We start from the raw sequence: 144179 nt of genomic DNA, 5'->3' as shown, positions 1-144179 counted from the left end.
AAACTTGTTTTCTTCCTACACCTCTACGGCCCTCTATTTTGCCTTTAAGGATCAGTTGTAAAATTTTATATCGACTTTCCCTCACTATATGTCCCAGATAAGACATTTTTCGATGTTTAACAGTCTTTAGCAGTTGTCTATCTTTGTTGACCTTCCTTAGTACTTCTTCATTAGTTTTTCTTGCTGTCCAAGGTATCTTCAGCATCCGTCTATGAATCCACATTTCCAATGCTTCAATTCGGTTCATGATCGATACTTTTAGAGTCCACACTTCTGCACTATACAAAAGTACGGACCAAACATAGCACTTGACTATTTTTTATGCCATATGCACAGTACATCTAAATTACGTACAGTTGTATGCAGTATTCTTCATGTCTTGGTAAATAACTCAGTCAAACTGAAAAATGTTTGTTTTGTCTGATGAAATTCGGTCCGGGTTAGCCGGACTTCCGTGTTATCGGAGGCCGACTTGTCGGGGTTCCATTGTACTTGCGTATTAATTGTCCTCCAAAGAATAGAATCCAATAAAAGTACGCAAAATAATAAATCAAATCGGAATATTACAAGAAATCATATAGTCTAGGCGCCAGAGTGGTCACCGTGTCCTTTTCAATTCTGATGGACAGGCTCAACGGTTTCTTATGGATTTTTGGCTGCTGATTACGAATTTCGAGGGTGGATTTCGATCCGAGTGGTCAAAAAATTGTTATAAACAATTTAATTGTTTATAAATTGTTTATAAGGCTCTGGCTCATAAACTAAAAGAGATAAAAAAAATGTTTCAAATAAAATTTGTTCTTTAATAAAAAACGAAGAAAAAACTGTTTATTAATCTTAAATCCAACAATTATAACTCAAGATATTGTAAAATTAGTGCACGATGCAAATTGAAAATTGCAAAATAAGTATTTTTCGAAGCTCTATCAATCGTAACTCGGATTCTACGCACAAAAATGAGCCAAAGAAGGTCTCATTTTAAAGCTTAATTAATAGGCTTCCAAACAAAGTTTGTTAAATTACTTTATCTTCATTTGTTTTAAAGTTATACCCGTTTGAAATTATAATTTTCTTAAAAAAATTGTACATTAATTTGTTTATAAGGTTTTCAAGCAAATTTGAGCTATAAACATTTATACTTTAATTAACAATAATGATAGAAAAAATCAAAAGCAATATTTTGAGCTTACGAAAATGTTCGTAACTTTATTTTTGGCCAAGATATCGATATTTTAATAGCGCAAGCTCTGAGGCGCAAGATCGGCTCACAGCGTAAAGTTGTTCTGAAAAAGACTTTAAAATGATATTGCCAATATTTATGAGTTGCGTTCCTGGGACGACTTTACTGAAAGATAGTTCATTAAATCTTTAATGAAAAATTTGAGGTAAGGTTGGTTTCATGTAAATAATCGAATGAACTATCTTTCAGTAAAGTCGCCCCAGGAACGCCACTTATAAATGTTGGCAATATCATTTTAAACTACTTTAAAATGTATATGTCTGAATTCAGTCAAATTAAATTAAATTATTCGAAGAATTTTTTAATAAGCAACAACATTTTTGTTTAATTTATTAATATTTTTTATTTTGACAACGACGTCCCATTTGGACGTCAAAACGTTAATAAAATAATATTTTAGTTAAATTGTGGCTTATTTTCCATCTAGAATAATTAATTCCACAACTAAATAGCTTCAGAACAACTTTACGCTGTGAGTCGATCTTGTGCCTCAGAGCTTGCGCTATTAAAATATCGATATCTTGGCCAAAAATAAAGCTATGAACATTTTCGTAAGCTCAAAATATTCCTTTTAGTTCTTCTATCATTATTGTTAATTAAAGTATAAATGTTTATGGCTCAAATTTGCTTGAAACCCTTATAAATAAATTAATGTTCAATTTTTTTAAGAAAATTATAACTTCAAACGGGTATAACTTTAAAACAAATGAAGATAAAGTAATTTAATAAACTTTATTTGGAAGCCCATTAATAGACCTTTAAAATGAGAGCTTCTAGAGCTCATTTGCTTGCGCAAAAGTCGAGTTACGATCGATAAAGCTTCGAAAAATACTTATTTTGCAGTTTTCAATTTTCATTGTGCACTAATTTTACAATATCTTGAGTTCTAACTGTTGGATTTAAGTTTAGTAAACGTCTTTTACTTCGTTTTTTTTTAATAAACAAATTTTTTTTGAAAAATTTTTTTATCTCTTTTAGTTTATGAGCCAGAGCGTTATAAACAATTAAATTGTTTATAACAATTTTTTGACCACTCGGATCGAAATCCACCCTCGAAATTCGTAATCAGCAGCCAAAAATCCATAAGAAACCGTTGAGTCTGTCCATCAGAATTGAAAAGGACACGGTGACCTCTATTTGGCGCCTAGACTAATAATGCAAGAAAGACATAAGAAAATAGTGTGAAGAAAAAGGGAAAAAATAAATGAGCATGATCAGAGCAAAGATCCAGTCATGAGAATAACTAAAAAATCACATGAAACAAATCCCAACAAAAAAATGATTAACATAATATATGAACAACATACTTTGTCGTAAAGTTTGGATGAATTAAATAATGTAGATAAATAATGTAGAAATGCATATTTGAATGAGATTTTTTTTGTAGGTACGTCTTTTTTTTTCAGATAAATAAATGTTTTTAAAGTTAGAAAATCATGTAAACATAAACGTCTTCCAAACTCCTAATTCTTTTTTAAGTGCATTTTTTAACTTATACACGTATTTGTTCTAGAAAATAAATAAGCTATCTTTATCTTTTTATCTCAATATTTCTTACTCTTGCCAATTTTAACAAAAAAAATAAGCAGTTTATTAGAGCCAACTATTCGTCGTGCTTTCAGCTATGTTAAAGACATAAATCCTCACTCCATTAAACAAAAACCACTTCACCGACACACTCAAAGAGAATTTTCATCTGTACGCCAATGCCTTACGCCCATTCCTCTTTCGAATTTCCTCGAGAGACCTAACATAGAATGGTCCCTCGGAGCCGGATAGACGGGGAACTACTTCACAGTCTTAGCTCCAAGAAGTCCGTCTCTATGGCAACGATTCGGAAATAGGGGAGCGCCATTTTGTCCCCGCGTCGGGAGTTGGGAGTTAGAGAAAGCGCCACAAATTTATATCTGCCTCATCCAGGGCTCAGGAGAGATCATTACCAAAGCTTTCTACTCAATTGCGGATCGTCCGGAGTTTGATCTATTTGTCGACGCTCTTTACCTGACTGAATGCGCCTCGGATGATTATTTTATATTGCTTTCTTGGTTGCCGCTTTTGAACACGATGGAGGAAGAAATCGGAATATTTGATATATCACTTAACTTTTTATAGTAACACGACAAGCTTTCGATTAGGGTTTTTTATAAAAGCTAAAATAAGTACATTATCCACTACTAAGGCAACCATAAACCAGTTTTTATTAAAAATAAATAAAAATATTGCACCAAAAACCATGCGATGTGAAGAAGACATTTCAATATTATATTTAAATGCATCATTAAGCATTACAATCACTAGGGATTATAGCTAACGCCATGGGGTTCAAAATCCTATTCTTGGATGTGGTGGATTACTTCTCTATGTCATTTATAGCTTGCTGCGTGTCTTTGCTACTGTCGTGACTCCTTAAAAATGTAATACATTTTTTCCTGTCCTTGCACTGAACTTTCTAGTCTTTAACATTCATTGCTCTTAGGTCTTTTTCTACATCATCCAGTCACCTTCCTCTACACCTGGACCATAGTGGTGTCCAGTTAGTTATTCTTCTCAACATATCTGAGTGTGGGTAATATCTCTGTATATGTCCTATCCATTCTAGACGAAGAGATTTTATGTATCTGACTATATTTTCCCCTTAATTCTTCTTGAATTTCGGCATTTGTTTTCATTCTTATTGCTTCCTCTCTTTCTCAGCCATCCAACCTTTTTTCGCAATTATATTAACAACAAATGAGTATATCAAACTTTGTAATATGTTATTTTAAAGCTTTTTCCATAATCTCAAAGATATTTCTACTAAAAAATCATAAGTTTCACTGTTTTCCATTGATTTGAAAAAAAAAGGGAAAATGCCATTTTTTGACAGTTAATTGTTTATAAATAAAAATGGCCGCCAGATCCTCTCTGAGCTTCGCTGGTGGCGCTCCTGGCGGATTACTAATTCAACTTTCACCGGTAATTTTTAAATTTATTATTTAATTGTTATCGCTTAATATTTACAACGCAAAAAATTGATTAAATTGTACTCGATTTTTTTAAGATTTTGCTAATCATTTTGACGTTCTATTGATAAAATATGAATTTCTTACTTCGGATACTTTCACAATTATCGTGTAGATGGCGCTAAGATTAGTGTTTATTTCAATCAACGATATTACGGAACATTAAAAAAACTTAAATTCAGTATTTAAAACGTAAGTATATTTAAGGTAAAAATATATACCACAGCTTTGACCAACTAATATTTTTTATAATTAATGTTTTTACTTTTAATTTTAAACTAATCACTTTGACATTTATGTCAAATTTCCGGTAAAGTTTACAGACTTGCCACTACTGGCGCTCGCGAATTTGTAAATATCCCCTCTACGTACGAGCTCACAGCGTATAGGTATTACTTGTCGAAAAAACGCTTCAGTACCCTGGACGCTGAAGTGTCACGAACAGAGTATATTTTTGTCTTATTACCCTGGCCTATTATTTGGTCTTCTTTATTTAAGTATTAGGTCTGGATCCCGCGTATGAAAAAAAAGTTGATTAATAGCAAGCTGAAAATTTGTTAATAGCTTAAGGGTGTCTAGTCGGATAAACTTTGATATATGGGAACACTGGAACAAGGGGCAGTTTTAATTGTGGAACAGGTTAAAAATTTGGAACCGTTACACCACGAAAACGGCACATTTATTTTGTACGACAGAGCAGACTTAAACTCTCCGAACAGAGATTAAACTCTCATGCAAAAATCAGACTACTATTTATCACCTGTCATAATTCCTGTCATTTGACATATTCTACATGTTCCACTCATTAAAGCTCGCATTTGGTGATAAATAGCAGTCTGATTTTTGCATGAGAGTTTAATCTCTGTTCGAAGAGTTTATGTCTGTTCTGTCGGACAAAATACATGTACCGTTTTCGTGGTCTGACCGTTCCAAATTTTTAACCTGTTCCACAATTAAAACTGCCCCTGTTCCAGTGTTCCCATATATCAAAGTTTGTCCGAATAGACACCCTTAAGCTATTAACAAATTTTCAGCTTGCTATTAATCAACTTTTTTTTCATACGCGGGATCCAGACCTATATTATTAATAGGTTTTAGAAGTTTGACCGGCTTAGAATGATTAGTTTAAAAAAATGGAGTTAAAAGCGAATAACGAATTTTTGTAGTTTGGAAAAAAATGGCTTTTTCTTCAGAATAGAAAGATTATCATCAGAGATACGAAAAAATATTTATACAGGGTGTCCCAAAAGTAGTGGAACGGTCGAATATTTCGCGAACTAAACATCGGATCGAAAAACTGAAAAATACGTGTTCAATCATTTTCAAAAATCTATCCAATGACACCAAACACCAACCCCCACTACACCCCCTGGAGGTGGGGTGGAGGGTAACTTTAAAATCTCAAATGGAAACCCCTAGTTTTTCTTGCAGATTTGGATTCATTACGTAAAAGTAAGCAACTTTTATTCAAGACATTTTTTCGAACTGTGGATAGATGGCGCTATAATTGGGAGAATGATTTATCCTGATACCATAGGTAAATTACGGTCTAATATCTCGAGAAATACACTTCCAAATGAGAAACCAAAAAACAGGTTTTTAATACTTTTCGAAAACCTATCGAACAACACTAAACATGACCCTCCAACCCACCCCCTGGAGGTGGAGTGGGGGGTAACTTTAAAATCTTAAATAGCAACCCCCACTTTTTATTACAGATTCGGATTCGTCATGAAAAATTAAGCAACATTTATTCGAAACATTTTTTAGAATCGTTGATAGATGGCGCTTTAATTGGAAAAACACGATTCATTACCGCCATCTATCAGCAATTTTAAAAAATGTTTCGAATAAATGTTGCTTAATTTTTCATGACGAATTCGAATCTGCAATAAAAACTGGGGGTTGCTATTTAAGATTTTAAATTTACCCCCCACCCCGTCTCCAGGGGGTGGGTTGGAGGGTCATTTTTGGTGTTTGTCGATAGGTTTTCGAAAAATATTAAAAACCTGTTTTTTGGTTTCTCATTTGGAAGTGTATTTCTCGAGATATTAGACCGTAATTTACCTATGGTATCAGGATAAATCATTCTCCCAATTATAGCGCCATCTATCCACAGTTCGAAAAAATGTCTTGAATAAAAGTTGCTTACTTTTACGTAACGAATCCAAATCTGCAAGAAAAACTAGGGGTTTCCATTTGGGATTTTAAAGTTACCCCCCACCCCACCTCCAGGGGGTGTAGTGGGGGTTGGTGTTTAGTGTCATTGGATAGATTTTTAAAAATGATTAAACACGTATTTTTCAGTTTTTCGATCCGATGTTTAGTTCGCGAAATATTCGACCGTTCCACTACTTTTGGGACACCCTATATATAAAATTGTAGCTTATTTAATTTCCAAGAACCTGGTTTGCAAAAATTGAGTGAGCAATAATTGACAATTAAAACTTGTAATAACATGCAAAAACCACCTTTACCAACCCTTTCAGAGTCACCTCTTTTTGCGACTGAGAATTTTAAAAAGATTTAATATTAATAAGCTTATATATTTTGTAAAAACCTACAAAAATTTTTTTACCAAACTTTTTAAGATAAAAAATAAAAAAGTTACGGTTAAAAAATTATATTGTTTTGAAAAGAAAAAGGAGAAATCCAATTGGAAGCATAATAATCTAAGTTAGCGGTGTTTTTAGTCATTGCCTTATTCATTCTTCTTTATTTATGTATTATTAATAGACTCTATAAGTTTGATTGGCTTAGAATGATTAATTTTAAGAAAACTGGAGTTAAAAGCGAATAATGAATTTTGGAGTTTGGTAAAAAATGCCATTTTCTTCAGAATAGAAAGATTAGCATCAGAGACACGAAAAAATGTTTCAAAATGAAATTGTGGGTTATTCAGTTCTTAAGAATTTGTTTTGAAAAAATTTTTTCTACGGCAAAAATTGAGTGAATCGTAAATGAGTATTTTGGAAAAACATTGATTTTTTCGATAAAAAAACTAACACTTTCGATAGCGAATAAATCGAAAACTAATAATTTTATCAAAAAAATATATAAAACATTTTTAGCTTAGAATGAATGTGTTTATCAACTTTTGTGGTCAAAATATAATAAAAAGTTTCCACCCCCGAGATGGGGTGGCAACCACCCCCATGGTAAAAGCGGCTTTCGGCATTATATAGATTTTGGTCCTTGGACTATCCACTACTTATTCTCAAATTTTCAAGCAAATCGATCCATTCTGTAAAAATTGCGAGGTGAATAGCTTCGATTCCTGGACTAGGTATGTATATGTTTTTTTGCCTTTCAGAATTCTTTCCTCTGTTCTCTCTTTTCCGGTTTTCCCTATTGCGACTCCCAAGTAGGTAGCTAAAGATGGGATACAGTTTCAAATTTATGGTTCTGTGTTACATTCTGTGTATTTTTCTAACCTATAATGATATTCCTCTAGGATCCTCTTCACTCGGAAATCCGAATGAAGACTTAACTTGCAAAACATTAACAATGGCGAAAATTCCTTAAGCAAATCTACAGAAACATTATCTTCAGAAACCATCGAAAACGGGCTAAATATATGCTGAAATAAAAGAAAGGAAGATCAAATTTCATGTTTAATATGTAATTATTTTATTAAAGCATTATAAAATTATTCATTTGTGAAACATCATGTGTAAAATATTATTTCTACGGAGTACATTTTTGCTTTTCTGTGTTTATCTTTTGCTGTTGTGTATATTATGTATATATACAAATATTTGAAGACGGTTAGCAATCTGTTAATCCTAAAATTGGTCTTGTAGCCACAGATAAACTGAAATAAATCCTAGTAAGTCGTATCTGCAAAACTTGTTAAAGCTTTAGATTATGCACTATTATTATGCACTAATAGGGAAAATTAAATTAGGGAGTGACTACTGCCTTTTGACAATTGACAATTAAAACTTGTAATAACATGCAAAAACCACCTTTACCAACCCTTTCAGAGTCACCTCTTTTTGCGACTGAGAATTTTAAAAAGATTTAATATTAATAAGCTTATATATTTTGTAAAAACCTTCAAAAATTTTTTTACCAAACTTTTTAAGATAAAAAATAAAAAAGTTACGGTTAAAAAATTATATTGTTTTGAAAAGAAAAAGGAGAAATCCAATTGGAAGCATAATAATCTAAGTTAGCGGTGTTTTTAGTCATTGCCTTATTCATTCTTCTTTATTTATGTATTATTAATAGACTCTATAAGTTTGATTGGCTTAGAATGATTAATTTTAAGAAAACTGGAGTTAAAAGCGAATAATGAATTTTGGAGTTTGGTAAAAAATGCCATTTTCTTCAGAATAGAAAGATTAGCATCAGAGACACGAAAAAATGTTTCAAAATGAAATTGTGGGTTATTCAGTTCTTAAGAATTTGTTTTGAAAAAATTTTTTCTACGGCAAAAATTGAGTGAATCGTAAATGAGTATTTTGGAAAAACATTGATTTTTTCGATAAAAAAACTAACACTTTCGATAGCGAATAAATCGAAAACTAATAATTTTATCAAAAAAATATATAAAACATTTTTAGCTTAGAATGAATGTGTTTATCAACTTTTGTGGTCAAAATATAATAAAAAGTTTCCACCCCCGAGATGGGGTGGCAACCACCCCCATGGTAAAAGCGGCTTTCGGCATTATATAGATTTTGGTCCTTGGACTATCCACTACTTATTCTCAAATTTTCAAGCAAATCGATCCATTCTGTAAAAATTGCGAGGTGAATAGCTTCGATTCCTGGACTAGGTATGTATATGTTTTTTTGCCTTTCAGAATTCTTTCCTCTGTTCTCTCTTTTCCGGTTTTCCCTATTGCGACTCCCAAGTAGGTAGCTAAAGATGGGATACAGTTTCAAATTTATGGTTCTGTGTTACATTCTGTGTATTTTTCTAACCTATAATGATATTCCTCTAGGATCCTCTTCACTCGGAAATCCGAATGAAGACTTAACTTGCAAAACATTAACAATGGCGAAAATTCCTTAAGCAAATCTACAGAAACATTATCTTCAGAAACCATCGAAAACGGGCTAAATATATGCTGAAATAAAAGAAAGGAAGATCAAATTTCATGTTTAATATGTAATTATTTTATTAAAGCATTATAAAATTATTCATTTGTGAAACATCCTGTGTAAAATATTATTTCTACGGAGTACATTTTTGCTTTTCTGTGTTTATCTTTTGCTGTTGTGTATATTATGTATATATACAAATATTTGAAGACGGTTAGCAATCTGTTAATCCTAAAATTGGTCTTGTAGCCACAGATAAACTGAAATAAATCCTAGTAAGTCGTATCTGCAAAACTTATTAAAGCTTTAGATTATGCACTATTATTATGCACTAATAGGGAAAATTAAATTAGGGAGTGACTACTGCCTTTCTTGACGAAACAATATTAGATATTAAACAAAATCTCATCAAAGCTATGTATGATTAAGCGAATGAAACATGAAACCGTAGGTGTCTTAGGCAGGCTGCACATCAAAGAAACATGAAACGTAAATTACGTTTCATGGAAATAAACCACTGCTAAACAAATATATATCCGGCCATTTATTAAACTCTCCGAAAATAAAAATGTGTCATGAGCATGAATCACACTCGTTTCATTGGTAGGCGGACTTTGAGATTTGTTTAGCAGTGTTTTCTTTTCATAAAACATTTTTTTCGTTTTATGTTTCATGTTTTTTGTTTCATGTTTCTTTGGTGTGCGGCTTGGCTTAGGCAATATCCTAAACCAGTGATTCCCAACCGGGGGGCGATCGCCCCCCGGTGGGCGATATAAGATTTTCAGGGGGCGACAGAGCGAAGGGGGCGATAGAGAAAAGGGGGCGATAAGGGGGCGTCTAGAATCCGGGAAACGAGAAATGAGTAGTTGAGAAAAAAAAGACTTCCGATCGGATATCCATAGGATAATAAAAAGTGAATATGTATACCCGTGCAGGTAATATGGTAATAATAACACAAGCATCTCGTCTAGTAACAGAGGGCTATGAATCATGACACAATTTAATTCGATAGGTATAGTCGCCTCGCAAATGGACTATAAAATTTAAACCGATTATAACAAAATTCAGTTTAACGACATTGTGTAAATACCAAGTCTCAGATACCGACAGAACCATAATTGAATCCAGACAAATTAAAATATATATTTGTCAAAACACTGAGATGTTTTAACCAAATAATGTTTCAAATGGCAGAGGAGCCCAAGCGGGGATTTTTGCAGTTACTCGAGCGCCTCAGAAAATCACAGGGGGAAAACCCTGTACCCTGTAAATGTACCTCTACCATAAATAAATTAGCTCTTCATATAGGGGAATTCTTTCAGGAATAAGGTTCAAAAATGGTCCGGGTCGAAGGGTCTAAAAAAAATCTATCCTTAGAAAAACTTGAAATCTTCAGATTAAGATAAGGTAAGTTAAGTACATGCAAAAGAGTGTATATTTCAAAAATCTAACGATTTAAGCGGGTTGTAACGAGATGGGCGAGTCACAAAGTTTCACAAAGAAAAAGCGAATATTTCGCGAAATGAACGTCAGATCGGAAAACTAAAAAATACGTGTTCAATATTTTTCAATAATCTATCGAATCATACCAAACACGGCCCCCTACGGAGAGGCGTGGGTCTAAATTTAAGATTTTAAATACGAACCCCGCAAGATTTCGCGAAATGAATATCAGATCGAAAAGCTGAAAAATGCAGGTATTCAATATTTTTGAAAAATCTATCGAATGACACCAAACACGACCACCCATGGAGGTGGGGTGGGAAGTTACTTTAAAATCTTAAATAGGAGCCCTCATGTTTTTATTGCAGATTTGGATTTCTTACGTAAAAATAAGTAACTTTTGTTCGAGACATTTTTTCGAATTATGGATAGATGGCGCTATAATCGGAAAAAAAAATGTTGGAAATGAAAAATTAAATTAAAAAATGGAAAGTCCCCCACTTATGGAAAACTTAACTCAACTTTTTTGGTTTTAGGATCTACCCTTCACAACCAAATACTTTTCCATAACGCTCGATTAACTGCAAATTTAGCATACTTTCCTCCCCTACTAAAATTTGATGTGAAAAATAATTTTTAATTCGATTCGCTAACTAATTTGCTTTTTTGTCCTTAAAAGTAGAAAAAACGTTCAATTTCTCTTGCGTAATAGTTATAGTGTGATTATTTTAACTGTACTATGCGAATAATTAAATGAAATGAACCTGCAACTACAAGGGAAGAACATAAATATGGCCAAAGCAAAGGGAGTAGTCGGAGTATTCAGTGACAAACTATCTATTTTTGAACAAAATATGCAGAGAAGAGATCTGACTAAATTCCCTAACAAGAAATCCTCTTGTGGTTGTGGTGATTCTGAGGATCTTCAAACATATTGCCTCCACCTTCAAATATTGAAAGAAATCTGCAGCCCCGATTCCAAGATCTGACTAGTCTGAAAGTGCCAACTTGGTTTATCAATCCTTTTAGCGTGGAAGTTTCAACGGCATGTCCTTATCTTCAAGAAAGCTTGATTGATTTGAAACATGATGTTGAAATTGAAAGTCTGTTTCAGGAGTGTGGCTATGAAAGATTTTGACCGCAGATAAAAGAAATGTATCCAATCTTGTGGAATGCAATCAAATTACGATAACAGCATTCCCCGCAATATATGTAGTGGAGAAAGGTTTTAGTTCTGTATGCATATTGAAAACAAACAAAGAGATAGGCTGGACATAATTTAAAGAGGAGATTTAAGGTTGCTATTAACCAACATTAAGCCAGACATAAAGAAATTATGTGAGAGACACCAGGCCCAAGGAAGCCATTACATATAATCATTTATCATTTTACGAAATGTAAAAATAAATAAATACGAATACGTAGATACCTTTTTAGACAAGGCGAAAACGGCGGGTTCGTTGGAAAAAATATTTCCATGAGATTTTTTTCCATAATCACATTCGTGAGACATCCCAGAATAAGGTTCAAGAAGTCGCCCACGTGAAAAGTGGTCCAAATTTTTTTTAACAATTTTTTTTAATCAAATTGTAAAAATCAATAGTTTTGGCCCGGACAATTTTTTTTAGTTTTTTTGGACTATTCTGGACAAAAAAGTTTTCTTATAATTTTTCTCTAAAGTTGATTGTTTTCGAGTTATAAGCAATTTAAAATTGAAAAAAAACGGAAAATGGCGATTTTTAAGGATTAACAACTAGGTTAAAAGTTATTATTCTGAAAGTCAAAAAGTGACTAAATCAAAGCTTAAAGCCCTCCCTACAGGATCCTGAAGAAATTTTGGTCATTATTTTATTACTAAGCTGTTATTTTTAAATAATAATAATGAACGCCATGCACGTGTTAGGCGGCCGTCAATGCTGAGTACGAGAGAGACGCCATTTCGGCAGTCCAATTGTGCATCTTACTCGCACTCACATTTACAGCCGCGTCAATACGATCTAACCGCTCATTGTTATTAATTAAAAATAACAGCTTAGTAATAAATTAATGACACAGATTTCTTCAGGATCTTGTAGTGGGGGCTTTAAACTTTGTTTTAGTCACTTTCTGACTTTCATAATAATAATGTTTAACCGAGTTATTAGGAAAATGGCAATCTTTGCGTTTTTTAAATTTTAAATTGCTTATAACTAGAAAAAGATCACCTTTAAAGAAAAATTATAGGAGCCCTTTCTTGTCTAAAATGGTCCAAAAAACCTAAAAAAATTTGTCCGGGCCAAAAATATTGATTTTTGCAATTTGATTAAAAAAATTGTTAAAAAAAATTTGGACCACTTTTCACGTGGGCGACTTCTTGAATCTTATTCTGGGGTGTCTCACGAATATGATTATGCAAAAAAAATCTCATGGGAATATTTTTCCCAACGAACCCGGCGTTTTCGTCCTGTCTATTTGTACTGATTAATTATTTGTTTCAATTTAATTTGAGAGGGGGGGGGGGCAATTGTAGTATTCATAACTGACGAAACATGTCTAAGGGGGCGATCATCGGAAAAAGGTTGAAAACCACTGTCCTAAACATATACACACGCACACCATACAGGGTGGTCGGACAAAAACAAAACAGAGACATTACGACGCTAAACTTGATCGGGCAATCCGAGTTCAAGGTATTTAATGTCGTAGCCACTAGACCATTTCAGCGATAAAGGTTTAGTAGTTTACAACGCTTAACGTGTAATCGAAAAACATTACATTTAAGTTCGTACATACATACATTTAAATTATATAAAGCTTTAAAAAACTCCTAATACAAGATTAAAAAACCGCTAAGCGCGGTAAAAATGACTGGAGCACACGATATTCAAGCTACAAAAGAGCTGATATGAATTTTAGGTGGCGGAAATAGTTATTTATGTACCAAGTCAGTAAAGTGATTCTTTATCGAACGAGTCTTGGTATTACGAGAAGTGCGAGCGTAGCGAGCAAGGCGAGTAACAGACGAGTTCGATAAAGAGTCTTTACTGATGTGGTGCATACAAAATTTTATCGCCAACATAATTTGATTGAAAATCAACTTGGAATTTGAATTTCGATGATTCGCACCTTAAAGTTGACTACGTAAGAGTTTGGGCTCTGTAATTATTCAAAAATAATATAAAATTTATAAAATAAATTGAATAAAAATCTGTCGTTTATTTAACTTCTTTAAAATCTCATTATAACACTACACAATTTTTTCAAATTTGATTATCTTCATTATTTCATAAAATGAATCATCTTTAATTTTAATAATTCCCGTAACCGGGGCAAAATAGGAATTTCGGACTGATAAGTTAAGTTCTTTATAACCAAATAACTAAGTAATTTAGATTATAAATAAAGTAAGTTGTATGAACTTTAATGGCAAGTGTTCCTGTCTGACTTTGCCATTATTTAATACACAGTTTAGTTTTCTTTCTATGATGTTTTCTTTCTTAAGTATCCCGTTTTGCCCCGGTCTCTCCTAGTATTCCTAATTTTGTATCTTGAATATTGTGTGCGCCACTCATTTTTACCGCGTTTACCGATTTTTTAATCTTGTCTATTTTATAAGTAATAGTAGCATGTTATTGTTATTTGTCTATAATAATACCAAATTATGCACGATATAAGGTGATGTATTCTGCCGAGTTGTATCGCTGTTCTCGATAATATCGAGAACAACGAATAGTTAATAGTTGGTACCTACAGTGAATGGCAGTTAGATGCTCAGCCATATTGGAGGGATAAATTGCAAATTGATTTCAATCAATTATGTGCAAATCATAAATATAGTAAACATATCTGGTTGAATGGTAGTCGATGTTGATAAAGCAAAGTTAAGGGATTACAGTACCTAAGCGTTTAATTCTGAGCAAAAGTAAATAACTGGAAAATGAAATTAAGATAGCTAGAGCTGATCAAACACCTGAACTGCAAAAAAGAATATATATCTAATACCTTTAAAAACAATTTATCTATAAGCTTAACCAGAAAAATGGCCAATGTGATTTGCCAATCATACCATATGGTGCCCAAACACTATCATATTGAAAAACATATGTAAGTAAATCATAAATTACCCACAGGGAAATAAAACCCCCATAATATATTATGTAACCCTAATAGAAACGAATACAAGTGAAAAGATAAGAAGAATAAAAAAGTGTATAGATTTATGTTACGTAGGTATACATATTTAGATTAATAAAGATATGACATCCAGGTCTAAACAGAAAATCAAAGCATATTGAATATGATGTACTTACACTAAATTGGAAGTTACCATAAGTTAACAATAATAATAATAAACTTAGCAAAGTTTTTATTATTTTATATTATTCAATTGATTACAAAATTTAACAATTATGCTCATAAAACAATTTTACTTGAAATCAAGAATCATGTTTATCTTCTGCAATGGGTTTCTTACAGAAATTTTCACGGTTTCCTTTATCTTACTCCACAGTTGATGGTACCCCCAAACTTGGCCAACTATTTGTCACCAAGGAGATCGATTTCGAGTTATTTTTCGACATTTTTCGACAGTAAAATGAGGTGTTCCTAGATAAGTTCTACATTCTAGATTCTAGAGTTTCTCGGTAGGTACGATTTCTTATTCGATTGTACTTGTATTCTTTTCACGCGCCTGTCCTACCAGGTTAGGTTCGCCTTGTTTCATTGCGACTTCGTTGTTAACTTCATATACGTCGCACTCATATCGGCCAGCACCTACACCTCATAGCAATACAAAGCGGTGACCAGTGCCAGATTAACCATTAGGCAAAGTAGGCAGTTGCCTAGGAGCCTCGGCCATGAAAGGGGCCTCGCAGGGCCCAAAACAAAAAAAAATAATAATTAGAATTAAATAAAAACTGTAACCATATTATGATGAAAAATTCAAATATCGCGCAATACCATAAAAGCAGTGGCGGCTCGTGGCCTTGGAGACAGGGTCGGAAAGGTTTTTTTTGGCCCCTCATATAGGTATACCATCAAACTAAAAGGCTTAAATCATCATAGGAGATTTTGTTGTTTTTTGTTTTTTTTTTTTATTTGATGTACTTGTTTTTCTCTTGTTTCATGGTGTTTCGACAATACGTGTTGATTCTTTTGAGACAAGATAAATCCCGTTTATTTGAGGCAGAAATTGGTGGTAATAAGAAAATTGATGAACAGTTTGTTGTAATGAATTGCAGTATGTACTTACTACATACATACATATTTTGTAACTTATCCCACTTTCGGAAAATATTTGGATCAGCATAATTTTTAAGTACCTAACTTGTAATAATAAATATCTTGGAAATTCTTTGGCAAAGGGAACTTTTAAATTTTGAATCGTAAAAGAGGTCAAAAATTTGCAAATCTTCAAAATTCGAAAAACGAGTATCTATTTGCATATATTAGTAGGTATCCAAAATTTCAAGATATACCTATTCGTTTTTCGAGATATGTATCATGTCGGTGTCTTTTTTGGGATGGTTCGGAAATATCAAGCGAATCCAAAACGTCACTGCGTATATATTGGAAACTATCATTACGGAAATCTCTGAGATTTTGCACCAGCTTTCGTATTCTATTTTTGGAACTAATAATGTCAGTTGACTGATTTTGAACAACAATGAATATCTTGGGCCAACTCTGTCTAAAAAATTTTAAAAGAATGTTAAAAGAGTAACCATTTAATAAAGTTCTCAAACCGATTGCTTCACGGATCGAGGTATCGCCGCTTTCAAAATCGTCGCCTTATCTGCTACAGATACTAAAACTACTAGAGATTATCTGCTTAGATAAAACTAACCGAGATTTAAAATTTCATCGCGTCTGACAAACTGTTCGCTGTTTTTTCGAAACAAATTTGTTCTAAAGCAGTAATCCGTTTAGGTGAGCTAAACTGGCAAGAAAAGACGATATTCTTTATTTTTTTACACGTATCATGCAAAACTAAATTTATTATATGCGCATCATAGTTCATAGTGAGTAAATAAAGTGATGCAATAGTTTTAACTTTTGCCTGGAGACCATTTAATTCATTTAATTCACCACACATCACAGTTTGCCCTACCAATTTATTTTTGATATCAAAAAATTTTAATCTGTTCTTTAAAATACCAACAATATATTCTGCCTTATTGCTTTTACTCACATCTCTAAAACCTAAAAACCTCTCATAATTGATAATTGTGAATGACATGATAATCAGAAGTTTCATCTACTTCCAGCGAAAAGCAAATGGTTTTCTAAATCTCAGATTCAATAACGTTATTCAAAATGTAACTATTTGATTATATGTATTAGTTCATTCTGTATTACGAATACACTTCAAATCAGAAAGTAAATATTTCTAAAACAATTTTATTAATTCTCTATAATTACTTTGATTTTTAACAAATGCTTCGATCCATCATGTCCACTAAATGACAAATTAAAAAAATTACAATATCAAGCGACGTAAAACGGCGTGATTATTTTTGACAATTTCTGCCGATGCGATGCTCCAAATGAAACACCGACCGGCAGATTTAAATATGCCGTACCTGGCCGTTTAAGCCCACGGAGAGAATGTATGTATGTTCGCTTTCGCTTGCTCATTGACTTGTTATTTCGTTGAGTTTTACGTGTAAATCGACAAGCTACGGACGAGTTGGGTACGGCTAGCCGAAAAGTCAGATGAATGGCTCGGATCATTCATTTTTTGAGAAGTCTGTTACGCGCAGGGATCACTTAACGCTCGGATTGATCAAATCCTTTTAAAAACCATGAATAAAATTTAGTCTGTATTATCTGACATATTTTTTTACTTCACAGATACAAATATTAAAAAAATTTATATCTATAAATGTGTGGGTCGGCACTGCCGACCCTGCCGACCCTGACCGGCCGCCACTGCATAAAAGTGATGGTGAACGTATAAAACTACATTAAAATGCATACTTTTGTTCACATAGAAAGCCTATGTTATGAGAATAAGTCACTAATGAATGCCGTTTGGTAGAAGAAACAGTATTGCCATTGCCTGTCAGCTGTCAGTCTACACGGTTTCTCAGAAAAGTAGTAAGAGCAAGAGGAACAAATGAGTCAGTGCCTCCTCCCTACTTTTTCCTCCACTGCCCAAGCCTTTCGCTCTAGTTTCCCGCGGAATTTATCATTTAGCCTCATTTCTTCTGAGTTTGGTTACTTCACAATAACAGGATATTCGGATTGGAAAAATACTACTTCTCACAGAATGAAGTCACATGAAGAAAGTCAAGCTCACCGATCATGTGTGAAAACACTCATCGACAGGCAGCGCCTTCGTGGTCGAATTGACAACTCTTTGGAAATTATATTTAATCAAGAATGATATTACTGGATGCAAGTTCTGAAAAGAGTAGTCTCTGTGATTAAGTTTCTATCATGTCGCGGATTAACGTGTCAAACAGAGATCCTTGGTTCACAAAATAATGGTTGGAAACTGCTTAGGTATTGTATATCTACTTACAGAGTACGATGCTTTTTTAAGCTCTCAGTTAGCTAAGTATGACAATAAGGCTACTGGAAAACCTTCTTACTTATCTTCAAAAATCTGTGAAGAAGTAATATAAGTAATGGAAAACACGTTTTGAATACAACTGTTAAAAAAATTAAGAAAGTCAAATACTACGCCTTAAGTGTTGATTCAACACACCAGGTTTGACTCATATTGACCTTCTTCTTCTTCTAGTGCCGACTCCACTAATGAAGGCTGGCTATAACCATTGCAAATTTGTCTCTATCTTCTGCTTTTCTAAAAAGCGTCTGTGTGTCGTATTGACCAGTTAACTATGTTAAGATATGTTAGTTCATCTGATGAAGTGTATGAGCGTTTTCTCACCTTCATACCCATAAGTAGCCATACTGGAGAAAATATTTCTTCGCTGTTTTAACCTTTTTAAACGAATGTGGCACTGATGTAAATGACATGAGGGGACAATTTACAATGCAGCGAACATGTCAGGCAAATACACTAGTCTCCAGGCTCATTTATCTAAAATTAACAAACTTGCAATTTACATTTCTTGTGCTGCACACTAGCTTAATTTTGTTGGAGTAAGTGCTGCTAAAAGTTGCGTTGGAGCAGTATCGTATTTTGGGTTTATTCAGTCCGTGTACAACTTTTTCCAGTCCCTACCCACCGTTGGGAAGTTATGATCAAATGCTTAAATGAAACTCGACTAAACAATCCCATTCGCCACGATCTAGTCCTTATAGTCCAGGGCGCATCTGTTTTGAGATGGACGTTGAGAGGTGATTTGAGTTATCCTCCCACTCAAAATGGTCCGGAACATTGTTTAAATAATCAAAATGTCAAAATATGAAGGAAAAATTCGATTTTTTTATTGGTTTTTTGATTATAACTTTAAAACTATTCATTTCTGAGAAAAGTTCTACTGACGTAAAAGTTGCGTAATTAAATTTCCTACAATAAAGAATTGGTTAGAAGTTTAAAAAATAGTCACCCTTGTTGCAACATAGCAATAATTGCAATAAAAACCATACAAAAACAAGTATTCGCATTTTACCTTTTTCAACCATTTATGCTACACTTGGGACCTTCATATTTTACTCAGAAAAACTTTATGATATAGTAAAACAATACTGTAAATTTCATTAAGATCGGTTTAATATATTTTGCAAAATAAATTTTGCAATCCAGCTTTCGCAAAAAATATTCATTTTTTTAAAATGTTGCACGACTGAAAATAAAGCAGATAGCAAGTTGAATTTTTTTTTTGCTTATAGAAGTCTACTGTACCTTTCATTTGAAATTTGCAAAATTAAAATCGATTAATTACCGCTTCGTCAGGAAATTTTTTAAATAAACATTAATTTTTGGTGCTACGCGCAGGACAGCGGTGTTCGATTCACACAAGTTGATTTCCACCAAAATTTCTTCCAATCTTTATCTAATATATTATTTTCTTACTCTATATTTTGTTGTATTTTAATATTTTAATTCCACAAAAATCTAAGTAATTTTATTATTGTTTGTGAAATATTGTTTAAACAATTGCATATGTTTAAAAATAATAAACTTTTATTCTCTAAGTTAAAATATATGAACAAAGAAAGTTTTGCTAAAAAAAGTGCTATTTCAAAGGATAGAGTATGTGTTTTAATTTTGCAATAAACAAATTTATTTATTTATATCGAAATGTAATAAAAATTAAAATGTATCAATCATTATCAAAGGTCACTGGAATGTCCAATCAGAGAAAACTATCCGCTGTCCTGCGCGTAGCACCAATAATTAATGTTTATTTAAAAAAATTCCTGACGCCGTGGTAGTTAATCGATTTTAGTGTTGCAAATTGCAAACGAAAGGTACAGAATACTTCTATACGTAAAAAAAAATTTCAACTTGCTGTCTGCTTTATTTTCAGTACTGTAACATTTTGAAAAAATGATTTTTTTTTGCGAAAGCTTGATTGCAAAATTTATTTTGCAAAATCTATTGAACCGATCTTAATGAAATTTACAGTATTGTTTTATTGTATCATAAAGTTTTTCTGGGTGAGATATGAAGGTCCTAAGTGTAGCATAAATGGTTGAAAAACGTAAAATGCGAATACTTGTTTTCGTATATTTTTTTTTGCAAATATTGCTATATTGCAACAAGGGTGACTATTTTTTAAATTTATAACCAATTCTATATTGTAGGAAATTTAATTACGCAACTTTTATGTCAGTACAACTTTTCTCGGAAATAAATACTTTTAAAGTTATAATCAAAAAACCAAGAAAAAAATCGAATTTTTCCTTCATTTTTTGATATTTTGATTATTTAAACAATGTTCCGGACCTTTTTGAGAGGGAGGATAACTCAAATATTATTATTTAAGATATTTTCAAGCAATTTCTGCAAAAAAATTTGAGTCACCTCTCAACGTCCAAATGTACTAATATTTTTACAGATGGGCCCTGGTCTATTAACAGAACAAGCAGCAGTAGATAGAGTTATCCACTAATTTATTTAAGGAACACCGCTCGGAGATGGAAGGGTTATCCGAGGTTCTGGAAAGGGAAGGCGCAGGATTCTTTAGGGGTCTCATAGCATGGGTTACCTAGGTGTCTCAAGATTCTTAATCCTGGACTGGCGGTGACTTTTATATTAATTTTCTTCTTGTGGTGCTGTCTCCTTTAGTGGAGGTTAGCGATTACACTGGAAAATCTGTCTCTGTCGAATGCGGCTCTAAACAAAGACTTAAACAAAGAAGCCAGAGTTTCAAGGCTTTTCACTTGTTCATCAGCTTTATGTTGAGCGTCCAGGCCTACGTTCCATACAAGACCTGGCGTACCGAAGTCGATTTAGTTTAGTAAACTAACTAATCGTTATTGCATTTTATTTCTCTCCAAACACGCATCTAGGTGTTCCTGACGAGTTTTTGATATGCAAACGAAACATGTGTAGGGTACAATAGGTATTGGTAATAGTTTTTCCGGTCTTAATTAGTCGAAAGATTTTTCTAAATCAATAAAGCACAAGTTTAAGTCAACGTTTACCTCATGACATATGACATCGTTGGATTAGCATATTTATGGCAAATACCAAACGAATAACCATTTTCAATTTCGTTGCAACACGAAACTACAGCCGCATCATTATTCCAGTTCAATCAGAGAGTGCAGCAAGCACCTCTACCGGTTTCGAAACGTATTAGTCTCTCATCAGGAGGCACATATGCTGCTTTCTCTGACCCAACTAGGACAAACCCCGGCGTGAAATCACGGATTGCAACGAACGAAATGGCAGGGATGTCCTAGCGGCAACTTCTAGCAAAAAACTAAGTTTTCAATCTAATACCACATAAAACAACACCCAAAACTCTACATCCTACCAGATCGAAAACAATGGGAACCTTCTCTGGTAACACCTCCGAGGCTTCTACAATTTGCAAGCCATAACAGATGCTGAGACTAAGGAAGATTAGGGAATTTTACAATTTATAATTCACGTCCCATCTGCTCAACACGGTAAAGTTCCAACGAGAATGGTTCCCTTCGTACTCCATTCAGAGTAAACATCTTCTTCTTCTTCTTCTTTTATATAGGCAGTACTGCCTGTTTTTCTTCAACGGTGCCTTTCATTCTGCCCCTAAGTTGTCATTCCATCTTTTTCTTGGGCGTCCTATACTTCTCCTGCCTAACGGTGACTTGTCCCTGGCTATTCTTACTATCCTTGATTCAGACATCCTGCTTATGTTCTCATTCCACTCTTCTTTTCTGTTCTTTACCCAGGTATTTATATTGTCTACTCCACATATGCGTCTGATTTCCTCACTTCTTACCCTATCCTGTAGTCCTTTTCCAGCAATCCTTCTTAAGATCTTCATTTCGTTGGTTTCCAGATGTCTTCGTGTTTTGCTTGTATCTGGTCTTGTTTCGGCCGTGTAAGTCATAACTGGCCTAATAACTGACTTATATATTCGAGCCTTTGTTTCCAATCTTAGGTGTTTGTTTTTCCAAATTGTGTCGTTCAGGCATCCGGCCGTTCTACTGGCTTTAATTATTTGGTCTTTTACCTCTTCTTCGATATTGTTGTCGGCTGATAGATTAATTCCCAGATATTTGAAAGTCATTACTTGTTGTATAATTTGATTGTCTAACTCCAATTTGCATCTTATTGGTTCTTTGGCAATTACTAAGCTTTTTGTTTTTTGGACTGATATTTTCATATTCATTTCTTTTGCGTGAATGTTGAACTTGTGCAATAATCTTTGTAGGTCGTCTTCGCACTCTGCTACTAACACGGTGTCATCAGCGTAACAGAGTATTTTTATCTCTCTATTGCCCATTTTGTACCCTCTTTTTTTCTTCACTTGTTTTATTATTGCATCCAATATTATGTTAAACAGTAGAGGGCTTAGTGAATCTCCTTGCCTGATTCCTGTGTTTGTTTCTATGGGTTCTGTTATTATTCCATTGACTTTCATCTCTATTTTATTTCTTACATATATGTTGTCTATCAGTTTTATGATGTCCAGTGGTAAATTTTTCTCATATAGAAGGTGTATCACATTAATTGGATTCTATCAAACGCTTTCTCTAGGTCTATGAAACAGAAAAAGGCTGGTTTGTTATATTCTAATGATTTCTCCGCTATTTGCCTTATCACAAAAACTGCATCGTTACATGATCTTCCACTTCTAAATCCTTGTTGTTCATCCGATATATTTATGCACGCCATTATTTTCTCCATAAGTATTTTTGTTGTGAATTTCAGTATAGTGCTCAGTAAATTTATCCCTCTATAGTTACTGGGGTCTGCCCTATCGCCTTTCTTAAATAACGCTATCATTTGAGTGGTTCTCCATTCTTCTGGAATTCTTCCTGTATTTATTATTTTACTTATAAGGATATTCAGTTCTTTGTGAAGTCTATCTCCTCCGTACTTTAAAAGTTCATTAGCTATTCCATCTTTCCCAGGAGCTTTTCGATTTTTCATCTTTTTTAAGGCGTTCTTTATATCTTCCTCTTTAATTTCTGTTTTCTCATCCGATTCTAATCGTGGTGTTTCCAGTTCTTTGTGATTAGCTGTTTGATAAAGGTTTTTTAGGTAAGTTGTCCATGTATTTGTATCAATATGTTTTACTTCTATCAATTCCTTCATCTCTGCTCTTTGACCTCTTATCATTTTCCACATTTCCCTTTGCATTCCATAAAAGTCGTGCTCCATCTCTTTTGAAAATGCTTCCCAATGTTCTGTTTTCTTCCTTCTTACTATTGAGATTAATTCATTTCGTACTCTTTAATATTCTTCATATGTTTGTCTCGTTCTTTTGGACTTGTATTCTAGGTAGATTTTCTTTTTTTCTTGGCATTTTATTTTTATTTCTTCACAGAACCATGGAGTTCTCCTTTTCTTTCGTATATGTTTACTTATCTACTTTCTCCAAGTGCTTCCGTTGCTGCCATTTTAATATTATCTCTGATCTTCCTCCAACTTTCTTCTATGTCTTCATCCGGTGTAATGTAGTTTTCATTCAGTACTTTTTGCAGTCTTCTCTGGTATAGATCTCGTGTTGACAAGTCTCGTAGCTGTTCTACCTTTATTCTTGTCTCACATTCAACAGGGTCTTCTTTCCTGTTTCTTTGTAGCTCTATTCTGATTTTTCCAAGTACTAGGTTGTGATCGCTTCCAATATTAGCTGCACTTAAACATCGTATGTCTAGTACTTGAGAGTGGTGGATGTTTCTGTTTGTCAATATATAATCAATAACGGATCTGTGTCCTCTTGTACTTTGGAATGTATATTTTTGTTGATCTTTGTGTCTGAAGAACGTATTGTTTATTCGAAATTCGTTCTGAGAGCAAAAGTTAATAAGTAGTTCTCCATTTTCATTTTTGTTGTCTTCATTGAATCGTTGCTTTATTCCTGGTATAATTATGTTACCGACTCTTGCGTTCATGTCTCCTAAAATGTATATTATCTCATTGGCTGGTATTTCGTCGACTGTTTGTTGAAGCTCGTTATAAAAGTGGACTCTGTCGACTTCAGGTTTGCAGTTTTCTGGGCTATAAACTCCTATGATATTTATTTTTTGCTTCTCTAATTTGATCTTAGTAACTACGATTCTTTCTGATATATATTGACATTCATATATGTTATCTGCCCATTTTTTGTGTATCATTAAGGCCACGCCTTCTTTGGCTCTCTTATTTTTTGGGACACCACTATAGATCAAGAAGTATTCCCCAAGCCACATCTGTCCCTTTCCTTTCTTTTTTGTTTCCTGGATCGCGCATATCTCTATCTTATTTTCTCTCAGTTCCTTTTCTAACTCCTGGTCTCTGTTGTTCAGTGATTTTATATTCCATGTTGCAATTCTGAGTATATTTTTCCTATTCTTTGTCCTGATTCTCGCCGTTTTCGTCATCTGTGTATCCGTCCTGTTCCGAGGCATCCCGTTGGTTCTTTGAGCATTGCTTCATTTTACGATAGGTAGGTTGCTAACCTCGCCTATTAACCCTCCACTTTTATCCGGGCTTGGGATCGGCTGTGGTAACTACCAAGCTACTCGATGCACCTGATAGTTATCCCAGGCAGTGTTCAGAGTAAACATGTAAAACAAAAATGAATAACCATTTTCAATTTCGTTGCAACACGAAACTACAGCCGCATCATTATTCCAGTTCAATCAGAGAGTGCAGCAAGTACCTCTACCGGTTTCGAAACTTATTAGTCTCTCATTAGGAGGCACATATGCTGCTCTCTCTGACCCAACTAGGACAAACTTCCTCATCTTCCTTAGTCTCAGCATCCGTTATGGCTTGCGAATTGTAGAAGCCTCGGAGGTGTTACCAGAGGAGGTTTCCATTGTTTTCGATCTGGTAGGATGTAGAGTAACATTTTTGGGTGTTGTTTTATGTGATTAGATTGAAAATATATCTCCTTATTGGAGAATTCTTAAAATCCCATGGACTGATCGGGTCACAAATGAGGAGGTCCTTAAAAGAATGGGGAAGAACCGAGAGGTACTGACCACCATAAAATCTCGAAAGTTGGAATACTTTTTACACATTATGCGAAATGCATCCAGATCTGCCCTCGTACAAGCCATCCTGCAAGGAAAAATATTTGGAAAGCGAGGTCCAGGAAGAAGAAGAACATCCTGGTTAAAGAACCTCAGAACCTGGTTCAACACAGCATCTGTGCAGCTTTTCCGCGTTGCTGCAGATAAGGTGAAGATTGCCATGATGATCGCCAACATTCGTCACGGATAGGCACATCAAAAAGAAGATTGAAAACTTAATTTTTTGCTAGCAGTTGCCGCTAGGACATCCCTGCCATTTCGTTCGTTGCAATCCGTGACTGCACGCCGGGGTTTGTCCTAGTTGGGTCAGAGAGAGCAGCATATGTGCCTCCTGATGAGGAATTAATAAGTTTCGAAACCGGTAGAGGTGCTTGCTGCACTCTCTGATTGAACTGGAATAATGATACGGCTGTAGTTTCGTGTTGCAACGAAATTGAAAATGGTTATTCATTTTTGATTTACATGTTTACTCTGAATGGAGTACGAAGGGAACCATTCTCGTTGGAACTTTACCGCGCTGAGCAGATGGGACGTGAATTATAAATTGTAAAATTCCCTCATCTTCCTTAGTCTCAGCATCTTTTATGCCTTGCAAATTGTAGGTGTTACCAGAGAAGGTTCCCATTGTTTTCGATCTGGAAGGATGTAGAGTAACATTTTTGTGTGTTGTTTTATGTGCTATTAGATTGAAAACTTAGTTTTTTGTTTTATGGCAAATAGTTCTTCTCTAGTACCCATTCCATTTCAGAATTTTGCGAGTCCTAGAATCTAACACATCTGATAGTTGTTTGGGGGCCTGCTAGGAATTTTTGCAAATAACTCAAAAATTTGTGACAAATATCAAACAGTTTTTCTTTATGCTTTATGTGTAATGTAAAAAATATATCATGGTAAAATATTTGAAAAATCTATCCCCAAGTGATTTTTCATTAAATTTTCAATAGAACGAGAGATTAAAAAGGTCGTAAAAGAAGGAGAGTGAACAGGTGAAAAGTAACAGCGGGCGAGGCAATAAAGAAGAATTATTAAGGAAAGCCGTGAGCCAAAAATCCACCCGGAGTTTCAGGCACAAGTTGGGGATCAATGTCTCAACCCTAACTAGTAGATATAAAGGTCAAGCCTTTAACAGACCATTTGTTAAATATAAGATACGGCAAACGTAGAATTTTCAACAGAATTTGATATTTCAAATTAAAATTAGTGAAACCTCCTATCCAACATTTAAAATGTGAAAAATATTGTCTTTGTCTATAATTTGCATAAACACAGGGCAGGGTTGTATTAAGATCATTTTATCACTAAAAGAATCGGGAACGCCAGTTGTTACATAAAATCACATATGCAATTTTCATATGTTTCAAACAAGCCTTCTTTTTCTTTATGTGCCGTCTCCCAATCGGAGGTTTAATATCATTATCACTATTTTTATGTAAGGGAAAGTGGGAGAATGGTGCGCACTTAAGCAGAAATCGATTCTGTTGTAAATTCTTTAATTCTATCATAACGGCTAGTATGTTACAGTTGAAACGAAATACGCGATGGACTACCCCAGCTAATTGAAACACTGGCGCCCACGTTGGGCGCCAGTGAAACGAGTAAGCGATGTGGACTACCCCAGCTAATTGAAATAATATTCGAAAATATTACCTCAATTATCCAAGATAGCCATCGCTACACCCTCAGCTTAGCCCAGTCACTCGGTGTGTGTTCGTCTTGTCCTAATCTTAGAAATGAACTCTGAAAATTTAGAATGGAAGCAAACAAAACAGTATTTTTAACTAATCATGTTTATTGTTCAAAAAAGGTTTAATAAAAATGTGACTTCTTAATTGCATTAACAAATATATTCAAATTCTTGCCAAAAACTAACAATTCTGGATTATACTTATGGCTTTTGGTAGCTGATGGTAACTTCTTGACGTCGAATGGTACTGCTGTGGACTTCTCTTGACCTGGGCAGATGTTGTGGCCCTAGGTCAGTGCAGCGAAAGATGTTGAGTGTTGCTACAGAAGTTAATAACCAACGTGCGCCGTCTGCCATTCTAATCGTCAGAAAGAGCAGCAGATGACAAGAATAAATTAAATGAAATTTAGATGAGGAGAATAGTTAAAATTTGATTACTAAACGTGCATAATATGTAAATTAAAAAGATATATTTAAAACTAAAATATCAGAACATATGTTCTGACATTGGCGTTAGGTTAGATATAAAAAAACATTAGAAAGACTGTTAGATGGAGAAATGTAATTAATATGATAAGAATAAGAACTCACCCCAAGAGAATGAAAGTCTGGAAATAGATAGTGCCTTATGGGCCCATCTCTTTAAATAGATTTATTTTTTCCTTCCATTATGATTTTGTGTCAGCGAGTAGGGATGAAGTGTCACTTTCATGACAGTGCGACGTAGGCAGTGGCGGGCATGTTCCTTATTGAAAAATAGATACTTACAGAGTAATAATGTATGGGGTACGTTCAGTATGTTCAGTTGATGATTTAAATAAAAAGAGATATACTAAATAGAAGATAATAACAGAGGATAATAAAAGAGGATAATAAAAGAGGGCGCCAACGAGTTTTTAACGAAGAAAACTGCTAAAACAAATAGAAGAAAATTATTGTTAATGAAATATTAAAGAAAATAAAATAAAATAATTATTTAAAAATAAAATATCAAAGATGTGACGTTTGTAACGTTACACAGTAAGCTCTAATTATTCTACTTTGAATATTTAAAATAGGTTTTAGAGAAATACAAAGTACTAAAGCAGAATATTAAAAAACGAAAAGAAGTGCCTTTGCGCACGATTCCCCATCCATGACGGTAATCATGCGCACGGATTGGTAAATGGTGCGCACTGAATAATGTTTTTAGAAAATTCTTTAAATATTGTTCTTTTCTGTTTTCAAGCAAATACAACATGTCCCTCCGTGCAGCTGGTGTTCTGGTGGTGGAATGAAACTTAATTTAATTTGTCTTCATCGATAATATCTGACAAATCAGTGTCTGTTACATCAGACTACTCAGGTGTTAGCTCCTTTTGCACTCTCTTCTTGTTTTGTTTGTCTTCAAATTTTTTCTGTCTGGCAAGATATCTAGCGATTTTTTAACAAGTCATTTTTGAACAGTGGCCTTTCTTGCTGCTTTCTGTTCCTCCTTTCTCTTGAGATTCACGTCTCTTAATCATCTTTTTTCCTTGGCGTTCTCCAATTTTATCTTCATTGGTGAGCTTGTAAAATTTTTCGATTGTTCGAGATTTTCTTTTAATTTCTGATGTAACTCGTGATAAAGCAACATGAGTGAAATATAATTTTCTCCAGCACTCATGCAATAAACGGCCATGATAGTTCTTCCACCATCAACAGACAGAGCCTACATTTGTAGCTCCTTTAGGTACATAAACCCGTTCGTCTTTTTCTTGAAGTCGATCTTGAATGTCGAAAGCTCTTATCGTTTCCCTCATTTTTTTGTCGTCATTTCTGATTGCATACAGAATATTTTGTAAATCTTCGTTAGTATATTTAAGACTCATAGATTTTCTAGTGTAGTTTTGTGGCCTCTGGAAAGGAAAATGGTCACTTTATTATTTACTACTTCATTGTTTGTGGGGGCATAATGCGCACGCCTGCGCACTATTACCCCTTTATACCTTAAATAGTAAACGTCGTCACAAACCAAAACTACTAAAACATATAAACTAACAGATGCACCAAAATGTACGGAAAACAACATGATTTAAATCAATAGTAAGCTCAAAGCAACAATAAAACCTACGAAGTTAGCGTCTTAATTTTTGGAGCAGAAAAACTAAAAGAACTCTTGCGATTTTCAATGATCGGATCTCACTTGGCCCACGTGCAATATTCGACTGAAGATAATGGCGTAAACCATTCACATTCATGAGATCATCCAAAAAGTGTAGGACTTGTTGAGTTTTCCCCCACTTTCCCTTACTCTATCTAGCGATGCTCTGAAGAGTTCTATAGAATTGCATTTAAACCAGTCCCTTAAATTCTTCAACCAGGACACTCTCGTTCTTTCTATACTCCTTCCGCCTGTTATCTTTCCCTGTATTATCAGTCTTAGGATTTCATATCGCTGTCCCCTCATTACGTGTCCCAGATATTGTAACTTTCTTATTTTTATTGTGTTTATTATTTCGCATTCTTTGTCTTTTTCTCGCAATACTTCCGTATTCGTTTTCTTCTGTATCCAGTGTCCATGCTATTCTAAGCATCCTTCTGTAACACCACATTTCAAATGACTGTAGCTTATTTATGTGTTCTTGCTTCAATGTCCAGCTTTCAAGTCCATATTGCAGTTTGCAGTATCGAGAACAAGTAGCATCTCAAAGCTCTTACTCTCAGTTCTAATCTAAGGTCGTTGTTGCAGAGACCTGTTTTCAGTAGTAATAACCAAAGGACATTGATAATTGTTCGAAAAAATTTTATAACAGATTTCGAAAGCTTGTTGCTTGGAAACAGACTGACGCCGTAGGCGGAGGTCTGTTGCCTGTAAGCAACAAGCTTGAGAAAGTTGTTAAAAAATTTTTGAGCATTTATTAATGTTCGAGGGTTATTCGGATAGAAAATTTTTTGCTGGTTATGAAAAAAAAATACAGAGCAGAAACAATTTATTTAAATGTGCAATTAACAATTCTTCCACCGTCCGATTTCCATCTAATTCATATTTTCTATCATTGCAAAAGTCCATAAACGCTTTCCATACAAATTTTTTACTGTAAACAGTATTCTTTGGTATATTTGATTCGATAATTTCATTAATATTCTCATCAGTATTACAACCAAATCGTGACATTTTGAAATATTGAATATTTGAAATGTCAAAATCGAAATGAAACGAAATGTAGGTATCCATAGCTACATGATTGAGTGAAAACAGCCCATGGGATCTATTTTCAGTATAATGTTGGTTTTATTGGTTGTATTCAATCAGATGACCACAAATTAATTGATTTCATTGGATTTCTAATTGAGCAAAAAATTTTCATTTTTACAAAAGCATTTCTTGCTATTTCTATCCTGATCCTTATTTCTGTTGTTTGGTCATTTTTCTCTGAAATCCAGGTTCCAAGCTATTTGTATTTATCAACCCTTTCCCCTTTCTATCGGTACATTTTCCAAATGTATGCTTGTTTATATGTTTGTTTTCTAAGTTATTAGCATATATTTGGTCTTTTTTATATTCATTTTTAGTCCATATTCTTCACAGAAACAGTTTGTTTTGTTTCGTAGCAATTGGAGTTGTTCAGCAGAACTTGCCAGAATCACGGTGTCATCTCCATATCTTATGTTGTTAACAAATCTTCCGTTAATTAATATTCCTTCAATTTGAGATAGTAAGGTTTCTTCAAAAATGACTTCACTATATACATTAAAGAGTAATGGAGACATAATACATCCCTGCTTAACTCCTGTCCTGATTTCAATTTCTGGACTGGGTTCGTCATCTATTACAATTTGATTCCAGTAAAGCTTTGTTATTATTCGTAAGTCCCTTTTGTCTATGTTTTTTGTCTTTAGAATTTGGACTAATTTTTCATGTCTTACTGTGTCAAATGCTTTCTCAAAATCAACCTAACAAACATGCACATCCACATTCATATCCATGCATCTTTGAGCTAACACATAAAAAGCATATAACGCCTCTCTGGTTCTTAATCCGTTTCTGATCCCAAACTGACTATCTATTCCTTCTACCAGTTTTTTATTTATACGACCATGTATTATTTCGTTGATAATGATACTGTTGTGTATTCACTGCAATCTTTAGCATTTTTGTATTTTTAGGGATAGCACGAAACGTGGAGAGTAACCATTGTTTTGGTATGTTTCCTGTTTTGTACATTGTGTTAAACAAGTCTGCCATAATGTCTAAGGTTTCATCATTTATACATTTTAAGCTTTCTACTGGTATTTGGTCTGGACCTGCTGCTTTACCATCTTTGCTGTTTTCTAATGCCGATTTAATTTCCCCTTTTAATATGTTTAAAACCATATCATCTTCTACTTCTACTTCCATCTGCTCTCTTCTATTGTCTTTGAACAATTCATTTATGTATTCTGTCCATCTCTTTAATTTTTCGTTAGTACTCAACACAAGTTTCCCATTTGTATCTTTAGTATTCCCGGTTTTCTTTTTCTGTTGTTCTGAGTTAATTCTTAATTTTTTTTATGTGTGTTAAAACTATCATGTCTTTTCTGGTATTCTTCTATTTCTGCGCATTGTTCTAGCATGTGTCATAATTAAGAGAAACCAATACCGGGTGTACAATTAAGGCATGTACATATGTGAAATTATTATTGATATAATTTCAAAGTTGTATGCTGGACTATAGCTTTTTAAGGTTTTTGGTTCAATGGAGAATAATGACGATTATGATGATTTATAATGATTGACAGGCAATATTATCAAGTTTATAAAAAATTTTCCAGGTAATAATGGGAAAGGAGATGAGTAGACAGATGAAACTTAACAATGGTCTTCCACAGGGTTCTGTTCTTGTCCCTTTACTTTTCAGCCTCTATATTGCTGACATGCCCGAAACCGAATCTCGGAAGTTTCAATATGCTGACGACTGGACCCTTGCAACTAGCCACCAATCTTTAGCAACTACAGCAATCGATGAATGACCATCACGAATGACCTATCCATCCTCAGCGAATACCTTAAAAAATGGAGAGTACAACCAAGTGTACAAGAATTCATCTGTACTCATTAGATATCTTTTAAAAACACCCTTTAATTATCTACGCTAATTTCTTTCGGTTATTTAAATGTCATCATAAACAATTCCAACCTTCTTTCGTTACATAAACATTGTTGACCTAGATCGTGAGGTGTAATTATACATACAGCCACTATAAACACTTTTCAAGGTCGACGCTGACTTTGCACTTTTAAATATATTTATACAACCAAAACATAATAAGGGAATCCTCATTACACATTCCACAGTCGTCATTCTATTTTATTAGATGTAAGATTGTTCACATTAAAAGATAGTGTCATCTACACTCCGCGAGTCGACGTTACGTAGGTTGCTACCAGCTTGTACTCATGCGAGTATAATAAAACAACTTCAACAGTGAAACGACTATTAATCATTCCACCCCTCGGATAAGGGTTAACCACCCTTACCGGGAGAAGATAGCCCTAGTAATCCTGGACTATTATACAAGTACCACAAAAACTGAAGTATCAACTTTTCATCTCAACAACAGGCTGGAAAACAGAGAATTGCGAGCGTATTTTAATAACAAACTGTTGAAACACAATAAATACCCGAAATACCTTGGGGTTACTCCAGACAGAACGCTCACATTCAGAGAACACCTGACGAAAACAGCAGCAAAATTGAAAACACGCAACAATATAATACAGAAACTCTGCGGCACTACATGTGGGTCCACAGCATCAACTTTAAGATCCTCTGCTCTTGGCCTGATATATCGGGTGGCAGAATACTGTGCACTAGTGTGGCTAAATAGCAGACATACCCACCTGGTCGACACGACACTCAATTAAACCGTGCTATGCGTATGATAACAGGCACAATTAAGCCCACGCCTACAATGTGGCTAGCTACCCTTTGTAATATAGCACCACCCAACCTACGCCGAGAACATGCATTGGTTAAAGAATATAACAAAATAATGGACAGTCGCCAGCTTCTAGTCCACAACGACATCCCCGATATTCTTGGAAACCGTCTACGTTCCAGGTTATCCCCTCTAAAATCTGCTCAAGCGCTGCAGCAATCCAACTTTGACTTAAATACCCGATGGAGAGAAGATTGGGAAAGTAAGGCAGATCCGCATTACCATAGTCTACCGGACACCACAGAAAAACCTGGCGAATTTGAACGTCCCTGTAAGATTTGGGCAGCCCTTAATCGAATTAGAACAAACTGTGGTAGATGCGCTGACTCCCTCTACAGATGGGTAAACTTCCCTCGCCTTCTTGTGACTGCGGCGCTGCAAAACAGACGATTAGACACATAATTCAGGACTGCCCACGCAGAGCATACACAGGCGACCCTATAGACTTTGCAATGGCAACCGAAGGGTCAATCGAATATATAAAAAACTGTACATAATCTGTTTGTGATGCATTGTATAATGCATAAATCTAATTATGTATAATGCATAAATCACATCTGTGATGTAGGCCATACGCTAAATAAATATAAAAAGTCTTACCTAAAGTCACTGTCACTCGCGTACCTATCTATCAACATCACATACGCCGGTTTCACATGCGGTTGCTTCTCGCACGAGATTTAATTGTTTTTAGCGGATTAGCGGTTTGTCTATATCGGATTAGAGTCTAATGCTATTGCACAGAGAGAAAAAGCGTGTATTCAGCGACAGTTGTACCCAGAGAAAGGTTCGGGTACTGAGAGAGATGTGTTGGCTTTGGCTTCGCAAGTTAACACAAGAGATAGATCTTTAGCCTTCGGTGACTAACACAAGAGAGCTAAAAACTTTTATAACCAGTGAAGAGAACTGTTCCCAGCGGCGGGTGACAATTAAGAGAGGGAGAATGTTCGTTTGCAGTTCACAAAATGTCTCAGCAAATTGTCTGCGTTGGGTAGGGATGAAACTAGGAACTAAGTAGGGATGAAACTAGATATTAACTTTTAGTCAGGATTGAATTAAATATTATTTAAAACTAAGAATCGTAACTACGGGTTTAATAGAGTAAAAAAGAAAATATTATTTTTTGCATGTGAAGAATTTAACACCGGGCATTGAAAGAACTATAAATGACAGTTAAGGTGATCCAACTAATAAAAATATTATCAGAAAAATAAAAAACGTAGCATGAGATTGCCTTAGTTTGGACCAGTTTAAAATAAAACAATAACTATAAAAGATACTTCAAAGAATTTCAAGGATATAAATACAGGAAGGAAAAAAATTAATTGAAAATAAAAGTTTGTGGTAGACGAGCCCAAGCGGTGATTTTACGCTTTACTCGAGCGCGTCAGAAAATCACATGGGGAGAAACCTTGTACCCTGTAAATGTAGAACTGTACCCCTACCATATGGACTTTTAATACAGGGGCGTGCGTTGGGATTGGGGACAGTCCATAAAAAAATCTATCCTTAGAAAAACTCGAAAACGTCAGATTAAGACAAGGTATATTAAGTACATGAAGAACAGTGTATATTTCAAAAATCTGATGATTTGAGCGGGGCGTAATAAAATGAGCGAGTCACAAAGTTTCACAAAAAAAGCGAATATTTCGCAAAATGAACATCAGATCGAAAAACTGAAAAATGCGTGTTAAATATTTTTCAAAAATGTATCGAATAATACCAAACACGACTGCTCACGGAGGGGGATGGGGATTACTTTAAAATATTAAATAGGTATACTCCCATTTTTTATTGCAGATTTGGATTCCTTACGTAAAAATAAATCACTTTTATTCGAGACATTTTTCGAATTATGGATAGAGGGCGCTATAATCGGAAAAAACGATTTTTGGAAATGGAAAATTAAATGAAAAATCGAAAATCCTCACTAAAATGGAAAATTTAACCAAACCTTTTTTTAGCTTAAGGATCACAGCCCAATAGGTCCCCATGACGCTTTAGTAACTGCAAATTTAGCATCCAAGGCTCCCCTACTATACTATATCTAGGTTGGGCCGTGGACCACAGCCCCCCGCCTGCCCATGTGTATGGGCGCCTATGTATAGAAACTCGGTAGGTATTATTTACCGCTAAGTTCAGAGTGAATATTCACACTAAATTAAGGATTATAACTACTGGTTAGGCAGTACAAACCACACCATTTGTTTGGTTTCGCCGGTTTCGGTATGGTTTCGGTTTCGAGTACGTCGAGTAGATTACAATAACGGTAAAAATATGTATATAGACAAATACATATTGTTAAAACAATTAACTATTAATGTAGAAAAGTTAATTTATGATTATACATAATCGAATTTATATAAGCTTCTAAAATATTTCATATTTTTGAACACAGTAGAAACCACAAAACCACCAGACATGCAAACTAGATATATGTTTGTGCCATCTACCGACAAAAACAACAAATATTATTAGATGTTATATCAATATCCGTTGATTGATATTGATATCCGTTTTTAGTTTCCTGTTATTTCTGATTTAATTTTTACACGGTAAAGAATTTCAGGACATGGATGATGGATGATAATTTTAAAAATTTACAAAATTTACCATTGGAACACTTTTTTCACAGATCACCTACCTCCTCCTCCTCCTAAGAGAGTTAAGTGATCTGTGACTTTTTTGACAACACCTTTTGAATAAGCTACTACATAAAAGGCCATTGGAAAGTTTGTTCTAATTTAATATTTCTATCGTTTGAAAACAACATATAACAAGAATATTTTGTTTATTCGTCTGACTAATATTTTATTTACAAATTTTAAAGTCCAATAGCCTCTTTGATAAGCCCAGATAAGCAAAATTCCAATTCCTAACCTCTTCTCGAAATTGACATATTTTGAGCTGTATAAGAAATGTCATACGTTTAGGTTTCTTTCTTTGTTTTGCTTTTACAAATTAGTGGAAACATTTGTAAAAAACATATGTTATAGTATAGTATAATTTATGAGAGTATGAGAGACATATTCATATGTTGTCTTTTTAATTTAAGGAATGAAATTTATTTATTTTTTATATAAGAAATGGATCCTATAACAGTTCAAGCAGCAACTGCGAACGAGGAAAGCGATAATACTTTTGCCACATCCGAGGTAAGTGTGCAACTAATTCTTTTAGAGAACAACTTGAAAGTGAAAACTAAAAGAGAAAGACCAATGTAGTCATTAAATTAAGGTCGGGGGTATTAAGTAGAGCAAGGCATTCACTAAAGGTTATTTCATGTTGACCGTCAGTCTGATACAATGCTTTTACAGAAAGAAACTGACACGGCTTTTCCTGAGAATAATTCTGGTGACAACTCGGAATATGATAGTGCTGATGCTGATAGCTACAGTGAAGAAGACGAAAATGTTAAAGTAAGGTCCAGGGCATCTGATTTAGATGAACATTCAGATGATGACAGTCTTATATTAGAACGGGAAGAAGGAGATGGGCAAGAGAGTACCCCATCTAAAAAAGTAGATGATGATGAAGACAAGAAGAACCCTCAGTACATTCCAAAGAGGGGTACGTTCTATGAACATGACGATAGGACTCTGGAAGAAAAGTAGGTCATTTTATTTTTTCCTCGTTTTAACTTTCATTTATATATTTTTATACAATCACCTCATTTTCTATTAAATTGAATGTTATGCATGTGGCATCTGCAATAACATATTGAACAACAATTAATAGTCATGTAGAATTAAAGATAAGCCATTCTTACAATTATTGTTTAACCAACAATTAAGTGATTGTGAAAGAAAAATAGTTATCTTCATAATGCATTTTGTTTATCAGCTCCCCTCTTCAATCTACTTAGGACAGGATGAAATTTCTCTCACATTGATTTGAAACTATTGATAATTTAAGAAATATTTTTCATAGCATAATATTACTATCTCAGGCTTTCTAAAAAAATCGTAATAAGAATAGGTTTTGAATAATAACCAAGGTTTGCAATATGGTCAAACACCAAATTTGCTAGGTAATATTACTTTTATGACTGTGTTCATTTATTGTATACAGTAGAACCCTGATTATCCGTGCTCCTCGGGACCGAATGGTGGCACGGATAATCTGAACATGTATTTCTTATGTATATGTATACACATACATATGTACCTACCATAAAAAATAACAGAAAAAAATAAATCTTTCATTATGAGTCTCTCTTTCGTCATATAGAGTTTCCGTCAAGTGATTTACAATGACGCTATTTTGATAAAACCTCAAAAATGCAACTTGCATTTGCATATGCAATAGAAAATCATAACACGGATAATCCGCAGCTTGAATAATCCGCACCCGGATAATCGGGGTTCTACTGTATTTGGTATTATGTTTTAAGAATACAGTAGAACCCCGATTATCTGTGCTCCTCGGGACCGGACGGATAATTGAAAAGCACGGATAATCGGAATATTTATTTCTTATATATCGATGCCTCAGAAGCCAAACAGTGTAAGTCAATAAGTGTTTAAAATGAGACACTAAGATGTTTCTGAATGTATGTAGTGGCAGAAATATAAGTAAATATTAAAAACCAATAAACTGTCGTTATTACAGGATGCTGTTATACTACAGGAAGATCTTAAATCTTTTTATGATTGGTGCAGTTTAAACAGAATGTCAATATAAACAAATGTCATAAAATGACGTTCTCGAGGAAAAGAAATCCAATTACATTCGTTTATTATATTAATAACTTGCCATTAGCCTCTAAAAATGAAGTATCAGATTTGGGAATCTAGTTAGACACCAAACTGTCATTCTCATGCCACATCAATCAAGTAACAAACAGGGCGATGAAAGTACTGGGATTTATCCAACACACATCTGTAGACCTGTCTTTGTTCACATTTAGAAAACTTTATTGTGGTCTCGTTCTAGAGTTTGGATCAGTTGTATGGTCCCCATCATACAACTGTTACATTGAACATATTGAAAGAGTCCAAAATAAATTTTTGAGGGTAGCAACTTATAAGAGTGGATACAGGAGAGAGCAATATGACTATCAGTGGGTAAGAGATAGTCTAAATTTACCAACACTTGAGTCAAGGAGGACATTGTTAGATTTATGCTTCCTACACAAAGTTATTAATGCTTTCATAGATTGTCCTCAATTGATATCACTTTTTAGTCTTAAAGTTCCTAGTAGAAGCAACAGACAATCAGAAATCTATTCAGTGCCATTTCACCACACTAATTTTGGTATAAATGAACCGACTACACGATTGGTTCGGAGTGCTAATAGCCTGCCAAGACAAATGGATATTTTTGACTCCAAAATTGGTTTGTTCAAAAAACAACTAAGGGGTATCTTACAATAAGTTTGTTGTAGTTCTGTATTGTTCTTACAATATGTTTGTTTGTATTATTCTGATGTGTTTATTATTTTAATAATTTATTATTGTTGAGGTGTAACTTGTAAAAGTCTTGTTGTGTGTAAAACTTGTAAATGGATGCCGTAAATAAATAAATAAATAAATTATTTATGATAATATGGGTAACATATTCGTAAATACTAACAAGGAAATAATAATATTATAGAGTGTCCCAAAAGTAGTGGCACGGTCGAATATTTCGCGAACTAAACATCAGATCGAAAAACTGAAAAATACGTGTTCAATCATTTTCAAAAGTCTATCCAATGACACTAAACACCAATCTCCACTACACCCCCTGGAGGTGGGGTGGGGGGTAACTTTAAAATCTTAAATGGAAACCCCCAGTTTTTCTTGCAAATTTGGATTCGTTACGTAAAACTTTAAAATCTTAAATGGAAACCCCCAGCTTTTCTTGCAAATTTGGATTCGTTACGTAAAAGTAGGCAACTTTTATTCAAGACGTTTTTTCGAACAGTGGATAGATGGCGCTATAATTGGGAAAAATGATTTATCCTGATACCTACCATAGGTAAATTATAGAAACGGTCCAATATCTCACGAAATACACTTCCAAATGAGAAACCAAAAAACAGATTTTTAATCTTTTTTGAAAACCTATCGAATAACACCAAACATGACCCTCCAACCCACCCCCTGGATGTGGGATGGGGGTAACTTTAAAATCTTAACTAGCAACCCCCACTTTTTATTGCAGATTCGGATTCGTCATAAAAAATTAAGCAATATTTATTCGAAACATTTTTTAAAATTTCTGATAGATGGCGCTAATAAATCGAATTTTTCCAATTAAGGCACCATCCATTAACAATTCTAAAAAATGTTTCGAATAAATGTTGCTTAATTTTTCATGACAAATCCGAATCTGTAATAAAAAGTGGGGGTTGCTATTTAAGATTTTAAAGTTACCCCCCACCCCACCTCCAGGGGGTGGGTTGGAGGGTCATGTTTGGTGTTATTCGATAGGTTTTCGAAAAATAATAAAAATCTGTTTTTTGGTTTCTCATTTGGAAGTGGATTTCGTGAGATATTAGGCCGTTTCTATAATTTACCTATGGTATCAGGATAAATCGTTTTTCCCAATTATAGCGCCATCTATCCACAGTTCGAAAAAATGTCTTGAATAAAAGTTGCTTATTTTTATGTAACAAACTAAAATCTGCAAGAAAAACTGGGGGTTTCCATTTGAGATTTTAAAGTTACCCCCCACCCCACCTCCAGGGGGTGTAGTGGGGGTTGGCGTTTGGTGTCATTGGATAGATTTTTGAAATTGATTGAACATGTATTTTTCAGTTTTTCGATCCGATCTTTAGTTCGCGAAATATTCGACCGTTCCACTACTTTTGGGACACCCTGTATAATAATGTGTGTTACACTTCAATAAGTCATTTTTAGGGAGAATTGACTTCCACCGTTTGACTTCTGAGGCATCAATACATAATATGTATAACATACAATATGTACCTACCATAAAAAGATAGCAGAAAAAATAAATCTTTCATTATGAGTCTCCCTGTGACGCTATTTTGATAAAACCTGATAAATACAATTTTAGTTATAGAAAATCATAGCACGGATAATCCGCAGCCTGGATAATCCACACACGGATAATCGGGTTCTAATGTATGTGTAAAAGAGTATTCAAAACAGCAAAAACCAAGCAGTAATTGTCCAGAAAGCAAAGCAAAATGGACTAGATACAAGTTAAATGCTGCTTAACCTTGACTGATCTTGTTTTTTTTTATATTCATGACAAATAATTCTCATATATACACCAAACACGTATTCAGAGGAGCTATATGCCTAACGTGACCTGAGTACCAACTCGATTTTTCACTGCATTTACATTGTACTGTTTTGGTCTAGAGGGCCCTGGTATTGCTTCATCCATAATATTAAGTTAATATTTATTGACGGAAAACTCCATTTTACAATTAAAATTAAAAGTCAAAATTAAACATTGAACACAAGTTAACTTACATTACTTACAATTAAACTAACGACATCAAAAAATTAAAATCAAATTAAAATAATTCACGTGAAATAGTCCTTTTAAAAGTATTTAGTGTGACTCCCATAAAGTCTATATTTGGAAACTCATTTACACTAGAAACAATTCTATTTAAAGGCATATTTTCTGCATGACGTGTATTGCACGATCTAGCGGATAGCAAGGGACATCTTCTCAAATTCCTAGCTGGAACATAAAAATCTATTCGACCCAGAATGCTAGGTGCAACAATAATACCATTTAACACCTTAGATACGAAATTAAGGTCAAAGTATCGCCTGCGATCCTCTAGATGGTGCAAATGAAATATCTGCATGACCTGACTGGAATTCAATTGCATTCCTCTAGTACCTAATCTATACCGCAGATATCTAACGAATTTGAACGCACTGAACAATACTCTAGTAATGAACGAACATAACTCAAAAACAATCTCACAATTACAAACAAATTATTAAAATCATATGACATTCTGATGACTAACCCTAATGTCCGATTAGCATGCGCAATAATGGCATCATACAGTCGAAAAAATGAAAGAATACCCATGAACGAACATATAAAACACGCTGTATTTTCCTGTCACCGTGTCACACAAAACATTGGCCAGCGCAAGTACATGTAATAATTATTATTACATGTACTTGCGCTGGCAATTTTTTTTGCGACTCGGTGACAGGAAAATACAGCGTGTTTTATATGTTCGTTCATGGGTATTCTTTCATTTTTCCGACTGTAATGGTCCATGAAACTTAGCTTACTATCCAGTAACACACCTAAATCCGTAATTACCTGAACCCTAGATAAATCCACATCTCCTATCTTGTATTTAAAATCACTGGTGGTCTTATTACGTGAAAAAATAATATATGAGCATTTCGAAGCATTCAATCTAAGATTATTTTCCTGGCACCAATGTATTAAAGAATATAAGTCTCTCTGCAAACCCTCACAATCAGATTCTGACCTAATGCATTTAAATATCTTTCAAGTCTTCTGCAAATATCAGATATTCAGATTTAAAATTCCTACCAATATCATTTACCAACAACAGAAAAAGCTTAGGACCCAAATGGGAACCCTGCGGAACACCTGACACGGCTTCAAATCCACTAGAAACACATCCTTCTGATCTTACTTGCAATGTTCTTCCTTGCAAATACGAAGTAAACCAAGCTAATAAAGATCCAGTGATACCAAAGTTTCTCAGCTTTGTAATTAAGACATGATCTAGTAGGTCAAAGGCCTTACTGAAATCGGTGTATATAGAGTGCACCTCGTAACCCTCATCCATTGCTGTACCTATACTATCGATATACAAAAAGAGGTAATATGAATCTAAACTGACGTTGTAAAAAGACTTTTATATATTATAATTACATACTTAATAGAAAGACAACTTGTTTCAGTCAAAGTCAAACAAATAATAACCTCTAAACGAATGTTATGCATATAGTTACTAATATCGGATAGGCATTACAAAAACAAGAAATAATATACCTGTAAAAGGTATGATACGATTCGTGTCCAAAAGCTGTATTTGCAGCTCATCGAACAGTGACCAGCTGAAGTCCAACTCAAAGATAGAAGGCAATGAACCCTTGTTTTCCAGTTCAGTGAACAGTGTATTAACATTTTCTTTTTTGAATGATAAAATTTGTATTAAGTTAATTCAAGAAATAAATATATCAACACCACAGTACAAGCAGTTATTGTGATAAAATTTTGGTAGTAATATTTTGGTCAGTTCTTTTATTTTATAAGTTTTGATATCTTTATAATTTTAACTTGCCTCAGCTTAGAGTTGAAAGTATAATATGCCTACATATTTTATAAGTTTTACATATCTGTTCTAGTGAAGAAGCAATAGAAGAAGAAGCTGAGAAAGATAAAGATGGGAAGAAGAAGATTTGGCAGGACCAAAAAGAAAGATGGTCCCATGATCGGTTTAATGAACCTGAACAACAACCGAAATCTAGAGCTGAGCTGATCGCTATTTATGGTTATGATATTAGAAATGAAGAGGGGCCTCCAAGAGCCAGGAGGCGTAGGAAATATGGGTAAGTTACAAAATTTTCTTGTTTGACCTCTCTAATACGACCACAATACTTTTTCTATTGAAAATTTTTGGAATACACAATACTTTTTCTATTGAACATTTTTGGAAGGTAATAAACAACAAGAATGATTTAAAAAGTTTTAGGTCCAAAATTTTAGTCTACTTGTGTATATGCAATCTATAACCATATACCTGGTGGTGAATCGTCAAATGGGCCATAGGAAACTCAATTGGAAATTCTAAACTGTTGAATTCCTGCTTCTATAATTATTTTACATTAAAAGTCATGAGAAATTATTTATAGAGGACTGAAATCTGTATCAAAAACAAATGCTAAAATTGTTATATGACTTAAACACATTCCAAAATTTTGCAAAAATGTAATATATTTGTAGAGAATTCAAAAACGGTATATTTTACCGACTTAAAGCAAGAGTAACTTTAACTACTTTAGTACTAGTATACCTCATAATTTAATAATCTAGTCTCAAAAATGCTTAAAAATTAAAGACAAAAAAGTTATGCAATAACATAACCGTTGCCCTACCCAAAACGGAAGCCTATGATGGGTACTAGAAATTCGCATGATGTAGTCGATTTACCTCATTGATTACGTCATCACGCCCAGATGGATGACATCAATAATATGATAAATATGCCAAAAAATCATATTAAAAATAAAAATCGACCTGTTTCGGGATTTATTTCCAAAATCGTCCATTCTCGAAAAAATGAGTTTATTCCTTACATTTTCACCATACTGTACCTACTTATAAAATACTACACATTTCTAATGTACCATATTTGTTTCATTTAGCCGTGGTCCTAATAAGTATACACGTAATTGGGAAGATGAGGAGGCCTATACCAAACCAGCTCCGGTAAGAAAAGAAAAGAAGAACTTAAACAGGAAGAGCAGAGAAGAATTCCCTCCCTTAGTTAGAGACACATCAGAAACCAATGAAGAGAGATATGACTTAGGAATAACTGCAAAGGTTGATCAAGAATCACAATTTAGGAAGGTAGAAACGAGGTATGTAGCCTATGCTGTTATTTTTGTCTAATTATCTTTGCAATTTATTTGTCTGAATACAAATTGAAAAAGTTCAATGAAAACAATTGCAGTTTGCACTAGTAATAAACGGGTTTAAGTGCGCTTGAACCGTTTTACCAAAAAACTATTTTTAGTATTCTGTAAAAACAAATAGTAGTAAACGAGTTTAAGTGCGCTTGAACCATTTTACCACTAAACTATTTTTAGTATTCTGTAAAAACACATGTTTTTTTTATTAACCCCACATTTATTGCAATCTATCTATATAATCTAAACCTAAATGTTTAGGTAGATAACAGACAATAAGTAATAGGACTGACAATAATTAGGAATGACACGTAGGGAGGCATCCAGTGATGCACCCCTTTTTTAAAACTTAGCCTACAACACTGACTATTTCTGACATAAACTTATACACATTAATTTAGTACCTATTGTTCACTTAACTCTAACGGAACTTTTCGTTTTAACCTACGAACAGTACGCGGTTTATTCACTAAACTTTTTGCTAACACGTTTGGATGCACTTTAAGTTTCTCTCTTTTTGCGAACTTTTTGATGTCATCTTTGAAGTATAGTAGTCCGGCATCCCGATGAATGGCTTCATTGATTATGAACCATGGAACTCCTAGTATTGATCTCAATATTTTGGACTGAAATCTTTGTATAATTTCAATGTTGGAATGTACGGCGGTTCCCCATAATTCTATCCCATAAGTCCACACTGGTTTTAGGATGGATTTGTTGATTAATATTTTATTTTCAGTTGATAGTTTTGATTTTTTGCCCAACAGCCAATATATGGTTCTTAACTTATGACCCAGTTGTTTTCGCTTAGTAAATATATGCTTCCTCCAGTTTAATCTTCTGTCCAAGTACATACCTAGATATTTGACTTCATCCCCTTGTGGTATTCCTTTACCGTTTAAGTATACAACTGGACATGTTTCCCTACGCGTGGTAAATGTTAGGTGTAGCGATTTGTTTTCATTAATTTTGACTCTCCATTTTGTCATCCATTGTTGAATTTTATTTAGATTATTTTGTAAGATTTCTGAGGCTATTTTGGGATTTTTGTTCGATAATAGTATTGCGGTATCATCCGCAAATGTGGCTGTAGTGATATGTGTATCTGTCGGTAAGTCAGCAGTGAATATAAGATATAATATAGGTCCTAGTACACTTCCTTGGGGCACCCCAGCAAGAATTTGTTGTATGTTTGTGTATTCATTCTCATACTTTACCTGGAAGTTTCTGTTGGTGATATAGTACTTTAAGAGTATATAGTAACTTGTAGGTAAATTCTGTTTTAGTTTACATAATAGGCCTTTATGGTAGACTTTATCAAATGCCTGGCTTACGTCCAGAAATACCGCCGAGCAGTACCTATTATTTTCAGTCATCGTTGATTCTCTCTACAATTCTATGTACCTGTTGTATTGTTGAATGTTGTTTTATAAACCCAAATTGGTGTGGTGGTATTAGTTTTTTGTTTTCTAGTGTAGGCATTAGCTTAGTAAGTGTCAGCTTTTCAAAAACTTTGGATACCACTGGAAGAAGACTAATAGGACGGTAGGACTGTACACTTTATGGTTCTTTTCCTGGCTTTAGTATCATTGTTATTTGTGCTAGTTTCCATTGTAATGGGAAATTACCTAATCTCATTATAGAGTTAAATAACTGTGTCAGAAATTGGAAGCCTTTCTCTGGGAGTTGCTGAAGAGCTTTTCCTGTAATCAGGTCGTATCCTGGAGCCTTTTTTGGATCGATGTTGTGTTGTATAATATTTTTTACCTCATTTTTTGTGAATCTTTTTTCAGGAAGTTCTAGTTGATAAGGTTTTATGAGTATCGAAATAATTTCTTCTTCAGTTTGTAGTGAGTAATTTCCCTCATTTGGTGTAAGATTTTTTTAAGGTGTGTCGCAAATGTTTCGGCTTTTTCTAGTGGACTTCTCGCCCATTGTCCTGTTTGTGTTCTTAGTGGTGGGACTGTATAGTTCTGCCTTCGTAGTGTCCTTGTAGCCTTCCATAACGAGTAGTCATTGGCTTGCATTTTTTTCTGCTATTATCAATCTTTTTAGGTCTTTTTGTGCTTTATTGAGGTTTGTTTTACTTTGAGGTGATCTGGATAATTGCCATTGTTTTCTGAGTCTTCTTTTTTCAATTATTTTTTCATGTATTGTATTGGAACAGTTTTTGTTCATATGTCGATTTGTAGGTAATGGTGTTGAGTTCCATGCTGCTTCCTGTAAAACTGTGTTAAAATGTTCTACTGCGTGTTCGATTTGTTTACCCGTCTTTAGTGGGATGTCTAAATTGATTTGATTATTTACTTGATATCTAAAATAATTCCAATTTGTTTTGTTGTTGTGTAATATACAGCTCCTTTCTATTTTTGTTATGTTTTTGCTTAGTTATGATAACAGGTGAATGGTCAGAGGATAAATCGTAACAAGACTTTGGTTTAAAGTATTTTTCATTTATTCCTCTCACTATAGCAGAATCTAGGAGATCTGGAATTTTCGCAGGGTCTGCAGGCCAGTATGTTTGTGTTGTGTCAAGCCATTAGCATTCAATATGGCAAATTTTAGTGTATTAGCCATTAGTTCATTTTTGAGACAAGTGTTGTTAATAAGTTTAGCATGGTGCTCATTTGTTCCATAAGCTCTTTCATCATATTCTTTAACTCCTGCATGTCATTTGCCTGAGTGACCATTGTAATATCTTGTTGGTTGGTATTTACCATTTGAGCGTATGTAGGTCTTTGTGTTGTATTTATATTTGTTGTAGCCACTGGTAGCTGTTGGTTTTGTAGTTGATTCGGTGACTCTTTCTTTCTTAAGGTTGGAAATCTTGCTTCTTGCAGTTGTTTATGTACACTGCATCCTCTGTAATTCGCTGGGTGGTTATTACCGCAAAGTACACACTTTACTAGATCAGATCGAATTTTCTTAGGGCAATCAGCTGTTTTGTGATTTAGAGCACATTTTACACACCTGTATTGATGATAGCAGAAATTTTTTGTGTGACCATATCTTTGACATCTGGTACATTGTACTAATTCTCTTTTTAGTCTTCGGGCTTCGACATCAATTTTTGCGTTGAGTAAATATTCCATCTTATAAATTTCTTTATTATTTTCTTGCATTTTAAAGTCCACAAAAAATAGTGGTAGCGGTTTTTTGTAATTCTTTGTAGTATATTCGTTATTTGTAAGACTATATGCCCTTGTCTCTATTTCTTTTTTGATTTCTTGTATATCCACTGTAGGATGAAGATGGCGAATCACTACTCTAAAGGGTTTATCTTGCTTCTTACGATATGTATGATATTCGGTTTTTTTCTCATCAAGTGCTTTTATTATACTGTCGTATATTTCAATTGTTTGGGCCTGTACCCTGACTTGTTCTTCATTCAACACTCTGATTAAATGTTTATCTTTGGCTATAGTGTTTAGTAGTTCGTTTAATGGTTGTATGTTTTTAACACCGGCAATAAATATTGGTGGAGGCTTCTCTTCCTGTTTTTTCTCCTCTTCAGTATCTGCTTCTTTTGTCTCTTCATTAATTAATACATTAAATTTATTTGCTATTGGTGTGTTGAGCCAGTAGTTATCTATTTTGGTTTGTTTAAGTTTGGAATGTTGTTCCGGACTGGTTCTACCACGTTTTTTATTTGGGACTATTTGCCATTCTTCATCATTTGCTTTGGATGTGCTTGGGGGTTGATGCTGTGGTAATGTACTTTGGACTGAATACTGGTATTGAGGTTGATATAACTGCATTGGCTGGCTTGGAGCGAAATTTTGCTGGATTTGTGATGCAGGATGTGGTCCCATTTGCATTTGTTGTGGAAAATATCCTAGTTGTTGAACTGTTAAGTTTTGGTCGCTGAGGTTCATTTGGCTAGATGTTGGACATTGAGAGTATGGAAATGGATACTGATTATATCCGTTCGACATTTTGATTTAAATATTAATATTAGTATAAGGTGTTACCTTTGATTTGTGGATTCCAAAAATAAAATTCACAACACATTTTTGACACAATCGCCAGCACTAATATTACTATACTTTATTTTTATTATTTAATTTGTTTTGAAATAATTAATTTGGTTGATTTAAATATATAAAATCTGTTTTGTATCTCTACACCAGATTTATTTTTAATATTTCAAGTCCATTAAGGTATAATTAGCTTTAAGTGGTAAATTGATAACAGTATTATGTTTATTATAGATAAAGAGCATATTAGTTTTGCCAGGTCTGATTTGTTTTTAATCGGTACATAAGGAAACACAAAATCACATGTTAATACAGGATTAATTAAGTAAATAAATATTAGATTTTTGACGAATTTTGAAGACTAAATAAATATTCAACGTGCCAGTTGTAGTTACACTGTGGAGAACAGCTGGGATAAAAATGATTATAGTCCAGGAACCGAAGCTTTTCACCCCGCAATTTTTACACAATGGATCAATTTACTTGAAAATTTGAGAATAAGTAGTGGATAGTCCAAGGATCAAAATCTATATGATGACGAAAGGCGCTTTTACCATGGTGGTGGTTGGCACTCCATCTCGGGGGTGGAAATTTTTTATTATATTTTGACCGCAAAAGTTGATAAAAACATTAATTTTAAGCAAAAAATGTTCTATACATTTTTTTGATAAAATCGTTAGTTTTATATCGAAAAAATCAATGTTTTTCGATATTATACTCATTTACGATTCACTCAATTTTTACTGTAGAAAAAAAATTTTCAAACCAAGTTCTTGAGAATTAAATAACCTACAATTTCATATTTAAACATTTTTTCGTATCTCTGATGCGAATCTTTCTATTCTGAAGAAAATGGCATTTTTTACCAATCTACAAAAATTCGTTATTCGCTTTTAACTCCAGTTTTTTAGAACTAATCATTCTAGGCCAGTCAAACTTCTGGAATCTATTAATAATACATAAATAAAGAAGAATGAATAAGGCCAATGACTAAAAACACCGCTAACTTACATTATTATCCTTTCAATTGGATTTCTTCAAAAAAATATATTGATTTTTTAACAGTAACTTTTTATCTTTCATACTAGAAAGTTTGGTAAAAAAGAATTTTGTAGGTTTTTACAAGATCTATAAGGCTATTAATATTAAATCCTTTTAAAACCCTCAGTCGCAAAAAGAGGCGACTTTGAAAGGGTTGGTAAAGGCGGTTTTTGCATGTTATTATAAATTTTAATTGTCAATAGCTCACTCAAATTTTGCCGTAAAAAAATTTTTGCAAGCCATGTTCTTGGGAATTAAATAAGCTACAATTTTATGTTTAAATATTTTTTCGTATTTTTGATTCTAATTTTTCTATTCTGAAGAAAAGGGCATTATTTACCAAACTACAAACTATCAAACTACAAAAAATCGTTATTCGCTTTTAACTCGTATTATTTTTTAAAAAACTAATCATTCTAAGCCGGTCAAACTTCTAGAACCTATTAATAATACACAAATAAAGAAGACCAAATAAGGTCAATGACTAATTTTAATTTTAATTAGGGTGGTGAGTACGAGGAAGTTTCCGATCACTTTTTTGCTGAAAAAAATAGGGACGGACATTCTTTTTAGTATAAGTCACTTAATTTTTGAGCTAGAGACTATTCTTTTATTTCTGGAGATAGACATTTTTAAATACTTTAAATTAGTTTGAACAAGTTATCCTCGAAAATGCATAGTTTCCCCATCTGTTGACTTTGAAACTACAATATTTAGCATTTGACGAAGAAGAGCTAACATATAATAAAGTAATAGCGCAATTACTATTATTGGTCTAAAGAACATTTAAAAAATAGGTATTGTTTATTTTTTCAAAAGGTACATTTTTGTTAAGCAAAGTTGTTTTGATAAAACCAAAACTTTTTGAGTTATTAGCAGAAAACTGATTAAAAACATTGGTTTTTTCGATATAAAACTAACACTTTCGATAGCGAATAAATCGAAAACTATTAATTTTATCAAAAAAATGTATATAACGTTTTTTGCTAAGAATGAATGATTTTACCAATTTTTGGGGTCAAAATAAACTAAAAACATTTTGCCCCCGAGATGGGGTGGCAACCACCCCCATGGTAAAAGCGTCTTTCGGCATCATATAGATTTTGATCCTTGGACTATCGACTACTTATTCTCAAATTTTCAATCAAATCGATCCATTCTGTAAAAATTACGAGGTTTTTTTCTATTTTAAGCTTCATTACTTGGACTATTAGTAATAGTTAACATCTGCACTTGAACCGTTTTACCAGTAACATTTATCAACACTATGACCGATTCAAGTACATTTTTTTAATAATTGAAAAAAAGAAAGGGTGTAAGAGAAGTAATATATCCTTATATTTTTATCATTTTATAGTACATTGTACATTAGACATATTTTAGTTTAATGACTCATAGAATTGATAAAACTCGAAATAACTCTGAAGCGGATTATCTCAGAACTATCAAGTTATATCGAGTATATATCGAGTTTTATGTCTGTAACAGTATATTAAAACTCATTCAATGTAATGATAGTAGACTGCACGTCAGAGAAAACCATCCATCCAACAAATTTAGGATATTATAATTCTTTAACATCTTATATGGAAATCTCGTATTTTTTATATAGGGGAGACCGGGGATGGTTTGGTCACTTTTTGGTTTTTATTTTTTATTTATTTATCTAAATAGTTTACCTTTTTGGTTGTTAGGCTAATGTATATTTTGGTATTTTTGCCGTTGCAGTCGAAGGCAAATGTTCAATTCATATTTATTACTGGGCCAGGGTCTTGAATGTATTATTTTGCTGATGTTTGATTATGTAAGTTGTGTTTTTTGTAATAATGGGGTTAACAATCAGTTTACACAAATAATTATTTCTTATCAAGAGAATTATTATTTAAAATTCCTTGTTCCTGATAAGGGAAAGGAGGGTGCATACTTCGCACTTTCTGATTTGATGCCAACTTAAATTTATAGTGTTATTCAGAATCTAAGCGGTAATACACATTCTGCTTATTTTGTGATCTTTGAATTCGGTGATATTCGATGATAACTGCAAGTTTCAATACCACTGTTCTTCTTAAGGTGCCCAGACCGTTTGTCGATCGTTGGCTCTCATGTTGCCAAGCATAGTAACAATCATTGTCTTATTTACAGCCGCACGAAATAGTGCAGTGCTATTTTTCCCAAACCATTGGCGTAGGGTTTTAAGCCAAGAAGTTGTACGGTGACCCACACTTATTTTTCCCATTATTTTACCTTGCATGACAAAGTGAAGTATGTCATATTTTTCTGGGTGACGCATTATTCATATTATGACCAAAGTATTCCAATTTACGCCTTTCAACCATGTTCAGTACTTCACAACTTTTATTCAAACGTTGCAAAACCCTTTCGTTTGTGACTCTTTCTACCCAACTGATCTTCAGAATACGGCGGTAGACCCACATCTCAAATGCTTCTAGGTTTTTTAAAAGCGATTATGTCAGAGTCCATGCTTCAACCCCGTAAAGTAGTACTGGGAATATATAACATCGAACCATTGGTATGCGAAGTTCCAAATTGAGATCATGACTGCACAGACTAAACATTTTCAACAATGTTTGGACAAATAAGATACCAGTACCAAATAGTTGGAAACAATACCTGATAATTCCTATTAAAAAACCTGGCAAACCAGACCGTGATCCAAATTCTTACCGACCTATCTCCTTGTCTTCATGTCTTTTAAAAACATTCGAAAGAATAATTAAAAATAGATTTGAACATTGGTTAGAACACGATGGTATACTTCCAAGATCCCAATATGGTTTTCGCAAGTCTAGGTCTACTCAAGATGCAACTGCAGCTCTAGTTACGTCAATTCAGCTTAACTTTACAAGAAATAAGTCTACAGCAGCTGCGTTCCTTGATATTTCCGCTGCTTTTGATAATGTTAATTTAGACATTCGTTACAAAAAAATGTTGTAGGTATATTGGAATCACTAATTCATTTGCTCTCTTTTTAAAATCTTTATATTCCAACAGATTAACTTATTTAAAAATTAATAATGATGAATTTTCATATCCTCGACTAACTAATATTGGATTGCCACAGGGGAGTATTTTAAGCCCGATTTTATACATCCTGTACAACATAGATCTTGAAGTAAGTATACCCAACAATACAAAAATTCTTCAATATGCTGATGATGTTGTTTTATATACAGAAGGAAAACTGTTAAGTAGATGCGAGGATAATTTAAAAGTCGCATTAGAAATCGTAAATCAGTGCTATGAAGAAGTAGGATTATCAATTTCTGACACAAAAACTGAGGTGTGTTACTTTACAAAAAAGCGTAGAGTTCCACAAGGCAATCTTAACGTTGGAAAATTTAATTTTCCAATTAAAAGCTGTGTTAAGTATCTTGGTACCTATCTAGACAGGAAATTGTCATGGAAAGATCACATTCATCATATTGTTAAAAAATCAGAGAACTCAATAAATATTTTAAGAGCTTTCTGTAAAACAAATTGGGGAGCAGACCCAAATATTGCTTTGATGTTTTACCGTAACATGATCAGACCCATTTTCGACTATAGCTGTCATTTGTTTGGATCAGCGACCAATACACTTTTAAATAAACTTGAAATTCAAAAAAATAAATGCTTAAGATTATGCCTAGGCTATTTAAAATCCACTCCAGTCCAAATAATGGAAAATGAAGCAGTGGAACCTCCATTGCATTTACGCCGCCAATTTCTCAGTGATAAATTTACAACTCGAATTCTGTCCAAAAAATGTAATTACCTTCAAGATCTACATGAGCTATCAGTTTTAGACCTCACTCATAGGTACTGGAGAACTAAAAAATCTATACCTCTGGTAGAAAGTTATCTAAGTACGGTAAAGTACAGTGAAGTTATCTATAAAAGCCAAATTCCGCCTTACTACAGTGCAATGACAAAAACATTATTTTCTAACAAGGTTAAAACATGTTATTTAAACTCACATTTACCGCCAAATATGTTTGATGTACTTATTAGAGAAAAATGGTTAAATTTTCAGTACATATTTACCGATGGGTTAAAAGACGCAAATGGAACGGGCTGTGCCGTATTCCACGAAAATAAAAATTACCATCATCAATATAGCCTACCTATTGAATGCTCAATATACACAGCAGAAATGATAGCAGTAATGTTTGCTGTTCAGTATGTACTACTGAATCCAACTAGCAATTATATTATATTTACTGACAGTAAAAGCGTGGTGGACAGATTGAGTAACATTCAAACAGTCAAATACATAAACCACATTGAATTGAATATTCTTAAAACTCTGTTTGAAATTATACAATTAGGAGTAAGTGTAATAATTGCTTGGATTAAGGGTCATTCGGGAATAAAAGGCAATGAAATAGTTAACAATTTTGCTAAATCAGCTTATGTGATCGGAGAAAAAATAAATAAAAATTTAATTCCAGCTTCAGATATTGATACTTTTAGCTGACAAAAACTTAAAAATAATTGGCAATTGCATTACAGAGAATGTAATACTGGCTCAACTTTTGCTCATTGTAACCCTAGGATATTCTCAAAAAGATGGTTTTACACAGAATATAACATACATTTTATAAAGACCATTAATCGGTTGAGAGGCAATCATGATCTTACGCCATCTTACATGCATAGAATCGGCTTGGCAGATACTCCCAATTGTACTTGTGGCATAATCGGAGATCTAACACATGTCATATTAGAATGTCATTTAAACATAAATAATATAAACGACCTTTATAAGGAATTAAAAGATTTAAAATGTTTTTTCCCAATAAACCTAAATACTTTAATATTTACAAATGATATGGAAATTCTTCATCTCATTTATAAACATGTTAAATTATGTAAATACAAGTTGTAAACGTAATATGTAATAAATAAGCATAATTTGTTAATGTGGTTTAAAAATATTAAAAAAAAAATAATATTAAAAAAACACAAAATAAAATAATAACAAAAAAAAAATAAACAAAAAAAAAAGAAAAAAAAGGAACAAAATAAAAAAGAATAGAAAAAAAAAGAAGTAAAAAAAAGAGTTTCGCACAAATTAAAATATATATTAAAAAAAACAGTAAAATAATTAAAAAAAAAACAAAATAAAAAAAGCTACACAATGTACCAATGTATCTATAAAGATAAAATTGTAGAATGTACTTATGTTATAAGAAATTTATGACTATGAATCTGCAATCAATCAGAAACAAGTCTGGCTAATTGGCTCTGCCAAAGCCATTTTTCAAAAAAAAAGACTGCACAGGGTTTTCTTAAATTTCATAAAACTTGTTCTCGCTTTGGCAATTCTTCTTTTTATTTTTGTACTAGGGTTCCAGCTTTCATTAATATGAGTACCCAGATATACAAGATAACTTACGCGTTCAATTGAGTCATTAAATACCACATAAATAAGTAAAATCTATGGAAATACATATATGTGATTTTTAAAATTTTAATTTGGTCCGTTTTCTTCAGCACATATTTCATTTCAGAAACGAGCCTCCTGTAGACAGGGACAGGACATATCCACCACCCAGAGCTGAAAACTCTTTGAATAATTCTAGTTCTCAAGACAATTATAACAATAAGGGCAATCAATCTAGAGTAGGATCAGGTCGTATCAGTGGTAGTGTAAAGGAATTCAATGAAGCTGAGTATAACGGATTTACCACAAAATCTAGGAATGCCAGAAATAGGAAATCAACACCACAAAAGATATTACCGGCTAAAGGTCGTCCCAAGGATGACTTTATTCAGTCACAGAACTTTTATACTTCTAATAAAAATAACGTAAGTATTCGATTTATCTTAACACCTATTTTTTTTTCTTCATGGGCTTTTTTAGAAACTTCGGGTGGGCTACTCCTTCAAGATATTTGGATTATTGAGTTTTAATTAGTCGGTATAGGGTTGGTCAATGCAAAGTATAGTTTACACTTGGTATTTTTGTTCCTTGGCTGATGTCTTTTCTCCCAGTATCGTATTATTAATCGCATAATATATTCTCGTAGCTTTCTTTGTCCTATTTGCAATTTCTAAGTCTAGCTTTCCGTCGCGTCGTTCGATATTATCGTGCCCAGGTACTCATAGGCCGTCACCATCTCCAATTCTTGTTCTTTACAGACACTCGTGTTTCGCCTCCAATCTTTTGCTCCTGCTGACCTATTTTCATCGTCTTGCATTTGCTGATGTTTATTTTTAATTTCATTTTCTCTATTTCCTCAGTCCGTACATCAATTAGACGTTGCATCTTTCTCGGGTTGTCTGCTATGAGAACCACGTCGTCCGCATACAGTAATCCTTCTATCATAACTGGTCTAATATATCTTGTATTTATACTGGTAACTAAAGTGGTTGCTAAGGGTTCTTTTCAATGTTAAGTAGTTAAGGGAGAATGAAACATCTTCACTCGACGAACACCAAGTTTATTCTGATTTCTCATTGTATTATTTTTGACAATCAAACTATGTTCTTGCAATCATCCACGGGTTGCTTATTCAGCACCCATGGCTCAATATTTAGGACACCTAATATTTAAACAAACAATGAAGGTAAATGTTAGTCGATATTACACAATCTTGACCCAGTTCAATATTGGATATTATTTTACATCTAATAATTTATCTTGTAATACTTATGAAAATCTTTATCTCTCTTATTCCAGGACACCATCCTTCCTCTCTTTAAGATTTTTTTTATTATCTGATTTACGAAATGAAAAAAAATCTTAATCGGTATTAGGATAAATTTTACGGTGTCTTTACTAACAAATACTATTTTTTTATACTTCGGTCAAAATTGTGTCATATTAATACTGACCTATCCAAATTAAAATTAAACTATGTACAAGCTTGCTTATTTTACACTTTCACTTTTATACGCCAATAAAAAACAAACATTACCTTGAAAAGATTAAACCTATATAGGGTGAGGCAGATAACTGGCCTATTAGAAATATCTCGAGAACTAAAGGCAACAGAATCATGAAAATTGGAATAAAGGGGTTTTGAAGGATGATCTATTAAATGAAAATATTTTCATCTCTTTGCAACTTCCGGTTATACCGGAAATTGCTTATAACTTCGTTTTTTTAAATGGGACACCCTGTATATTTTTACATTATTGGATTCTCTTCGATGTCTTCTTTCTTAAAATATAAGGTTTTGTAATATTATACAGGGTATTTTAAAAGATAATTACGTTTTTTTATTAATTTCGTAGTAAAATTCACACCCTGTAGAATTGTAGTAGTTTGACATCTAAAATTCTACTTTCGTTCAAATGATTTTTAATATACTCTACTATTGTTAAGAATCATTAGTATAGCTAAATTTTTAATTTTAGTATACAGGGTTGGTGGAAACTCGGAATGAGTATTTTCTGAGTTTTCTTAAAGGGAACACCCTGTATTTTTGTATTGTAGTGAAATGATATTTTATAGTACTTTTTTATTTCTTAAGCATTCCCTATACCTAACTGCTTTAATTTGTGAGTTATTGGTGATTCAAGCTAAACAATAATTGCAACAAAAAATACGTAAAATTTTATTAGGTTGGCCGTGAAAATACTCAATCCAAAATAATTTTTCAGAAATAAATACATATTAATCCATACTGGTCCTTAAAATTACCAATAATGGTTTAGCTATCGAAATACCTACTTAGTTAATATTGTTGGTGCGATTAACAATTAAGCACAAATTAAAGCAGTTAGGTATAGGGAATGCTTAAGAAATAAAAAAGTACCATAAAATATCATTTCATTACAATACTAAAATACAGGGTGTTCCATTTAAGAAAATTCAGAAAATACTCATTCCGAGTTTCGACCAACCCTGTATACTAAAATTAAAAATTTAGCTATACTAATGATTCTTAACAATAGTAGAGTACATTAAAAATCATTTGAACGTAAGTAGAGTTTTAGATGTCAAACTACTACAATTCTACAGGGTGTTAATTTTGCTACGAAATTAATAAAAAAACGTAATTTTCTTTTAAAATACCCTGTATAATATTACAAAACCTCATATTTTAAGAAAGAAGACATCGAAGAGAATCCAAAAATGTAAAAATATACAGGGTGTCCCATTTAAAAAAACGAAGTTATAAGCAACTTCCGGTATAACCGGAAGTTGTAAAGAGATGAAAATATTTTCATTTAATAGATCATCCTTCAAAACCCCTTTATTCCAATTTTCATGATTCTGTTGCCTTTAGTTCTCGAGATATTTCTAATAGGCCCTTTATTTGCCTCACCCTGTATATAAATACATATATTTAAATAATTTACAAACACAAACTTCAATAATGTAAAATATTGTCTATCCTTACATAATTCCTTTTCTTTATATCTCGCGAAATTCTACACTGAGAAATTATATTTTATACTTTAACTCAAATATTTAAAAAGAAATTACAACTTAAACTCTTAAAATTGAATTTACTCTCTTAATTCTTATTCTGTTACTAGACTTTTATAAGACAATCCTTTTGATGTTCTCAAATTTTTACATATTCTTCTTTTAAAAATTCTCTCTTTTTTCTTCTTCTTCTTCTTTTTCTTCTTGTCAGGTACCTACTTCACACTAATAATATCTTTCTTTATACTTAGTACTTTCTTCATAGTGTACTATTAAACATAAATCTTCTTCTTATTCATATTTCTTCTTTATATCATTTACTTCATATTTCATATAATATCTTCCTTCATACATATTCATATCATTTTTCATAATTATTCATTTATATATCATTTACTTTAAAAATTCTTCATTTTCTAACCCTTACCTACTTGGTGGGTATTTTTCCGCAACTTTATACCCTTGAATTTGCTTCCGGTCCTTTTGCACGTCCTTAGTCGTGAGAAGGTTTGTTCCAAAAAGACAAAATGGATAGTTGTGCGCTTAAAAAAATCTTCTACATATTGCATCCCTAAATTCCTGTCTGATCTGATATACTCAGTCTAGGTGAGATCCAGTTTATTTCAAAACACGAAATGGGTATGCTAATATCTTCTAATTTTCATTTTGTACCTTTTCCTTGACAAGAGTTGGTTTTTATTGTCTAAATTGTCTTTAATTAGTTTTGCTTCTAATATATTAAAAAAAATCAGTTATCTCATTAATTCATCATCATAAAACATTTTAAAAAATCATATCTATACTAAAATTCGACCGATATTAAAAAAAATTGAAATCAAAAAATTTTTAAAACTAAATCAAAACAAAAAGGATTTTTATCGGTATCTAAAAACTTCAGACTACGTCTGGTTCTGGGCGCCCATTAAAATATTTACCTAATTTACATAAAAATACAACTGAGAAAACCTTATTATTGATAATTAACTTTTGGTACCAATTAACTACTAATAGTTCACTTTCTTCGCTAAAATAGACACTTTTATAACGTCACAACAAAATAGGCTTATCTCTATTTCTCTGGTTATATCTGCTATAAAGCCTTACATAAATTATGTTATTCATTCACATATTTAAATATATTTATAATATAAGAACTTAAAGTATATTTATATATAATATGCATATGTTTCAAAATAATCTCTCCTTAGACCAGTGGCGTGCTGGAACTTTTCAAGCGGCCCGGTGATTTTATAGAAAAGCGGCCTCCCTTCCTCATGTTACCTTCTATAATCAGGATGTTTTATTTTGTTATTTATAAAATCAAAAAAACAAAAATATAAATTATTTTTAAATCAAACATAAAACTTTGGATTCATTGATTTTTTATAATTTGCTATATTTTTTTATTTAACAATAAGCAATCTTACAAATAATAAATGATATCGGAGGTGAAGTTTTCACGATATCAACAAAATTGTCTTTTGTTAGTTCATGTTCATTATCACTTAGATTAATAATATCATCCTTCATATTTTCTGTGACTGAATATCATTATTAAATCGATGTTCTATAATTTCAGTATTTTGCCAAATCCTATTTTTTAATAAAATTTATTATCAGAATTTATTTATTATTTAATAATAATAATTATTAAATATTATAATATTATTAATATCGTTTATCAGCAGAATCCACAAGTTTTTATCTAATTGCAGTCGCAGATATGGTAGGATAAAAATGTCTTTATTTTTCAGTAAATGGTTTAAATGTCGTTAAAGGTACTTTATGTATAGACCTAGACCTGAGTCTGTCGGCATTGCTTGTTTTCGAAGTATTTTTAATAAAGTTGTTTCACATTTAGTTTTATAACCATGGGTTCGAAGAACGTGAAATCATTGAAAAACATGGGCAAGGTGTACGAGTAACTATTGAGGTGTTTTTTTGGGACTGAAACGGAACAATGACATTTCAGTTAATTTCAGTGGGGAAAATTGCTTTGACATACGAGCAAGGTTGCGGAACGAATTACCCTCGTATGTCGAGGTACTACTGTATACCATTTTTCATTGTATCAAAGTTTCTAGGATTAGAGTGCTTATATCATCATAAAACGATTTGTCTTGATCAAATTGTTTTTCGATACTTCCAATAATTCGGTCAAAAATGTGCAAGACGTTTTTCCGTTTTTTATTCTGCAGAATTCATACATGTTTGAAGGAAATTGGAAAACCATAAATATACATACTTGTAGGTATGAAAATAAAGATTATCTGTGGCAATCTATTTATGTATAGAGTCTTATTCATTTACTTACATTAACTACATACTACTTGACACCGTTCACATGCCAACGCGCGTTTTAATGATTTAAAACGCGGGTTAGCATGTGAACACCATCCGTGTGTTATTAAAACGCGCGTTAAGCGCCTATATTATTAACAAAATTAACATTCGATTATAAATTAAAAAAATATTTCTTTTGTTACGTCTAAATTTTTTTGTGAAAAATCCTATTTGACCGGCCTCAAGAGGCCGCGGCCTCTCGGTGATTGCACCGATTCATTTATATGGCCAGCACGCCACTGCCTTAGACACTTCATTATTTTATCAATACCTTTTTTATGTCATTAAATATTCCATTTTTTTGTAACATCTTAATAACTTGTCCTTAAATTTTCGTTTCGTCAAAATATTCATAGTTTATTTCGATTGCATCTATGAATGCTTTTCGAATCTTCGTTAGTCACTGTATGGGATAATATTCTTTGTAATTATAAAATCGATTCATTTAAAATCATATCAATTTTCGATCATTTCAGTCTTACATCATTTTTCATAGTTTCTTTGTTACATTTCTCCTTTCTAGGTTTCATCTCTTTCTCATAACATCGGCAAAAAAATTCTGTCAATCTTGATTCTTAATCATTGAAGTCATTCGGGAACTCATATTTCCGTCGAAATTATTCTTGTCCATTATGTTGGATTTTCCATTTTGTTCCAACTTCTTAAAAATATTTCCTTTTCTCTTCTTATTATACTCCAAATAATAATTCCTTCGATTATACTCTCAATAGGTATCTTGTTTTATTATAAAACTGTTTTTACACCTTTTTCTAGTGTATAATAATATAATTTGTAGGTTTAAATCGTGTAAATATCTTCTCTCAGCAAAATTTCTTATTCGTTTAGTATTTCTTTACCCGTGTTTTCACGGTCAAATAACGTCAACATTTGAAAATACGTAAATATAAATATACATTACGCAAAAACAAAAATCTTTAAATAGCATATTTTTCCTTCATAGAAAAAAGTGGTAACTAAATCATTATTTTTACGCATAATAATAATTATAACAATAGATGCATTCTCTCTATTAAAAAAATTGCAAAAAAATTCTTGTTTTCATTAAAAATAAAACTTATTATCACTTATCAATCTAGTTAAACAAAAACCCATCTAAATTTATTGAATATTATACTTCTATAGTTAGTAAACATACGAAAACTTGACCTAATTTAATATTAATTGTATTCAATTAAAAAAAATTTAATTCTTATGTTAGGCTATATGCAATATGAGAAATGTTAAGGCTATGGGTACATAATTCGCAAATATCTTACGTGTATCCCTACTTTTTCTGTCTTTACACGGAAAATTACGTGTAGTAAAATTCACACTGGTGTGGATATGTAAACATTACTAGAATGTCATTCTACTTGAAAATGTCATAATTAATTTAAAGAGATGGCTTTTGAATGTTCTTGGATAACTGTTATTTTTATAATTGCAAATTTTTAATTCAGTTAATAAATGTGATAATTTTTTCACTAACTATGTTTTCAGTGATTGTAATAATTTATTTGTACAACAAAAACTAATAATCAATCGAGAAAAGAGGAAAAGTGTTAAAGTGATTTTTTAATAATATGTTGTTATTTTGGAACGCTTACAATTTTGAACATCTCTAACAACAAAATACTTGGATCACAGGATATATCTGATGTATTCTCTGCTTGGATCTTCCACAAATAATACACAATAAATAACTTTTTATTAAGTTCACGTCTTAAATCAATTATTTATCAAATACACTATATATCAATAATATTTAATAAATTTCTCAAAATATTCCCGATGCAATGTCAAATATTTAAAATTGTCACTGATTGTCAGTGTCTGACTGACAATATATGCTGACAATATTATATTCGGTTGAGTGCGTTGTAAGACAAAGACAGATTTGGAAAATATTACCACGGCATTGTGTTCATTTTTTTCAAATCCTGAAAAAACCAATAAATATTTTTGAAAAATTTAAACGCAGAATGAAAGACTAAATTATTACCGAGGGCCGAAAGTCCCTTAGAATAAATAAAAAGTTTATTTGGAATGAGATATTTGAAATTAAAAATCACACTAAATTTTCTCTTAGTTTTTTCACCCCTGTAACTTATTAAAATAAACATTATAGAAGTTCTCAGGGACTTTCGGCCCTCGCTAATAACGTAATCTTTCATTCTGCGTTTAAATTTTTCAAAAATACTTACTAGTTTTCTCAGGATTTGAAAAAATGAATCCCCATTTGAATAGCATTGCAGCCGAAAATACGTACCGATCCTCTTAAAACAATAAATACAATATAGTCAAATTACTCACATCACATACTTATTCCTGTCCACCCCTGTCCATTTCGTGGATGTGCGTCCTCTTGACGCCGCGCCGGCTGGTTCCATGGTTCCAGAATTCCCAATTTTCGTCCATGTCGACGTGTCTCCAATGTCTAGTCTGGTGGGCATCGCAAATTCCATCTATCAGCTAATGCATAATATCTATGGGGGATAGATACTTTTACCCCAATTTTCTTTTCTTCTTCCAGTTTCTCGTCGCTCCCATTGTTTTACTTTAGATTTACTTTTTCTAAGTTAAGTTTCCCTTATTCTAATTTCTTTTTTTTTTTCATCTTCTCATTTCTTAATTAACTTCTTAAAATTTACACTTAACTAATTACAATAACTACTTAACAAAGACCTTCTGGACCGCCATCTAATATATCTTGTATTTATACTGGTATGTGTACGTCAGGCTCTTTTCAATGTTAAGTAGTTAAGGGAGAATAAAACATCTTCACTCGACGAACACCAAGTTTATTCTGATTTCTCATTGTATTATTTTTGACAATCAAACTATGTTCTTGCAATCATCCACGGGTTGCTTATTCAGCACCCATGGCTCAATATTTAGAACACCTAATATTTAAGTTCAATATTGGATATTATTTTACATCTATTAATTTATCTTGTAATACTTATGAAAATCTTTATCTCTCTTATTCCAGGACACTGGTGTTAGGTGCGTGTAGTCTATTATGTATTGTTTTTAAGTGGTTTGTTCTATTTTTTATATTTTTAAATAATTTATAGATATTTATGACGAATAGGAGCGGGCTTAGGCTATCTCCCTATTTTATTCCGTTTATATATCATATTATTTTTTTAGGATTTAGAAAAAGACATGAGTAAACTGAATATCGATGAAGGTAATGGAAATAAATCTAGCACTGGTAGGAGTAGTTTTAACAATAATGCGAATAATCAACGGCAGAGTAGTGTACCACCAAGATTACAAGGTGAACAGAAAGGATCCAAAAGATATAGTTCAATCCGACAAAAGAGTTTGCCAGAAACTAATACGCCACCGCTTACAAATTTCCAACACCCACCTACGTATTATCCCAATGGTAAGATTTTCCTTTCTTTGTTTTATTTAAGTGTTTTGTTAATGATGTTTGCAAAACACAGCTACAGCTGAGTCCGCTAGTCTTTACCCGTGCGTCATTAATACCTGGCGAGATAAAACACATACTTTTTATCTAGCATCATTGTCTTCCACGCATGAAACTAAAGACAAACCAGCTACCGCCTGTCATTAAGTAAAGACATATGTTATTTTTATGAACGCTGTAGACTCAGTACATCGAAAAGAGATGGGTACAAAAAAGACGCTTGGGGACGTTTTCAGATTTTAACTACAATTTGTGACGTTTCTGGTTTGTTTACTTGTCACTGTCAGTTTGTTGGATTGTTTGCTGTTTTTTGTCCTGTTTTCAACAACAAACAGTTGTTTTCTTACAACTAATTTTATATTGGAGTTTGAAATTTTATGGTAAGTGTATTTTATTTTACCATAAATTTACGGACAAAGTTAACCTCATTCAGAGTTATGGAATGGTTTTGTTTAAGTTTCCGCAACAGTGAAATAAATAACAAAAAGAAAATATTTTATTGTCAAATATTTATATTATAACAAATATTTAATATCACTAATGAATGACATTAAAATAATGTATTAAAAGCTATTTCAAATGTAGCTGTAATTCTGCACCAAAATTTTAAAGCAAAACTAACATTTTACATTCTATTTATTTGATAACGTCAAATTTTATATTTCCGTGATCGGAACAGTAACCACTTTCTGTCACTTGCTGCTGCGTGAAATATATTTCCGACTGATTTCGTTCGTATGCTTTAAATGATAACGCACGGGTAAATAATCATGGACTCAACTGTATGTTTGCTAGATTCAGCTAAACAATTTCCATTTACTCACGGTTTGTACTGTAAATTTTAAAGAACCGCTTAGATTGACATGAAATTTGCTATACACATAGCTATCATGTCAAAGAAAAAAAGTGATATTGTGCCGAAGTGTGCTTTTACCCTAAGGGCGAGTTTCACCCCTTCTCAAGAGTGAAAAAATAAACGTTTAAAATAAGTCCAGAATTGGATAAACTGACTAGTTCTAAGTAACTTTTGTTCTGTAGAGTTTTTTACTAAGTCAATACTTTTCGACTTATTTGCGAATGAATATATTCATTTTTCAACAAAAAACCCACGTTTTAGACGGTTTTTCGCAAATAACTCAAAAATTAGTATATTCTATCGAAAAAAATATTCTTAGCAAAAATATAGCTTATTAAAAAGTGAAAAAACTGGTGTATATAAGAAGTCTATAGACACAGTAGAAACAGAGTTGTAGCTAATGAAAAGTAGGTTCTTATTCGTCAAATTCCAAATCGAATATGTCAACCTGAAATAACCAAAAAATGAAGCATTTTTGGGAAAACTTATTACAACTTTTTTGAAGTGTTTAAAAAAAGCTTTATTTTTGTTTTTAAAAAAGTTTCTAGCATCAAAATCAAAAGTAAGTAAATTACGGTAAAAATTAAGTTTATCCCTTTTTTGGTAAAAAAAATCGTAAAAATCGCCCTCTAATTAGCATCCCAAATGAAATTAATCGTTACAGCTTCATAGTACATTCTTTCACGGTTTTTGCTCTGAATTTTAAAGAACCGCTTGGATTGACATGAAATTTGTTAAACGCATAGCTTATATGTCAAAGAAAAAAAGTGATATTGTGACGATGTGTGCTTTTGCCCTGGGGGTGACTTTCACCCCCTCTTGGGGGTGAAAAAATATATGTCCAAAATAAGTCCGGAAATGGATAAACTGACTAATTTTAAGTAACTTTTGTCTTATAGAGCTTTTTCGCCAAGTCAACACTTTTCGAGTTATTTGCGAGTGAATATGTTAATTTTTCAACAAAATAACTACATTTTTAGACGGTTTCTCGCAAATAACTCAAAAAGTAAGTATTTTGTCGAAAAAACGTTCTTAGCAAAATATAGCCTATAAAAAATTGAAAAAAATGGTGTACGCGTTAGGTCTCTGGAGCTCGTAGAACCAGAGTTATAACCAATGAAAAATAGATTCATATTCACCAAATTTCAAATAGAATATTTCGAAGTGAAATATCCAAAACATTAAGCATTTTTTGGGGAAAACCCATTATAACTTTTTTAATGTGTTTAAAAAAAGCTATATTTCTGTTTTTATAAAAAGTTTTTAGCATTAAATTTAAGCAAGTTGCTCTCAAAATAAAGTTGGCCCCTTTTGTTTTGTCAAAAAAAAATCGGGAAGACCACCCCCTAATTAGCAACTTAAATGAAATTAATCGTTACCGCTCCACAAATTATTTTACTTATTTTCTTGTTGTATAATCTACGTTTACAATAATTATGTGATCTATTTGATTTAAAATGGATTCAGGATTTTTTTATACTTTGGCAACTATGTCAACTTAGATCTCTGGCGTAGATAATGACGTGCAACGGTAAGTAAATTAGACGGACTTGTACATAACTTGAACGATTTAACAACTAAACGCCATACTGTCTGTGTGCGCATGCGCGCAGTATTATGACATTTTACTCTCAATCGCGCCTAAAGAAGTATAACTTCAAAAAGAGTTTTGACTTTAAAATGTAATGTTTCGATAGTAAATTTAACCTGGAACAATTTTCCTTAGACGTGTTTGTACCAAAAGTGCATAGAACTTACCCTAATTCGCCCTGTGCCTAGGGACTAATTCACCTTTTTCTCAAAAACGCACCCCTTTAAATGGTAGCACTCCGCGGTTTTTTCATATTAAGAGGTCCATTGACTATATGAAACAATACAACTCCTTTAACGTTTTAGTTCCTTTCTACAATACATAATCAATAGCCTACAACATCTGTGCAGCTTTTCCGCAGATAAGATAAAGTTTACGATGATGATTGCCAACATTCGTCACGGACATGCACATCAAGAAGAAGATGAAGTTCATAAATGGTCTTATGTTGTCAGTTAAAGAACCTACAGAAGAAACCCTGTCCTAATCTCCAAGCAATGAAATGAAGGCATCAAAAGAGCAGAAGTTCCCCCAGATATGCCGGTTGGCGTAATTCAAGATGTTCTTAGTAGTCAAAATAATCAAATTTAAAAGTTGAATGATACATGTGAAACAGGTTGTTGTCTATACTTATAAACTTTGTTTTTAGAATACAATCAACAGTCCGTCCCATCTCCAACTCAACCTATTATCCACCAAAACGCCGCAATACTATCATCTACGGCTCAAGTGGCTCACGTTTCCGCTCTTCAACCTGCAGCTTTACCCCAGCAAGTTCCCGTAACAGCTGCTCCTCTGCTGCAAGCTGCAACTTTTGCGCCCCAAGCGTACGCTCCGCCTCCACCTGCCTTCATTCAACCTGGACCTGTAGCCGGTCCGCCATTTATACCAGGACCGCCGAATCCACAACTTCTCAACTTTGTGCAAAGTCAGCCGACTTTTCCACCAAACTTTCAGGGATATCAGCAACCATTTAATAATGTGGTAAGTTTAACGTTACTTTATGTTAGGCCCAGTTTTTCAGTGAGAGGTTAAAATTTTGGTTAGCTAACCTAGGTTAAACTTTAACCAATTTTTTAACAGTATTACCGCTTTTCACTGCTTTAAACCAGGTTGACAATATTTCGGTTAGCTAAAAATACGATATAAGATCGACCTGCACCGATAGATAAAAGTATTTGGTATGTAATTTAGTATGTTAAAAATTATAAAAAATAGGTGGTGTCCGATATAATTTTGTCCTGACCATAATTAATTAATAATTAACTTTTTTTTATAAATTAAAAAAAAATCGGTCCGGGCGGATATTATTTTAGATTATTTGGATCATTCGAAACAAAAAAGGTGTTTTGTAATTTTTCCCTTAAGTTGATCGTTTTCGAGTTATAAACAATTTTTTCTACGACCATTTAATAATATGCTCATTATTCGCTACTTTTGAACAGATAATAACACCCATTACTTTACCCGTGAGTAATAGTTCATTAGTCACGGGCTGAAGTTAGGTTCAACTGGCAAATGTCACTTTTAATATTTGTCTTATATAAACTGCAAATAAAATTACTTACTTAAACTTGTTTATTTAAGTGCACGGCGTGCGTGAAAGTAAATTTTCCCGCACGGTGTGCGGGAAAGTAAAATACCTTGTAATATGGCATTATAATACAGGGTGTCCCAAAAGTAGTGGAACGGTCGAATATTTCGCGAACTAAACATCGGATCTAAAAACTGAAAAATACGTGTTTAATTATGTTTAAAAATCTATCCAATGACACCAAACACCAACCCCCACTACACTCCCTGGAGGTGGGGTGGGGAGTAACTTTAAAATCTAAAATGGAAACCCCCAGTTTTTCTTGCAGATTTTAATTTGTTACGTAAAAGTAAGCAACTTTTATTCAAGATATTTTTTCGAACTGTGGATAGATTTCGCTATAATTGGGAAAAACGATTTATCTTGATACCATAGGTAAATTATAGAAACGGTCTAACATCTCACGAAATACACTTCAAAATAAGAAACTAAAAAACAGATTTTTAATCTTTTTCGAAAACCTATCGAATAACACCAAACATGACCCTTCAACCCACCCCCATGGAAGTGGGGTGGGGGGTAACTTTAAAATCTTCAATAGCTACCCCCACTTTTTATTACAGATTCGGATCCGTCATGAAAAATTAAGCAACATTTATTAGAAATATTTTTTAGAATTGTTAATAGATGGCGCTTTAATTGGAAAAATACAATTTGTTAGCGCCATCTATCAGAAATTTAAAAAAATCTTTCGAATAAATGTTTCTTAATTTTTTAAGACGAATCTGAATCTGCAATAAAAAGTGGGGGTTGCTATTTAAGATTTTAAAGTTACCCCCCACCCCACCTTACAGTTAGACCTACAATTATTTTTGTAATTTGAGCCATATAAGCTCTGCTTTGGCTCGATATTATTGTATTATAATAATAATAATAATAATTAACCGGTAAGACAATAAGACCGGGAGACAATCCGTTTGGAGGTAAGACCGGTAAGACAAGACCGGGAGACAATCCGTTTGGAGAAGTCCCAGCTTGTTAGCTATCTCTTAACCGGTAACAATGTGACATTCCCCCTTCTTCTCCTGTATAGGTATTTTATTATTAGTATTATCTCATGACACAACCCATTTTTAACCAGTGTTATTTACGTATACGCTCTGAGCTTCGCTGGTGTCGCTCCTAGCGGACTACTAATTCTACTTTCACCGGTAATTTTTAAATTTATTATTTAATTGTTATCGCTTAATATTTACAACGCAAAAAAGTAATTAAATTGTAATCGATTTTTTTAAGATTTTGCTAATCATTTTGACGTTCTATTGATAAAATATAAATTTCTTACTTCGGATACTTTTACAATTATCGTGTAGATGGCGCTAAGATTAATATATTAAGATAATATTACATATTACGGAACATTAAAAAAACTTAAATTCAGTATTTAAAACGTAAGTATATTTAAGGTAAAAATATATACCACAGCTTTGACCAACTAATATTTTTTATAATTAATGTTTTTAATTTTAATTTTAAATTAATCACTTTGACATTTATGTCAAATTTCCGGTAAACGTTTACAGACTTCCCACTACTGGCGCTCGCGAATTTGTAAATATCCCCTCTACGTACGAGCTCACAGCGTATTCGAGGTGTGCAAGTACTTGGAAGGGGAAACGAGAAACGACCCTGCGCGAGTCGCGGAGAAATATTGCAACTATCTTAAATAATTCGTATTGTCAATTGAAATTGTCAAATTGACGTATATTTCATACCTTCTGTCAATGAAGCAGAAAAATTATATATTGCTCCACAATATTGATATGATATGCAATTATTATATCCAGGTAAATTTAATTTATTTTATTTTGCTTGCAGTACTGCATTTTAATAACTAATTTTATTTACTACATACAATTGTTGACGTTTTCATAACATAACCTGAATCTTATTTTTTCTTCTTATTATTTTTTTGGACTATGGCCTTGACAATTATCCAGTAACCAGGACTAATATAATTGGCCAACATAATTAAAAGTGCGAATTTTAGTATAGAGCGCAGAAATAGGGGTCGCTTTGCCGAACTTGCACGGTCCCAATAGTAAAGTACAGAATACAACCTATCTAATGAAGTATTAAAACAAAAAATGAAAATTTCTGACATTCCCCTTTTTTTCGTTCCCTTCAAATAAAAATCGACCTGTTTCAGGATTTTTCGGCTACGAAATACGGCGATAAGTCGCCGGCTTACGAAATACCGAATTTCTTTCATTTGCACTATACTGTATGGTACATTCCATGTCAAATCACTCAGGCAAAAAATTTTGTCAAAAAATCTTCTTCTTTTTTTCGCAAAATGTTATTTTATGCGATTTTACAGTGATTTGGTGTTTATTTAAACAAATTTGCATTTTCTGTCGTAAAGTATCAATGAAAATCATAATATTTTAATAGAAAGAACTCAAAAATGTCATTATATGGCATTATAACAAGTTATTTTGAATCAAAACAAGTTTTTGATCAAATTTTATAGTGTAAAAAACGTTAAAATACCGTTTTTTACATTTTCCTCCATTCCCAAAATACATTATCATCGATTTGGCTGAAAATTTGCCCACAGATAGCCAAAAGATAGGACTTTAAGTGGTTAGAAGGATTTAAATTATATTTCAATACCAAAAAAGTTACATGCAGTAATATCAGACTCAAAAGTATATATTAGTCCAGTCGGGATAGCATTTGACCTTGAATGCCGAGCTGTCCAAAATTTTATTTTTCTGATCTTTAGGGGAGTCAATAGTAGCCTAAATTTAAAATCACGAATGAATTCCTCCGTTACGTTAGCCGCCATCTTGATTTTAAAGGAGAACCTTTTTTGCTCAATATCTCCGCCATTTTTAACTTTTCGACAACAATGGTAGGAACTGAAATTGTTCCAAATAAATCGTATTTACAATTATTACAATTTCTTTTTAACAATTTTTGTCGTGAGGTCGATATTTTCGAGTTAATTTTACTTATAGTAGACGCCTATATTTTTGACTATAATATTGCATGTAACTTTTTTGGTATTGTAATATAATTCAAATCCTTCTCACCACTTAAAGTCCTATGTTTTGTCTATCTGTGGACAAATTTTCAGCCAAATCGATTATGATATATTTTGGGAATGGAGAAAAATGTAAAAAACGGTATTTTAACGTTTTCTACACTATAAAATTTAATCAAAAGCTTGTTTTGAATCAAAGTAACTTGTTATAATGCCATATAATGACATTTTTGAGCCCCTTCTATTAAAATATTATGTTTTCCATTGATACTTTACGATAGAAAATGCAAATTTGTATAAATAAACACCAAATCACTGTAAAATCGCATAAAATAACATTTTGAGAAAAAAAGAAGAAGAAGATTTTTTGACCTTAAATGTCTTATTTTTACGTCCCGCAGAAGCTATATACCAATTTTCAGACAAATCGGAGGTCCAAAATTTTTTTTGCTCCAAAATTGAGTGATTTGAAATGTCCAAGACCAAGTATTCATAACAATCGTCCGAAGTACATGAAACCTTGCAGGATCAGTAAAAGTCGTCCGAAGTACATGAAATTCGACATAGTTAGTAATTGGAGCCTTCTGATTCCGAATCCGGTCTCAGAATGATCCTACGGCCCCCGGAAGTGGACTAAATTCGGCACGAATTGGGCCCAAATGTAGCTGGAGATTCGTTCCACTTTGGTTGGCCCACTTCCGGGGGCCCTAGGTCAATTCTGAGAGCAGATTCGGAATCGGAAGACCCCAGTTACTAACCGTGCAAAATTTCATCCACTTCGGACTACTTTTAGTAATTTTCTTCCGTATACAAGTTATCTAAAAGATTGTCTACCAGCTCTTTATAGACTGATAAATATTATTAGTCTAGGCGCCAAATAGAGGTCACCGTGTCATTTTCAATTCTGATGGACAAACTCAACGGTTTCTTATGGATTTTGGGCTGCTGATTACAAATTTCGAGGGGGGATTTCGATCCGAGTGGTCAAAAAATTGTTATAAACAATTTAATTGTTTATAAATTGTTTATAAGGCTCTGCCTCATAAACTAAAAGAGATAAAAAAAATGTTTCAAATAAAATTTGTTCCCTAATAAAAAACGAGGAAACAACCGTTTACTAAACTTAAATCCGACAATTAGAACTCAAGATATTGTAAAATTAGTGCACAATGCAAATTGCAAATTGCAAAATAAGTATTTTTCGAAGCTTTACCGATCGTAACTCGGCTTCTACGCATGAAAATGAGCCTTATAAGGTGTCTTTTTAAAGCTTAATTAAGAGGCTTCCAAACAAAGTTTGTTAAATTATTTGATCTTCATTTGTTTTAAAGTTATACCCGTTTGAAGTTATAATTTTCTTAAAAAAATTGTACATTCATTTGTTTATAAAGGTTTCAAGCAAACTTGAGCTATAAATATTTATACTTTAATTAACAATAATGATAAAACAACTCAAAAGGAACAATTTGAGCTTACGAAAATGTTCGTAAATTTATTTTTGGCTAAGATGTCGATATTTTAATGGCGCGCTATGAGGCGCAAGATTGGCTCACAGTCAAGTAAGTATGTATTCTTCGACGCTTTATCGATCGTAACTCGGCTTCCACGCATGAAAATGAGCCAATATGTGATATTCATATAAAAATGGATCGAGTTCTTTTGCAGCATCATCATTGCATATAAAACGAGCATTTATGATGTGGCGGCATACACACAATTGACGGGACTTGATGATGCTGCAAAAGAACTAGATCCACTTTATATGGATATGATATAGATAATTAGAGTCTGAAGGCTTAAAAAGTTTTAGTTTTACTGCTACAAGAACAGACTTGTACCACCATGTAACTGTTAAAATTTCCCTAAGAACTTATGCAGATGTAAAAAAGCTGATATTCCCTGTATATCTCTATGCAGATGCATGAAAAAAATGTTTGTCAAAATAGTATTAATAAATAATATCAACTTACTTTTTAGTTATACTTCTGAAATATTAGTTTTTAATGTTTTTTTCTCATTTAGTGCAAAAAATAGAAGACAATGTAAATAGAATAAAAGGTGATACGAGGTACAGTATGATCATTTAATTATAAGAATTTTATGATAAAATTTTATTAGGATCTTCAAAAATGAAAAATGAAAATAACGTATGTATACATAGAAATTATAATTTGCATCGAGAAGTTAGCGCGTGAACCTTTACGCGGTGAGCCGATCTTGCGCCTCATAGCGCGCGACATTAAAATGGACATCTTGGCCAAAAATAAACTTGTGAACATTTTCATAACCTCAAATTGTCCCTTTTGAGTTTTTCTATCATTATTGTTCATTAAAGTATAAATGGTTATAGCTCAAATTTGCTTGAAACCCTTATAAACAAATGAATGTACAATATTTTTAAGAAAATTGTAACTTCAAACGGGTATAACTTTAAAACAAATGAAGATCAAGTAATTTAACAACGTTTGGAAGCCTGTTAATTCAGATTTAAAACGACACCTTCTAAGACTTATTTGAATGCGTAGAAGCCGAGTTACGATCGATAAAGCTTCGAAAAATACTTATTTTGCAATATGCAATTTGCATTGTGCACTAATTTTACAGTATCTTGAGTTCTAATTGTTAGATTTAAGTTTAGTGAACGGTTTTTTCTTCGTTTTTTATTAAGGTACAAATTTTATTTGAAACATTTTTTTTATCTCTTTTAGTTTATGAGCCAGAGCCTTATAAACAATTTATAAACAATTAAATTGTTTATAACAATTTTTTGACCACTCGGATCGAAATCCCCCCTCGAAATTCGTAATCAGCAGCCAAAAATCCATAAGAAACCGTTGAGTTTGTCCATCAGAATTGAATATGACACGGTGACCCCTCTGGCGCCTAGACTATATAGAGTATTCAACATTTTGCTTCATTGCAAAATGTATCTGCTTTGCATTCATTTCTTGTACTTCCAACCACGTATGTAAATTTTATATTTTTTCTAGACTCCCCCAACCGAATTATATCAACCTCAAGGAGGTATAACTTATTATTCGGCCGATCAACAACTTGCTCAACAACGACAAATTCATCAAAAGCGTCCGAAAGCAGCTATTCCAATAGTGGCCCCGCCATCCTACGAGAAAAAGGAAGACAATGGAAATGGTCACCAACAGGGTGGTCATGCCCAAATTGAAAATGACAGCGTCGTAGAGGTTCAATGACACAGAGGATATTATCGTTAAAGGGTTTATATATTTTTAGAACTTTAAAAAGGGTAAACCCTGTAGTTGGCTGTATACCTTCGATAAGACAACGTAGAATGAAATAAACACTTCTGTTGTATGTAGGTATATATGAATTTATTAAAAATTCTTTAAAATTCATCCACAAGGTAGTGGCAAATTACAAAATACAAAACGTTTTCGGTCTAATCTGACCATCATCAGTGTGAACGTCCGGTGTACAAGTACATATTTGGAACTAGCCACTTCATTAGGTGTAGAAACCTCTAAATTACATTGTTGTTGTATTTAACATTATACAGTAAACGACATTAAGTCGATGTATTAAGTATATTGAGAACCTTGTGGTTGGTTCCTCTCACCCGAGCAGTACGTGCATCTTTCGAGTTAGGATGAAATACATCCACATGGTTCTCAATAATCTTAATACATCGACTTAATGTCGCTTACTTTATAATGTTAAATACAACAACAATGTAATTTAGAGGTTTTTACACCTAATGAAGTGGCTAGTTCCAAATATTTGTACACCGGACGTTCACACTGATGATGGTCAGTTTAGACTGAAAACGTTTTGTGTTTTGTAATTTTCCACCACTTTGCGGATATATTTTAAGAATTCTTAATAAATTCATATATACCTACATACTACAGAAGTGTTTACTTCATTCTACGTTATATATTTTTAGTTTCGCTCTTTTACATGAGGTGTGTTAAGTTTTGGATATTGATGCTAAAGAAATAATGGATTTTAAAATTTCTTTTTAGTCTTGCGAAACTTTATAATATACTTATTTATAAAATTAGTATACAATTAATTCTGAAATTTAAACCAGAATAAAATACTTTATATATTTATATGCTATCCCATTATAGTCCATTGAATCACGGTTTTTGCTCCAAATTTAAATAACCGCTTGGATTGACATGAAATTTGGCATACACATAGGAAACATGTCAAAGAAGAAAAGTGATATTGTGCCGATGTGGGCTTTTGCCCTGGGGGCGAGTTTCGCGCCTTCTCGGGGGTGAAAAAATATACGTTCAAAATAAGTCCGAAAATGAATAAACTGACTAATTCTAACCAACTTTTGTTCTATAGCACTTTTTCACGAAGTTAATACTTTTCGAGTTATTTGCGAGTTAAAATGTTAATTTTTAAACAAAATAACTACATTTTTAGACGGTTTCTCGCAAATAACTCAAAAAGTAAGTATTTTATGGAAAAAACATTCTTAGCAAAAATATAGCTTATAAATAATTGAAAAAATGGTGTAAGCTTGAAGCCTCTAGACCCAGCAGAAGTAAAGTTGTAGCTAATAAAAATAGCTAAAAATAATTAAAAATCATATTCGTCAAATTTCAAAGCGAATATTTCAACGTGAAATAATCAAAAAATTATGCACTTTTTGGGGAAAACTTTATGCTAACTTATTTAAAGTATTTAAAAAAATTTTATTTTTGTTTTTTTAAAAAGTTTCCAACATCAATGGTAAGCAAGATACTGTCAGAATAAAGTTGTTCCCTTTTTTTTAGTCAAAAAAGCTCGGGAAAGTCACCCCGTAATTAGCATCTTAAATCAAATTAATCGTTACCGCTTCTCAAGTTACTTTACCTATGTATTATTTATATGATCTGGAAGTTGTATCGGTTCAAAGGGCTTATTTTTAAAAAAATTTGGTTTTAAAATATTTTTTTTTAATTTTGAAATAAATGCTTTATTTTCAAAATAACTTACAATTTATTAGTGATAACCAAAAATCACACAGAATAAAAAATGTAGGTTTTGTTTTCTGAATATTTTGGATTTTTTGTTTTTCTTTAAGACAAATATTGGTTGAGATATGGCTGTTCAAAATTTGCATATATTCGTGAATAATGGCTAGTTCAAGCCCTTTCAACTACCACCCCTTCAAAAATAAGCACTTTAAACCGGTGAAACTTACAGATCATATAAACAATACATACACGAGTAAAGCAACATGTGAAGTGGTAACGATTAATTTCATTTGTGATGCTAATTAGGAGGTGAATTTCACGATTTTTTTCCAAAAAAAAAGGGACTTATTTGGAGCGTAACTACCTTAATTTTATGATAGAAACTTTTTTAAAAATAAAAATAAAGCTTTTTTAAACATTTTAAAAAAGTTTCCCCAAAAACTGGTTTATTTTGTGGTTATTTCACGTTGAAATATTCAATTTGGAATTTGGCGAGTATGAACGTATTTTTCATTAGTTACAACTGATCTTTTACTGTTACATTGATCTTTTACATTTTTGTTCACATTTTTGGCCTATATTTTTGCTAAGAATGTTTTTTTCGATAAAATACTTTTTTATTTGCAAAAAACCGTCTAAAATGTGTTTCTTTTTTTGTTGAAAAATGAACATATTTACTCGCAAATATCTCGAAAAGTATTAACTAAGTGAAAAAATGCTATAGAACAAAAGTTGCTTAGAATTACTCAATTTGTCCATTTACCAATTTGTCCAATTTGTATTCAAAGCACACATCGGCACAATATCACTTTTCTTCTTTGACATATTACCTATGTGTATGCCAAATTTCATGTCAATCTAAGTGGTTCTTTAAAATTTATAGGTTTTGCAATATTTTGCCATCAGCGAACGGACTATTACCGAGTCTATTGCTTCTGTCACCCTTCTTATAGCAGGATATCTACACCTTTTTATTTTGCAGTTTTCTGCGAATTGCCAGTTGATCTGAGTAAGGTTATTCGAATGCCCAACTCTGCTATATAATGCCCCATCGATGAAATTAGTAGATGGTTGGGATGTTTAGATTAGACTTTATAACTATGCTCCCGTATATTTCTGGTTCTGTACTTCTTTGTTTATTAAATTCCGCGCCTGAAATGTAAGCGCTTAAGTCTTTGGGGGTCTATAATAATGATAATACGATTGTTTTTCCGGTGTATCTGGAGTCTGTAACTATTTCTTCCTTATCTGTAATAAGTCGCTGCCTTCATTCTTACGTAAACAACGGTGCGGGGTGCAATTACACCCCATCTGTAATGTGTATGTCGGGGAAATTGATTTTAAATATACTTAGAACTTGTTTATTACAGTATGAAACATAATTTTACAAACAAAGTACTTATTTCTTCTTTAAAAAAATAGTTTTCGTTGCAAGACAAAGACATGAAATTTTTCACAGAGTGAGCAACAAAAACATTTAACAGAGAGAGCATATTATTTGTGTTTTCATATCTGTAGATAACATTTTCTTTCACCAATTCCCGTCCTAATTTTAATAAAAAACTTCTTATAATACAATACGAATAATATAATTCAATTATATTCAATAATACAATTCGTATATAATAGAATACGAATCCTTAGATAATGTGCACTTAATGAAAATGCTAATCCATTGTGTGTCATCATTCATCATTCTCTTTGCCTTATCCCTATGCGGGGTCGGCTTCCCTAATTGCATTTCTCCACACAATTCTATCTTGGGTCATATCAATGTTAATCCCCTTTACCAACATGTCCTGCATTATCGCCTCCCCCAGGTCTTCTTTGGTCTTCCTCTCCTACTCCTTCCAGGAATCTGCACTTCAGCTATTCTTCGTATTGGGTGATTAACGTCTCGACGTTGAACATGACCAAACCATCTTAACCTATGCTCTCTCATTTTGGCATCAATTGGTGCCACACCTAGACTTCCCCTAATATACTCATTTCTAATTTTATCCTTCTTTGTCACTCCACTCATCCATCTAAGCATTCTCAGTTCCGCCACATGCATTCGTTGTTCCTCTTTCTTTTTCACTGCCCAACATTCAGTTCCGTGCATCATAGCCATTGTGTGTATATCAGTCATATTCCAGAATATTATTTCCACTGCTGGGCTACAACAGGGCACTTAAACTTGTTGATGTTCAAATTAAACTCCATCTCTCCACTCTTGTGTCACGCAGTTTAACAGTTATTACAAGTATCACAGTGTGTTAGAAGTACAGTATCATGTACGTATCCAACATTATTAATTATAACTGCACTGCTAAGAATAATACCTAGTTGTCCTTTATACTACGCTTGCTGGAAGATGTTTTCAGAATACAAGTTGAACAAAAGAGGTGACAACACGCAGCCTTGTCGAACCCCAGTCATGATTAATATATCTTTTGACAAATTCATGTCTTTTGTTGCTTTTGCGTTCTGATGCTGAAAAGATTTACTATTATTGTTTTGTCTTGTTAATATTTTGATAATTTTTTATGTCGGATCATATCGAAAGCTTTCCTGTAATCGGTAAAACAAGTTAACACATTTAAAAACATATCCCGGCATGCCTGTATCAACACTTTCATGTTGAGAATAACCCCTTAGGTTATTCCAACTTATTACCACAAAGAGCTTCTATAGATTTAGCGTCTTTTGTTTCTTTTCCTGGTTTTCCTCCTTCCTAGGCATATTTAAAAAGTTACTTTTACGTAATGTGAAATACCGATTATTCCCGAATAGCCTATAAGTAATCTTGAAAATAAACCTTGAAACTAATTGACTAAGTAAAAACTTACAATTCATGAAAATCACAAAACAAATTTTGTTCTGTAGAGAGTGGTACAATTACAGCAAGCCGTTACTTCTAACTCTACTGATACCTGGAAGTCGTCCTTGAATAGTCCATGACATTTCATATCTATCGATCAAAATAATAATTATTAATTCTCATAATCATTATATGGCTGGAAGAAATATTGGACTTCCTGCTGAGTATGCTGGTGGAATGCAGTATGACCAACATATACTAGTAGTCCAAGAGGCAGCGCTGAAAAATCTCTTTGGATTTACTAAAGCTAGATTTTTCACAGTTAATTACTGTGGTTGTGTAGAGAAACATACTGCGGTCGGTCAAGCGAAACGTAGAACAGGGGTTACTGAGAGGGTATCAAAGTTGCTTTCCTACGAAGGTAATTAAATCCATTTACTAAGGCTGAAAATCAGTACACACATTCTAAATTAAATATAAATAAAAGTTATTATAGTCGGTCAGCTGTATGACGGGACAGAGCCGGTCGGTCGGCCCCAGTGAATGTACAGGGTTATTCACTATATTTTGACCCCCTTGTAAACTGCTTTATTTACAGAATTAGAAAAAAATGTAAAATACAAAAGTAGCTTTATGATGGGACAGAGCCGGTCGGTCGGCCCCAATGAATGTACAGGGTTATTCACTATATTTTGACCCCCTTATAAACTGCTTTATTTACAGAATTAGAAAAAAATGTAAAATACAAAAGTTATTCTATTTTTAAATTATGATTTTTTGACATATATATCGTACTAGTGAGGTCATCCATTGGGGCGTGATGAACTATTTTTTTAAATGGGAATAGGGGTCGAGTGCTAGCTCATTTCAAAGGTTATTCAATTCCCTATTCAGTAATATAAACATTAACATGATTAATTATACAGGTTGTCCAAAAAAAATGTTTTTAATTAAATTAATTGTTTAATTAATAATTCAAAAATTTTTAGGACACCCTGTATAAATAATGATGTTAATGTTTATAGTACTGTATAGAGAATTGAATGCTGAATGCAAGAATGCAGGGAAGAAGACCTGTTGGAAGACCTAAAAAGAGATGGGAAGACGAAGTCGATGAGGATGCCAGGAACTTTCTGGGAACGCGTTCATGGAAAAGAACAGCGGTAAATCGAAATGATTGGAGAAGCTTATTGAAGGAGGCCAAGGCTCGATTTGGGCTGTAGTGCCATTGGATGGATGGATGGATAGAGAATTGAATAACCTTTCAAATGAGATAGCACACGACCCCTATTCTCATTTAAAAAAATAGTCGATTACGTCATCACGCCCAGATGGATGACGTCACTAGTACGATATATATGTCAAAAAATTATAATTAAAAAATCGAATAACTTTTGTATTTTACATTTTTTCTAATTCTGTAAATAAAGCAGTTTACAATGGGGTCAAAATACAGTGAATAAGCCTGTACATTCATTGGGGCCGACCGACCGGCTCTGTCCCGTCATACAGCTGACCGACTATAATAACTTTTATTTATATTCAATTTAGAATGTGTGTACCAATGAACTGTCAATACGGATGGAATGGCCATGTCCCATTCAAATAGTGAAGCAAGATTGACACCAACATACAAGAGAGAGGTCCTAGAGAGAGACAGACAAGGTGGTGGAAACTTTGACAGGCCGTGTAATTTGAGTTGCCTATATAAATGGACCCGATTGAATCAGTATTTACAGTTCGTTGAATATTTTAACTTGGCTAAGGCCTAATGCTGATTGGCAGTACATATTTCAAAATTTAACCACTTTTTTGTATTTAGGGGATAAATATAGTACACAGTGCCATACTTGGTGTTTAGATACTTTTCAGAATTGTTATTTGTATTTATCAAAACAAATACCTACTTTCCTAAAGTATTTGGGAGTTAAATAATTTTAAAACTATTTAAATACTAAATTAGTGACTGTTTTATATTAAGTGAAGAAGTCCTTGATTATGTTTTTATGTTACTTTTATATTTTAGACTTTTATATTTCCCCGATTTAAGTTGATATAGGCAACTCAAATTACACGGCCTGTCAAAGTTTCCACCACCTTGTCTGTCTCTCTCTAGGACCTCTCTCTTTTATCGTGGATGCATTAGTTGTCTTTGTGCCTATTCCATCCGTATTGACAGTTCATTGGTGTGTACTGATTTTCAGCCTTAGTAAATGGATTTAATTACCTTCGTAGAAAAGCAACTTTGATACCCTCTCAGTAACCCCTGTTCTACGTTTCGCTTGACCGACCGCAGTATGTTTCTCTACACAATCACAGTAATCAACTGTGAAAAATTTAGCTTAGTAAATTCAAAGAGATTTTTCAGCGCTGTCTCCGCGTCTATAGTGTTTGTCTGAGCAACACTTATATATGTCATGTTTTCTCTTAGAAATATGATTAGCGCATCTATAGTGAACAATGTACGTTCGATCATTTCTAGATTCTAAACATTAACTTTGCATATACCGTAAGCCTCACGCTAGTAAACACACGGGTATCTAATTTCTGGCTTAGGCTAAACCGGCCTGTTCTCACCTTTGACTTTCATGTCTTGTCATGTCATGTGACTCTCATAAAACTATTCAAAATAATTGTTTTTCCAAACAAAAAATGCATTAATTAATAGTAGTGTAACTCTGCTTTAAAATAAATGTATTCAAACGCCAATAATATTACCATACTTTATGACTTTTACAACTTTAACAGAACGACAACTATAAACTTCAAATACAGCTGTTCTATAATCTGTCAACTTTCTATGTTTATATTCGGTTTCTATACATTTACTGACGTTCTGGACGTCGCTAGACATAAAAGTAAACAGTGCAACAAGCGAAGGGTCCAGGACTGTATTAGCTCAATGTACCCGTGTGTCTAGTAGCGTGGCGGTTACTGTATAGCTATGAATGTAATATAGCAAATCTTATTTTTTATCAATATTGTACTATCATAGTATGTGTAAAAGTAGTAAAAAATATTGCCGCAATTTCAGATAACAAAACTACTGTGAAATATTGAGTTTCAACAAATTGCTGTCAATAGAGTTGAATAATTTTTGTTTGATAGTTACACAATATGGTTTCAGTGCAAATAATTGTCAAGTGTAAAAGACTTTTACAAAAGTTTATCAAGTTATATGAATCATTATATGGTAGTGGTGGCAGCATACAATTGTTTGTAGAATTTAGTTTTCTAGAAACCTGAAATATAAACATCCGGTTTCATAATTTTATCGTGCATTATACTTAATTCTGAATACAAGTCATTATCAGTTTTTGTATATACACTAAGCATCAAAATTAACGCACCACCTTAAAAATGGGCATTTTTGATGTCTCATATTTCCTAAACCTGTTGTCCGATTTGAGTGATATTTTAGTATATTATAGCTATATTCCTCAAGAATTTCGACGTAATAATATTATTGCTAAACGGGTGTCATTGTATACCGGGTGTAAAAATGATATTGCGTTTTTTACTCAAAGTTTGGAACACCCTGTGGAATATTGTAGCGTATATAAAATATTAAAATTAAAACTTAACTGTAGCCTTAGACTTTCTTAATATTTTTCTTTTTGATTCATTCGCTTATGTGGGATATTAAACAAGTTAGGTATTCTTGTTCTCATGATCATCTTTCAGTGCGTCACAGTTTTTCGATTTCTTTCTAACGCATTAAATTGTATGTGACAGAAAAAAAGGCACGTCCTTGATTACAGACATTTACAACATTTATTCTAGTTGTCGATAGATGGCGCCATAATAAAAACAATAATTTTTTTTAATTAGATAATAATATTACAAATATAATCTGTATAATTTATAAGACTATAGAAATCAAAGAAAATACCATTTTATAAATGCAAGAAACACATTTGATTTGTTTTTATTCCAAATTGAAAATAAAATGTGACAACTGTCAGATTTAACTAAAATGTCATGTTAGAATAAATGTCATAAATGTGTATTATCACGGACTTACCCTTTTTCCTATCATTTGTTACGCACTGAAAAATGCTCATGAAAAGGACAATATTTTAACAACTAACTATGTTATTCATCAATACAGTGTGTTTCTAAATAATTGCGACAAACTTTAAGGGGTAATTCTGCATGAAAAAATAATGACCGTTTGCTTTACAAATATATGTCCACAAATGATTCGTTTCCGAGATACGGGATGTTGAATTTTTTCTGACAAACTGACGATTTATTTATTGCTCTAAAACCGGTTCAGATATGCAAATGAAATTTGGTGGGTTTTAAGAGGTATACAGAGTGTTTCATTAATAATTGTCCATATAGTAACTGTAGAAAACTTAGCACAAAATACGAAGATTTAACCTAACACACTTAAATAAAATGTTGTTCCTTACTGAGTTACAGGGTGTTTTATCTAAAAATTTAAAAACTATTTTTGCTCAGCATTTTAAAACTATTAGACGTATCCTTTTCATACTTGGCAGGAAGTATAGGTACTGTACAAACTACTAAATTATGTTAAACAAACGTTTATGGCTATTACCAGAGGCGTACGACGGGGGAAAGTGAATGGTTGACCCTTTCCAAATTCTACGCCACTGGCGAAATTGCTATTTTAGTTCAATTTTTGGATTCTCCAATACTTTCTATGAAAATAATATACTCTTCATTCGTAACGATAAAGTCATTAGTTTTCGAGATCTTTGAAGTTAAAAATCAAACGACACGGTTATTTTGATTAGTGTATTGTATCGCTTAATTTTTAATTTCAATTATTCCGAAAACTAATCATTTTATCGTTACGAATGAGTAGTATATTATTTACATAAAAAGTATTGCAAAATCAAAAAATTACACTAAAATAGCAATTTCGTCAGTGGCGTAGAATTTGGGAAGAGTCAACCAGCCACTATCCCCTGTCGTACGCCTCTGGTAGTAGCTAGAAACGTTTATTTATCTTAATTTAGTAGGGTGTACAGTACCTACACTTTCTGCCAATTATGATAAGGATGCGCGAAATAGTTTTAAAGTACTGGGTACAAATAATTTTTAAATTTTAATCATATTATAAATTAATCAAAATAATTGTGCCATTTCATATTTAACTTCAAATATCTCGAAAACTAATGACTTTATCGTTACCAATGAAGAGTATATTATTTACGTAAAAAGTATTGGAGAATCTAAAAATGGCACTAAAATAGTAATTCCTCCAGTGACGTAGAATTTGAGAAGGGTCAACCATTCACCATCCCCTGTCGTACGCCTCTGGTAGTAGCTAGAAACGTTTGTTTATCATAAATTAGTAGGGTGTCTAGTATTCGCACTTTCTGCCAAGTATGAAACGGATACCTCAAATAGTTTTAAAATGCTGAGCGAAAATAGTTTTTAATATTTTAGATAAAACACCCTGTAACTCAGTAAGGAACCACATTTTATTTAAGTGTTTTAGGTTAAATCTTCGTATTTTGTGCTAAGATTTCTCCAGTTACTATATGGACAATTATTAATGAAACACCCTGTATATTGCGCATTTTTGACATACAATTAAGAATTTTATATTCACCATTGGCGTGCATACGGGATGTATCTAAAATGTTTAGACCCGTATGCACGCCACTGGTGAATATAAAATTCTTAATTATATGTCAAAAATGCGCAATAACTACCTCTTAAAACCTACTAAATTTCATTTGCATATCTGAACCAGTTTTAGAGCAATAAATAAATAGACAGTTTGTAAGAAAAAATTCAACATCCCGTGTCTCGGAAACAAAGCATTTGCGGACATATGCTTATAAAGCAAACGGTCATTATTTTTTTATGCAGAATTACCCCGAAGAGTTTGTCTCACTGATTTAGAAACACCCTGTATTAATGAATAACATGGTTAGTTGTTAAAGTACCTAACTTTTTTATTATCCCACATAAACTAAGGAATTAAAAAGCAAAATATTAAAAAAGCCTAAGCCTACAGTTGAGTTTTAATTACAATATTTTATATACGCTAGAATATTCCACAGGGTGTTCCAAACTTTGTGGAAAAAATACACTATCATTGTTACACCCGGTATACAATGACACTTACCTGTTTAGCAACAATGTTATTACATTGATATTCTTGAAGAATAAAGCTGTCATATACTAAAAAAATCACTCAAATCGGACAACAGGTTTAGGAAATACGAGACATCAAAAATGTCCCATTTTTAAGGTGGTGCGTTAATTTTGATGCTTAGTGTATTTTGTAATTTTGGTTATATAGTATAATATAGTTGATCCAAAAGATGGCATAACCCAGACATCCAAAGTGAAAGTTATCCTTCAACACCAAATTGTTCTATATGGTCCACACAATGTCCAGAAAAAAGTCACATCATTTTGAGCGTCGGATTTGTGGGGGAGAGGGGGGAGAAATCGGTAAATTCGTAGTTTTTTAAGTTTTTCGCCAATATTTCTAAAACTATGCGGTTTAGCATGAACAACCTTCTATACAAAATTGTTCTACATTAAATTTGAAATAAAAAAGGCCCTATGCATAATCTTTCTAAAATGAATGGTTCCAAAGTTACGGAGGTAGTATAGTATAACTGGTCCAAAAAAGGCCTAACCCAAACATCCAAAGTAAAAGTTTTCCTCCAACACCAAAATGTTCTATATGTAAAGTTTTCTTCCAACACCAAAATGCTCTATATGGTCCACATATTGTTCAGTAAAAAGTTACACCATTTTGAGCGTCCGGTTTGGGAGGGAGATGGGAGAGAAGCCGGTAAATTAGTAGTTTTTTAAATTGTTCGTCAATATTTCTAAAACTATGCTTTAGCGTAAACAATGTTATATACCAAAATGTTCTACATGAAATTTAAAACAAAAAATATTCTATACATAATTGTTATAAAATCAACGGTTCCAGAGTTACGGAGGGTGAAAAGTCGAGGTTTTCGATACTTTTTATATTCTTTGGGCAATATTTATGATATAACTATACCAAAAACCCAGACATTTAAAGTGAAAGTTATCCACCAACACCAAATTGTTCTATATAGTCCACATAATGTTCAGAAAAATGTCACACCATTTTGAGCGTCGGGTTTGGGGGGAGAGGGAGGAGAAATCGGTAAATATAAGAAGTATCGAAAACCTCCACTTTTCACCCTCCGTAACTCTGGAACCGTTGATTTTATAACAATTATGTATGGAACCTTTTTTGTTTTAAATTTTATGTAGAACATTTTTCTATAGAACATTCCTTACGCTAAAGCATAGTTTTAGAAATATTGACGAAAAACGTAAAAAAAACTACTAATTTACCGACTTCTCCCCCATCTTCCCCCCAAACCGGAAGCTCAAAATGGTGTAACTTTTTACTGAACAATATGTGGACCATATAGAACAATTTGGTGTTGAAGGAAAACTTTTACTTTGGATGTCTGGGTTAGGCCTTTTTTTGGACCAATTATACTATACTACCTCCGTGACTTTGGAACCGTTCATTTTAGAAGGGTTATGCATAGGGCCTTTTTTATTTCAAATTTAATGTAGAACAATTTTGTGTAGAGGGTTGTTCATGCTAAACCGCTTAGTTTTAGAAATATTGACGAGAAACGTAAAAAACTACGAATTTGCAGATTTCTCCCCCCTCTCCCCCCAAATCCGACGCTCAAAATGGTGTGACTTTTTTCTGAACATTATGTGGACCATATAGAACAATTTGGTGTTGGAGGATAACTTTCACTTTGGATGTCTGGGTTTGGGTCTAACTATACCATACTAATATAAGCATCCGTCGAACTCAGAACTCACGCTGATTTCAAATATCAACAAATGAGTTCAAATGGTTCAAATACGACAGGGCAAGTTGCAAAGAACGTTATTCTCCATCCTTTTAACCCTTTCGCTGCAGATGGAATTAATAAGGTTCATCTTAAATAAACTAAGTATAGTCTATAGATTTGTCTGTCTTGGAATAAAAATTTTATTGTTTTGCATGTCCTCCTTTTTTAATAATTTACACAAACAAATATTTGCTCTGATAGAAATTCTAAAAAGTTATATAGATTTTTTACATGCATGATATAGGACAAATACGTTCTAGCTATAGTATGTGTATAATTAAACATAGAATAATCATCAGTGTTATATTTTGATATAAAGAAAGAATATAAAGTATGTTTTGTAATTATTTGTAATACATTTTTACTCTCCTGTTAGATTATGGAGAAAATATCAGGTTAAATATAATTAAAATACAATATTATGAATTTATTATGTATTTATTTATTGATTATTTAACATAAAAATTCAATTAACTAATAATTATAAAATAAAGTACACGTTTGAAAAACATTGTCTTTTTTTACATCTATTGTACAAAATTTTCCCACTGACTTTCTAAACACCCGATTTCCCAGCACACAGCCAACGTCCAACAGAACTTAGAACAAAAGCAACAGGACTTATCCTTTATAAAAGCTATATAATTTATTAAAATCCTTTAAAGGGCTACATCACAATAACAGGACGTTTTCGATCTAAAAAGATCATCGTCAGAGCTGACACAGGTTAATCACATGCTGAGCTACCAAAAATACTTGGATATAAACCCTTTAAATGTTTTAAAAATAGTAGTGGGCAAATGAGAGTTCTGGCCGCACAACCCCACCCCTTTTTGTACCCCCCACTCCTACCCTGTATACCCCCACCCCTAATTATACAAAGGTGGGGGGTATACAGGGTAGGAGTGGGGGGTACAAAAAGGGGTGGGGGTTGTGCGGCCAGAACTCTCATTCCACCATTTTATACCCCCACCACATTACACCTCCCATCACATTATACCCCACCACTTTATACCTCCCACCATTTTGTATACCTCCCACCATTGACCAGGTCAACAACCGGTCAAGAAGACAGCGACCGATCAAGAAGTCAACGACCGGTCAAGAAGTTAACAAACGGTTAAGAAGTCAACGACTATTGAGGAATGAAGGGTGGGGGAGGTAAAATATATTAAATAAACAAGAATTAGTAACAATTGATTTTTATTTAATACATTTACACCATCTACACCCAACAAGGTAGTTTCATTTAGTACTGAGAATATGTAGTGGGAGTTCACCTCATTAAAATAAAACAGTTATTAGTACAAAAAATGTGTTTATTAATTACTATCACTGGTACAATAAAATCTAATTATAATATTATTACGTTTATGATTTACTTGAACCATCTTCAGAATCATGAATGTCTACATCAATGCCCTCATTACTACAAGTATCACCTTCGTTATTTCCTTCTTCCCCATATAAAGCAGATGGGAGAAATTTTTTTATTCGAATTAAATAACCATCCAATTCTACAACTTTTAGTAACGATACAAATCCATATAAACAGATTTGGTTTTTAAGATATAAGTCACAAATTTCAACACCTTTTTCATATTTTCTAGCTAATTCTGTACAATATTCTGAAGAATATGGGGATGGACGCACTGCACCATAAATGGCTTCATGAGAAGCATCAAATTCCAAATTGGAGAAAAGTTGGTGTAAACTTTCGACACCACTCTTTAAATCCGTAACTTCTATGTCGGTAACGTAACACATCCACATTGTAAATACAAGTTACTAGCAGTGAAGCTGAAGAACAACTGTATAAGTTTTCTCTACAACACGTTATAAACTAAAACCCCCCACCAACAGATGGTTAGTCCCCCACTACGATTTCATAATAAATCCATTTCAAAACTATCTACATAAAATTCGCGTCCATCATTATTTTCTTGTTCTGGTAGAAGTAGTTTAGCTTGTTGGATTAAATAATCGAGATTGTTTTGTTGTTGGTCAGGTATAAAGGCATCTATTTTGTAATGACCCCACGCTAATGTATTAATAGCCCCAGGTATAACATACCTCTTATCATCGTGGGAAGTTAAAGCAACCTTATTTTTTAACTCGGTATACATTTCATGTAAATGTGACTTAAATGTATACATTTTACGATAAATCTTTGCATTAGCATTATCAACCACTTGTTTGTAATCCGTAAATGTTAAAGATTTATTTATAACGTTTTTGGAAATCCCTTTTGCTTTTTTAAAATGTTTATTGTTACTCAATGTCACACAATAAGCTTTGGCACCAGTACCACAAAAATTTGTAATTGGTTGACCTTTAAACTCATCCTTTAATTTACCAACTACTGATGGTGTTTTGGGTATATTAAAAATATTATCTACTGGGTAATTAGATGTATCAAATAAATCAAGATTTTCTTTAATATCGCGGTACACGTTTTCTGTTTGAATATGTAAAATTAAAGAATCAGTGTCGGTATACAAAAGGGTTGCATCACCCATATATTTAGCTTTAATATAGTTGTAAAAGAAATCATACATACGAATTTTGGATATTTCTAAAATCGAAAAACCGACATATACGGGTTTGTCGTAAACAATTTTTAAAATATTCATTTGAATTGCGACTAAATTGTCAGAAAATATTGAAACTGAGTGGAAATTCGGCATACTAATAAATCCTTCAGCACCGATACTACCGGGTAAGTTTTCCCAGTGGGATAATAGTTTAATATCAACCCTTTTATCAACGTTTTCCATAGTTTTCCCATAAATAGAGTTGGTGTAATTCTTATATGTGCTTTTATCAAATTCATTATCTGAGGAATTGCGTAAATTCGTATTCAATTCAATATAAGGTTTTAACCACGGTGATTGAGAAAATTCTAGAATTCGATAAATTTTAGCTACCTTTAACCCTTGTTCAACACATTGTTTTAGATTTCTATAATGGATAATATATTTATGTTTCGGTAACAACGTTAATACAAGTTTGGGATCTTTACCATTAGGAGGTATTATATTTTCAGGGCAAAACGGTAAGTCGTTGTGATGATCATGCAATGTTTCAGGATATGTTAAATCAACTTCTAAAACATACCCCTTCGGAGATTCATCATCGATTGATAAACAATCAAAATTAGTGATTTCTACACCATCTAACCACCGAAAATCGCCATGTGGAAGATATTGACTCATAGCGTAACCATAAAGATTTGTTGCGTCTAAATAAAGAATATAGGAAGTAGGTTTAGAACAATCATAATTTTCACAATACTGATTATTTGCAGTAGCAAATCTAGTGCTACATTGACTTATACCTCCACGTATACCCTTTTTAAAAAAATGAAGCATATCAATATCTGTTAATAATTCAAGCTGAATATTAGTTTTACGCAACATGGCATCCCAGCTAAGTGATGGAGCTGTTAAATATTGAGCAGGATCTAATTTATAATTAAATAAACAATTACGCCGAAAATTTTCAAAAACATCAGCTAATAATAAAACATCCGATTTTAAATAAACATCAGAGTACTCTCCTAAATTTTTACAATCAAAAACTTCCCAAACTTGCTTAGCTCGTAAATATTTTTCATCGGAAATACCTTCACCTTTTAAAACATCGAAGAATTGTTCTTGTGCAGGTAAAGATACCTCACTAAGTTTTGAAAAGTTATCCAAGTATGAATAAGGGAAAACACCTTTCTGCCGTAACAATCCGAACTCTTCATTTGACCGACAATATTTTCGTAACTCTAGACATTGATCACCGTTGAGAGTTTTACTTAAATTATCTAGTGAATGAGGTAAAAATCTGAAAGAATCTACAAACCTTAATTTTAAATATGTATTTTGCTCTAGACCGCGATCAACTAAAAGTAATTTGGTAAATGATATATATTTTTCTTTAGTTTGTGCAATAACATCAATTTTTTCATTATTTTGAGCTAATTTTGTTATAAAAAGATGTGCATCGTAATTGGTTAAATTATGCATAAAAACAGGAATAAATTTTGGTAATTTGTAATTTAAATTACAAGCGTTATGAGCTGCTCCCGAAAACAACCCCGTTAAATGCGAATGATCTCTAACCTTCATTTCGTTAATATCGAATGGTTTATCACAAATGTGACAACACTTACTTTCAAAAAATTGTAATTCCTCTGCCGTTGTGAGTTTTTTCATGGGTTTAATATGTTTAAGGTATTTATGATAAATAGTGTAAACTTCTTTTTCTAGTTTTTGAATAAATGTTTCAGCCACATTATCACCACGGTAAATAATAAGTTGTGATAAGCTATCATCAAAATAACATTTAATATAAAAACCGAATGAATATGGTGTGTGCTGGTAGGTTTTAACAGTGAATGAGGAATTATCAGAAGGTGTCGCATGTTGTATCGGTTGTAGTATACTTTCAAAATCAGCGTATATAACAAACGGAACTTGCATTTGTTTATGAAAGTTGGAAAACTGTAAGATATTTTCTTTTTGTAGACGTCCAAATTTATTGAGAATCATGTCTGTAGTTGGAAGCTTAGTATATACAAAGTTACAATCATTGTCTTCATGTTTGTGAAGACGTTCCAAGGATGAGAAAAATTGTAAACAACCATTACATAAAAAAGTCTGACCATTATGATGTGATTTTTGACTTGATATTAACCGTGATAAATTTTTAATATAACAATAATGACTATTCCCGTTATCATCAAAAATAAGTAATAAATTAACATGTGTAGATTTTTTAGATTTTGTATGATACAGTGGTCCAACGATTTCCAATTGTGTAACATTATTTTTAAAACATTCACTGACCCCAAAAACGTTAATTGAAATATTATTTAGTAATTCAAATTTTGGTATATCTGACAATTTCATAGGGAATTCTATATTATGGAACTGTAAGAGACTAGTATAATGCGGATAAGAAGTAGTAAGATTGGATTTACCTGTCGGGTTAAAAATGGATGCGTTTACCGCCCAACCAAAACATGCTTCATCTTTATTCATTATATTAATGACCGCTTTTTTTACCTCGATTTGTCGTGGCAACCTGATATATGAAGAAGATCGTAGAGGGTTGTACTTATTGATATTAACTTCTAATGATTGGATTTGTAAAAGACTCCATCCAGAATCCTTTTCTTGTATTTCCGAAACCTTGGGTAATATTTCACTAATAAAATCTTGATATGCTTGTTTCAGATTAGTAGAAATAGTAATAATTTGATTTTGAGTATTAAATGATTTTAAATCATAAGTATCTTTTTCAGGTATTGTATACATAGAGTAAAGTTCTACATTAACTTTTATCACTTTAAATTCGTGTAAATAGTTATGTAGAAGACTCAAAACATTTCCCTCAATTTCATTAAAAAATTCCAAGTGGTCGGTGTGATGTTTGCTGCTAGTAAGACGGTAACTACTAATACGATTTTTAAACGAACTTGATAGTTTCTCAACCCCACTGTCTAGATAATTAATAACACTTTTGTGTGAATTACTACGTAAATGTCCTGTTAGCCCTCTTCCACAAATTTTTTTATAACAATCTTGACATTCTATAATATTGGATCTAGTCTTAACTGAACGGGTATTAGATGCTTCTGCGGTAGGACGGGAAGTTGCTTCTGCAGTAGCCGAATAGTTTATATTAGCTGATGTATCAACACCTGAAAGTTTCACCTTTTTCACTTTATTATTAAACCGTTGTGGACAACTTTCCCGTTTATGTCGAGTTACACTGCTTCTGCTGGATAAAACTTTTAAACAGGAGTCGCACTGCATGATTCTTGACTGAAGCTTGGTGAACGTATGACACAAAAATAAACAACAACGAAAGAAGTGTGATGTATAAATATAAACCGGTTTTCGAATACCGGTTTTGAACTGGAAATACCAGTTTTAAACTGGTGATACCAGTTTTGGAAATACCAGTTGGATACCAGTTTTAAACTGGATATCCTCGTTATTTTCAAGTAATAACAGATTAGTATTTATATACTGATTAGTATATACTGACTATGAGGTAGGATGAAACCGTTTTTACCGCTTTATCGCGATATGTATGATTTTTTTCTAAAAATTAATGATAGCTTCACATTCTAGACGTCAAGACCTTTCATTAGTGTGGTTGGAATGTGGTAGTAAGATGAAAAAACAGGTTTTACCGCTTTATCGAGCTATGCTTGATTTTTTTCTAAAAATAATGATAGCTTTACACTCTAGACGTCAAGACCTTTCATTAGAGTGGTTGAAATGTGTAAGTAGGATAAAAAAACAATTTTTACCGCTTTATCTCACTATGCGTGATTTTTTCTAAAAAATAACGATAGTTTTGTACTCCAACCGTCAAGATCTTTCATTAGAGTGGTTGGAAGGTGGTGGTAGGATCAAAAATAAAAAAACCTCAAAAATAAAAAAATATAAAAAATGAAAAAAAAAAAAAAAAAAAAAAAAAAAAAAAAAAAAAAAAAAAAAAAAAAAAAAAAAAAAAAAAAAAAAAAAAAAAAAAAAAAAAAAAAAAAAAAAAAAAAAAAAAAAAAAAAAAAAAAAAAAAAAAAAAAAAAAAAAAATTTAAGACAAAAAAAACAAAAAACCTCTACCAGTGTTAGGTAAACCAAAGCCTTGACCGGTTATCCACCTTTCTTTGTTTGAGAACTGGTTTCAGAACTGGTATTGCGTCGGGTCGATTTAGAACTGGATCTACCCTACCACTTTGTTTGGTTGAGTTCACTTATAAATTGCAGTTTGAGATGTTCGCTCGATTATTCCAGTCTTGTTTTCCATCCGCCGGTGAAATGGATTTAGATAATATTTTAAATTTCGAAACTCTTAAATGTCACACGCAATGTGTAAGTGTCGGAAAGCGTGTTCTGTGTGAAGAGTCGGAGGTGCCGCCGTCGAAAAAAAGACGGGATGTATTTAGTGTTGATTCGTCGTTCGTCCCTCCATCGGTATCGGGAGTGAGGGATAGCAGAAAGAGAGCGCCGTCAGAGGAAAGCGTCATTTATGTGGGGAGCGAAACACTCCCCCTAAATCAGCCACGCAGCGAGATGGGACGCTTAATTCTAAAAATTAAAAAAAATACAGCGGTGGCGGCGCAAACTTTCAAAGTAGCGGCGGAGGTGCACGCTTCTCCAAGCGTGCAAACATCAAAACACCACTCTACATCTTTTGAAGATATTTCCGACTCTGAAGACGGGACATCTGATCACCCTTCACTTCAAACCTGCAACAAACCCTCTATCGAGGGTTACCCCTCTATCGGAGATATATTAAATATCTCCGAATTGGGATCATCACCTGAAGAGGGGTTAACACAGACACATATAACTCAACCCCAAGCTGAAGAGGAAATACCCATGAAACCTATGACTGAGACCCAAGTCTGGGAAAAAGAGCTTATATCGAGAACAGAGCCGTCACTCACTAATGTAGTGATGAGAGTTCTCCAAATCCCCAACCGCGCAGAAGCTTACCACCAAGCATTATGTGAGGATTTTAAGGGAGGACTTGTGTCGGCTCTTGAACGTCATCAAGACCGCATTCAGGAAAGGTTAAATGAGAATTTAAAGGAAAGTGAACTCCTTAAAAAAGCCATCCAAAACATTTTTTCATATGGTGAAAAAATTTCCGAGGCTTTTCACGAGGAGAATATCCGGCTTTCACAGGATCTCATTAATATAAAAGCTTCCCTGGCCAATGCTGTGAGGTCAGATTCTCGAGGTAAGAATTTTTAATTATAACATGTTGCAACAATTTTACTAATAAAATGCACAGCAATGCTAATAATGACAATCGCAATAGTGATAATGTTTTCCATGAATTTTTACAAACGAAAATTAAATTTATTTTCTATTACGAAATTTTAATTTATTCTTTATTAAGCGTGATCATTAATTTTTGTACACCATTATAATATTCTAATTTGTTCTACATCTTGCTATAGTAATTATTAACTATTTAGTAATTATTTTTTCACAAATTTTAACAAATTGACAAAATTACTTACTAAAATCACTATCTAATTGTGCCTGAATTTAGCGAACCGACTATACTAACAAAATTTAGAGCAATGCTAATATTAACAATTGCAATACTGATTACGTTTTTCGTTTGTTACAGACTTATTCAACAAAAATGTCGCTGGTGATGTCCTGAGATGCGGGATGCGGGATGAAGGTGCATAAAGCGGTATATGTTGTGTGAGTTTTTTATACAATTTTTGACCTAATCTAACTTTTACTTTTATGTATAATAAAACAGTTTTTCACGAATTTTTACAAATCCTCTATTACGGATTTTTAATTTGTTCTTCTATTAGCGCTATTCATATATTAATACAATTTTTTACGTAATCTAACTTTTCCTTTTTACGAGCATAACAAAACAGTTTTACGAATTTTTACAAATCCTCTATTACGGATTTTTAATTCGTTTTTCTATTAACGTTATTCATATATTAATACAATTTTTTACGTAATCTAACTTTTCCTTTTTACGAGCATAACAAAACAGTTTTACGAATTTTTACAAATTTTCTATTACGGAATTTTAATTTGCTAAAATGTTGTTGTTTTCTTTAATTGCTGTTTTCTATAATGTTGCTATTTCTTTGTTACAGATTCTACCCCGTAGGTGGTCCCTGCAACCCTGTATAGTTAGTATTAATGATTTTAAAAGTGTATATATTGGATCAATATTTGTATTTATGTTTATTTTTAGTTAGTATTAATTATTTTTTAAGTGTATATATATTAAATTTTATATTTATGTTTATTTGTTTATTTTTAATAAAAACGTATTTAACAATTTCATTGGTTTTTCTTACTTTAAACTTGAGAAGTATTTAATTTTTATAAAATAATATTTATGTCGAAGGGGGTAATAAACAAATTTACTTTAAAAAAAGTTAAAATATTATTTTAAATTAAGCTTTTATACCTATCAAGTTCATAATTATTCTAGCATAACTTTATTACCATTTTGAATAAACTTTTTGTGAACCAAGTTCTATAGTTCGGTCAGTCTAATTTTTATAAAATTTCTTCTCTCCATCTTAGTAAGGCTTATATCATCATTTACACCATAATTCGATCGCTTTAAAAGTAGTTTTAAATAAAAAGTAATAAATTTTAATTTGGTATCCATCTTAACCGCTTTTAACTTAAAGAGTAAAAAATAAGTTTTTATTATCAAACAGTTTAGTATTAATTTTATGTTTGGGTAGTAAAATATAACTTAGCAGGTTGTAGTATAAAATTTAATTTAAACATTTATTTAAAGTTCTATTTAATCTAGTTTTAAATGAAAAAACGGTAAAAATTGTAGTTTGCAGGTTGTAACGAAAGGGTGGAAATAAGTTTGTAAATAATTTATTATCAATTACATTTTCGGATGGTATATAAGTATACAAAGTAAATTATAATTTAACATGTTACAAATTATTATAACTTAAAGTTCTATGATTACACCGACAAGATCGGGTGGTACAATCATAGGTTGCCAACAGATTTCTTCTATCTCACACACACGTCCGTTTTCTATAATCATATTATCATCAACGTTATTTTCTTCATCTATTTCATCCTCCACCCCGTCATCCTCTGAAGAAGAGTCCTCCGGGATTGTTGAGAGACTCCATGCAGATCGCAGCAGGTTTGTTGTAGAATCGCATGGGCCGGGATCAATAGTGTCGCTATTTACCACCCAGTCCGTGCTAGAATCACATACGTCACTATTAACATTTACTAACATGTTTGATGGAGAATAGATTCCCGTAATCAGTACACCTCTCGTACTCTTCTGTGCGACTATTTTCGATTCCTATCACAGGTAGCACCTCCACCACCAGACTAATAAGGGTGGAAGTTGGGTAGGTGGACAAAAAATGATTATCCGGTCACGGACAGATCACTATACCTCTCAAACTCTTGAGTGCGACTATTTTCGATTTCTGTGGCAGGTACCACTCTCCACTACCAGATCAAACAATGAGGGTGGGAGGTGGGTAGGTAGATGGTGAAGAAAGGTGAATATCCGGTCACGGGTAGTTAGGTAACAAAAAGTTAAAAAAGCGGTCAAAGTTTTATTGGTTTTATCTCTTATTGTTGGTTTTTTACTTTTTTGGTAATACGAGAGGTTGGTAGACGGCAAAGAAAGGTGAATATCCGGTTACGGATAGTTAGATAATAAAAGAATAAATAAGCTGTCAAGGTTTTATATTTTATTGTTGGTTTTTACTCTTTATTAATGTTATTATTTTTTTCTGTTTTATAGCGTAATTAGTGTTATTAATGTGGTGAGTTTAAAAATATATGGGCTTATACCCCCCTCCATTCTAATTTTATATTATATAAATTATATTCCCGTATAACTTTTTTAGTCAAACATGTGTCTTGACGATGGTAACTTTGGTAGTATGTGTTCGTTTGAGAATCGTTTACTATCATTTCAATATTGGAGAGGACTAGTCGACCCCGTGTTGTTAAGCAAAGCTGGGTTTTACCATACAGGGGTTGCTGATGTAGTTTGCTGTTTCCACTGTAAAATCGAAATACACAAATGGGAATCATACGATATACCTATTGATGAACACATAAAGTATTCAACATGTCTGTTTGCAAGACTACTGAAATCGAAAACATTTGAACCTGACGATAAACCGAATATGTTAATTAAATCAAAACCGAAACTTGAAAACTTTAAAATTTATGATTGTTTTTTAACTGTAATTGTAATTCTAACTGTTTTATATACAATTTGTAATAAATTATAAAATATTTTTGTACTACTTATTAGATTTAAATTTACATTGGGAACAAAGAAAGTTGGTTAACCTCTAACTTTGCTAAAAAACTGGTTCACCTCTAAAATTTGTAGTTAGCGATACAAGTTTTAAAACCTGTTTTGATGTGATGGAGTGGGGGGTTGATGGTATATAACTATATTGATGTAATCATAAAATCAGTTTATGAGTAAAAATAACTATAACCATGCATCAAGAAAGTGTTGAACTTATTATGGATAAAGTGAATAAATTAGTTACCAGTGAAACATCGATACATAACCTAACATCTATTGGATATTACACCAACAAAAAAAAATTAAATAAAATTTGTGTAAACTGTTGGGTAGAGGTACTTTGTGAACTCGGACAACACAACATGTTTGATGATGTGTGTCTAAGCATAAAGTTGCGTGTGTACGTTAACAGATACCCGACAATGCGTTATCTATTAGACACAGCTTTGCAAAGAATTTTTGAACTTTCCGAAGTTTGGTTTTGGGTGGAACAATTCCAAAAAAAGACTTCAACTTTTGATGACCTTTTCCCAAAACTTGTTCAATACCAACAATTGGAGCGTCTTAAGCCTATAGAAGACCTGCTACCACCAAGGATTCTAAAACGATTGAAGGGTGCGCGGTATCAACATCCTTGCAGATGTGAAGGTTGTTTTGGTAAAATCCTGTGAACTGTTAAGCTCATGGAACACCTGACACCACCAAGGATCCCATGATTCATGCGTACATGGTGTCAACATTCCTACGAGTGTGAAGGTTGCTTGGCTGGATCCTGTAGGTACAAGTGAACTATAGATAGAATTTATTATTGTAGTTTGAGTTTAAAAATAAAAAAGTATAAAATATAATTTTTTTATTAAAATTTACTCCATTACAAAATTATCATATATAAAAAATACATTTGAAAGAGCACATATACATTTTTTTTCAGAGTGGTAAAAACATTTTGCTTCCGATACTGGTAGTGGTGGAAATTCACCTACTTCGACTACAGGTGTAGTAGAGTATTTTCTTATGTAATTCGCTTTTTCCAATCCTTTTACATAGACTATTTCAGCTTTCTCTGTTATTTCCCTTATAATTTTTTTAAACTCGTACAATGGGGTATAACCTTCATTCCAAGAAATGCAGTGATGGTGTTTACTTAACCATGTCACCTGCTGAATTAAATTGGGAGGTAACATTCGTAATGGGAAAGGAGGCTTAAAAATATATACTATAACTTTATCTCCTGAATAACACGCTAATTCTTTACAAATAAACTTATTATTCTCGATTTTAAAACCTTGAATGTCAATAACAAGTTTCATATTTTCAATTGTTTAAGTTTTCGAATAACCTGTTTTAGGGCTTCGTACTGCTGAATTTGATTTTTAAGTTCTTTTAAATGATCTATAAAGTTATTTAACGTGTTTTCATGTGAGCGATACATCGTAAACTAACATTTATAATTGATACTATCAAATAATATACAATTACAACATCTGTTTATTAATACTGCTTTACTATTTTTGTTAGTGGATTGTATGTAAATTCCTTCTCATGTAAAATTAAACAATAAGCAGATACATCAGTTGTTGAAGGTGTATTTGTTTCAAATTCGATACGGAGAACGACGGACCCATTTTGGATCACTTCTTTCTGTCTAGAGCAATCTATATGTATTAGTGGTGTCTTAGTTTTAAAATCTTGCGGGTTAAATATCGGTTGGTTTAAGTTTAAATTATAATAACTTGTCTGAAAACTTCCAAACATCTCATAAATTTGAGCGAATTTGTTAGTGTCAAAATCTATTTGTAAATCATTATAAGGAAATCGTTCAGAATTCAAAAATACCTTTATATTTTTAAGGTCGTTATGATCAAATTTGCTCATATCTTTAGTAATCTTTGATTTTCTCCCTTTCTGAAATGCGATAATGATATGTCTCGGTGTTTCAATGTTAGTACTGGTTTTTACCGCCCACGTATGCCGTGTCGCATTATTTAATGATGGGTATTCAATCATTTGCCACGAACGAAATTTAATTGGTAGCTCAATATTTTTATGAGCTATACTATTTAATCGTAGTTGTTCACGCATGCTTGGGCTAACATGGGCTACATTCCACTGTAATTTTGTAATTTCGACTTTGGGGCGTTCGGTTTCGTCAATACTCACAATTGCATCGACATCATCGTTTGATCGTATTAAAATGAGCTCCTGCTTACAATTCATTATAATTCGTCTGAAGTCTTCAAAAAAACCTGATAATAATCGTAATGGTATGCAAACGTTAAAGTTACCATGAGCGTCCACTATTATTTTTTCATTTTCTGATTTTGGAAACCATCCAGCATTTTGGAATAGAATACTTTCGTTTTCGTTGAGACTTAGATAGTTTTTAATCGTTGATACCAGTCCAACCTCTCGAACAGAATCTATAATAACTCCATTTAATTCATACCGAAGCTCGCGAAATAAAAAGGAAATAGCGTTATTTATAAATTTTAGTTTTGTTGGCTCCTTATCATCATGTGTGAGTAGCTTCCCCTCTATGTCGAGATATGATGTTGAAGGTAACGTGTACGCGTCTAGATCTTGAATGGGAATTCGTATTTCATCGTTATAGTTCAATTTTCCGGGAATATATGGTGAATAGGCGTGAAATTGGTATTCTTGTATAGTCGTGTCATTATAAGGTTGCCCAGTTACATGTAACACCTCCATCACACTAAAACTTTGAAGCCAAGCTTTTTTAATAATAATCGATTAGATGGTGTTAATATTGCAACTGTTTTTTTGAAACTGTTAGATTTTTGCTTTCGGTTGTCTCTTTTATAGTTTTTTATGTAATGTGGTTGTTGGTAAGAAAAGTTTAAAACCATTATAATCGCTGTCGTAAATGTAAATTTAAAGTAATCTCTTCTTGTCGAAAATTAAGTAATTTACCGTTTTGATCAACAATTTTTATACTAATGTTGTTGATCGTCTTAACGCTGATGGGGTAATATAAAATATTTTGAGGTGACTCAACTATTTTATACCCGCTCGGTACGGTAGGGAAAAACTGGTGGATTATATGAACTGGGTTCCCATTTAAATACGAGCCTGAAGCGATATTGCAGTCCACACAGATTGCGTTTGTCACTGAAATATTTACTGGTTCATCAGAAACATGTGTTTTATTTGCTTCCAGTTCTCTTTTCTTGAATCCAAAAATTTTACCTATAGAGTTTTCAGTAGTGAAATATAGTGCACAATTACTTTCAATAGATACTTTAGATGTGTTTTTATCTGGGGTGATATTAATATAAGCAGTTTTATCTCGTTCTTTCATCAACTTCCTTAAAAGCTGAATTATATCTTCTAATTCATATGAGCCTAAGGGGATATTAGCTGTATAAGTGAAATTACGGCGACCAAAGAGAAATACATTATTAGATTCGTCAATGTTGGGTATGGAATTAAAAGAATAAAAGTTTGTTAAACCAACTTCATAATCAAGACTTTCATCCAAGTAGATGGGTGGATTAAAATTATAACTTAAGGTGGAAGACTTCCCGGTCAGGGTAAAGTTGTACGACATATTTGCTAGAGGCTTGTATTGTTTATACTGATCCACAGGACCTACTTATAGTGGTTATATAGAAATTGTAATGCGTATTGACCGCAATTGTATGAATTATGTTGCAACCTTTCATAATTATAATTTATGTTCACAGAACCACCAGTTTTAAAGTATTTGATTACATTGCGTGGTGGTGGCAAATCACCGTAAGAATCAAAGTATATAATGTTATTGTCTTCCTTTGTATAAGCTGTCCAGTGCGTACCTTTTCCACTATTTGAATCCATATTTATAATACCGCTTTCATTTGTTCGAATTTTATTTGGTAACGTATCTCTCATGAAAACACCTCTAAAATGAGGGATTTTTAATAATTTCACATATTTTCTTACATCGACATCTGTTAACGGATGATGGGGGAATATTAGTTTTTTGAATACGGTTTTAGATACATCCCATACCCTTTAGCAGGTTTTAAGTATAACCCTTTACCTCCTTTTTCCATAGCCAGATTATGCCGTTTTTGTTCAACAATTTGTTCACGGTTGGTTTTTGCGTCGTTAATGGCCTTCATAATCGAAGCTGTCCCACCCCCAACAGCCCCTAAAGCCCCGAGTAATGGTAATAATAAAGGTAAAAAACCTCCTTTTTTAGGTGTTTTAATAATACGTTTTTTTAAATTAATTTTTTTTCTTTTTAAGGAACCACCTTTTTTATTTAACCTGCGTCTAAATCTTTTACGTAAACCCATACCTAATTTGCGTTTACCCTTCATCGCCGTTGTAACTAACCAAGCTGCTGTTTTTTCACCAAATGTAGCGTCTTTGGATTTCACCCGATCCCAAGCTTTGTTTTCTAGTAATTTATCAGCTTCGTGTCTTTTACGAAGTTCTTTATGTTGGGAATATGTAATGTCGTGTTCTTTGCAGGCTTCGTCTAATAAATTTATTCCTGAATCACCGCGTGTAAGTCTCTTCTCTAGCTTAGTCCCCGGTCCACAATACGAATAACCTGGGATGTGTACCTCGACTGGTAGCTTATTAATGATAGAATTTAATAATCCGCGACCTCTTCGTTTTACTGCTGGATCTCTACTAATCCTTTTTTGCCTCATTATACTTCCTTTTATATATAATCTGACACCCTATATATACCCACATCATTCGTAGATATAATGAAGATCGAAAAACAACAACTATCTCTCCCTATTACAAACCACGATGTAGTTGTACAGGATAATAAAATAAAAAAACATGGTGGTTTATTTGGTGGTGATTCAAAACGCTGTCTTATTATAGGGCCGAGTGGGTGTGGTAAGACGAATACATTATTATCGTTGATTGTTCATCCTAATGGTTTAAGATTTCAAAACATTTATGTTTATTCCAAATCACTTCATCAACCAAAATACGTATACCTACGTAATCTAATTAAACCGATATCTGAAATTGGGTATGAAGAATATAGTGATTCCACAAACATACCTACTCCAGAAGACATTAAAAACTATTCAATAATAATCTTTGATGATGTAGCTTCTTGCGATCAAAAACTTATTCAAAGTTATTTTTGTTTTGGTAGACATAAACTTACCGATTGTTTTTACTTATCACAAACTTATAGCTCTATACCGAAACAGTTGGTGCGAGATAATGCCAATCTTTTAGTGATTTTCCAACAAGATATGACGAATTTAAAACACATATATGATGACCATGTTAATATTGATATGAGTTTTCAAAAATTTAAAGATTTTAGTTCTTTTTGTTGGAAAGATAACTATGGGTTTGTAGTGATTGATAAGGATTGTTTGTTATCTTCAGGAAAATATCGCAAAGGGTTTGATACTTTCGTACATATATAAAGGAAGAAGTGTGCCTAGTTAGTGTTAGTAAAAATGGATACTCGAATTGTTAAACAGCTGTTAAAAACCCGCCAGGCATTAAAACGTAAATACCGTAGTTTAAAAAGTGATATTACCAAGTCTCAAAGTCAGCTAGAAAAAAATTATCAACCCATAACAAAACCACTCAAGGAGTTGTTATTAAAATTAGAACCTACAAGTAATATAAAACAAGAACCTGTCAACCCTAAATTTGAATCTTCTGTATCTAATTCTCGTCGATTAAGCGCGCCGAATCTTAAAAAATATTACCAACTTTCAGCTTCATCACCAATTAAAGAATCTACTTCATCACCAAATAAAGGTTCTACTTCATCTAACACACATACTAACTTTGGGGAACTCTCTATTGTCCAGCCTAACGCGATCGAAGAAACATTCGAAACAAGTCATGGGGGAGATAGTGCAGAAAATTCAACCTTTACATCACAACATGTAGGAAATAGTAGTGAAGATTTCAATCGATTATATGAAGAAACTCTACTAGAGTTTAACAGTATGATTAATAATCCTGACGTAATGAGGAAATATTATGAAGTATTCACTAACCCTTTACCTCGGCAGTACGTTAAAAATAATATAGAAGATGTAAAAGGTGAATTTGATAATACATTAGGAGTGTATCACGATTTAGCAAACGAAAAATTCTCAATTGGTGATTCGAATATTGAGTTTGAAGGACCGGATATGATTATAAACGATGTTAAGTATATAGGGACTCCAGGTCTCTATGAATTATTATTTAAGGCTAACCCTGTTAGTTTTAAACGTGAAGATGTTAACGAATATGTTGATATTTTACGGAGGACCAATGCTCTTCATAGAGACAATAACCCTGAATTACCAATTAGAAGAATTGAGTCTAAAATAAAAGATAAGTATCATTTTATCATACAACCAGTGTTAGAAACTAGACCACAACCTCCCCGACAAAGGTTGAGTTCTCTACCTTCAGGTCTTGGTGTAACAACTAGACAACGCACTAAAAAACTTACCGGTAAAAAAGGCGGTGCTTTAACATTGAAACGGTTAACTACGAAGCCGACAGAGTATAAATACTTTGACAATTACAATGAAATCATAAAGAGACTTGGACTGCTTGCAGCATCACAATCTTCAGGAAATAACGCTCACGGTAACGAAATCATTTCCATTATTGAGGAACTTCGAGAGGGGGGTATAATTCAATAATGCCTATTAATAAATTTGGGAGCCACTTTCTAACTGATTTAAAGTCTTGTGATAATTCTACAAATCCGTTATATTTTATTTGTGATCCAACTTCTTACCACAGTAAATGTATTATAGCTTTAAGTGGGGAGAAAAAAACAAGTTTGAACAAGGAGTTTTATGTATTAGATAATGGGGGTGTGTCATATATATTTACTGTGGACGGTATAATTGAAACAATACAGCATTACAGTTTTAATGGATTACTTTTAATAAATTCTACACAGTATAAATACGGTCAATTACCTGGTTTACATATAAAAAAAGGTGATAAACTTTCGTTTAAACTTGATACAAGTCCTAACGTTTTTGTTCATATTACCCTTCAGTGCCCGCTGGAAAAAAATGTTTAATTTTAAAGAACAAGTCGTTAAAGAACTGCATAAACCTGCAAGAAAAAACTTTAAACGAAGACATGTTATAATTAAAGGTTTGCATGATTTATGCCAGGCAGATTTAGCTATTATGTCACAATTTGTTAAATACAACAATGGATATAACTATATCCTTATCGTTATAAATACATTTAGTAAATATGTCTGGGCATCACCAGTTAAAAGAAAAACAGGGGCTGAAGTCACCAAATGTATGAAAAAAATTTTATCTCAAATGTCTAAATCCCCTAAACATTTACAAACAGATAATGGAACAGAATTTTATAATTCACAATTTAAACACCTGCTGTCATCCTATGGTATAAATCATTACAGCACATATTCTAATTTAAAAGCGAGTATTGCTGAACGTGTGATACGGACTCTTAAGTCGAAGTTGTGGAAACAGTTTAGTCTGCAAGGTTCTTATAAATGGGTTAAAATACTACCGTCTATCGTTGAACAGTATAATAATACCAGACACTCAACTACGGGGGAAATTCCAAGTAAAGTTAATGATCAAAATGCAAAGTATATAACTGCTTACAACTGGTTAAAAACCGTCGATAAACGTAAACCCAAATTTCGAGAAGGGGATTATGTTCGAATAAGTAAATATCGTCACGCGTTTGCTAAATCATACACACCATCTTGGACCACTGAAATATTTAAGATTAAAAAAGTACAGTTTACCAACCCGACCACCTACTTACTTGAGGATTCCAAACAAGAGGAGATTAAGGGAGCTTTTTACACAGAAGAACTTCAAAAAGTTAAATATTCGGATGTATATCTTGTAGAAAAAATATTACAACGCAAAGCTAATCGAGTTTATGTTAAATGGTTAGGTATGGATAAAAGTCACAACTCTTGGATTAGTAAAAATACTGCTATATAAATATAGAGAACGTAACTAAACGGATTTAGTTCACGCTTAAATAATGTCTGGAGCAGGTCTTTTCATTTTACATACCGTTGTGCAGGGAGTACTTTATATTTACCAACCTTATGCTGTGAAAGATATCCATATATGTTTTGATAAAAATGGTATAAAAAATGATAGTTGGCCTTCACAGTGGGTCAACATGAGCCTCTATAAGCTAAATGGGGTGGAACTTAGATTTGCTTACATACCAAGTAACAGTACAGTGTACAAACTACGGTTACCCTTCCCAAATTACTTAAACGATGAAACGGAATGGCGTCAACTATATAGCTGTTCAGGTGATACTCAAGTTGGAAGAGAATATTTATCAAACATTTGTTTATCCTGGTATTTAGTTATTTGTGTTACTTTTTTACTTTTAAATGTGGTTATTAGATATGTTAAACATTTTGTATTTAATAAATTTTATAAATAAAAGACTTTTATGTTTTAATATTTATTTAAACCTGTTATTGTATACATACGTTCTATGATTTAAACTTAAAATCGGGGATATGATTTTTGAAGTTTTTTCAATTCTTTTTTTAAACCTGATTGTATCTATTACAAACATTTCCCAATACCTTTGCCGTGCTTGATGATGTGCATATTTCCAAACTCGTAGAACATGTGTTTTGTTAAGATGTTCATTAAAAGTTACTTTTTTCCCAGTTTGTGTAGACATCTTTCAGAACTTCTGGATACACATACACTAATTCCAAAATATTACTTAAATCTTCAAAGCGAATGTGGGTGCTTGCGTCGACACTTCTTAACACGTTTTCATAAAAATTACCTGTGTTGTTTCGTAATCGTTGATATAGACTCTTCAAATATTCATCGAAACTTCCTTGTTTTAAATGGTTAATATGATGTTGTATAAGCGGTAACACTTCCCATAATTTGCAAATGCTTTCGTACCCCAAATATATATAGGAGTTAGTTTGAGATATTTTTATTACTTTAGCTTCCTGCACCTTTTCAAATTCTACACTATAGTTTTTTCTATCTATAGACACACTATCTCCCACTGTATACAGATAATTTGTAATTACTCCTTGGTAGTATAGTAAATCTTTCCAATCTTCTTCCGTGAATATCACCCGTTGCCCTTGATTACCGCATAGAGTTATCACTGGTATACACTCCGCACCATACTTTATTCCAATAGATACAAATTTACATTTTGATCTATTTAACTGAAAGCTTCTTTCTGCTATTATTACATCTTTTTTATTCTCCACAATATATTTTTGAACGGGTGTGTTACCACTAAAGTTATATTGAGACATGTTTACTCACTCGATAGACAGGTTACCTAACCTTTGATTCTCTACGTCCGTCTAGTTTATAAGTAGAAGGTGTCTGAAAGTGGGAAGTCTCTGTAAGTGAGGGTGGGAGGTATTTGTGGGTAGGAGGTATCTGTGAGGGGGGGTATCGAGATGGTAGGTATCTGTGAGTGTGAGGTATAACCAGTTATTTTTGTGTTGACTATTTATTCGACATCTAATCAAACATTTAGTATCCAACATGGGTTCTTACAGTAAACACTTTCCTGCTATTCCGTTGAGTGCATTTTCTTCTGAAGAATTACGTGATTTTCCTTTACAATATCTTCAGTAGGTATATGAAAACATCTGATTTACGAGAAATTGAACATAAACTACCAGATGAAGTGAAAAATGATCCGCATATTCGACAGAAAATTACTCGCTGTTATCATCATTGGCCTTCCACCTGTGATGGGGTGATGTATCCTCCTTCTATAAGTGACTGCTATATTTGTATTTTAAATCTAGTTGAACATAATCCTTTATTAGAGCAAGTGATAACGGATCATTACCTTCGTCGTAAAGATTTTTGTTTATTTAACAAACAAGAGATGGAGCGATTTCCAGCGTGGTACCTTCTGGATCACGTAGATGGGTTCGATTTGCTAGATAAGTGGGATGAACTTCCACCACATATTCGCGGAAATGAAGCTATACAAATGAAACTACCTTGCTGGGAACACTGTTCTACTTCATTATTTAGCAATTACCTACCATACAAATACCAATGTCATAAATGTATCACATAAAAATAAAGTTGTTACTAATTCTTGTTTATTTAATATATTTTACCTTCCCCACCCTTCATTCCTCAATAGTCGTTGACTTCTTAACCGTTTGTTAACTTCTTGACCGGTCGTTGACTTCTTGATCGGTCGCTGTCTTCTTGACCGGTTGTTGACCTGGTCAATGGTGGGAGGTATACAAAATGGTGGGAGGTATAAAGTGGTAGGGTATAATGTGATGGGAGGTGTAATGTGGTGGGGGTATAAAATGGTGGAATGAGAGTTCTGGCCGCACAACCCCCACCCCTTTTTGTACCCCCCACTCCTACCCTGTATACCCCCCACCTAAATGGTGTAAAACTCTCATTTGCCCACTACTAAAAATAAATATGTTAAATTTACACGATTATGTATAATTCCAAACGATGGATAAAATTGTTATAGATATGGCCCTTAGGCAAAGCATGACTCCCCACACTGTAACGGTGCCAATGCATATGTTTTTATCGTCGTATAAATACATCAGGTCCGACCCTGTGTGACGAATAAATTAGACGTATGGTATTGCGTAATTCTTTTCGTTGCCCGCTCAAGTATCAAGTAGTGAATTTGTTTATCTTCGGCGAATTATCAAAAAAATTTAATGATTTTTCGAGACTAAAGTCTGAGTTTTTGTTGATAAGAGGTACTAGTTAAGATCAGATTACTGCATCTGGTGATGTGCGATGATTGCACTTCTGTGGGAATTAGGAGAGCCTTAGCTGATGTGGCTCTATGATTTGGATTCGTCAAAAGAAGATTTACGAGTTTAGTGGGCTGTGGCTTAGTAACATATCCTGGCTATTTTATTGGTAGAAGAAATATTTGGTTTCTTTTAATTGGATAACTATCTGGTGATTGCCGGAATGGGAGGTAATTTCTGTGTTTGAGACCAGGAATCTTGTCATGAATTGGTACGAGAGAAGGGAGTCAAGATCTAGCTACGACAGTGTATAGTCGCAGACCGATTTGGTCTAGTCCGCGAGACAGTTTGGGTTTATTGTCTGTAAGACAAGTTGAGTTACCAGATGAAGTGAACTCCAATCTATTTAGTCTGTTTTCTTAGTGAGAAAACAAATGTTGGTTACAGTGAATACCACGATAGTATGTTTTGTGTCTAGTTCTGTGTATTAGAAGGAACAGTTTCGTTATGTTGTTCTTAAGAGGAAATTAATTAAATTCGCGGAGCGAGCTTCCCAACTTTATAGTAAAATAAAAAACTTATTTTTTTGAAGATATTCTTCTTTAGCGGCGAATCGATTGAGGGTAAAATTGTACATCGACCACGCGCCTGCGCACACTGACAGTATGTAGTTCTGACAGTATGTAGTTCATTGTTAATCTTTCAATATAGCTATGTATGTATCTGTAACCGTGCAAATAAGTCATTAAAAGAATATATTGGTGGTTTTAGGAAATGTATTATTTATTATAATTCTTGTGTTTTTGGATTTGTGTTTCCCTGTAGTAAAATAATAAAATATGTAGGTATAACATTTTTACAGTTTGTCGCCGTGTTGTGTAATTATATCCGAAACTTACGTGTCAATTCAAGTGGCTCGATGGCGTAGTTGGCAGAGCGGTGGGACAGAGAACGGAAGCACACGGAAGGTCGCGGGTTCTAATCCTGGACGATTCATACTTTTTTTTATTTCTCGTTATTTTGATAAAAAAATTTTTAAAGTGGTAGATAAGAAAGTTAGTTTAATTTTTAAATAAAATACAAATAACCTGTTAAGTATATTTACTTCGTTTAAATTACCTATATAATAAAAGAATATCTTCTTACGTGCGTACAAAGTACACACACATTCTTTTTTTTAAACAAAATTTTGCTATGTTCAAGTGAACAGTATTTACATCGTTCCAATGTTGGAATGTTCCAATAACAATCAATAATTACCAGTTACCTTTTTGTAAAAATAAAACAAAAAGTTTGGAATTTTAATCTCATATCATAAAATTTTGTGAAATTGTACTCTAGTTCAAACAAATGTAAACAGTGTTAAGTGGAAAGTGTTGGGCAACAATAGTTCCAGCTGAGCTATACTAGATCCACGTTAGCTCTAATCATTAATGCAGTCCCAGGTCATCAGGTACTCGTAATAAACTGTTTATTCTTTCTTTTGAACAATCATACTCGCGAAGGACTTAATTTTTTTTTCAATTCATTTTTACCTTTTTAATTTGTTTGTTATAAATAAACGACTATTATGTTATAACTTGTATCAGTATTTTTTTTGTACACTACATCTCTTATCCTTATTGTTGGAGAGGAGTACAGACAATTTACGACCGCAATGGTAAGTACCAACCTACATCAGATGGAACGACATTGCAAGTAACTTTCTTTAATTTTGGATAAGCACATAGCAGTATTTTTATTTCGATTTATTAATGGCACCCAATAATATCTTTTAATAGTAAATGTTATTTTAAAAACCCACCCCTTTCAATCTATGAAGACCGTAGCTTACCGGGGCATCCCAAAAAGTAGCACCAAGAACATCATGCCTATGACCTATATAAATTTTGCACCTGTTTAGTTTGCTATATAACTACACTGTTTGAATATATTTTTTTGTTTATTTAATTTAACGTGTCTAGGAGGGCTACAACACAACACGTGGGTTGCTGATCTGAAGGATATGTCCTTATATTACGGACGGTAGTTGGCAACAATTTAACTTATTCTTAAAACATTTAAAGGTTTTATACCCAAGTATTTTTGGTGGCTCATGATGAGCTTTTTAGATCGAAAACGTTCTGTGATTTTGATGTAGCCCTTCAAGAGATTTTAATAAATATAAAGGATGTTCAATAAATTTTTTAATTATTAAAAACACGTCCGAAGAAGAATGAGATGAGAGTACAGCCCAGGGCAGCATATGAAATGCCTCCCGAAATAGGATTTCTTACCTGTCGCTAAAATGGTCACATACGAATTGCCTCCCAAGGTTTAAATAAATTACATGGTTCTAATCTTTATGTGAAGGTGAGACGTTGCCGCATCTTCGTCCCTTTGTAAATTTTTGTCAGAATTGGTATTTTGTTATTTAATTTATTTTATTTTCAACCTTTATGTATTAAACATTATTGGCACTGGCGGTATTTATAAATTTTAACTAACTTATACATATATAACTAGTTTTATAACCATTATAATATATATTTTAGGGACGGTTCAAGTATTACGTAACGCAGGTGGGGGGGGGGGGTCAAAAATCTTCAAAAATTGCGTTACGCAATAGTTAAACGGCCATTAGAGTGCGTTACGTAGGGGGGAGGGGGGTCAAAAATCTTCAAAAATCGGGTTACGTAATACTTGATCGCTCCCTTATTATATAACCATTATTTTTTATAATTAATAATTTAACAAAAAATACAAAAACATATTAAGTATTTTATAGAATTATTAAAAATAACATAACAAAAAAACTTTGGAAAATAATACAAAATATGTATAGAAATATAAAATTACCAAATATTTTTTCTAAATTTATATGATACTACTTTGACAAATTCTAATCTAATTATTTTACATTCTCTTAATTCTAAAATTTTTTCATTTAGAAAATTTATTTTTGATGTACTTTCCGCAACAATTTTTTTTGGTGTCGAAACAGAATTCATTTTAATGTAGGTATTTATTTGAAATTGTAAAATTACATCAATAAAATTATTAATGTTAGAATGAGGGCAGTAGAAAGAAGAATTATACTTGGAATGAAAACTTTCGCATGGGTTTGTGGTTCTTTGTAAGGATGAAGAGTGCTCGGCCCAAAGATGTGGAGGAAATGTCGAATTTTCATATATGTAATTATCAACAAGGTAATCACAGAACTAGGTGACTCTTTCATCGACTGGTTTAATTTCTGCCAAATCTATATCAAAAAAATCGCTACCATCTTTAGGATGTAAGAATGAAAGACCAAAAATATAAATAAGAAAATGCGTAATTTCGGTTGAGTCAACACCTTCTTTCTGGTATTCTGGAGCTAATCCCAGTGCTTGAACCTTTCTATACCATGCCTGACCCAAATGAAAACGACATCCATGAAGATCTGCTTCAGGAAATCCCATACGAATACCATTATGAATGGAAATTTCAAAGTCTGAAGTTATTACTTTAGGGGATACAGGACAATTAATTTTAAAACATTCTTCTATGATATATTTAAAGGCGAGATAATATGAAGATGACTTTTTATCTTGAAGTAAACAAAAGACAAGAGGAATATAATGTCCATTTTTCAAGCCATGTATACTAAACAATTGAGTGAAAACACGAAGACAGTATTCAAAAGTTCCGTCAACATATCAATTGGAAACAGTCGAAAGAAAACGAAGATTTGAAAAACATGTTAATATAACAATATGATTATCTTTGTCATTTTTAATTATAAAATTTTCATTTCTATTTGTAATAATAGAAGATGAATCGAGAGCTTTATGAAATTCAGATATATTTTTGGGAAGTTAATTAAGAATTTGTGGTTCTAGCATAATATAAATTTTGTCTCACCCTATTGATATCATTGATAGTAAATGTCTCTATATTTGTCTTCTTATGTTCTTTACAGATGAGCTTCATTGGTTTTTCGCTGAGATCTTCCACGGCTGCTCTTTTTATTGAATTGCTTACGGCTTTTCTATTGTAAACTTCGACAGACAACTTCTCGTGGTTATGATCTAATATTGATTCAATTATCGTATTTTCACATCCCTGTGTTTTCACAAAAATGCTTTGCAGGTTTTTTTAGTACATGTCCACCGTTTTACTGTATCTTTGGCCAAAATTTAAAAAGATTAAGGTAAAAGTACCTATTCATGGAATCGTTAAGAAGAGATTAGAATAGCAATTGGAGTTACCCAGAAAATACCCAGAGAATATAAACAAACAAAAAGATTAAGGTAAAAGTACCTATTTATGGAATTATAAAATGGAATTATAAATATGGAAGAGATTAGAATCGGAATTGGAATTACCCAGAAAAGCTGGATATTTCTTTTCTAAAAAGAAATGTGTATGTCGTACTGCGAAATATTTATGTGAAACAAATTTTATGTAGGTACACTGCAATAAGAATTAGAAAAATCAAAATAAATAGATACTACCTATTTAAATTATGATTTGGCAACATTCTGTCATTATACAGAGATTAAATAGACAAAATATCAGCCTAAATGATTAACGAAACGGAGGCATTTCGATTGTGCCTGGGAGGCATTTCATGTATGAAAATATTTACCTGAAAAAGTGGGAGGCATTTCGATAACGCCGCAGCCCAGAATGGAGTGATCCGAATAAGTAATTAGTGGAGCCTGGATTATATGCACTAAAAAACGGTTAAAATATGCATGCCATATGCACTTAAAAAGTAACCCAATATGCTTTTATTATATTATGCAATATTCATTTATACAGGGTGTCCCGAAAAGATTGGTCATAAATTATACCACACATTCTCGGATCAAAAATAGTTCGATTAAACCTAACTTACCTTAGTACAAATGTGCTCATAAAAAAAGTTACAAAGAAGTTTTGAAGTTACAAAATTAAAATTGATTTTTTTCAATATATCGAAAACTATTAGAGATTTTTTATTGAAAATGGACATTTATCATTCTTATGACAGAAACATCTTAAAACAAAATTGTAGTAAAATTTGTCCACCCCATAAAAATTTTATGGGGTTTTGTTCCCTTAAACCCCCCCCCCAAACTTTTGTGTACGTTCCAATTAATTCATTATTGTGATTCCATTAGTTAAACACAACGTTTTTAAAACTTTTTTGCCTCTTAGTATTTTTTCTATAAGCCAGTTTTTATCGAGATGCGGCTTCGTTTTTAATATATTTACATAAAAATTTTATGGGGGTTTTGTTCCTTTAAACTCCCAAATGTTTGTGTACGTTCCAATTAAACTACTATTGTGGTACCGTTAGTTAAACACAGTGTTTTTACAACTTTTTGTCCCTTAGTCTTTTTTTGATAAGTCCCCTTTTATCGAGATTTAGCTTATTTTTCAAAATATACCTAAAAATGTAAATTATAAATAAATTTTCAGATTATTAACAGGTCTCTTATAATCGTACCTACTTAACCGTATACAAATATGTGGTGGATTCGACAAATATTCAAAATATCTCGATAAACACTGGCTTATCGAAAAAGTACTAAGAGGCAAAAAAGTTTTAAAAATATTGACTTTAACTAATGGTGCCACAATAATAATTTAGTTGGAGCGTACACAAAATTTTGGGGGGGTTTAAGGGAACAAAACCCCCATAAAATTTTGATGGGATGCAAAAATTGCACTTTAATTTTTTTTTAAGATGTTGCTGCCATAAGAATGCCCCATGTCCATTTTCAATAAAAAATCGTTAAGAGTTTTCGATATATGAAAAAAAATCGATTTTCATTTTGTAACTTCAAAGGGCTGTAACTTTTTTTGTATTCACTATTGTATTGTAAGTGAGGTTCAATCAACCTATTTTTGACCCCAGAATCTGTGGTGTAATTTATGACCAATCTTTTCGGGACACCCTGTATATTATGCACTTTAGAAAAAATATTTTGCAATTTTCAATGCTTGAGATTTGGCGAGAAATAAAATTATTGTATAACTTAGAAAGTTTTTATTTATTACTATATTAAATAACAAAATATAAATGAAAATCACAAGAAAATGTCCTCGTTCCTGCTGTTACAATATACAGGGTGTAACAAAAATACAGGTCATAAATTAAATCACATATTCTGGGACCAAAAACAGTTCGATTGAACCTAACTTACCTTAGTACAAATATGCACACAAAAAAAATTACAGCCCTTTGAAGTTACAAAATGAAAATCGATTTTTTCCGATATATCGAAAACTATTAGAGATTTTTTAAGGAAAATGGACAAGTGGCATTCTTATGGCATGATCATCCCAAAAAGAAATTATAGTGAAATTTTTGCAGCCCATAAAAATTTTATGGGGGTTTTGTTCCCTTACACCCCCCCAAACTTTTATGTACGTCCCAATTAAATTTATTTTGTAGTACCATTAGTTAAACACAATGTTTTTAAAACTTTTTTGCCTCTTAGTACTTTTTCGATAAACCAGTTTTAATCGAGATGCGGCTTCTTTTTTAATATGTTTACATAAAAATTTTATGGGGGGTTTGTGCCTTTAAGTCCCCCAAATGTTTGTGTACGTTCCAATTAAACTATTACTGCTGTACCATTAGTTAAACACAGTGTTTTTAAAACTTTTTTGCCTCTTAGTATTTTTGGTTCAAAGTATACCTCAAACTGTAATTTATAAATAAATTTTCATATTATTACCAAGTCTCTAAAATCGTACTTAACAGAACACAAATATGTGGTGGATTTGACAAAATATTCAAAATATCTCAAAAAAAACTAACTTTTCGAAAAAGTACTAAGAGGCAAAAAAGTTTTAAAAACATTGTGTTTAACTAATTATGTCACAATGATAATTTAATTGGAACGTACACAAAAGTTTGGGGGGGGGGTTTAAGGGAACAAAACCCCCATAAAATTTTTATGGGGTACACAAATTTCACTATAATTTTTTTTGAGATGTTCCTATCATAAGAATGTCACATGTCTGTTTTCAATAAGAAATCTTAAACAGTTTTCGATATATTGAAAAAAATCGATTTTTATTTTGTAACTTCAAAGGGCTGTAACTTTTTTTAGGTGCACATTTGTACTAAGGTAAGTTAGGTTCAATCGAACTATTTTTGATCCCAGAATATGTGATTTAATTTATGACCTGTATTTTTGTTACACCCTGTATAATCATAAAATTTTCAATATTTTCCAGACTAATGCTATGCCTTCTGTCAGTTAATAAGAGTTTATATGAGGAAAACAGATCTTTCAACATCACAAGATGTAATGGGCGCAAATCTAAAGTTTGACGATAGCGAGGGATCCATATTAACAACTTCGTCAAAACTTCCATTCATTATGTTATTTATTGATCGCAATAAAGAAAAGCCTTCATTTCTGTTTAAAACGTCACTAAATTTATCTTTAATTTTTTTTCCAATTGTCCCTGAAATATTTATTATTATTTCTTTGATATCTTTGATATTATTATTTGCAAATGCTATCTCTGAGGTTCCCTTTCTATCTTTGTATCTTTGACTCTCTAGTTTTGTAATAGAGTTTACAATTATGTCAAAATTCGATTTTATATAGGACAGTTCATTCTGAACAGAATTTTCACTAAAAATGTTTTGACATTTAAAGGACATTTTGCCGTAAAGAGGATTTAAAAACGAATTTACTATACTTAGCTACCTGTTGGCCCTATTCTACTGATAAACAGTTCCAGATTGGTTTTTCCAAACAATAAAACTTGTAATAAAGCCATTTAGTAGATACATACTTAAAATAAAGTAATAAAGTTATTTAGTAGATACCCCAAGTATATACCTGCTATGAATAATTTCAAGAAAGTATTATTTAAATATATTATTGTGTTTTCAATTTATCAATCAAAAGCAAAATGAAAATTAAATTAAATTTTTTTTTAAATAACGCGGGCACATAAATTTGATACACCCTGTATATTGAGCTGTAGATATTTCTTAGAATGTAGTTTGGATGTAAGTAGATTTCTCTTTTAATGAGCTTTCCGATGAATCATTAACGACTTTTGTGAATAATTAAAGTGAAAATAACGATGTATTTAGATTTAAAATGGAAAAAGATTGTTTAGTTTAGAGGTAATTATCAATTTCTAGAAAAGGGGTTTATGGAGAAAGTTTGGAATTTTATTATCTTTGTTTCAACACGAGTAAATATTGTATAGTTCTCAGAAAGTAATTAGGATGATCGGAATAATTTTGAGGGTGACTGTTTTGTTTTTCGAATGGAAAAGCCGATGTTTTTGATTCTTGGCAATGTGGAAGGGGAAAAATGGATTGGATGATTGAGAGAGTTTGAAAGAGAAGTCATTATGTTTTTGGCATCGATGAAGAGCGGTTCGACGTGTTTAGTGGATAGTTAGTTTAGTGGATAGTTAGCAGATACCAGTGGCTGTTTGATAGTGGAGAATAGTGTTGAAAAGTGGAGCGAGAGACAGATCAAATTGAGACGAAATACCTCTTTGATTCTGTATTATTGTGAGAAGGAGAGCAGAGAATTTTTGGAGTTTTGTTTGAATCGAGTACGTGTCAAAAGAAGGCCCGGCTTGTTGGAGAATTGGTGCTGGTATGCTGATAGTTTTGAAACTGGAGAACGGAGAGGGCTTTGATGAGTAGCCTTTAACATAGTCAACGAGGGAGAGCTGTTTTTGGGTCACGAGAAGACATCAGAGTGAGTGAAGCAAAAGGTCAGTCAATTTATGTGAAAGAGATTTTTATGTTCGGAAACTAAATTTTTGAGTAAAAGGCATATGAATTAAAATTCCAATATTTCAAAAAGTAAATAGTAAATATAGGTAATCTTGCGAATACATAAATTTGTTTTGTTTTAGTTTGTTTTACCAAAGTCATCGGGAACAAACCGATAAATTGTTTTATTTTTTAACTATAATAAATTTAAGTGGTAAAAATTTCATTCGGACATCTGTGTCCACAGGTTTTTAGATTCGATAGATTTCAGAGTATTGATTTTGATAAATAAAAGACAATTCTGTATTTTTATTTTAATATTTTGCTTTATTTCTTTTCCCTATTTTATCCCGATTAGGATCAACTCAGAGATACTGAACCCACGAGAGAAGATAAGTATAACGTGAGATAATTTGGATTTTTTTTAATAGTATAAAAAAGGCACCCTGAGATTTTTTATTCAATTTTTATGTATGATTTGCGACAATTAAATTATTAATCAAATAAATAATAATTAATATAAAATTAATAAGAAGCAGATCATAACAATATACATATAGGAAACTATTATATTTATGCGATATTTTCTAATGCATCAAAACATGCCGCAATATGCACTTATCAAGTAAATATGAATAGCATATGCATTTATAAAGAAACCCACAAATATGCTGCATGTTTATGCACATGCATTTTGCATATAATCCACAAACCATAAATACTCATAGACGTTTCACGTAAATTGTCGAGGTCAAGACAGCAAATTAGTTACCATTCCAATCCAGAGATGTCGTTGTCAGTCAATTCTCTTGTCATATTTAACAAATGACAGTTGACAATTAAATCAATTTGTTATTTACTTTTTATTTTACAGTTTGTGACTTAATTATTTTATTATAGTGGTGTTACGTGTTTAATTAGATTTAATCACAATTTTAATCAATTGTATTAACCTCCTCTCCGTTTTTATGAGTAGAATTTTTAGTTTACATTGATCATCTCGTGTTGTGTTTCTCCACTTTTAAAAAAACAATATAATAGATCCTGAAACAGTTTATTCCAATAGACAAGTGTGTCATCAACATTTCGGGCCTATATATTTTTGGAAGTTTGTAAAAGATTATAAGGTATTTATCTAAACAATCATCCTACAAGATTCTTTCAAAAATTTTCCTTCAACTCAATATTACACATCAGTGCTTTCACGTGACACATGGCAGTAGTGTAGGCAGTAGCATTTTGAAAACAAATTGGAATATTTGAAGTTTTCAGTAAAACATTGAATAAAATATTGAATTGTCTTTCTGTTGTTTTAATTTCCTGCGAAATTTCATCAAAAATCCCGCAAAATTTATAATTTGAAATTCCCACGTAACTAAAATTTGTCAATTAGTTCCCATTCCAATCAAGAGATGGCGTTAATTCGATCCGAAAGATTAACATGGTCGTGAAACGTCTATGAGTATGTATGGTTTGTGATATAATCCAGGCTCTAGTAATTAGTCAGCTAAGTGGACTATTGCAACTAAAAATTTTGAATTTTATACATTCGAGTCAGCAAGTCAGAGCTTTACTTAAAAGGTTATCACTTATACCGTCTACCTCAATCCAAGGCAGCTTTCACCTCCGATCCAATCCGCAACTAAATCGTAGATTGCTCTAGAGCAATCGAAAATGAAAATAACAAAATAAGTTTATTCTGGTATAAGCAGAGCTAAACGCTCAAATTACAGCCACCCAAAAAACACATCAAATAAGATTGCTTAAAAACAAGGAAGGAAAGATTATTAAACTCAACTCAGAGAAAATTTAGAGATATAGTGAATACATAAGCGAATTGTTTGAAGACAATAGAAACATTTTGATTTTGAAAAAGCATTTGACAGGGTACGCCTTGATGAGATGAAAGATATTATTCGTGAAAAAACATAGATAATAAATAATACCCCACCAATAATTTTGAATTTGTATTGGAATCAAAAGATTAATTTCAAAATAGAAAACGAAACATAAAAAATGTCCAGATTACAAGTACAACAGGATTGCGTCTTGTCACCATTGCTATTTCATATCTGTAGGGAAATCATCTGTCAGGAAGCTCTTGTAAAAGCAAACGAAGGAATTGTCATCCAGGGAGAGATTATAAACAATATTCGATATGCAGCCGATACTGTACTAGAGTCAAATTGAAAAAATACAAAATTACTTGGGGACTTTAATAAATGAAACTGGAGACCAAAACAGTGAAATACATAGACATATCGAAATTGTCAGAATCACCTTCATTACGATGAAAAAAATATTTTACAACAGACATAAGTATCCCTCTACGATTAAGAATATTGAGAGCCTATGTATTTAACACCCTACCGGGAGGGACCTAGGTTTTAACCAGAACAACGTAAAAATATTGAAAGCTTCGAGTTGTGGTACTACCGTCAAATACTAAAGATAAGTTGGACAGGTTGTATATTAGTGCACCCTACATCTGAATCTTATGTTTGTGCGTCACAGTGTTGCCATACTTTTTTTGTTTATTTCTTTCATAATTTCAATCAATGTTAAATGTACCTACAAGAATAGTAGAATAATTTTATAAGAATTTTTTTAAGATTTATTATTAGAAGAATAATTTATTATAATCATTCATCTGTTTGATTTATCTATTTATCTACTTTTTTATAACAATTTAAATTATCTTTGATTTAAAAACATTTATACAGTTTATCTTCATTGATCTTTTTTATTTATCAGTTGATCTTATTTTTTATAACAATTTTAATTAACTTTGATTTTAAATGCGTCTTTTGAGCTTTTTGTATTGAAAAACTTTACTTTATTGGTGTTTCGAAACTATTTTTTAATTTATTATAATTATTCATTTGTTTGATTTATCTATTTATCTACTTTTTTATAACAATTTAAAATATAATCAATGGGAAAGTCCCCGTAGCTGGCTGTATACCATAGTTAAAAAACCATACAGAAGTAAAAACTTCTTTTGTATATTGGTATAAAAAGTTTTATTAAAAAACATAAAAGTCCTCCAAAAGGATTTGCAAAACGTTTTCAATCTGAATCAGATCATCCTCAGTGCGTTCTGCTTCGTACAAGAAACTAGCAACTTTTTGAAAAAGGTTACATCGATATTTATGGTTTACACAATAAATAAGTGGTAATTATAGCGACTCCAAGTCGATGTTACAAGATGAAATGTGTTAGGAGTGCTCAAAGGGCAACATGGTTCCCTGCTCGTTAAGAACTTGTGGTTCTTGCCAGTTCAATGGACACAGCTGTGTCCATTTAATTTACCCTTGCCATCTACTAGTTTTAGAATACTATTTGGCAAAGGTACAATTTACGTTTTTTAACTGCTTGATTGTCACTTATACGCAATATTCTTCTAGTTTTTGGGATAAAGATCACCGTCCTCCCTCTGGGAGCTTCAAGAATCCTCAATCGCCGGCGATACAAGAACGAGGAACATGTTATCCAGATTGCAACGACCAACATCTGTAGGCCTGGTGGAATACAGCCTTTAGAACCCCAGAGCCAGTTGCAGAACCAACAGCAGTACCATTCGACATCAAGAAGTTACCATCGAACCGGTACCACAAGCCATACATAAGTATATTCCAGAATTGTTAGTTTTTGGCAAGAATTTGATTGTATGTATTTGTTAATGCATTTAATAAGTCACATTTTTATTACATCTTTATGAACAATAAACATGATTAGTTAAAAATACTGTTTTGTTTGCTTTCATTCTAGATTTTCATAGTTCATGTCTAAGATTAGGACAAGACGAACACACACCCTGAGAGACTGAGCTAGGCTAGGGAGAACGATACCTATCTTCATTAGTTGAAATATTATTTTCGAATGGTATCGCCAGTCTATCGCCTTTTTTCGTTTACATCGATGTGTATTACACAGCGACGTACGTTTTATCTAATGTTTCGATTTAACTTGTTTGACAATGAGTCACGATGTTTAGGAAAATTTATACAAGGGTGGATGTACGTTGAAATCATGTTGTAGTTTGTGAACATTTTATTTTTTAATTTCCCTGATATCTTTAAATACAAAGAAAATAGACAGTTTTATTCGTTAACATGTGTTGTAGCTGAAACAATACTAAATTAACACTAAAAAATAACAGTTAACACAACCTAAAAAACAGAAAGACACGCGACGTTAACAGTTCTGAACGACCTCTTATAAGAGTTATTCGTCGATCAGGGAGCGGTATCACAACGCAACATAAAAGAGACGAGGTTGTTTAATGGAGGCTCTGTGATGTTTTGGGGTGGAATTTTCTTGACAGCCAGAACGGATCTGGTGTCATTACGCTCTCTAAATAGCGACAGGTAGATTACAGAAATTTTCTTTGAACACTTTGTTCCTTTCGCACCTTATATAGCAATTCATTTCATTTTATTGCATGACATGGCAAAGCCTTAGCACGTACCGCGTGTAGTTACTCAATATAGTTAAGTGAGATAATTATTCAGATATCAAATTGGCCCCCTCACAGTTCCGACATGAATCCTATTGATCACTTATGAGATATTATCAGTAGACAATTAAAACTTCGTCAGCCCCTTCCTGCTTTTCTGCAAGATATAGAAATTATGGTTATTCCAATCTGAAACTGTAGAATGAAATCGTTGATTGATGTATTGGGGCCCATATCAACGCTAAAATCAAATAGCCTGCTTTAGAGGTAGACGCGATATAAGGGGAATAAAAAAATAAAATGTTTACAAAATACGAAACCCGCTTTATACATAGAGGTATACATTAAAATAGGGCTTTTCATCGATTGTCATTTGTTTCGAGCTTCAGTCATATGTTGTATAATATGTGTATAACATATGACAAAAGCTCGAAACAAATTACTGTGAATGAAAAGTCCTATAGAGTGAGCCTACCCTCCAAGTTTCCTGACGACAAGATCTCTTGGGCAGGTTTGCGGTATGTCGTTCTAGCACATTGTATCGAGAAACTAAGATGATTTTAAGCGTGAGTATAGGCACGGGTCAACAATATGGACTCAATATAAACGCAAAGAAAACAAAGCTTATGATCGTCAGCAAGAAAAAGATAACAGAAGGTCAACTCTATATCAATCAAAACCCTAACGCACTACAACTACCTCGGCACCATAATAAATGAAGAATGGACCAACAACCAAGAGATACCTAAGAGCGCGCATCGGAAAAGCTAGATCAATCTTCAACCGTATGGGCACGTTTTTCAAGAGCCACAACCTTTCTCTTGGTATAAAGGTAGGAATGTTGAGATGTTACGTCTTCTCTGTCCTTTTTTATGGTGTTGAATCATGGACCTTGAACGAGGATATGTGCCGAAAGTTGGAAGCATTTGAGATGTAGCTATAACGGAGAATTCTTAAAATTCCATGGATTGATCGGGTCACAAATGAGGAGGTCCTTAAAAGAATGGGTAAGAACCGAGAGTTACTGACCACCATCAAATCTCGAAAGTTGGAATACTTTGGACACACTTTGCGAAATGAATTCATAATATGCCTTCCTCCTACAAGCCATCCTGCAAGTAAAAATATTTGGAAAGCGAGGTCCAGGAAGAAGAAGATCCTGGTTAAAGAACCTCAGAACCTGGTTCAACACAACATCTGTGCAGCTTTTCCGCGTTGCTGCAGATAAGGTGAAGATTGCCATGGTGATCGCCAACATTCGTCACGGATAGGCACATCAAGAAGAAGAATAGGCACGGAAGGGGAGAACTACTGTCGCAGCTTTATTATGCGTAAGAGTGAAACAGCACCGAGCCAAAACAAAAAAGATGGTGTCATCACTTCGCTTTGAATGACACTCTGGGCCGGTTGTTCGAACGCTAATCAACATTGATCACTATCAAATATTTAATTACTGTCACAACTGTCAATATCAACTTTGGTTGGGTTGCTGAAAACATAGTTAATTATAATTATGAGATTAGTTAGTCAATTAACATAACAATTATTAACATAATTGATTAACTAATTTCATAATTGTCATCAATAATTATGTTTTCGGCAACCCAACCAAAGTTGACATTGACAGTTGTGACAGTAATTAAGTATTTGATAGTGATCAATGTTGATTAGCGTTCGAACAACCGGCCCTAAATGATAATATATATGTCTAGGGCTTTATACCAACAATAAATTGATTAAGAAATTGACCAACTTCTTTAAGGACAAATTTGACGTGTACACAATGTATGGTTTGTGGTACCAAACACAATTTGACATCCAATTTTACCCACATCCCCTAAAGTGTTCTGTGATTTTACCGTGAATCAAAAGAAAATGAAGGCATTTGACGAAATATAACATGTTCTATTATAGGACATGCTTTATTTTGTCAAAATTCTTCATTTTCTTTTGATTCACGGCAAAATTGGATGTAAAATTGTGTTTTTTACACATCAAATTTGACCTTGAAGAAGTTGGTCAATTTCTTCATCAATCTATTGTTGGTGTAAAGTGGGTATTAGACTACAACATGGTTTTGAGCTTTTTTGAGGTACCCACCTTTGTACCTTTTCCTCCCCGCCGGGTGTCTCATACTTAACATATGAAAACATTTCTGTTCTTCTATCCGGTATAACCTCAAAAAAGAAGTTTGAGTAAGTGTAGGTCTTAGACAAGGAAAGAGAGAGGACGAGTAATCCTATGACCAAAAGTGAAGCCAAACCGACACCAGAGATTTTGATCATCGACGTATCTTTGGGGTATTGTTATGCATTGAGTATTTAAAATAAAAACATGAAATGTATTTAAAATGAAGAATTTGTGTACGGTAAATGTTTTATTAAGTTGCTCATATTACGTACATATGTTTCAATACATACATATGTTTTTATTAAGAATTTTAGATGATGATTTACTCTATTTTTTTATGAAATTTTAACCTTCAACGAACACCCACCACTGGCAACCCATTGTTATTTTTGACGTGACCGCCATGTTTTTGGTGACAAACAAACCAAAAACTGGCTTCACTTTTGGAACGTGTGTGTTAAATGAGTGTTACCCGTCCTCTCTTTTTTCCTTGTCTAAGGTGTAGGTAAACCGTTGTCCAACAGTGTAAATACCAAAGAGAAATAATAAAAAAAAAAACAAGAAAATCAACCATGAAAATGAGCATAACTTTTTGTGGTACAAAACTTTTGCGGTTACAATATGATAAAATATAAATAAAAATACAAATTTCAAACATAATTGAGAATTTATTTAAGTTTTGGCCATAATCATATCCCTAATTTGTTGTGTTAACCATTCTACTCCTTCTTGCAAGCCTTCTCCAGTCAGGGCATTGCTAGAAGATATATGCCAAGGCTTGTCCATGATCTTGTCAAGTCCTAAACCTGAAGCTATTTTGACACTACTTAAAGCTTCCTTACTATCCATTTTATTTGCAAAAAACAATATTGGAATTTTTTTATTGCAAATATCTGGATGTTGAAGCAGCAAATCTAATTCTTCTTTTACAACTACCAGTCTTAAACGGTCACTGCTATCTATCACAAATATGATTCCATGGCAGTCCTTGTAGTAGTGCTCCCACAGATCTCTGTATCGCCCATGGCCGGACATGTCGAAGGCTGTAAAGGAGAGGTTTTTGTCTGGAAAGTAAATTTTAACTATTAAAACTACGCTACATGTATAAATCTAACTATATAGAAACTAATAGTCCAGGAATCGAAGGTTTTCACCTCGCAATTTTTACAGAATAGATCGATGTGATTGAAAATTTGAGAATAAGTAGTGGATAGTTCAAGGATCAAAATCTTTATGATGCCGAAAAGCCCCTACATGGGGGTAGTTGCCCGCTTCATGGGAGTAGTTGTCACTCTATCTCGGGGGGTGGAAACTTTTTATTATTATATTTATTCGCTATCGAAAGTGTTAGTTTTATACCGAAAAAAGTTTGACTGGCTTAGAATGATTAGTTAAAAAAATGGAGTTTAACGTGAATAACGAATTTTTGTAGTTTGATAAAAAATGCCCTTTTCTTCAAAATAGAAAAATTAGCATCGAAATTGTAATTTTTTAATTCCCAAGAATTTGGTTTGCGAAAACTTTTTGTATGGCAAAAATTGAGTGAGATATTGACAATTAAAACTTGTACTAACATGCAAAAACTACCTTTACCGACTCTTTCAAATTCACCCATTTTTGAAAGGTGGTTTTAAAGGAAATAATAATAGCCTTATCTTATAGCTCTTGTAAAAGTCTACAAAATGCTTTTTTAGATAACTCTCTTAAGGTAAAAAATAAAAAAGTTACGGTTAACAAACCAATATATTTTTTTGGAAAAAAAATGGAGAAATCCAATTGGAAGCATAATAATGTACGTTAGCGGTGTTTTTGTATTCTGTACTTTAGAAACTTCTATACACGGATACATTGATTCATACTCGACTCGTGGAACCATAGAACACATACGAATACGTACCTAGAGGTATTGTCCTTTTCATGAGCATTTTTCAGTGCGTAACAAATGATAGGAAAAAGGGTAAGTCCGTGATAATACACATTTATTACATTTATTCTAATATGACATTTTAGTTAAATCTGACAGTTGTCACATTTTATTTTCAGTTTGGAATAAAAACAATATCAAATGTGTTGCTTGCATTTATAAAATGGTATTTTCTTTGATTTGTATAGTTTTATAAATTATACAGATTATATTTGTAATATTATTATCTAATTAAAAAAAATATTTTTTTTATTATGGCGCCATCTATCGACAACTAGAATAACTAGAATAAATGTTATAAATGTCACCGACGAAATGTAATCACCGACATGCCTTTTTTTCTGTCACATACAATTTAATGCGTTAGAAAGAAATCGAAAAACTGTGACGCACTGAAAGATGATCATGAGAAAAAGAATATATGCTTTAACACTCTGTAACACATCTCTTGCTTCACCAAGACATGAAAATGGAGACGGTTGACAAAATATTAAGTAAATGTGCCAACAATCATAAGCAAATATGGCATCAACGTGAATATTAAGGCTCTCCAACCCCTGGATGACATAGAGTTAGTATGAAGTCTGAAGAGGATGAAGCCCTTCATAGTTCAAAAGAAGAGTACCTATAGTGCTGCTTAGTATACACGAGTGATTGTGTAAATAATTACTGTAAGGAAGAAAGGTCCTTTAGAAACAGTTATTGAATAACTATAGTTTTAAGTATTCATTAGTATTAATGTAGAATGGAACAGAAATGCTCATTGACCTCTCTGATCGGATTGCAGTATTAATACACCTTTTCAGGGGTGTTTTACTAATAAAAAATCTACAACTTACTTTGAAATCTCTCCACTGAAAAACCAACTGTAGGTACAATATCGGAAACCCTCTCTTCTTCATTTTTAAATTTATTTACCACTGTGGTTTTTCCACTATTATTAAGTCCAACTACTAAAACATTTACTTCTCTCTTTCTGCCACCTAAGAAACTCGCTAACTTTTGAAATAGTCCCATTTTTATGCGAAAACTATTTTTGTTTAACAAATTAAAACCATCTTCATTTATTTATCTAATTATATAAAGTTTCGTCTGTTGATGTGTGCGTTGCTATGACGATTTTAGCTGATACAAACAATTGAAGCGTTCAATAACATTTTTGATAAACAGTTAAGTACAATATACGCAATTACCGTTATATACATAATATTAAACAGACAAAATATAAAATAATGTAGAGAAAAAAGAAACTGAAATAGAAGGATTACTCAAATAGAAGTAAAAGGATAGGTATCAAATACGATGTGTTCGAAGATGTAGACATTTCTTTGTTTTCCCATATTTTTCTAGTTCGTGCATTTTCTGTTTTTTTAGGTACCTACATATTTATAGTCCCCAGTACACCGTCCTTTTTTAAAAATAATTACAATAGTCTTAAAAATGGTTTTAACGGCTTCGTTTGGGCGAGTCACCACTTTCTGAAAATGTTCAGAGTACAGGTTGGACGCGTTTCCGAACACACAACACCTAAACCTGTAGCTCTAGCGCGGTTATATTTTGTTATTGCAAAACTATAATTTTTAATTTTAATCAAAAGATTATACGTTAAAATAAAATAAATTATTTTTGTCGGATAAAAAAGAGAGATCCACGGATCTCGTCGGACAAAAAAGAGAGTCCGACACGCGCAAGATGTCACTCTAGCAGGCTACAGTTTTGTTATTACAAAACTCTTAATTTTCGATTTAAAGTACTTAAAATTAATTACAAAAGATTGTCGATCTCTTGTCCGACAAATTTACAGCCTCGTTTCTTTAGTCTAACAAAGTAAATATGTTGTGGCAGGCTATGTTTTGCGGTTTTTAGGACTCCTTTCTTATTTAGTGCCCACCACAGAATCTCTCGAGGAACTCTACCTCATGCTTTTTCAAGATCAATGAATACTATATGAGCTTTTGTTTCTTTATTCCTGTATTTTTACATCAATTGTCTTATAATGAAAATTGCATATTAGGTTGTTCTGCCCTTCATAAAGCCAAATTGATTATTGGATATTTCGGTTTCATCACGTATCCCTGTATCAATAATTACTCTGTGTGGGTCAGTGTAGTTATAAAAGTGACCCCTGTTGAGCTGGCCCCCCACTTACAGAAATTAAAAAACAAATACCGCTGATTTACCAGCTACAGTGGAACCTGCTTAATTCGAACTTCCATAATTCGAAATCTTCTTTAATTCGAATTTTTATTCTGGTCCCTAGCATTTCCTATATAAGTAATGGTAAAAAGTCGTGAATAATTCGAATTATATTTTGGATAATTCGAACTTTTCTGCTATCTTTTCTGAATATCTTAGAATCTTTTGTCATTACTGAGAAGCTAAATTCTAAAAAGCAACTAAAAATTTCGGATCTCTTTGGAAAAAAATAAAGTCGGTCTTTTTTATAGCTTGCAAATGTTTTAATTAGTATCTTTGGCCGACTTTTGTTAGCCCATTTTTTTAGGTTGACAAAACTCAGGCAAGAATAAGAACAAAAACATCTCCAAGTGATAAAAATGATCAACTACTGTTTTTTGCTGATCAACTACTGATATTTATCATTTGCAAATGTTTTGTAGGTAATCCTTGCTTTTATAGATTTATTTTTCAATTCGAATTTTTGGATAATTCGAATTTTTTTAACGGTCCCCTGAGATTCGAATTATCCAAGTTTCACTGTATTTATGAGCTTTCATATCCCGCAAATTAAAGATTTTGAGCTCGTTACAATGGGCAGAAATTTAATATTTTAGTGGGGGGGCTGACTCAGCCCCTCCTACTTAAAAATAGGGATATTGAATGATTGAATACATCTTTGCGGAATTACGAGCTATTTATGAGCTTTCGAAGTGATATAGTTTCGATTTTTGAGAAAACCCTGTTTAACATGTATTTTTTTCAAGAAAATTAAAATCTTTGATCTTTAATAACTCAAAAAGTATTGATTTGTTTTAATAACCTTATAATAATATACCAAATTTTGCTTAGAATTTGTTCCTTTATCAATTTGTGAGGTTACCTTTAATAAAATAATTTTCACCTCCGAGAAGGGGTATCCCCAGTGTAAAAACGCAAATTGCACCATCTCACTTTTGTTTCTTGAGGTATCCTAAAATCACTCGCCAATTTTCGTGAAAATCGATGGAGGTTCAACGAAATCGAAGGTAATAGTTGATTTTTACCTTCAGTGACTGCACTATACAAAAGAAATTGCAATTCAGTTATCGAAATGCACGTATTTTGCTAATTCATAAATTATTAAACGATATGTAGTCGCAAAATAATTAATTTTATTCATTTTAAGTACAATTCCCTCTTAAGCCGGGAAAATGAGGAGGTTTTCTTGCGGAGGGGTTGTAGCTCAATAATCGAAATGTGCGTGTTTTAAGAGTTTATTCTTAGAATTTATACGCTTAACGAATTATAATTACGATACGATATATTTTAATTTTTCTCTGAGGTTGAATCAATTAAAGGGTTGTTTGGGGGTGAGCTCAAAAATCGAAACTATATCACTTCGAAAGCTCATAAATAGGTTGTAATTCTGCCGCAAAGATCGATTCAATATCTCTATTTTTAAGTAGCGGGAGATGGGGCGGGGGGCTGAGCAGAGATATGTAAAGAAAATAGATCAGGCTAGTCATATGCCACTCAATGCATCGGGGTGTAACGCCGATATCAAGTACGGTGGTCTAGCTATCTTTGTCTGTCGTGCGAGTGTGAGCGTATCTACCAAGAGGTGGGAATAACGGAACGACAGTGACACACAGGCGGCGGCCATCATATGCTAGAGAGAGAAAGCTAAGCGCCGGTAGAGAGAGATAGATAGACCACCGACCCGAACTGTTCCGCGTTACGCTATTTTTCGAACTGGCCTAATCTATTCTGTTATATCTATGGGGCTGAGTCAGCCTCCATATTAAATTCCTGCCCAGTGTAACGAGCTCAAAATTTTTAAATTGCGGGATATGAAAGCTCATAAATAGCTTGTAAATCAGCGCTATTTGTTTTTTTAATTTCTACAAGAGGGGGATGGGGGTCAGCTCAACAGGAGTATAAAAATAAATACTAACAAATGTTGTTTGTATACGGTTTATTGCGTTTTAAATAACACAGCTACGCTCTATATAGAAATAAACAAAATTCGACAAAACTAAATACAGACTAGACAGCATAGATGCATGGCATCGTTACTAACAATCAGCATTCCATTACATGGTTATTAGCTAAAATATGAATTCATGTCCGTATATATACAAAGTATAGTCCTATCACACCAAGTTATTCTCATTTGATTACATATTATTATTCGATTAATAAAATGTTTAAACTGCTGGAAATGGTCGAAAGTACACTGTAAAGGTTTCAGAATTCTATGGCACAAAATCAAATCAACATGTTTCTAATTCTGTCTATTTTCAATCCTTCAATTTTAGAGTCCTGAATGTGTTATTTATTTAATTTATTTTTGATTGTAACACTAAATGCAATCACTATATTCGCTCTGTGCGCGACCATGGTGTGGGTACCCCGAAACGATGTCAGCGTGATAGCGGCGAAATATGATAATATTGGAGGTATGTTTGTAATGTCATTGTCATGATATGATAACCAAAAAAGAAGATGTATTTGGTGATATTTCTAGTGACTTTCTTGGGTGTGAATCTGTCTTTTTAGTTTACTCCTCTTGGTTTAAAAACAAAGCTTAGAAACCGTGAACCATGAGTCCAAATTGATTGCTATAATAACAAATTATATCTTGTCAGTGAAATTTGTACTTAAAAAAGAACGAAATGTAGTGGATGTTTATGCCTCCTAAATCTGGATGGATGGGGATGAGAGAAAAAAATTGATCTTCAGTTAGGTTACATATTAACAATGAAGAGACCAATAATGGAATAGAGAGAGATAGAGAGAGATAAAGCAAAACATTAAAACTATTTTAAATTCACTTAGAAACTACTTCAAATTTTTAAACATACATATTCATAAAAAAAGCATTGCGGTTAATGCTGAAATATCTTGAGAGAGATATGGAAACCTTTAGTATAACATAAATGGATGATAAATTCCGCAAATGAAGGGATACTCGACATATATTTGAAAAAGTAGGCACATATCTGTTTTTAATTATTATTCGCTTTTATTTCCCCTGATGTGTTATTATCGGGGTTAACCGATGTCCCTAGATATATGAACTCATTGCCCGCTTCGAAGGGGGATACTTGCCCAAAATAACGTTGCCATTTACTGGGCAATGCTCAATTCTAAAGACATATTCACATTTAATATTTATCTCTTCGTACCCCTTTCTAGTAGCAATTGATTGAAATGCTTGTGTTACAATTAAACAATACGTATGCACCTACATTGGATCCGTGTTTCTCCGATCCGACGTCGGATTGAAAACAAACTCAATGTATTAAAGCGTAGTGCGTAGTATTAAAGCGTAAATTGCCCGATACCGGATCGGGCTTCCCACTGCAGTGTAGGTACTTTGCATTAATACCTTGAGTTTGTTTTCAATCCGACGTGGGAGCGGATCGGAGATATACGGATCCAATGTAGGTGCTCATTAAGATATAAACAAATATTATGACCCTTACCGGCGGTTTCACAAAGTAAAGTTGACTTGTGGTTAAGAGATAACCAAAGATTCCCCCATTATAATATACAGAGTGAGTTTTATGTATGGAAACACTCAATTATCTCGAAAACGGCTTGGACGATTTTTATATATTTTGGTAGGTAGGGGTTTTCTAATGCCGCCGATATTATAGTGCTAATTACATTATTGTCATATTTTCCGTTTTTCTGGAAATCTAATGAACTTTCTTATTTCAAATGGAACACCCTGTATATTTTTTTGCGTTTTGAAGTTCTTAAGAAATACTGATTATTTTTTATGTTATATTCCCTATACCTAAATGCCATAATTTCGGAGTTATTGCTACATTTATTTAACAAAAAAAAATTAACACATTATAAAAATAAATTTTTTTAACCCGAGTAAACACTATTTTAGGTTGTTTGGATCATTGGGAACAAAAAAGGTCTTCTGTATTTTTTTTTGAAATTAATCGTTTCCGAGTTATAAACAATTTAAAACTGAAAAAAATCGAATAATAACGATTTTCAAGGTTCAAGAACACAAGTAAAACAAATTATTTTTAAAATTTTGAAGTACCTAAATTCAAGCCCAACTCTTCTTCTAATAGCTTGCCATGAGATTTTTTGCCTCCTTTTATTGTATAACATTGCTTTTTAATTTTTAATGAAGTGCATATGAGAGGACGGGCGATCGGGCTGCATTAACAACTAAAAAACAATGTTTTAAAATAAAACAATCTCAAATTACTTATCGGTATCTGATAAAATAAGCCTTGAGCTTGAATTTGGGTACTTCTCAGTTTCAAAAATAACATTGCTAATTTGTGTTCTTGAACCTTGAAAATCGTCATTATTCGGTTTTTTTTTTCAGTTTTTAATTGTTTATACCTCGAAAACGATTAATTTTAGAGAAAAATTACAAAAGATCTTTTTTGTTCCCAATGATCCAAACAACCTAAAATAGGTGTTTACCCGGGCCAAAAAAATTGATTTTTATAATTTGATTAATTTTTTTTTAATAAATGTAGCAATAACTTCGAACTTATGGCATTTAGGTATAGGGAATATATCATAAAAAATAGTCGGTATTTCTTAAGGACTTCAAAACGCAAAAAATATACTGGGTGTTCCATTTGAAATAAGAAAGTTCATTAGATTTCCAGAAAAACGGTAAATATGACAACAATGTAATTAGCACTATAATATCGGCCGCATTAGAAAACCCTTACCTACCAAAATCTATAAAAATCGTGGAAGCCGTTTTCGAGATAATTGAGTGGTTCCATACATAAAACTCACTCTGTATTGGGGTAACCTCTAGGTATCTCTTAACTTTACTTTGTGAAACCGGCAGTTAATACCTTTAGTTCAACAATTTCACTTTAAAAAGTTATAAATGTTTGTTTTTTCGACCAATTCCATATGTAAGCTTGTCCAATCTGCAATAAAATTAAAAAATTAACCATATCAGCTGCTAAACCTGTCCTTGAAAGACTACACAACAATAATGAGTAGGTAAGTAACTCATTAGTTTATTGTAGTTCCGATGTAAATGCAAATACATATAATCAACAAAATAATATAATATATAGTAATAGAAGCAATATTAATAGACTAAGAATGAGTTTGTAGAATGTAGACTTCTCATAGATCGTACTGTTCATAGTATATTTAGTCTAGGAGGTGCTAGGCCAGTATTCGGTTTCTTACTACCTTTAGTTTATCAATCAGGAGACATATCGCACCTCCGCTCAAAGAGTGTCATAAGTCCAAAAAGCATAGTTTTGAGAAAACGACGTTTAAAGTTTGTCCTACAACATTTTCGGGTTTAATTCAAAAACTATTAAAATTAGAATAATAACTATTTTAGTTTTTTTTTCTCTCTGATTCTGGCCTTGGTTTAGTACTAGAACCTTTAGCCACGTAATTGTATAGGTAACTTATCACTAACTCAGGTGTAATGTGTAGTGTTTGTGTTGAGTAAGTGTCTTGTTACTTTGTAAAGTCGACGTCATTGTCTTTGCAAAGAGACGCTAATTGTATCCGAACGTCTGAGGTCCCTCCGGTGAGTACCGATCCCACAAGGACAGAAACTATTTTCATTTATTAATTTATAATAAATGAAAAAATTTATTATATTAATTTATAATAAAAAATGTATTATAATTTATTATTAACTATTTTAGTTAATTACAATGGTTTTTTAAGCTCTATAAAATAGCGTATTAAGTATATTAAAGATATTTTAAAAAAATATTTTTTTTTGAGTTGTGACACTATACAGATAGCTAAAATAATGAAAAATTTACGAAATATTATTTATCAAAAGTGACACTTGCAGTACAGAATATAAAATCATTATTATTATCTGGTTAACAGATTTATACGTTTTAATGATGTAACTTTAAATACAAGTAACAACATTAAACACAAAATACTGCAAAAAGAAAGATAAATAAGTGATAAATGTGTCACTTTTCTTAAGCACATACGCAGCTTGTTTTGAATAAAGTAATCACATGTCTTAACTCGACAAACGACGCTTTATACTGTTATATAATTTTATGGGAAAAAGGACCCCGCACAAACCTTATGGAAAATAGGTCCCAGTGGATTTCGTTAATACTTGGGGAAAATACTCTTTGAAGCATCCATTTTCAAGATATAGAGGTCCAAACTCGGAAAATTACAAGATTTACGGGGTATTCCAATTCCGTGAGTTACTGGTTATTTGGCAACATGTAGAAGTTTGGATCAAGGAGAAGTACTAGTAGTCTGGGATTTTTTCCTGGCTATCCAATGGCGACCTTTACTTTGACCTTGACCTTCAACGGACGTCATCTTCTAGAGTTTCGAGGGTTTTAGGCATTAAATTGATATAAACAGATTACTCATGGGTTTTTGGGATCGCAAAACACGAATATGCCATCAGAATTGCCCTCCGGATGACGTGGTGGCCAGGGCCACTGCAAAGGACGTCATCTTCTAGAGTTTCGATGGTTTTCGGCATTTAATTGATGCAAATGAATTACTGGAGGGTTTTTTGAGGTCGCTAAACACGAATATGCCACCAGAACCGACTCCCGGAGCAGCTGGTTTCCAAAGTCAATGAAAAGGGCTTCTGGAGTTTCGAGGGCCTTTGGTATTACATTGATGCAAACGGATTAATTATAGGTTTTTGGGGTTGCTGAATACGAATACGTGATCACATTGTGCCGTAGGCACAATTGTGTCTACGGCATTCGATTGGTGGGTCGGATCTGATAGTGTATGCATGTTCAGCAACCCCAAAAACCTAAGAGTAATCCATTTGATTCCTACGAAAATCCAGAAGATAACCTGTCTTAGGCACCAGGTGCTCCTGTGTCTGTGATGATCACGTATTCGTGTTCAGCAACTCGAAAAACTTATAATCCGTTTGCGTTAATGTAGTACCAAAGACCCTCGAAATTCCAGGAGCCCCTTTCATTGACCTTGGAAATAAGGTGCTCCGGGAGTCGCTTCTGGTGGCATATTCGTGTATAGCGACCTCAAAAAACCCTCCAGTAATTCATTTGCATCAATTAAATGCCGAAAACCATCGAAATTCTAGAAGATGACGTCCCTTGCAGAGGCCCTGGCCACCACGTCATCCGGAGGGCAAGTCTGATTCCATATTCGTGTTTAGCGATCCAAAAAACCCTTGAGTAATCTGTTTATATCAATTGAATGCCGAAAACCCTCTAAACTCTAGAAGATGACGTCCGTTGAAGGTCAAGGTCAAAGTAAAGGTCGCCATTGGATAGCCAGGAAAAAATCATAGACTACTAGTACTTTTCCTTGATACAAACTTCTACGTGTTGCCAAATAACCAGTAACTCACGAAATTGGAATACCCCGTAAATCTTGTAATTTTCCGAGTTTGGGCCTCTATATCTTGAAAATCCTTCATACGATTGAGTTGTGCCCATGAGAACTTTTTACCAGGATGCTTCAAAGAGTATTTTCCCAAAGTATGAACGAAATCCACTGGGACCTATTTTCCATAACGTTTGTGCGGGGTCCTTTAGAAAATTAATTTATGTCAGAGACCACGAGATCAAAGACCAAAAATTGTAAATAGTATAATTTAGTTAGTAAACAGTGTTTCGCGGAAAGTGAAAATCGTTAGTGATTTGTTAATGGTTCTCTGAACGGACTTATACATTTATGCGGTAGGATTAGAAAGTACATTTATTTCGCTTAGAAGTTGACAATAGGACGTTTACAAATGATTCTTAGAAGGAGAAACGATAAATACGACGGTTGAGTTTTAGAATATAAGGTTTTTTGCTTAGCATGTAGAAAAACAAGAGTAATTTTGGTGTCTCCTGGAATTTGATAAAACGGAAAAGTTGTATACAAAAATAATCTGTTCTTGAGAAATGAAAGTATGGATGTAATGTGTAGAGAGGATGTTTTGTGATTGGCGAGAAAGACGGATGGAAGGGGAAGAGAGTGTTGAGTCTGAGTTAGGAGGAAAAAAAGACTTCACTGTGTAAAGAAGATCTGAAGAGACCAGTCCAGTTTTTGAAAAGTAGTAAGTTTGTGTAAAGTGGTGAAGTTGGTGGCCGTGATAAGCAGAATCGTGTTGAAACAAATCGTTGATCGAGTTGAGAAGTTCAATCTCCTCGTGTCCGAAGAGATTCCAGTTTTCTGTCTGGAACGAGTAGCCGGGTTAAATCGGTTTGCACAAGATATCGAGCAGAGAGAAAATTGAGGAGAGATTACGAGCGAGTGCTGTTGTTTATTTGTGAAACAGTTTGTACGAGAAGAACCGTCATAGCATCCAAGGAGCACGTGTGGGAGAATCCAGGACTACACAATCCATAAGAGGGAGGAAAGAAGAGAAAAAAAGGTTAATCAGATTATTTGTAAAAAGGAGAGTGTTTTATACCACATACCATATTTTTTTGTTATTGAACAGTTCTACAGCATAACATAGTCTTTAATACATTCAAAGAATAAATAAGTAATCTATTCAAAAGGAGAAATTTAAATTTTGTTTTTTTTGTATAGTACAGTCTACCGAATCATTTAAATAAAATTTTTGTAAAAAAAGGTGATAACAGAATTAAAGATAAATGTATTAGATAAGAAATAGTAACAACAAAATCGATTTTAACATTCATTTAAATCTTATATTTATGGTATTTTGGATAAATAAATAATAATTCTACAGTATAATTCAATAAGCGATGCAGGGCATATAAACAACGATAAATTTAGCAGATAATTGTTAAAGATGTTCCAAATGAGTCTACTCGTTCCGATAAGTAACAGTATAATTATGACACTTTATTAATTTTTTTCTTTTCCCAACTATTAATGTTTATTGCATAGTAAATAAATTATTGTTATCACTGAACACATAGGATGTGAAAAAATGATCCGATTTATAAAATTAATGAATATTTTATGCATACATGCAAGTAACAGTTCTTCAAAAATATATAAAAACTAACCGAAATGTCCATCTTTATTTCGTTACTGCCGACGTCGTCGGCAGCTCATACAGGTTCGGACAAGATTTAAGTAGGTATTATTTCGGTATTAAAATTTTGTAATTCGAATCGATTTGTTAGTAAATTTTTAGTGGTCTTGATGGTTAAACGACAATAAATTTTATTTATGCTGTTAATGTTGAATTAGCAATTATTTGTCGTGTCATTTAAAACTATTTAAGAATATATTTTTATTTGTATAACGACCCTATCTGTACGTGATTGTGATTACCGTAACAGTAGTAACCACGTATTATTTCAATAACAGATAACAGATATTGAAACCAAAAATGTCATCCACTGATTCTGCTGATGAATTGGTTGAAAATACATGGAATCCTCCTCGAAAACGCAGTAAAAGAAGCCCTCTGCGTTTGAAGTTAAAGAAATAATTTTAAATGTGAAAGACAAGAAAATACCGGGATAGTGGTTGAAGATATGTATTGTGAAAAAAGTGGCCAATAAAGTTAAAGTTTGTGATAGAAGTGTTTACGCTGATCAAGGAATACAAAACGAATCATCAATTCGCTGAACCTTAGGGCTTGTTTATATGCAGGCGGTTTGCCAACGTCGACGTCGCGGTTTACCTGAAAAACCCAACCGCCGTGGTTCAAGTTAACATAGAAACAAATGCAACCGCTCAAAATCGTACATATGCAACCGCGAGTTTTACGCGGTTTACCAGCGTTTAAACAGGTTAATCGCGACGTTTACGTTGGCAAACCGCCCTATCTAAACAAGGAATTAAACCTATGACTTGCATGCCTCATTGCTTGACTTTACGTTTAGTTCTGATGACATTTACAGTAATATGCATTCCCCAAAATTTTCAAATTTAGATAAGTTAACAGTCAAGAGTCACGACATATTAATAATTAATTATGAATATATAATATATAGGGTGTCCCAAAACTAGCGGAACGGTCGAATATTTTGCGAAATAAACATCGCATCGAAAACTGAAAAATACGTATTCAATAATTTTCAAAAATCTATCAAATGCCATCAAACACCATCCCCCACTACACCCCCTGGAGGTGGGGTAAGGGGTAACTTTAAAATCTCAAAGAGAAACCCCCAGTTTTTATTGCAGATTTGGATTCGTTACGTAAAAGTAAGCAACTTTTATTCAAAACATTTTTTCGAACTGTGGATAGATGGCGCTATAATTGGGAAAAACGATTTATCCTGATACCATAGGTAAATTATAGAAACGGTCTAATATCTCGAGAAATACACTTCCAAATAAGAATCCAAAAAACAGGTTTTTAATATTTTTCTAAAACTTATCGATAAACACCAAACATGACCCTTCAACCCGCCCCCTGGATGTGGGGTGGGGGGTTACTTTAAAATCTTAAATAGCAACCCCCACTTTTTATTGCAGATTCGCATTCGTCATGAAAAATTAAACAACATTTATTCAAAACATTTTTTAAAATAGCATAGATGGCGCTAATAAATGGTATTTTTCCAATTAAAGCGCCATCTATCAACAATTCTAAAAATGTTACGAATAATATGTTGCTTAATTTTTCATGACGAATCCGAATCTGTAATAAAAAGTGGGGGTTGCTATTTAAGATTTTAAAGTTAACCCCCACCCCACCTCCAGGGCGTAAGTTGGAGGGTCATGTTTGGTGTTATTCGATAGGTTTTCGAAAAGTATTAAAAACCTTTTGTGTTTGTTTTCTCATTTGGAAGTGTATTTCTCGAGATATTAGACCGTTTCTATAATTTACCTATGGTATCAGGATAAATCGTTTTTCTCAATTATAGCGCCATCTATCCACAGTTCGAAAAAATCTCTTGAATAAAAGTTGCTTACTTTTACGTAACGAATCCAAATCTGCAAAAAAAAACTAGGGGTTTCCATTTGAGATTTTAAAGTTACTCCCCACTCCACCTCCAGGGGGTGTAATGGGGGTTTGATGTCATTGTATGGATTTTTGAAAATGATTGAACACGTATTTTTCAGTTTTTCGATCCGATGTTTAGTTCGCGAAATATTCGACCGTTCCGCTACTTTTGGGACACCTTGTATATTATTTCAACATAATTGAGTAATGAGTATTTTTTTGTTATTATTTTTATGAAACTTTTTGGAATTGTACACACAACTAAGTATATCAAAAATTAAAAATAAAACTTATATTTTTTGTAGGCACTCTGTACATAAAATTGTTGGCAAAAAAATAAATTCTTGGGTTTTTCGCCCTGTATAAATGGTTCCTATTATCGGATATCAACTAAAACAATCAGGTTCTTTGTCGAGCACTTTTGCAAAATTAAAATATAAATTTCGTATTTTATATGATAATATATATTCTGACTAAACAAAAAGATAATCCTAAATGCGGCCCTGTTGAGGCCTACACGTGGTAATATTTACATCGCCCTGCATCGCTTATTGAATTATACTTTAGTTTTTATATGACATTGAGTGTATTTATTTTCCCTGTTTTGTCCTGGAAAAAGTAAACAACCAGAGATGCTAGAAGCCACAAACTAAAGGTAATAGATTAAAATAAATTAGCCCTGAGAATAAATCTTATCTGGAGAGTTTTATTTAACTTTGGTTTTGTTTCCATAAGTAGTGATTAATATAATTGGTTAATTAATTGAAATTAGAATATGCTGATCAATCTCAGAACAGAGAGAAAAGGTACAGCATAACAATACAACACATCTTAGATGGACAAATGCTTTGCACAAGTCGATATGTGACACTGTTTGTGTTCGGTGCGTCGTTGATTTTGGATAATCATTGGATAATGATTGGAAAATGATTTTAAATAACACGTTATAAATAACGTGCACGTTATCCTGCATTTACGTTAAATTCTACAAATTGATGTGATGTATGACAAATAAAGTTTCTCAAAAACGTTATCTGGTAACATAACATGTTCATTTTAACGGGACCTATTTAACCTCTTGTTATAAAATAACGTGTAGTATAAAGAATAAATAAATATAAAAAATGGACAATTTAGTCCAGAATTTTGTCAGATTGTAAATGTCGGGTTATTAAAATAATTATATGATGCTAATTAGAAGGTTTGTTAAAGTTATTTTTTAGAAATAGTGTATTATTTTTTGAGGTTATGTTATTTGTTAAACAAAAACATTTTATTCATATACTTAAATTAAGAAAACATACAGACAAAACAGTTTTGTAGTTTATTTCAATCCTTGTTGAGCCATTTTATAACATAACAACACGACAACCAAAAAATAAATAAAATGCACAATAGAAAGAACACCTCACGGACCGAGGACCGGAAATTTCAAATAACATCTTGAGTCATCTTGATCTTGGTTTTGGTGCAAGTGCCAGGCCAGATGTGTGAGTGCGATGAACAAGATGCGTACTTCGTTGCACGCTGCATGTTTATGTCTGTCTTCCTCTAACGTATTCAATTTCTGTATACTGTTATTCTTGTCGCGCAAGACGATACTTTAACGTTTTGAAAATAACATGCTGGATAACGTGCACGTTAAAAACATGATACATCACATCTAAATTTTGGCAACACATTATACAGGCTGTTATACTCAAACGTTATGTTAACATAACGTGTACACGTTATTTATAACGGGTTTGTTACATCACAGGGCTGAATGACACTAATGTCATCTAACGATAAATACTTGACCCATAGGCGTGACACTTTGTGAGATAGGAGTTTATAGCTTTATTTTTGAGTTATGACACTGTTTGAGCGGAGGTGCGACATATCCAATGTCATCGCACAATTCTCTTGATCCTTATTTAGTTCATCGTTGTGTATTTATCATTGTTTACTTATAATGAATTGAGATTCGTTTTTTTAGTAGTAGAGCAGCAGTGTGCAAAGTACAGATTGCCAAGATGGTCGCCAACTAGGCACTACAAGAAGAAGAATAAATATCACTAAACTGAAAGAGGGTATACAACTGGCATAAATCGTTTCGTGCAAGATTTGTGAAAAAAACCTTTTGAATATATATGTCGGTTGGTTGTGGTTAGTATTCTTCTTCTGGCAGTTCCTTCTCCTATCGGAGGTTGACTATCATCACAGCTATCCGTACCTTATTGGCGGCTGCTTTGAAAAGATCTACGGAGCTGCACTCTCTTAAGTTTCTGAGCCAGGAAATTCTTCTTCTACCTATTGATCTTTTCCCCTTAATTTTATCCTGCATTATGAGCCTTAATATCTCATATTTTGCAACTCTGGTAATATGGCCCAAATACTCCAGCTTTCTTGTTTTGATGTTCTTTATCACCTCGCAATCCTTTTGTAGCCTCCTTAAACACTTCTGCATTTGTAACTAGTTGGATCCATGGTATTTTCAAAATCCTTCTATAGCACCACATCTCAAATGCTTCCAACTTCTCTATATTGTCTACTTTTAGTACCCAACTTTCCATTCCATACAACAAACTCGAGAATACGTATATTAAGGCTCTTATCCTCAGCTTCAGAGGAAGGTCTCGATTAACCAACATTTTTTTTTCATTTTTATAAATGCTTTTCTTGCAATTTCAATGCATGTCCTGATTTCTCTACCTTGGTCATTGTTTTTATTTACTCAGGTTCCCAAATATTTGTAGTTATTCACTCTTGATTGTGTTGCTAAGAAATGATAAAGAACTTGGTTTTCTTACCGTCCATTTGTAGTCCATATTTTTTACTGATTTAATGTAATCTATGTGGTTAGTATACTTATTGGTAAATGTCTTTTGTTGTTTAATTTCAGATAAATTATATGTCGAAATGTTTGTTATTAATTCTTCTCAAAGCCATTATTACTGGTGTATAAAATTTCTATTACAACATAATCTATAAACGATTCTTAAACTATACATTCGGAATTGCATTTGTGCTGCAGTATTTGTGCAAATTACGCATAAATAATACATTTCTCACACTATATACATAATAAAATTAATTCTTAAGTACATTTAACAGTTTTTATATACAAAATTTACTGCAGACAGGACATACCCGATGAGTTCGTTAGAATATTATAATATATATAAAAATGCGTATAAAACAAAATATATAGTCACAACATACGTAAACATAAAAATTATTTCTCAAAAACATGAAAATAAATAAAATAAAAATCATTGAAATATCGGTGTGCATCAAAACTTCAAGTATTTGTAATAAAAAATAACAAAATAATTGCAATAATTAATACTATAATCCCAAAATACTGATATTCCAAGAAAAACCGATTGTAATCAATTCTGTTTCCTCCATTTGAACAATAAGTCAAATGTATGTCTATTATTAAATATAATGGTCATATAGGGAGAACTTTCCTTTTTCTAATTTTCCTTTAAGTAATCATTCAATAATGACTGAACATAAAAATTTAAAATTTAATTAGGGATTACTTAATATCTATGTCAGTCTGATCTTAAAATCTGGCTATTTAGTCTGTTTATACCCCTTTAGTCTATGCACTTCATCACTAACTTCGAACAGCTCCCTCATGATGATGATTGAGATTAATTTCTTGATAGTTGGAACTTTTAGGTCTCTTCCTATCACTCCATTTATACAAGGTGTCCCAAAAGTAGCGGAACGGTCGAATATTTCGTGAACTAAACATCGGATCGAAAAACTGAAAAAGACGATTTCAATAATTTTAAAAAATCTATCCAATGACACCAAACACGATCCTCCAGTCCAACACCTGGAGGTGGGGTGGGGGGTAACTTTAAAATCTTAAATAGAAGCCCCCAGTTTTTCTTGAAGATTTGGATTCCTTATGTAAAAGTAAGCAACTTTTATTCGAAATTTTTTTTCGAATTCTGGATAGATGGCGCTATAATCGGAAAAAACGAATTATCGTGATACCATAGATAAATTATAGAATTGGTCTAATATCTGGAGAAACACACTTCCAAATGAAAAACCAAAAAATACGTGTTTAATATTTTTCAAAAACCTATCGAAAGATATCAAACACGACCCGCCACTCCACACCCTAGAGGTGGGGTGGGGGTAACTCTAAAATCTTAGAAAGCAACCCTCATTTTTATTGCAGATTTGGATTTGTCATGAAAAATTAAGCAACATTTATTTGAAACATTTTTTGGAATTGTTGACAGATGGCGCCATAATTGGAAAAAGACGATTTATTAGCGCCATCTATCAACAATTATAAAAAATATTTCGAATAAATGTTGCTTAATTTATCATGGCAAATCCAAATCTGTAATAAAAAATGAGGGTTGCTATCTAAGATTTTAGAGTTACCCCCACCCCACCTCTAAGGTGTGGAGTGGGGGGTCGTGTTTGATGTCATTCGATAGGTTTTTGAAAAATATTAAACACGTGTTTTTTGGTTTTTCATTTGGAAATGCATTTCTCGAGATATTAGACCGTTTCTATAATTTACCTATGATATCAGGATAAAAGGTTTTTTCGGATTATAGCGCCATCTATCCACAGTTCAAAAAAATGTCTTGAATAAAAGTTGCTTACTTTTACGTAAGGAATCCAAATCTGAAATAAAAACTGGGGATTTCCATTTAAGACTTCAAAGTTACCCCCACCCCACCTCTAGAGGGTGGAGTGGGGGGCGTGTTTGGTGTCATTCGATAGATTTTTGAAAATTATTGAACACGCATTTTTCAGTTTTCCATACGATTTTTTTTTCAAGAAATATTCGACCGTTCCGCTACTTTTGGGACACTCTATATAACATATTTTGGAACCTTGGAAGAATTTTTAAGATAGAATTACTGACCGTATCCCATACGTCCACACGGATTTTATTATACACAGTGTTCCAACAAAATGACCCCCACCCCAGTAACTCAGAAACCAAGAATTTTTTCAGAATTTAAAGAAAACATGTCATTTGTATTGAGGGGGGACGAATGTTCATGCAAAATTCGCCCCCCTTTCCCTGCCCGCGCATCAGCCCCCCAGTTTTTTTAATAGCAAGTGTAGTCGAGTGGCACATCATTTGAAAGGTATTTGTTTTCTCTACAGGACCCTCTATTTTTTTTAATTTGCGGAATAACCTTAAAATTAATTTTGGATTTAACTAATTTATAATAAATTTGTGAAGTCCAAAATTATCTTCAAACTTATTACGTACATTTAAAAAAATAGAGCGTCGTTTAGAGAAAAAAATTACCTTTAAAATGATGTGCCACTCAACCACACTTACTATTTAAAAAAAAGTGGGGGTCGATGAGGGGCAGTAGGGGGTTACGTTTAAGGGCATGAATTTTGCATGAAAATTCGTCCCCCTTCCATTAAAAATTGACGTGTTTTTTTTTTATTTTGAAGAAGCTCTTGGTTTCTGAGGGGGTCAAATTTTCGTTGGAACAGACTGTATATTTGTATATAAGTATTTTGTATTAAATAGAAGGCAGATCTAAACGAATATGGTAGCAACATACATGGAGAGAAGCTCAGTCATTTGAGATTCGCAGATGACTTCGTCCTTATAGCCGATCGTATGGATAATGCAATGATAATGTTGAACAAATTATGTCACGCTTCTTTAGAGGTCGGACTAAAGATTAACATCAACAAGACGCAAATAATGACTAATCTGGTGCTAAATCGTAATATTGTTATTGATGGAATGGATATTGAGCAGACTGCATCTTGTAAGTACTTGGGACATGGAATTCGGTTGGAAAGAGATAACAAAACGTACGAGTCCCACGTCGCATAGGATTAGCCTGGGCAGCGTTTGGTAAACTGGGCTATGTATTTAATTCGGACTTACCCATATGCCTCAAAAGGAAAATCTTTGACCAGTGTGTGTTGCCTTACTAATTTATGGAGCCGAAACATTAACACTCACAAAAAAAGTAGCGAACAAGATTCGCATAACTCAGAGAGCTATATGGAGCGCCAGATGTTGGGTGTCTCCCAGAGAGTAGTGATGTTGATTATAGTTATTGGTGCAAAACCTCGTGAACCTTGAAAATGCGTATGTATAACCGAAGTAAAATGAAGCCTAAAAACATACGACTATTTTATTTGCTGCGAATTGAGCGACAGGGTCCCATCTGCACCCTGATATTTTCAGTAATGTCGGATTCAATCGTTTCGTTCGTATATTGTCACCAAATGAATGAATTAGGTTCACGAGATTTTGTAACAGCAATACTTTCGAATATTCGTTACAAATCTTTACTTTTGTATAAAGTAATCATTTATAGTATTCGTTACTTTGAATACTATGATTACTTTTGTTACTTTTGTATTTGAGTACCGGTAATCATATCGAGAATGGTGTTTCTCAGTAGGTAGGTATTTTGTATAGGTATTCCGATATATTCTTTTCTCATGAGCATCTTTCAGTGCGTCACAGTTTTTCGATTTCTTTCTAACGCATTACATTGTATGTGACAGAAAAAAAGGCACGTCGGTGATTACAGACACTTATAACATTGCAAATAAAATGTGACAACCGTCAGATTTAACTAACATGTCATGTTAGAATAAATGTTATAAATGTGTATTATCACGGACTTACCTTTTTTTTCTATCATTTGTAGCGCACTGAAAAATGCTCATGAAAAGGACCATAACAACGACCTTCACCGATCTGTTTAAGGGATAAAAATAATTTGATTACTATGATTACTTTTGTTACTTTTGTATTTGAGTACCGGTAATCATATCGAGAATCGTATTTCTCAGTAACCGATTCGGTCACACCCTTAAAACGATTCATACCGATTTTATTTATTTATTTAGCGTATGGCTCTATCACAGTTTTTGTATAAAAATAAAGATCACAATACATTAAAAAATAATTATAATCAATTTTTATAAACGAAAATTTAGTTGATAAATAGATATTGCCGATTTTCAGTTACCTCGTGGATGTTGTTCT

The 144179-nt window shown here is 32.9% G+C and overlaps 5 protein-coding genes across 5 annotated transcripts; 2 read left to right on the top strand and 3 right to left on the bottom strand.

Moving 5' to 3' along the window:
• Positions 1-35788: 35788 nt before the first annotated feature.
• LOC126882982 (protein CASC3) lies at positions 35789-85871 on the top strand. Its single transcript, XM_050648119.1, has 8 exons — positions 35789-36092; positions 36255-36547; positions 42255-42458; positions 43275-43490; positions 54070-54367; positions 62436-62676; positions 65818-66152; positions 72742-85871. Exons 1-8 carry the CDS (start codon positions 36024-36026, stop codon positions 72958-72960), a joined length of 1875 nt encoding a protein of 624 aa, XP_050504076.1. The 5' UTR covers positions 35789-36023; the 3' UTR covers positions 72961-85871.
• Positions 85872-87248: 1377 nt separating this feature from the next.
• LOC126883438 (uncharacterized) lies at positions 87249-91172 on the bottom strand. The gene has a single exon (XM_050648985.1). It carries the CDS (start codon positions 91170-91172, stop codon positions 87249-87251), a length of 3924 nt encoding a protein of 1307 aa, XP_050504942.1.
• A 594-nt stretch (positions 91173-91766) lies between these two features.
• Positions 91767-94799, top strand: LOC126882981 (uncharacterized). The gene is made up of 3 exons (XM_050648118.1): positions 91767-93113; positions 93513-93592; positions 94012-94799. Exons 1-2 carry the CDS (start codon positions 92141-92143, stop codon positions 93575-93577), a joined length of 1038 nt encoding a protein of 345 aa, XP_050504075.1. The 5' UTR covers positions 91767-92140; the 3' UTR covers positions 93578-93592; positions 94012-94799.
• A 2883-nt stretch (positions 94800-97682) lies between these two features.
• LOC126883437 (uncharacterized) lies at positions 97683-98900 on the bottom strand. The gene has a single exon (XM_050648984.1). The coding sequence runs from the start codon at positions 98898-98900 to the stop codon at positions 97683-97685; it is 1218 nt and encodes a 405-aa protein (XP_050504941.1).
• Positions 98901-122864: 23964 nt separating this feature from the next.
• Positions 122865-125265, bottom strand: LOC126882980 (ADP-ribosylation factor-like protein 6). The gene is made up of 2 exons (XM_050648117.1): positions 124980-125265; positions 122865-123280 (listed from the first exon to the last, which is right to left on the bottom strand). The coding sequence occupies exons 1-2, from the start codon at positions 125155-125157 to the stop codon at positions 122889-122891; spliced, it is 570 nt and encodes a 189-aa protein (XP_050504074.1). The 5' UTR covers positions 125158-125265; the 3' UTR covers positions 122865-122888.
• Positions 125266-144179: the final 18914 nt, after the last annotated feature.

This window comes from Diabrotica virgifera, chromosome 4 (assembly GCF_917563875.1).
Source record: "Diabrotica virgifera virgifera chromosome 4, PGI_DIABVI_V3a".
In the NCBI taxonomy this organism is placed as follows: Eukaryota; Metazoa; Arthropoda; class Insecta; order Coleoptera; family Chrysomelidae; genus Diabrotica; species Diabrotica virgifera.
Note: the sequence above shows the minus strand (reverse complement) of the source record. Positions and strands in the feature narration are given on the sequence as shown.

Excerpts from the sequence above, each read along its gene's own strand:
- LOC126882981 (XM_050648118.1), top strand. The coding sequence starts at position 92,141 with ATGTTCGCTCGATTATTCCAGTCTTGTTTTCCATCCGCCGGTGAAATG. Across the intron at positions 93,114-93,512 it reads TGTGAGGTCAGATTCTCGAG|ACTTATTCAACAAAAATGTC; the intron begins GTAAGAATTTTT and ends CGTTTGTTACAG.
- LOC126883437 (XM_050648984.1), bottom strand. The coding sequence starts at position 98,900 with ATGGAGGTGTTACATGTAACTGGGCAACCTTATAATGACACGACTATA.
- LOC126882982 (XM_050648119.1), top strand. The coding sequence starts at position 36,024 with ATGGATCCTATAACAGTTCAAGCAGCAACTGCGAACGAGGAAAGCGAT. Across the intron at positions 36,093-36,254 it reads ATACTTTTGCCACATCCGAG|AAAGAAACTGACACGGCTTT; the intron begins GTAAGTGTGCAA and ends ATGCTTTTACAG. Across the intron at positions 62,677-65,817 it reads ACCTACGTATTATCCCAATG|AATACAATCAACAGTCCGTC; the intron begins GTAAGATTTTCC and ends CTTTGTTTTTAG.
- LOC126883438 (XM_050648985.1), bottom strand. The coding sequence starts at position 91,172 with ATGCAGTGCGACTCCTGTTTAAAAGTTTTATCCAGCAGAAGCAGTGTA.
- LOC126882980 (XM_050648117.1), bottom strand. The coding sequence starts at position 125,157 with ATGGGACTATTTCAAAAGTTAGCGAGTTTCTTAGGTGGCAGAAAGAGA. Across the intron at positions 123,281-124,979 it reads TTCAGTGGAGAGATTTCAAA|ACAAAAACCTCTCCTTTACA; the intron begins GTAAGTTGTAGA and ends TTTACTTTCCAG.